The sequence below is a fragment of the Phalacrocorax carbo genome, chromosome 5, assembly GCF_963921805.1.
Source record: "Phalacrocorax carbo chromosome 5, bPhaCar2.1, whole genome shotgun sequence".
In the NCBI taxonomy this organism is placed as follows: domain Eukaryota; kingdom Metazoa; phylum Chordata; class Aves; order Suliformes; family Phalacrocoracidae; genus Phalacrocorax; species Phalacrocorax carbo.
The window spans coordinates 19,873,316-19,995,819 of NC_087517.1; the positions used below are offsets into that span (position 1 = coordinate 19,873,316).

Below are 122,504 nucleotides of genomic sequence, written 5' to 3' on the forward strand. Positions count from 1 at the left end.
TCAGCTGACTCTATCAGCTGTTCTGCCCAAGTTAATCAAATAAGTGAAAACAACTTCCTGAGTTGGCCTGGCTTCAACCCATAGTATTCCTTCCCAGCAATGGGGATGCCCAGTATTGTGGTGGTGAGTATATTAGGGAGACCAGCAATGAGAACCATGTTTGTATTGCGATTCAGCAGTATAGTGCAATTGTTGTACTCAAATTTGTACTTGTATTGTGCCTTAAGTGCATTGCTCTGCTAAATCAAAATCCCATGTAATGTCAAATAACTTCACACAGGTAAATCTTGTATTAAACATTAGACCCTCCACATGTGGAGTATCTAAAAGAACCTGTTTGGAGCATATTAGTATTAGACTCTTGGCTCTCACACCATTTAGTCCAGTGCCAACCGTGCCATGAGCCGTGGGCACAAAGTCATGTGGAGAGAAAGGGGGAGGAGGAGGAGGAGCAGCAGCTTCATGCACTAAAGGCTTCACTCACACATAAAACTGAAAGAGCTTTAGGTGTGGGCAAAGAAAGTCCATCAGCAGATTACTCCCCTCATCCCAATATAGGACGCATCCAACAACTAAAAATGCTACATTAATTGAAGTTTTCATTCATACAACCCTAACACAAAGCCAAATGCTTTGTACCAACTTCAATTTTCTAAGAGTTTTTTTTTTTTACCTAAACATCTACTTGCCATCTCAAAATTTTCTGGTGAAACAACAAAACCTTAAATCACACTTTTTTTCCTTTTTGATTTCCCCTGGAGATAATAAAATACTTTAACATTGCCAGATGCTGTTGACTTCAGAAAGAGTAATCACAGCAAGCTGTTGAGGAGAGACAGACAATATTTTCATTAGCAGAAACTGGTTAAATGAGACTACTCTCTTAATGAAACTGCAGAGCAGCCATGTTTAATAAATAACACAGACCTTGGGATATGGGATTCTGATGGTCTTTGGATACTGCAAGGTGTCGTCAGAATAAAAAGAATACTCTATAAGAGGAACTTCTGTATCATTAAATGCTGCATACGCCACAAAATTGCCATTTGGAGACCACCACAGAGCAAAATGGGTGCCAAACATTTCCTCTGAAAGAGATGAAAACGTTTAAGTTATAATAGATAAGTTGGCTCTTCTATCCTAGGTACTGTTCTCATTAGTTTTTAAATAGGATTTTTTTTAAATTGAAGTTCAGATACCAAAGTGCAGACTGTTTGTCAGGATTCTGAAATGAGACTTTAGATCAATGTTTATAATCTATCATATGAAGCTAATTCACACACTACGATTCCCAGTGACATGCTGCAAGTTAGAACTCATTTCTGTTCTTAGATCCTCACACTAGCCAGGTATTAAACTCAGGCAAGGATGCATGCTTCTGTTAAAATACAGACTTAGATTATTTTGAACTTTTCAATTATAAGAAATGAGATAACAGTTATAATAAAACAATTACAATGAAGCAACAGAAGTTTTTACCTCATAACTATATCAAGTATATTTTGCTTTGCGTTACCTTCATAAACCCAATCTGGTATTCCGTTGAAAATTTTATTTTCTTCTCCATTTTCAGTGATTTTCACATAATCTGCTCTTGGTGAAGCTTTTATATAAACATTATTATTCCAAACAAATGCCTGCAAAACATCATTGTGATTACAATTACTGTTAGAGTAAATTCTACATCCTTCCTTTGCCTCACCTAGTAGGAAATTTTTACATCAGATGACAAAAACTGTCTTTGAAAGTTGCATTTCAAACATCAAACTGATACTTAACAAACTTGAATTACTAATATAAATCACATGTAGCAATGTAACTTCAGGCCTAGATGCAAAATGCAATCAACTTGATACCGTAATCATGTCATGTATCATAGTGTTGAAAACCTAGCTATTCATTTTCTGTTGAAAACCAAGCTTCATTAGGACTTGTTTTTCACTGATTTGTCTTTCAAAGAAAACTATCAGGACTTTGGTAAAACATTGATGGGGGTCTCGGCATTGCGAATAGACCTGCAAAGATGATGCATTTATTCACAAATGCTCAGAACTCTGCTGGTTTTTGACACCTGCCTGCCTCTCTAATCACCCTCATTTTTCTCTCCAACAACTGAACAACAGAGTTTTATTCCAGAGCTTTGCTCTGTGATGCTGAAAGCTCTTTTCAACATCCTTTCCTTCTGTGGCTGGGCTCTAGAATCCCTATACTACAAGCAATAAGAATAAATAAACACCACATTCTCCTGTGATAGCTCTTTAGTCAGATCTAATGCTTACCATAGTGAATGTACAAGCCTTGCAAACACAGTGTCTGTCACCATTGCCATGGACTGGGGAGGAGAGGAGGAAGAAGAGGACAGTGGGAAAGAGTACAAGGAAGATTTTGATCCTCTAATCCCTGTTACATGCATCCATCAACATTTCATTGCTTACGGCGTAATAAGGAGATAAAAATCGCAGTGGTAAGTTGACAATTGTAATGCTGCTGCCTTTGAAAGGGATAAGCTACTGTCTGCAACTGTAAAAACATGAAGCTCCTGTGCATCTGTACATTATATGACTACTGGGGCCACTAGTACTTTCAGGAATGCCTTTTCGTTAAAGAACAGAACAAAACACACAGAGGGATTTTGGAGTCTTTCCAGCAACAGGAGTCAATTTGGAAACTAGTTCAGCTACTTTATCTATCAGCATGAAAGTCCCAAAACCTCAAGGGTACATACAGTTTGAGCTTCTATGTCATGTGTGCAAAAGCAACTGTTCATGTAAGTTTCGCTTATTTTTACTAACCAGTTTGTGACCAACAGGTGACCAGGATATATATTGTATATCAGTAGGTAGTAGCTTGTCATCTAAGGTAGAACTGGAAAAACAAAACCAAAAAGCAGCTAAGAGAAATCTGTGAAATACCATTTCATTGCAAAATAATGTTAAAACTATGTCTCGTGCAAAAATTACTGACCTGCTATTGAAATCATAGATGTGATATGAAGCTGTATAGGAATGCCTCCACAACTGCAAAAGAATTATTTAAGAAAATTAATTTCGTAAGAATTCACATCTCTTACAGTTTGAATTAGCTCTGAAACCCTCCTCACGCTTTTGCTTAAGACAGAACGTGACGAACGTACAACGGTAACAAATCTGTGCAAGGTTTAAGAAAAGGCTAAAGAATCACCACCCCTCTGGAGTCATCTCTTAAATACTATGACAGAGGCCACTGACTGCTTAAGGACAGAGAAACAGAGGTCGGAGATGCTGCAGATTTTCAGAAATCCTTGTAGCTACACGACAGATTATCATAGCTATGCACAGTTAATCCTCCTCCTTCTGCCTTACTGGCACACTTGCTGTTTTCTGTCTCATTTTCCATGCTGTATTATTTAACTTGGCATCTCATTGTTCAGTAGTCCTCAGTAGTCCCAGCAGTATTTCTGTAGCAAGGCCACCTTGGAACAGGAGGAACACCCCCATTCATATTCTCACAGAAATAAACCCTTTCTCTCAGAAACCTACCTCTTGAAGTCTGTATCATTCTGTGAGCACTTACAGAGAGAAAGATGATGATACTGCAGACACATTTAGATGTATTCACAATTTGGGGCTGAAGAGATTTGATTTAGCCCATGTTGTTGACATGCTACAATAATGCTACCTTCTATGATGGTTCTTGAAGGTTTGTATGAAGATATAAAACAATAACTTAGTACTACACAACCAGATGGCTATTACATAAGAAGTGTCTATATCCTCATGATTCATTTTGTTACTCTGTTTTCTTGCAATAAAGATTAATAATAACATAACTTTCGATCACTATTATATAAAGGTTAAAGAATCTTGCTTCAGCATTAAAATAAAATTAACTCTTATGACTGCAACAAATAAAATACTACAGAGCAATAAATCATGAGTAGAGAGGGTGCCTAGGGTGGGTGGAAAAATATAAGGCCTTTTGTGGCCACTAATGATGCAGCTGTAAGTCAAATGATTCTGAACAATTCAGAAAGACAAGAGGTAACTGGCTTAGCAGTACCTAGCACGGAAGCTAAAACTGCAAAAAAAGCAATGACTGAGAGCATGGGTTGTGGCTGGTGCAGTGTGACAGGAATTCTTGGGCTGCAAAGCCACAACACGTACGCAGAGCTCAGAGACACAGTGGTACAGGTTTTCATGCCAGCTGGCATAAACGTGGGTTGACCTTTGTTGCATGGTTCAGCACTGAGCCAGGCTGAGGCATTATGCTAGAGGTTTTTCCCATGCTTCCTGACAGTAGGGAACAAGGACACCCGAGTCCACTCCAAGTGCAGGAGGACAGTTTTCTCTTATAAGCACATGCTGCTTTTCATTCACCTCAGTTTTAAATTCTTACGTCCTAACACCACAACGTAATAGCAACATATATACATAGCATATATGTACAAGTGTATCTACTCATCACTTCTTACCCACACAGCTCCTTGGGCAGTCATGCCTATCTACTCCTCTGGCTTGTCTCCCCAGATCAACTGTCAAGCCTCACTCTCGTTGTTGTATCTCTCCATCCACTTTTTATCCAGCTTCTTTTCTCAGGCCGTCATCTCTTCTGCCAAGCTCACAGACAATACCAGTCGCTCTCCTCCTGTCTGCTCAAATTCACCATTCCCCTGCAGGCACCCATCTCATTCATCCATCCTCCTGCATTTCCCTCACAATCTCTCAGCCTCTACCGTCCCTACTTTCAAGGCCACCTTCTTGCTCAGTTGTTCCCAAACCTTTATTTCCCAGTTTCATCCTCAGAGAAGTAAAGTGCACTTGTACCTTTGTATAGCTGTACTGCAGAAGAGCAAACTTCTGGTCAGGAGACAGTATAGCTGTGGTTGCCTTGTATTTATCCTGTCAACAAAGGGCAAAAGGAACACTTTAAGCACTTATTCAAAAAAATCTGCAGAACAAAATATTAAATTAAATACCTTTCCCAATGTCTGTATATATTATATATAAGTCAACGTACTAATATTGTATTCTCCAAGATTACTGAGGATGTTCCGGTGCCAGCATCGACACGTAGCACACTCCCATTAGCTGTTTTGTGCAGATACTGATTTCCTAGAAGAACAAGAGAGCTGCTAATAAACAAGTAAAATGCTCATCAGTTACTTCTCTTTTCTCCTTGTTTTCAAGCAGGAAATAAAATTCAAAGATCTGGTCAATGTTGTGTTTCCCACTTCGGTAATGAAGGGATGGTTATAGCACAAGAACATTCACAAAGTGTAGTCCTGGCTCACAGCCTCTGCCTTCTGACATCTCTTTCCCTTGGGGCAGTAGGCTTATTCAAAAGGAAAAGCGCTCTGTATCCTCCTGTTCCCTGATAGCCTGATGCACAGGAAGCTGACACACTTCAGAGTATAACATATTTCTACAAAAAAGATGGACGTAAGTATGTTCTTTTAGCAGTAGGAGAATATAGCTTGCCATGAACATGACCTTGCATCTCGGGGCGGGGGGGGGAAATCACAACTCTTTGACCTACGCACCTTTCTATAATGGCATCATTAAATAATTTAACCTTTTTTTTTTCAGGGTACAGCAGTCACCTCAGCATGAGGATACGTGTTTACTGAAGGCAGTACATTTTTCTTGACATTCTTGCTGTACGTATGAATGAATTACCTGAAATCCACTGCAAATTATGTGTTCTGTACTTATAGTCATTGTTCAAGTAATTCTGTAGAGTGTATGTTCTTCGTGAATCAGGCTCAGAGGTGCTTTCTGAAAGAGAGAGACAGAAAAGAGATTTTGATGTTGCTGCATATTGTTCCATGCCAGCTTCTTAACCTGACCACTAAAATAAGTGGGGTTTTTTGTTGCTTGTTACTGATGTGTTTCAGCTAACCAGCTCTAAAGTACTAGCAGTGAGAAGTCACCAAAGCTTTACTGCAAGATAAATTCAGCAAGCATAAACCAAAGGAGTACCAGTGAGATCACTCAACAAACTCATGCAAAGTCATGCAAACTCAACAAAATCATGCAGATGCCTTTTCTCTGCTGGTATTTTACTTTAAGGTATATAAGAGCTGTTATCTTTTGAGTAAATGAAAATACCTTTTTCACAGTGACAAAAATAAACAGAAGGCTTCTAGCCCTCTTATCTCAAGAAACACATACTTGTAGTCCTCAAAAATTGAAAAGAAATTATCTTAGTGCCTTTCCCCCTATGCTCACTTTGGGAACTTCACTGCAGAGCTGACTGCTAATATTGGCATCAGACATCAATTGTGGGTGGATCATGCAAAGCAGAGACGTACATGCTTATGTTTGAGAGTGGTGGATGTGCAAGGTTGTCCAGATGAATGAAATGTGGCATCCATGTGAGCAGATGTACAGACCTTGAAAGATACCCTAAAATTTAAGTGGCTGCTGTACTTTATCACATATTCTGTAATAGTTGTGTTCCTGTTCATGAACCCTTCAATTGTGAATCATCCGCTTATCATTAAACTCAAATTTCAGAAATGTCTCAGATAAAAAAATCTGAGGATCAGTACAATTTTCAGGGAAGAGATAATTAAAAAAAATTAAATCACAAATGCTTACTGATAATCTTATGATGAAACAACTGGTTAAATAATTATCCTGCTCTGGATGTGTTTTTCACCAAGGCATCTTAAATTTGCTGTGACATTACTATGTTGACTGCAAAATTAAAGCCAAGTAACTCGGTTACTATGAAAAGACTAAGTGAAACTTTGAACCCAGTTAAGGTAATGAGTTTGGTCATCAACTCCAGTGTATTGCAGTCAACTTTTACGAAAAATACTTCTGTCTTACTGGCTGCAGTGCACAAGCTACTCTTTCCAAAGTCTGAAAGGTTCAAATAATAAGAAGAAAAAAAATTGGTTTGTGAGTCTTTGGGGTCTTTTTCCTCTGAAAGCAATGACTACAAGTTTTAAATTCAGGTGTGCATTTCTCTCCCTGCTTCCTCCCCTGCCTTTTTTTTTTTTTTAAATTAATGGAAGCCTAAAAACTACCCGCGTACAACTCTACACACTGCAAAAGGAAGCAATTTCTATTTCAACTGGCTACGTCATTCCTTTTTTATTATTACCAGTACAAATCAAAAGACCTAGGATAAAAACAATTGATAAAACTGCTCAAGTACAGATGTGGTGACGGATCAGCCAAGATAATAATTTGCCCCAATCAATTCTGAAAATCTCAGTCTTTCAGATACTTTTAAACAGACAGCCTCTTTTTTCATTATGCTGAAGAAGAAAAAGAGCGCAAAATCTTTAGGGACAGACAGACACACACAAAAGCACCTCACAATAATTTTGCAGGTTATCTTTCTGCAGGTTAAATACATGTGACATCTGGAAACACAACAGGAAGATATTTACATCAGCTATTTCAGTTTTACTCTTATTTCCAAACAATAAGCACATTGCATATATACAGCACAGACTGTACAGCCATTGCTGCAATAAAAGTCAAGAGCTATAACAAACAACAATTTCAGTCTAAGATGCCCAGCAAAGTTTAAAAAAATTGCTTGCTTGATTCTATCTGGAGTCTAACTGTTCTAAAAATTTACTAGGATGGATGCCTTGCTCATGAAGTTCCTGCGATAATATTAGTTTCTCAGGTTAATTATTCTGTATTAACTGAATATTTAATTTGATGGATTATGAACAAGTGTGCATTTGATATTCATGCACAGTTGTCTAGTTGGGAATATCACTTCTCTCCTTCCTAATTGAGAAAGTGTCATTTTCAATTAGAGGGGCTTCTGAAAGCAACAAAATTCTGTCTTGGAAAAGGAGGAGCAATTTAAGACAGGTGGCTGACGAACAGGTTTAGGGATTTTTCCAAACTGATGAATGTTTTCCCCCCCTGGTGACATACATATTTTGCTGAGGTCTCATTACTAAAAATCAGGCCACTATTAAGATTTGTTGGCTGTGTATAAAATTAAAATTTCATTTTCTGTCAACACCTTCCACATAGTAACTGATTATGAAAACATACGCCAAGCTGTAAGGGTATAGCCATAAAAGTTCTAGTTGAAGTATTTTCTTAATTTGTGAGATAGGCCACTACCAGTATATTCTTACTTATCCACATTATGCCACCAACCAAAGATACTCCACATACATTGAATTCTGCATTTTGGTTCTTCGTGTTCAGATTCCATTTGGAAAAAAGTGTCAAACAGGTTTATTTTGACAAAATAAAGTAGTTGTTGACATTCAAGAGCATTTTATTGGCTTTGAAGATTGGATACAGGTCAATGTATGTTCATATTTTAGCAAAACAGCTTCTTTCACTCTTAGGTTCCTCAGAGAGGCTGTGAAGTCTGAATTTTTTTCTTGCTATTTTTCTTTCTTGACTATTCCAGATACAGACTTTGTTTTCTAAATTCCAAATGACTAGCTTTTCATCTCTACCCTATTCTCACCCCCAGCAGCACATACATATTCCCACCATCATAATGACACACTGGAAATATTTACACCATAATACCCCTGTTACAACAGCAAAAACTTAAGTAAGTCCTTCTGGGAAGAAGGCTCTTAATCTTTTATGTAAGTGGTACTCATATGAAGTTGATAAACAATTTCAATTTTGGGTTTTTTTTAATATGTCACCCTTTCTCAAGGGAAAAATTGAGTCAATTTCTGTAGGTGTAAGGTATAAAGTAAACAAGAAGTTAATTATTGTGTATGGTTTATGGTATGACACATCACCATACCAAAATCTAAAGCTGTTGACAAATTACATTTGGTATATGTATTGTTTATTCCTCAGTGTCAAGGCACATTTTACTGATTTCCATATGTAATAAAAAAGAGCAAGAAATTATGTAACCAACTTAAGAGAGATGGAAAACTATAAAACCAGTAATAACAGATGCTTTACTGCATGTTCACCACTACCAAGAGAGACCTGGAAGAGCCACAACAAGGGAAAGACGAGTACAAGCATGACGCTCAGCAATAATGAGAAAGAAAGGGATAGAGAAACTATAAAAATCAGGAAAGCTGAATGACTATTGCCATTTTTAAGTGACAGCAAAATGAGAGCAAGAAGGATCTGCAATCTAAGAATGTAATTCAGGAGCAGCATGAGAAATGCAAGAAGGGAAACCTGACTGATTCAGTAGTTAGTCAGAAAAGTGAGTGACATTTCAGGCTATTTTTTCCAAACCTTCCTTCTTCCCTGTTTCTCTTCCAACATGTGTAAAAAAGTACTCAGAAACCTTCCCCCCTACACACAAGCCTCCAGTTACTACCTGAGATATGTGACAATTAGAGCCCAGAAATGGATTTCCAGCAGGGAAGAAAGTAAAAAAGTCTCTGCTGGGTCAGGCCAAAGGTTCACTTAACCCAGAATCCCATCTGATCCCCAGTGGCCGATACTGACCATCCCGGAGAGACCATAACCAATGGGTGCGCACAGTGACACTTCCCAGGGCAGTTCACCCAGACATCTGGATAAACTGCTGGAGTCTTCCCCAGAGGGAGGTAATCATTAACTTTGTAATCAAAGCTCTGCAGTCCCTCTCAAATTTGCCCCATCTCATGCCAAGCAAGGAAATAAAAATAGTGAAGTGTCCCACAGATAGCAATCCACTGCTGATGATTTTTTTTTTTTAATATGTTACATTGCTCAACATTTGAATTAAGGTAGATAACCAAGTTAAATGACAGTTACAGAAGTCAAGGACATATAGCAGGAAAACATTTCCATTCTCTATGTTTCCCTTCACTAGATAGAAAAGTAACATATCCACACATAACACGAAGACTACAAGGCTCCTGTAATGCAGAGCAAGGTGTATGAATACCTGGTGAAAAGAGAATAGTTAGAACGGTCAGATTCAAGCCAAAAGACTGTTTGGTCAGACAAATCTACAGCGTACTCACAACCTGGTAATTAACCTGCTGTATCTCCCATACAACCTTGGAGAGAATTTCAGCCACGATTTTGGTTAAAGTCCTTTGAAGCTAGGTTATTGGAATTAACTACTGCTCACTGTTTATATAATGGTTCTGTAAAAAAAAAAAAACAACCACACAGAGTTAAGATTCTTATCTAGACCTTAATTTTTTAATCTAAATTCAAAGAGATTCTACTTCAAAGATAAATTTCTGATCCACAGATTTAACTTCCCTTACAGATTTTCTAGATTTTCCCCCTAAACAACCTTAAACCTAACGCCTTTCAGAAACTGGAATAATACAGGACCCCTTATTCTCAAGAAGACAATGACAGATCACAGCTGCCAGCTTAGTTCCCCTTGTGGCACAGGTCTTCAGATAAAAGGGTTGTATATCAGCCAAAAGCCTCTCTGTATTTTAAACATACTGTTCAGTTGCAAGCAGGGTGCTGACATTGGCAATACATACTCCTCCACACCACCCAGTCACAAATTAGCTTAGTTCAGGACAGAATGCAGATAGGATAAACAGGAAGGCTGTAGATAGGACCATCCCCAACGGAACAATGATGAGAGCTATTTGGAGACTTTTATTTCCTTCTCAGTTGTACATTAACACAGCTGTGAGGAAGATCTGCAACCTCAGCTCTCCTGAGTCCTTGAAGCACGAAGCTGCCTCGTTTCAACTTCAAATCCAGGATGACAACATGAACTTACTAGACTTCTGCTGCCAGTAACCCTCATCTCTATTTCTGGTAGCTTTCTACCAGCCACTAGTAATATCCAACACATCAGTTAGGCATCAGACTCACAGAGTACTCTCAGGCACCTTAAGGTCATTAACTTCCCCAGCACCTGCTATGCTTTTCCAACCCCTTCTAGGCACATTTCTATCAAAAGACCACAGCAGCCCACGCATAGTATCATCTAACCATGACAGTGATAAGCCTTCTCACTTAGTGAATATCTCACCCTTGGAGAATTAGACCTCTGGGTGAAGGAACGTGGTTTGTGACCAGAGATTTGTATAGGACCCCCCACTACAAAGCTGTTTATGACTTGCTGATGGCAGCAGAATGATACTAGACATTGCACTGTCTCCTTTCTGCTCTTCTTATTGGCTACTCTTCCTCTCACTCCTGGCCCTTCTGCCCAGCTCGCCATAACAAGAGCTGCTGTTCGAGAAGAGGTAATGGTGTATGGCCACTGGATGTTTGAATCTGCCTTCTGCGTGGAAAGCGACAGGAGGGAAAAATTGGAGAAGCACAAGTAAATGGGTAAGTGAATCATGAGGAGACAGACCACCATTTTTTAGAAAATACTCATCCTTTAAGGGTAACCACTTGCTACTGGAGTCACCTCTTGAATAGCCCCTCAAAGCACAACAATGCTTTGATAAACAGACTTCAGATACAACCCCAAGGCTGTTTTGAGATTAAACTCTCTGCTGCAAGTAGCCCCATGTGGTTATTAAATACAATATAAGGTGGCAAAATAGGCAGTGGGTATAAACAGAAAGTATAGAATTTTGTATACTGTGCTGGCTGAAGACCCTCAAGGTAAATACTGAAGGGCTGCACCCAAAATTAGGGAACCCTTTTGCAAATTTAAGTCTGCAGTATTTGCCCATGCTAAATGGGTGCAGAAGCCGAAGTTCCACTTGCCAGGCCTACAGCCCAGCCAACAAGCCAGAACTCCTCTGGAGTGGCAAAATTTCACAACCTTTCACAGCACTGGAGCCCATTTATCAAACTAATTCTGTGTTGCATGACTACTAAGCTTGTGAAATTAAAGTACATGAAGAAGCATGACAGGGAGAAAAGCAGCAGGCCAAAGGTAAGAAATCCAAACTCAAAATCGTCTGTGTATATCAATAATCATAATTTTCACTCCCTGCACAACTCCTGAACCGTTGGGATGAAATAAAGACTTGATTGCAATTACAATGACTTTTATCAGAACAGACCTTGATTTCACATCGTCACAGTCATTTGAGCTGCTCCTCCTCCCCAACACCCCTCAATTTTGCCACCTTTCATTTTGTACTCAGTCCAGCACCTGTACTGTCCCAGGAGACATCCTCAGCTGACTCGTATGCCCTGAGGTAGTTCATAAAAGCCATATAATCAAACCGTCCATGATTAAGTGCTCTAACATATAAAGAGGCGATTGTAAGTACACCACCTGTACACTCTCAGCAAACAGAAAACATTTGTTTAGCACCCTTCAGTCAAAAATTCAAAAGCACCTTGCAGCTCCTGAACTATAATGGTCACAGCTGTTATTCAGATGTTTCCGCTGGCCTGATTTGGGAAGAGACATGAATTCAAGTTTTTTAACTGGGACCTCTCCATCTCAGTCCTTATTTTATCCAGAGAGACCTAGTGAACTACCTGTATGTGACAGATCATTTCCCATGCACTGATTTGAGCCAACAGTAAGAAGACTGACACGTTGCCCTACACTTTTACAAGCAAAATGATGCAAGCCAAGGCTGACAGCATGGTGATATTCTGTATGTCATCCAACAGAAGCGTTTCTTTAAAGTAAAATCTATTTACTATGTACTCAATGACTGGTTCTAAATTGCAGCCACTTCTACAGCAAAAGGATTCCTATGCTACAGTTTATGAAAGAAGAAACCCCATTTGATTTTCAGTAAGACATAGCATTGGCATTAAGGTGGACAAGCACCAACTCTTCAGCAGAGTTCAGGCCTGCATACCGAATTCTTTCACTAGGTGTTATGCCTGCACACATGCATCTGATAAGGTATCAAGACCCTTTCTCTTGCTCTTCCCAACTTCTGAATCTAGGAATATTTTCTGTCACCTCAAAAATCTGCTTTTTTTAAGGTAAGTGGCAAAATGCTGCCCAGAAATAACAGAAAAGAGACTCAGCATCCACTGATGCAAGTTTTAGCCCAGAAGGTATGTATCTGGAGTTTGAAAATCTCATTTTTAATGACTGTGATATTAATAGTGACAGAGCTGAATCGCAAAAAAGTTTAACGTAAATTATGCCTTATGACCATTAGTGAAACAAGTTTTGCCTCTTTAACTGACATACAAAAAACCCACCAGAACTTTCGGTGCACATAAGCAATTGCCACGTTCATTTCTGAACGCAATGTCAAAACCAACATACACATCTTGACACTTCTCAGGGCACACCTCACAAACAGAAGACCACCAAGTCTATAAAACACTTCGTTTCCTTACAGTTTGCAGTGCTGAATTCTACATGTCATGACTGCTCAGCTGTTAATCGTAAGAACACAAAAAGAGAGATTAACCTGCCGCTCTGTCCTACCAGCTGGAAGCAATGCATTGCTTGGTGAGGATTTAATGCTGTTTCACATTAACATCCAGAGCTACAAGGACAACCTTGAAAGTACAAACTGAGCAGAGTCCAAAAATGCACTCCGAATCTTTTCCTACTTTTCTGACCTCTGTAACTGGGTCGTGTATATAATTTCCCTCAACAACGCTGACAAAAGTTGTGCATACAAAGAAAATTAGAGGGAACATGGCCTCATCTCTTCAATACACCCCAGAAATGTGATTAACTGACACTTTGCTGCTGGTTCTAGAGGCTTCAACTGCAATAGGAAAGGAAAATGCTGAAATGATAAGGCTTATAACGAGCATTTTCTCAGCTCACACGGGACTCGAGGGGCTTTTTAACTTCCCGCCCCGGGCCCCCCATCCTTCCAGGTGAGACACCTTGACGAAGTACCTCCCAGTTTCCCAGCAGCTCCAGCTCTGTCACCCCGGTTCCCAAAAGCACAAACTTTGAGCAAAACTTTCTCCCCGCTGCAGCGGGCGTCGCGGCCGCGCATCCCCGAGCCCAGCGCCGGCGGCCGCAGGGTCCCCCCCGCCCCCGGCCCGCCGCCCTCCCCGGCCCGGCCCCGCCGCGGACTCACTGCCGGTGAGCAGAGCCAGGGGCACGGCGATGACCGTGACGACGACGGCGACGCCCAGGATCCCCAGCAGCCACTTCAGGATGGTCTGCAAGGAGAAGTCCCGTCAGGCGGCAGCCGCGGCCGCGCACGGCCCGCCCGCGCTGCCGCCCGCCCGACCGCCCCCTCCCCTCTCCTCTCCCCCACCCACCTTCATGGCGCGGTGGGGCTGGCGGAGCGGCGCGGGGCTGGGGGGTGGCGGGCCGGGCCGGGGCCCTGGGGGCAGGAGCTGAGCCGAGCCGAGCCTTGCTGAGCAAACCTTCCGGCGTGCGGCTTGGCGGTGCTGCCGCTGCCCTCGGGGACTTTCCCCGTGAGCGGCGCCGGGCGGGGCGGGCCGGGGGCGGCCGCCGCTCGCAGGAAGCCGGCAGCGCCAGGCACCGGGGGCTCCTGCGGGAGCTCGGCTTTCGCGCTGGCTTTGCAATTTCGCCTGTTTGCGGTTTCTCCTTCAGTTCAAGCACGTGGAGCGCGGTGACGTACCTGTGCATTAAGGAGGAGGGACCTTTGACACTGAAAGGGTTTCTGAAGGAAATCAGATAACGGCCACAGCGAGGTCCCAGAACTGAGAGGCCTTGGAACGCTGATGGCAAAGCTCCTAAGGCGTTGATAACACCAGCATTTCTTGTAAAGTTTCTGCTCTTTGAACTAATTTCCCTGGCAATCGAGTCATGGAAAGACTGATAAAATTGCAGGGAGGGCTTATATTTCTTTGGCATTGGTTCTTGGCATGAAAGAGAGATGGATGTCTAGGTCTGCAAAATGGAATTTTAAATTAAGAACAGAAAATGGAAGTATATGATGAAAGTTTAAAAATCTAGCTGTGAAGATGACCCTGGTTTATCACATCAGACAATGCCATTGCCAAGGAGAATTTCGAGTATGTGTTGAGATAGTAGGACTAATTGGTGGCAAAGACTGGGAATAACCTGTAAATCAAAACTATAAAGCGTTTGATTGTTTAAAAAGCTGAGCACCACCAAGTAGACAGAAAGCTGTGGGAGTTAATGCAATTATTTTAAGAGAAGAATTCTAGCCTCAAAATGTAATTATTGAGTGGTGTGGTTTGTGTTTTTGGTTTGGTCCATCTCAGCTTTTTTCCCTCTATTTGCAGAACACTAGCAGCTATCAGAGAGAGATGCAGGTATTTTACAACTTGAGAAATGGAACAGGAAAAGTATGTGATCTGCTAAAGAAAGAGGAAGAGACTCAGAACCAAGGGAGGTAGCAAATGTTCTTAGTCTTTCCTTCAAAATACTTGTCAGAGCTTTCAGTAGAGTTGTGCTGCTTGTTCCTTCATTCCACTTCTGCAGATTGAGCACAGCATTTAGTATTTTGCTGCTATTTCTTAAGTAACCTGTAACTGGAAGGGGGTTAGTAACTTTTACAGTAGAGATATCTCCTTTAGAGTAACCAGAGTATTTCCAAACATTAAGGGTTTGTCTGTATGAAAGGTAATAGACTTCATCTAGATACAGACTTACGCTCACTGTTGCATACCATGCTCCTTGAAGGTACTGGTTACTACTAGTTAATGAATTTACACTGTGCTGGCTGTATCGGTTTACCTTAGGAATGCCATTAATGTGCCCTGACAGTGGTTCCATGCAGCTCAGTGTAAGTTTACAATGGAGGACCCAATGTTCTGCAAATTCACACCTTGCTTAACACGAATTTCTGTCTGCAGAAATAGGTAAGTCCACTTTTATAAAGTAAAATCAGAGTGAAATGGCAGGTTTTTACATTACTTTTCAAACTAGTATCCCATATATGCTGTGAGAGGCATGAGCAGAGTTTCAGAATGTCTTACAGCTCCACTTAAATATCTATGTGGTATACCGTCCACTTGTTTATCTTGCCAACAACAATAAAAAGTAATAAGCTGTACACAGCATGGGTCCTCGACTGCAAGGAAGGTTAATGTTCCTGAGAGTGGATGAGAGTGTAAGCCATGTTCGTAATGCTGGAACATGCTCCTGAGCATGACTCCCTAAAGCAGTCCCACTTCCCTTGCTTTATTTGTCGAATAGAAGCAGCAGCACCACCACAGGCGTTACAGTCCACATAGTAACTGACAGTGGTTGCTCCATTGCCTGAAGACTGTCAAAACCATCTATTATTTATAAAGAATCTTCAGGCCACTCTGTTCCTAAATTTCCCTACCAGTGTACCACTCACAGCCTGTAAGGCCTAGAATTATCTCTCTCCCTTACTAGAGTACAAAACTAAGATTAAAACAGAAATAGCAATTCTCTCTAGGCTTGAATGCTGCAGCTATTCTGCCCTCTCTCAGCCTGCAGACATGGGTAGCTATTGTCCAGTAAAGACAATTTTAAAAGAAGTGGCTGCTTCTTATTTCTCCCTATGTTTTTACCATTCACTGAATTTCATCTAGAGTGTATAAGAAATACCCAGCACATACCTCATTTTTTTTTTGATCCCATGTGGGCTTGCTCTGCAATTTCAGGATATATAAGTCCTAGTCCTGTTGAGCTAAAACATGTGTTTGGAACTTCTGGAACATGCTCAACTTCATCTCACTTCTGAAGAGAAGATGTCTTTTGATTCATGCTCTAGATTGGGACTCAGAAAATTAGAGATTAAATATTTTTTTCTGTGTTCCAGACAAGCTGCATAACTGAGAAAATAATCAATACCCTTCTGTTCCTAAAAGCGTATAATTTCTAAAAATATGTGTATTTCCATAGCTGACAGAGCCATCATCAGGGGGTGCTCAAATACACTGGTGGCACACACCACAGGAAAATGGATTCGTAACTCAGGAATCCTGTCATTCAGAGCACTAAATATCCTGGACATGGTGGAATAAAACATTTTAAAGACAATTACTCAATCTGTGGAAACAGAAGAGTTAACTGTTTGTACCATTTCAGCCTGGACCGTATGGATCCAACTGTGTATAACTGATTTTTTTTCAGTTCCAGAACTACTTGGAACCAAACCACTGGGATACAAGTGGGATGAAATAAACAACAAATATGTATACATTCTTCTCCCCCCCCCCCCTTTTTAATCTCCAGTGGTATTTTGAATGCTATGATGTTTTTTTTAGCACAAGGTTCTATTGAGTTTTAATTGTTTGAAGTTAGGATGTTCTAGATGCCAAGTTGTGTATGATCAGTCCCGATCTAAAATTACAGATTTTACTCTGGGAGGATAATCTAATGTTATTTTTCTGGAAATTCTAGACTGTTAGTGAAAGTTTCAGATGCCTTTAAAAAACAAGTGAGACACAAAACAATACTAGTTATTACTAGAAAAAGTTATAGGTGCTAATTCTGACTCAGCAAAGCTCCTGCTTCATATTAGCTTCTACTAGATACATGCTAAGACCATTGGCTTTCTCTTAAACCACTTGCCCTTTAGGACATTTTAATATAGGTACATATAGACTGGCATATTGCTGTTATAGCAAGGGGAGAAAAGGGTGTTTGGGGAGTCATCAGAAGTAAGAGGCGCACAACAGCACCTGTTGGTATTTGAGAGTTGCAGCTACTACCATACCCACAAAAACATGCCCTGGCCAGCTGAAAGTATAATAGTTTGGGTGCTAGAAACACTGAGATCTGCAAAGGAAATGTTCCGTCACGATAATGGAGAAGGCACAGGTTACTGAAATGGCAGCTGTGTTTGTAAGTTACAGTACAATGTTGCTAAATGCAACAGGTGATGGATGAAGCGGTTCTCAGAGGAAGAAGGAAGGAAAGAATACACCACCAATTAGAGTGACCCCAGGGCCGTTTGAGTTGGCTTTACTTGGCAATCTTATAAAGTCTGAAGAAATTATGTGGTAGCTTCCACTACTAATGGAGTATATTGCACTTAATGTTTTTCAAAGCTGTCCTGCTTTTGCTGAGAAACAAGAACTTATGCTAGTGAAGAATGCTTGTCTGTTCAGTCTTTTTCCCACCTCTGGCTTAATCTTACATGATTTCTTTTTCAGTTAGAGATAATTCAAAGTTCACACAGCTCTTTTCTGAGAATCATTATGGAGAAAATGTGACAAAACAAAATATTGAATTTGTTTTTTCATTCCAAACAAACCTCTTCCAAGATCTCAGTGACATTAAAATATTAGAACAAAATGAAATGGAGTGCAAAGAGGCACAAGGGATATACACATGAAAAGTCAACGGAAAAGAAGCTTGAAAAAATTTATTTAAGGCTATCATTTAATATCCTTAAAGCTTAGCCTTTTTATAACAAAGGTTTTAAGAGGGATATTCACTTAGGCATTTGTAACTGCCAGCCCCTTACAAGTAAATAACACATGTAATTGCTGATTGAATCCTTTGTGTGTAGAAGTCAACTTTTTAGAAAAATAATTTTATCATTAAATAGAAATGGAGTTACTTCAGTCCTAATAAATGGAAAATATGAAGATATGGAACCTTCATAGTCTTAAAGCTGTTAAGATAACCATCCCTTATACAGTAGGTTTTCCATATATAAACCTTTGGCAACACTAAACTATAGTACAATTATTTCCTGGCATGCAAGGTGACATAGCTTTGTTACACCCAATGTAAATGACAGAATACAGATTTCAGAATCTCTTAATAACTGGCAGTACAGGCAATGAAGATCTTCAGTTATCCCATTTTTATTCTGCATTTTTACTGGTATTCTCCCATCAGGTCCCTGGGGGGAAAAAAAGAGTAGGAACAATTAGGACATACTCTAAATCTCCCAAGGTTTATGAAATATGCATGGAACATATTTTTCCTGTTTAGGAGTTAAATATTAGTTCCACAGACCCCTCAATGCCTCTTTCTAATTACAGATTGAAAACGATTTTTCATAGTTTCTAATACATTATTTTCCTAAATTGTTTGTTTCAATGATGACTACAAGCACAACACAAAAATCTTAAAATGATAGTAAAAACTGTATTTTAACTATAGGTTCTAAATTTTTTGAGACAGTAGTGGTTGTTTCAGAATTCCAAGATCAACTAGTCATTTTGGATGCATCAGTATCAAGCCACTAAAAGTAATTATTTTTTACAGAGTGGACATAAAACAGTTTTAAAAATCTGGCCACTCACCTGTGCCTTGAGTTGGCATTTTAGTATTTTTGAAACGCTTTGTTAATGTTAATAAATAATTCTTAAATACTAACCTGTTCACAGAGCTCAGATAGAAAATGTTGCTTTTCCCACAGCACTTGCCTATATACAGGCAAACTAAAGCAGGGTTCTTAAACAGTTAGCTGTCAGAAACTCAGATTATAGTACCCTATTCCCTAATGACAAGCCACAATTTAAGGCAGTGTTTTATACCACCATCTTTAAAGAATAATCAATTTGGTGTAATTTTACCAATAAATATTTCTGGTTTTATAATGCCCATGCTAAGGAGAGTTGTATTTTTGAATAATATAATATGACCTCACTTGCAGTAACATTCAGTAGCAAAACTCCCCTCAAGTTAAATAGAAAACTATTAAATAGGTTCACCACTGATGCAAAATACAAAATATATTTGGAATGAGTTCTGTTTAGTGTCTCATCCTTGTTCAGCACTGTCTGTAACAGAGTTTGTAACAGTTACAGATATATCAATAGTTAAGAGAAAAATTAGCAGTATTTTCCCTATGTGTAACAAATACATTTAAAACTCCAGTATATTAAGAATAACACAATCAAAATTCAGGCACCTTTGAGTAACTTTTGTGTTAATCAGCCATTTTAGGAACTCTTTGGCAGCCATGTCATCAAGGACTTTGTTGATATCACTCGTGAAAGTGCCATCTGCATGTCTTCGGCCCATTTCTTCAGCCACAAGAGCTTTTTCTGGGAAACTTCAAAGGGAAAAAAATTATGAAACAATTTACAGACCAAAATAAACAAATCTTTTAAAAGGGCCTCGTTACAGGATTCTAATAAACTGCACATTTCCTTTGATTTTAAGGAGTTAAGGGTTGAGCCTGATGTTATGGATCAGTACAGCATGATGCATATCAGAACATCTTTTGAGGCATTATTTTAACAACAGAATAAAGCATGGAAGTCTCCCTTTACCAGGTGAGGACTGTTCCTGTAGGTGAGTCTAAATTCCTTTCTAGCACTTTTTGGAAAAGCCATACATGCAAAACTATATCTGAATCTGCAGTGTCTGTGCCAGGTAGACTCTGCATCAATAAAACTCACAGTAGATTTACTAAGAATCATTATTTAAGAAATATCACTACTAAAATATTATAGTCAAATTTTCATATTTTTTCTGTTTTAATTGGACTTAAGTCCTAGTTATATACTTACAGTTAGACTGCATAAGTTTTTATATATTAAGAGCAGCAACTTTTTTGGGGGGTTAAAGTAATTCAATTATAACACCTGTATAAAATCTATGTGATTGTTTGCTGCACAATAGCATTTTATAATTGGAATCAAATCCTGATTCTTGCTCTATCCTTTTTTGACTGTTGGAATACCATTATGCTAAGGGCCTTGTTTAGAAAACCTTCCTCTCTTGTTTCATCCCATCTAATATAGGAAGATTTTAATGAATTCCATTAAGATGGGCTGATACTGAAGCATGTTGTGTTCTGGGACCAATGACAGGCAGACTGGTTCTTTTTATGCAATAATTTCGGAGGAGGTTATATGCAAGCTTGACTGCAAATAATACTAAATATTGTGAAGCAGAAGGGTAGTCTACATTTAATTGTCCATCTAGATTTCTAAGCTCAGTTCACCACAGCCAGGTTTTAATCTCTCTCTTACAGATACTGAAATACCATATTTCTGCTCATTAAAATAAAATATGACAGAAAACCAACAGCAAATCTGAACATCGCTATGAAGTGGCAATAGCCTTTCCCTTCTTTACATAGCTGACCTCACTTATTTCACTCCGTTTTTTCAGGAAATTGATGTTGTTTAGAAAATTTACTTTTACCTATTTAGTCTTCCTTGACTACAACACACAATCTTGTCTTACAGATTATATTTTATTGTTATTGTTATTTATTGTTTTTATATAGTATGAGAGACTTACATAGTACTTTACAGCTGGTAGAATATATAACCAGAGGATGAATTGAAATCCCTGCCCCGAAGAGCTTACAGTCTAAAGGCACAAGTAAGTACAGAACAGTTAACAGGTGGGGAGAGGCATGTACATGGTGTAGCCCCTGGCCACGCAGAGTTGGAAATATGATGAGATAGAAGGTGCCTGCAGGAGATTGAAGGTAAGACCATTCTAAGTGTAAGACTATCATGAAAAAAGATGTAAAGTCATGAGTGAGTAGATGAAGTGAATAGGCTTGAGAAATATGCAATGAGTTCGTGGAGAAGAAGGTATTAATGAAAGAAATCAGCGACATAGGTCAAAATTGTGGAGCACTGCGTCCAGGAAACTGTGAACCTCAGCAAAAGAAGTACAAATGTCTTAAAAAGGAAAATAAGTCATAGTCATAGGAATTGATAGTTATTTTGGGAGCAACAACTTGGGGCGACTTTGTGTGCATGGGAAGAGGAAAAGAACTTGTCAGTTACTGCTGCGAATGATCACCAGGACATGGAGTACAGCTGATGACATTGGTAAAAATTTAATCTTGGAAATACTGCAGGAAAAGATTGACTGTGAAAGGGGAAAAAAAAAGTAATTTAAGATGACACTGACTTGAATCTTCTGAATGATAGTTAAGGAGACTCGAAGCAATGTTATGTGAATGGGGAAAGATGGTAGTTAGAGGAAGGTCTGGTTTAGTTTTAGGTATGTTGACCTTAAATATAACTTGACCTTTTAGAGTGTAACAGCATACTGAACAGGTTTGTTTTAATATGTATTTGAACTAAATAATTTAAAGTGGTAGTCTAACATCCACAGGATATCTTCTATTACAAAAGAAAAACATGAAGTACAGCAATAATGATCAAAAACACATGAAGGTTTCATTAGACTTGATTTCTAACCCCAAAAGCAAGGCAAAATTTAATAATAGGAATGGATGTATTCTTACTCTCTTCTACCTCGTCCATTCACTAACCAAGCAATGAACTCTTTGGCAGCTTGACCTTCCAAATAAGAGGTGATGTCACTGGTGTAGGTGCCTTCAGCATGTCTCTCAAATTCAGCATGACGCTTGGAGATCGCATTGCTGAAAGAAGAGCAATACTCTAGAAGCAGACTGTATAAGGACTCATTTTTTTCTAACCTATATTGATTTCTATTTCCCACCCACCAGACTAGCGTTTCTTATTAGGGAGAGGGGGTTTTTTGCTTCTCAAATTACTCTTGATATTTTTTTTTTCTTGATATCTTTCAGGTCTGAAGGCACTGTCTGTGCCATGCAATACAGTTTTGTGCAGAGATCCCTGAACCAGTTCTAAACAGATCAAATCAGGTGCTGAAAGCAAATGTAGATGCGTTGGCATAGTCTGCTAGACTAATTAGCTATGATCAACAAACTGTGTTGTATTCTACAGACATTTTGTTACCTCTTGTGTTAACCTAAAATTTTCCATTAAGGCACTCCTCCTACCTTCATCTTCATTATTTCTTAGCCAAACTATTTTAACTTCATTCCTGTTCAATTTACATTTTGAATTGTTTTGTGAGCACCCTTTTAATTGTCCTTCTGGCTGAGTGATAATCTTGGAACAATTTCAAGCCTGATCACCTCCAGCTTAATAGAGAAACACAATTGCCTGCTCCCTCCCTACACCTCATTGTATTTGTTTCTCTGATGTAGCACAAAATTAAGTCACATTGGCCCTTAGGAAGGCAAGCTGCACTGAGAAGTAGACATATTATGGAGTATTTTCCACGAATAAGTTCCCCATCATTTCTATTTCAGAATTTGGTAATTTCTGCCCAATTTTCAGTGCCGCTAGCTCTTTCTATTATTTTTTATCTCTTCGGGATTTCACCATTCCTCCTAATTTAGTACCATCTGCACTTTTCATCAGCATGCTAACTAATTTGGAACATTTTTTAAGAAACATTAATTTTCTTGAGATATGCTGTTTCATTGAAGCTGAAACATTATCACAGATTTGTTTCTGATATTGACCGTGTTTTGAATGGAAGAATCTTTCTGATCTGGGCTATCCTCTTTGGAATTTCTGATAAAATGAAGTTTCGCAAAAACACTTACTGGGTTTTTGTTTTATTTGTTTCAAATTTCCAAGCCCCCCCCAACCCGTTCCCAAAAACATTGTCAAGAAAAAAAAAATCTGGCCTCCAGTAGGTCTTGTGTTCTCCTTTCCTGTAACGAGTGGTTTATGTAACATGGGACTGAGTGCTTAGGGCTGAACATGGTATCGTGTTTTATCATCTCCCTCCTAATTGGTGCCTGGCCATTTTCCTTTCATTAGTCTTCTCACTGGTTTTCTTTTCCTCATCATAATGGGGTTTTTTGCTTCAGCCTATAGCCTATAGCTATAGAACACAGGCTCAGGAATAAATAGCATAGAGACATTTCCTCTTTCCTTGTAAAAAAGCAGGTGTGAGATAATTTCTTTTGACAGGTATTTCTTGGATTGTGGTAACACTGTTTCCTTCTTACTTAACAGAAAATGAGCTCAAACTGTTTTTGAGTAACAAGTTGTGGCAACTAGAATACCTTGAGAGCTGGTCCGGGAATTTCTCATTTTCTTTGTCCTCCTGTCCTTGTTGGCTGTAGTGATAAAATTTTATTGTTTATTATTTAAATATTATGATAAACAACCATGGCTAATAGATGAATGTTATAAATAATTTCAGGCGTATGAATTAAAATTAATACAATATCTAGAAATCCTTACTTTATATTTTAAAGACTTCCACAGGGATTTAAAAGCATTAATCTAATAGATTTTTTGATTCTGTGGACAGATCTTCTCTAGAACACAGGCCATAGACTTACATGCCTTTACATTATTCTTGCTGTCAGCTTGGTAGCTTGTCTTTAATCAAAGTATATTTTCAAAAAACAAGCCAACTCATGCCTAAACAGTATACTTGTCATACTGGTAAAGTATCCAGTGGTCAACAAAACTTAAACCTTAGCTCCCTTTTCACAAATGAAACATCAGGGTTAGAGTATCCATAGATAGCAAAGTTTTATTAAGGCCCAATGGCCCAGACCTTTACCTTATATTTACATATCTTATTCCTATTGAACTTAATTCACTCACTGAAACAATTTGCCCCAAAGAGGCTGAGACAGTCTTTTTAGATGGCATATCAGGTAATGTAGTGATACTGCACTTGATTCATCCAAATCCTTTTGACTGAATTTGCATATATTCCCAATTTCTAATAACATAGTAACATTACCCGTACATTTTCCTTAAGTACTTTACTTATTTGAGGATTATACGTGGTCTGTGGTGGGAAGCTGAAATCAAGAAACTGAATTCAGCTAGATTTTTGGCTGTTTCTGTATATGGAAATCTCTAGCAATGTGACCAAAATGCTTACCCATTTCTTTTAGTGCTCATTAACCATTGCACAAAGTCCTGAGCTCGTCTAGTGTCCAAGTACTTGCTGTAATCACTGGTGAATGTGCCTTGTGAGTGACGTTTCACTTCATTCAGCTGTCTAGATTCATCTAATGGTTCAGACTGGGAAGCTTTGAATGATCTGTTAAAAGTTTAGAACTTGGTAACTGGCAATGGTTATAGTACATTCTACAGGTGCATTACTATTTTATTCTCTCACAAAGTAAAAGCAAGTGGCATATTGATCACTAGCTGGCTAGTAAAACGGGTCAGCATAGCAGATTGGATACTGCACAATTACAAGGTCTTCTTGGCTAAGGCAGCTATTCTTTGTAATAACAAAAACTTCTGTGCTATCCTTTGCAATATTAAAAACTTTTGCCAGTATTAGATTAATTACAGTGTAACAGTATACAAAACACTATCTTTAAGTCATAGTATGTTTTGCTTAAAACTATAAGAAAAGAAAGTCCAGGCCAAGTGTTTCTAGAAGTTTGATCTGAAGACTTTACCTTGATTTCTCCTCTGTATCCTGAAGAGGATTTTGCCAGCTGCCTTGAACTATCATTAAAAGGAGCCCAGCAACAAAATAAACACTTTTCATTTTCATTGCCTGTCAAAACAGAAATAAGGCAACAAAGAAAATTGTAATAATCTTTACATACCTCTGAATCAATTACATAAAAAAGAGACATCCTTAATGCTGATCTAAACCTGATGATATTAAGACTCTGTGAGGACAGGGTCCATGTCCAGTGGATGGAGACCGTAGTGCCTTGTGTAGGCATTCAAAAGACGTAGTCTCTGTTCTAGGCTTTAGGCTCAGGTCTCTGTTCTAGAATGCAAGGTGAGCTGAGAGCAACTGTATCCTCACTTTCTTCTGTAATGCAAGGATAAAGGTCTATCTCCTTAACCCTGTGTTCTGCTGATGGTAAGCATTAGATATGTTTCTGTAATATTGCTTTATTGCAAAACTAGGGTATTGGTGTAACTTTTTTTTTTCCCAGCTCAGCCACTAGAGAAAAAAAGTAAATCTCTGTCAAGAGTACTGTCACATTAGCAGCTCCTCATTCATTCTGGCCCTCCACCCTCTGTTTAAAAGTTTGTTTTTGAAATCACAGGTATTGCAGCAGTAGGCTCTGGACTGAATAATGACTTATTAATAGGTGTGACTCCTTAGGAAAAAAACAACCACCAAACCAGACGTTGGCTTGTGTTCTATTCATGGCCTGATATGTCAAGTTTTGCTTGTTGCACTATTGACATAATACTTATTTCAGCTTAAGGGTTTCCATAATGAGGCTCTGTGGGATATACAAGGTATGAAGTGTATACTTCACATTAGTGATAATAAACCAAAGCAGAAAATATTGTCTCCCAGATGTAACTCTTACTGTTAACAGGTCATTCTGATGGCTTCAACCATGTAACAGAAATGGCTACATTCTGATGTGTCATCATCACGTGCATTGTAAAGACCAGTCTCACTGACTTTAATGTGAGATTATTCAATGTAAACTACAGTGTTACAGTCTGTACAAATGCTCTGGTGATCCAGAGCCAAGCTGTGATGCCCTTACTTACATTAGTGACTGGTTTACTCATGCAAGGAGTACAGTTATAACTTTCAGTGAATAGTCACAAATGGGAACAAGGCATTCTCTAATCTCCTAATTATGCGTGCTACAATTTTTGTTATTTAATGTAGTAGTATCAGTCTGTTGACACATGATCCCCTCAAGGACAAACTCTATTGAACAAATAAATGATATTCATCTTAGGCTCACAAAACCCTGTGCAAAAGGGACTACAAGCAGCTAATGGCTAATAGACTCAAAAGTGCTTTGCATAAACAGGAGATGAGAGGAAATATACTTATGACATCAACTAGTATATATTGTTTATTTTTAATTATTTTGGATCACTTAATTTTATGGAATGAATGTATAGCAAAGAAAATGAATTTAATGTCTGGTCAGGTACTTTTGACCTTGACAAAGAAATTGAATATGCCACTTGTCCAATGGCTAAATGCTCATTCATTGAATGATGAATAGTAAATGCTCATTCATTCTAACTTTAAAATCAGTGTGGATCATAATATTAATCTGCTGTAAAGCAAAAAAAAAGTTGCAATGAGTTCATATCAGCAAAATGTCACTGGAAATAGTTCCATCATGTACTTGGACTGATACTTGTGTTTTTGAAAAAGCCCTTCTGCCAACCATGACACTTCCCTATGGAAGTTTGTATTACAGTCTGAAAAACAAAGGGAGATAGGAAAGATGAGTGCATTGAAGTGAAGTGGTAGGTGGCAAAGTAAGACCCAGGCAAAAAACACCCTCCCCACTAAACGTAATCTGCATTAACTCCTCTGGCTCCACTGGAGGAGTTATTTATTGAAATTCAATGATTCAATTCAATGAAAAACAAGGCAGTCTGACTGAAAACACATCTATTCTCTGTTGTAATGCCTTGTCACAGTAGGCTGAATTTAAATATACTATGGCCTGGAGGAAGCCATAAGAAAGTTACAAAGGAATGATGTGTAGAAGAGGTGCAGATTACTGTCTTGAAATTTAGAGTTGGTTCTGCACTGAGCAGTGCAAATGGGGGGGCTATGTGAACAAATTTGAAAAAGTAAACGGCTGCCTCAACAACCTTACTGCTGTAGGACTTCTGCTCTGCCCCAGTAGTCTGCCCAGCTTCGGAGCAGGTTTTTTATGATATCTCTTTCTCCTGTCTGTTATAAAAGTCTTGATTGTTGGCAGGCATTTTACCTATGATTAGGAAGAATGTACTGTTTCTGGTACTTTGAGAGACCTAATTTTTAGAAGAATCAATGCATAAGATAAATATTTTACTAGAATACCACAGTGTTAGTATCGAAATATTGAAGGCAGTAAAAATCTTCATCAAATCTTAATCAAAACCAGGAAAATAAATTGATGCATGTAAGATTTTCTGGCAGATTTTACTATTAAGCAATGTGAGTGGATTTTCCTCTCTCCACCAGAAGCTGCTGCAAGTGTTGCTCATTATTTCATCAGTGTGTATGGAGACTCTTTTCTGCGTTCTGTAATGTCCTGATGTATGAGATTTGATGCCTACACTTGCACACATCCTGCTCTAGTACCAACAAATACCGTAGTGGCCATGTAGTCAGTCCTATTACAACTCTAACTATAGTACTGAACCCTCTTTTCACTCTTTCAGTTGGAGCTGTAATTTGGTGGTGCAACACTGACATCCAATGTTTATCCCAAGGAATGCATAATTTCACATTTCATAGGCTTCTGACAATGGAACAAAAGCTCTGCCTGTTCTTTGGGAGACAACTCTGCTGTGGTGACAAAAATGGTTTGATTGTAATGTAGTGACCCCCATGCTAGCTAATATAGCTGTAAATGAGTTAACATAGACACCAAATAAAGTCTGGCTATTGCACCATACATAAGAAAATTTGTCATGCTTAATGGTATGCTAGCAGTTTGGTATACTTAACCTGAAAAACTAAAGAAACATAGCTTACATCTGCCTATAGCTTTTTTAAACCATGATACAGATCAGACATAAACCTAAGTCACTGAGGTAGAACAAAAAAATAGTCTAGTCATTAACTCAGCCTCCTTACAGTAATATTAGACACAAAAAACTATTATTTTACATAAAACTTATTTTTAAAAGCATATTCAAAGCCCACTGCAGTCAGTAAACAAGTTTTCGGTGATTTCAATATATCTTGGGTCTAACTCGTGCCTCAGTCCTATAGAGCTTTCAGATGTGAACAGTCCCACTGGCTACCTCATGCCTTAGGAACATGTTTAAAGTTAAACGCATGTTTAGCCTCTTTCTAAATTTTACGGAATCAAAATCTGGGGAGGTTAGTAAAAAAAAAAAAAGGTGTATAAAATAATGTTTTTGAAATTAAAACAATTTTCAAGTAAAAGAATATTTATTAATAAAATAAGCATGTTTCAGGAGCTATTAAACTTCTGTCAGATATGTTCTTTTAAAAATTTAGCATCAGTTTTGTTTGTTCAATGTTTACTACTTGCTATTGGTAACCCAAACCAGCAACAGCAGATTTTGACAAGTTAAAGAAGCTACAGTTTTTGAAGAAGAAATTGTTATTTAATTCTCGGGAACATAAACATGTTTTGTAGAGAAAAAGAGATGATCAGCAAAGTAGTATTTATTTAGTTTATTCCTGATAATCAATTCCTTTTTCAATCAGAAGAAAGGTTTTATTTGCTCTAAGTTATTTAGGTCACCAGTAGATACTGCTAAAAACGATGCAATCTTATTGTCAAGGTGCAAGAAAATTAAGGCTAATTTTACACAGAAGATTTTTGTTCCTATGCATGTTAGACTAATGGAAATGTTTTAATTTCTTTCTGATTGGAGGTGAAAAGCGTAACACATCTCAGTTTGAACCGCCAGAACTTTTGTAACAAATGTGTCTCTCAAATCTTGATCAGAAACTTATTTGAATATTATTTCCTTGTTCAACCTGACTATGCTAGTTTTCCCAATATATTTTACTGTAGATGTCTTTTGTATGCTATGTGCAAATTTTACTAGCTTAATTTAACTGAGTTTTCAAAAGAGAATCTTTCAAAAGTCAGATTTGTAGTATCTATTTCCAGTTTAAAAATACAAGTTATGTAGTTACAGCAGTAAAAAAAAGAATATTTACATATGAAAATGTATGAATGAATAAAATAGATTTCTGTTGATGTGAAACTGTTTGCACACAGCAATTATTTTGAATTATAAATAAATTACTTTTTTTGGTAGATGTACTTTACATTTAATTTACCTACCATGTTCTAATGCTTGTGGAAAGTTCTCTAAATTGTAAAAGTTCCAGTCTAAGGAAATCCATACGAGGATAGAAGACTAAATTAAATTTTATGCAATAATCACAATAACTATTGAAAGGCGTTAATTTTTACTTTTGTGCTATAAAATTTCCTTTTCAGATCTTACAGTGATATGAAAAGCATAGTCACTTGGGACAAACTAATCTAAAAGTAGGGCAGTGGAGTGGAGTGACAATCTGTCTTGGACAGTTTTAAATCAGCGTCTATATAAACTCAATTAGTTTATATTCTGCTAATTGAACCCCTGTTGATTCATATTTAGGCAGTAACTATAAGGAGTGAATATTTTTAAACTCATGTTCATTAATTATCTTTAGAGGAGATACTAAAGGAGATAAAAATATAAAAATCAATAATTATGTATCTCACATTTAAATTCTTACTACAGTGCATGTCTTTCATGTTCTAATGGTTAATCTTCCTTCTTTGAATTGCTTCTGCAAGCCAAACAGTTTATTTCCCTTTTTTGGATCATTCTCTGGTGAACTAATTCAATAGATTAAAAGATTTAAATGATGATGTCATTAACTTGAAACATCAATAATTATAACCACAGAAGAAAACACCAATTTGCTGAAAGATCCTGCACTTCTATTGCAAACTTTGGGCAATACAATTCAGATAATGCCGTCAGCCTTCTCAAACAAATTGTACAGGTAGTTCATATAAATCTTACCTTTTTATACTTCAAAGTGATACGTAGCAGTTGCAGAAAGAGCTGCTACTCTCTCTTCTGGAACTATGGCAAGCCTTGAGGATCCCGAGATCTGCCTAGCTGCCTCTTTTGCACAGACTTATATATATACTGTTCAGCTCTAGTAAGCATTATGAGAGTGCATCATTGCTGACAGTTTCCTTATTCAACTTAAAAAAAAGTCATCATATTTGCTATTCATTTCACTTGATAATTTTACAAGCAATTTCACACATTCGTTCTGCTTACTTTATGACATCAATGCTAACATGGATTTGCAAAAGGAGTGAGGTAGCAATGTCCAAAGGAGTAAATATCAAACAGAAGGGCATTAGGATGACAAACAATAGGCTAAAGGTGCCTGGGATTAAGGCAGCAATTTCTCCAAATTCTTATTTGCCACATTTAACATTGAGCAAAATACTGGTCCTGTTGAATCAATAGCATCAACTTCACCTATCAATTTTAAATAAAGGTTTATAAATTTAATACAGCGTCAACAATAACCAGCGCAACTCCCCCAAAGCCCTTGAATGATTCTTCAGGTAATCTTGTGCCAATATAATGAACGTGAAGAGATGTGAAGTACTGCAGTGATGGCTACCCACTCTGCAAAGTCTAGCACAGGTCAAATTTAACAAAAATATTGTATTACCCTTAGATATAAAATGCCAACTTTGTAAATTCTACTGTATGAAAATTCATACTTACCTGAGAATTGTATGCCAAACAATCATTATAAATTGAGTTTCTTACTGTGGCCTACGGATTTATGCAAGATAAGCCTTTTGCTCACGTCTCCATTCCCTACAAGGAAAAAAAAAACCCCCAAAACCAAAACAGATTTGAGCTTTGTAGCTGTGTATGTTCTATGCAACTATTGTCAGGGTCCTAAACCATTCACTAATAGAGGCAGTTTCATAGCTGTAGTGGGGCAGCATTGCGAAAGACGACTATGTATCAGCCATCGGGTGACCAGAGGTAGGAGAGATTGACACAAAGCTTGTCAATGGCCCTGGCAGCTGGAAAACCTGCCAGACAGTCTTTTATCCTGTGTATGAAGCAACAAGTGAGATAGCCCCCTTCGAGCAATTCCTGGAGAAGTCTTTTTTTTACCGAGTTTTTCAAACATCATGATAATGCTTTGTAAAATGCAAAAGGGCACTAAAAATGAAATATGACTATTACATATGTGAGGTGCCAGGCAGTCCAGGAGACACATTAAATATGAAGGGCTCCACCTTGAGTTTCAGTTCTGCTCAGTAGAGGGAAGGGTCTCAAATCACAGTGGACATCTCACTGAACATTAATGACAAGCCTGTGCTCTAGTCTGAAGCGGCCCATGGTCTAATTTGTGGCACAAAGCATACATCTAACAGCAAACCCTCTTATTTCCCTTAACACTGCTCCATGAATCCAGCAAAGAATCTTCTTCGGTGAGGTGATTTTCTGCTGGCTGACCACAGCCAGATTGGCATAGCCCTTATGATACAACTGAGGCGGTGTATAACTTTAATAACCCTACTGTTTGCCCAGCGTGGCAAACAAAATTTAATGGATCCTTCCTAGAACTCTAGCCTACCTTGCTGTGATAGCGCAGTATGGGTTCAGGGAAACATTAAGTCTCACTGCACAGTCGGCATAATTGTTCTTAAATAATTTTTTTCGGTCTTAGTATAATTTTTCTCTGCTCTTTGATCCATCTACTGAGATTCATTGTCCATTTTTGTCATTTCTAGCTATGATGCAAGTGTCTGCTAATGCTGCTGCTGGAAACTTAAGAGCACAGCTCCTGTTCCTGTCATCATTGCCTTCTGTTTGTACCTTCAGTCATTTCTGAGACCCTTATTTTCCCTTTTTGTTACTCTCCTTTTTAATTACTACTTCTTTCCTGTCTTCTCTACATGTTCTCTTCCCTATGTCTTCTCTTTCTGCTCCTAAGTGTATTTTTCACATCCATTCAAAGTCATGGATTCCCAGTCATTGATTGGCATAGGATCTAAAATTTGCATACATACTTATCAAACTTGGCTTTTCCAATTTTTTTTTTTTTTTGTTTCAAACGACCAGAATTACCACTTCCATATACCAACCTTCCCTAGACAAACAACTGTGTAACATCTAAGACGTGGTGCCAAAGGAGCCAAAATAAGCCTGGAAACAACCTTATACCCAAAATCTACTTATTTTCAGGAGATGCTGATTTCACTGAGGTATTTTGTTGTCTTTCTCTCAGGATTATTTTTTAATCTACTTTCTATTTAAACTTTATGAGCGTTATATAGGGGATGCAAAATCACAGTTTAAATGTACGCACAGAACTAAGTATTAGAAGGCGCTGCCTCTCCCTGAAGTTGGCCAGCTTTGCGGCTCCTGCGGGAGAAGGCGGGCTGCCCAGCCCTGCAGTACCCCGACGGGACAGCAGATGGTGACCAACGGGCCGTTTAGGCCTTTTTTTACACCAAGACGACACATACACACTTGTTGAAATGGATTGCTAAAGACAATTACCTCACTGCATGTTGAGTTACAGATACATAGCTTTCTAAACAGGCAATACGGAATGTAAAACAATATAATCTCTTCCAGGAAACAGGCCGTTCTTTTCTTTTTGTTTAGCACTGTTTATTTTCTTGTGTCAGATAAAGTTCCTTGTTTACAGTAGGATGACTTCAGAAAAAAATATATGAGACAGAGCAGCTCAGTGCACCTGGTTGGGCAGGTTGTTACACGGGTTATATCATCTAGCAGGTCATCTGGCATCTGGAAGGTGACTGATTATTTGTTTTTCAAGCGATACACAGACAATAAAAAGTACAGGAAAGAAGTGAACTGCCATCAAGAAACCATGCAACCTTCAGTTGCCATAACCAAGTCTATAGTAATACATATTAAAGAGCACAGCAAACAAGAGTTACCAAACAGAAGTAGAAAACTGTAACGAGTGTGTGAAACGTGTATGTACTCATTTTTTTTTCCTGCCATGTTGTAAAATACAGTAATTAGATGGCACCTTTTGGCAAAAGTCAAGGACAACCTCACTCTCCTCTATATTATAGTTCACATATGAGACAGTACTTCAACTGAGTCAGACTAAGAGACATAACCTCAAAGTGACCTGCCTTCAGGGAAGTTTCATCTTAATGTTTTTCATTGTTCACTTGGGGTCATAAAAAGATCTGTGTCTTGGGTTCACTGTATTTGGAGCTGATCAAAGTTTCCTGCACCATCATCTCAGCACCAGGTAATGGCCACGATTAAGGACAGTGTACGGCACTCACTGGACAAAAAAATCTATGGGGAAATTTACTGAAGAGGTAAAATGAGAAACAGAATTCTTACCAGCTGCACACTGAACCTGATGGTCTAGCAGTGACAATTCCAGTTGGCATGGCTTTTCAGGAAAATAGGACTAATTTGTTATAACTGGCTAGCATACTCTGAACATCATAATTTTGTAGGATGTTTCTCTCAACTCTTTAACTATTGGTACAAGAAAAAAAAAAGAAAAAATTTAACTTGTCAAGATTTAAACATTTTAATGATTTAGGTAGTTGCTGGCTTTCAAAAGTAAAAAAGTAAAATCAACCCCAACAAATGCTTTCAAAAAAGTGAATCTCCCACATTTTTCTGTGTATTTCTACATCACATATTTATTGTTATTATTTTATTATATTATAATCCATTACATATCTAAAGAACGTGGGAGGAAGAAGGACATATCTTGCGGTATGACTACAGGCCCACACCCTTTTCCTTCTCTGCACGGAAAGCATTCTCTCCCTAACCTTGCCAACCATGAGTTCAGAGGCTGGGCTGTGCAGCCCCTTTTACTTTCCTATCCTTGCTACATGATCATCAGCCAGAAGAGCCCTGCATTCCCTTTCTGAGAATTAGTGCAACATATATAGGAAGAACATATGTGTAAACACATACATACATAAAACATGCATCATGTTACATACATACATGTATGTGCACATATACGTGACACACACAAATGTGTGCATATGTATGTATACAACTCCATGGCTACACTTCGGAGAGCAAGAATGGCTTTCTGAAACAGAGGGTTAGTTTAGGGTCTCTAAGCCTTTCCACAGCATGCAACTCCCTGCTCACTGCCACGGGTGCCACAGGGTTTGTACCTCAGGAAAGAGAGCTATTGTAACTATGCTGTAGCCCACACTGTCTACTCACATAAATTGGAATCGCTCCATTTGAAGTCAATGGAGCTGCATCAATTTGCGCAAGCAGAAGAGCTGGCCAAGTATGTACTAGTTACTTTACATTCTGAGAAGACAATGTTCATAATTGAAAGTAATACCAAATGCTCTTAGCAAATACTATGAATTATTCAGATTAAATATAGAGCCTTCAAATGACTCTATGGAATGTTCTAAACAGCTGTGCCTTGTAATTGGAACTGACTGGCAAACTGGAAAGTATTGAATGTAGTCTGAATTTGACTTGATATCTGAGTAAGATGAGTATAACACTAAGCGTAATCTGGAGCCTGGCTGGGGTTATACTTTGTTTTCAACTAATGCTGTTTTCTCTTTAGGCCTTTTCTTCTTTGCAGCTGCAGTAATCCTAAGTGAAGCAAAGCATGTAGCTCCACATTTGAGGTATGAGGATTGCATGTTCATTGATATGTACAACTCACACAGCATGAATGAGGTAGATGATGAAAACAGGTGTTGGGGAATGAATAGTTTGGAGCAGAACCAGTGGTTTTCTACTGTTTATGTACACTTCAGTCCCTAGAATAAAAGCAGGACTTTTTGTAAAAGCTAAAAAGGATTAATAGTGGAAACTGACTTGTAAACAACTGTGTCTGTGGCTATTTATCAAGGGCCTGTCTGCTTAATTCAGAACAACTACGTTCCATCTTCAGAGGCTTGTATACCTGGTTTATATGACAGACATTTGAAGACTAAATTTCATTGTCTGAAGTGGTATTTTTGCATATCTGAAGTGTGAGATTCTTATTCAAAATAGAAAAGAAGAGCAGAAAGTGCTCGGCATTTTCTGAAAACTGGATCCTTTAGATCATTTGAAAGTGGGAAGCAAAACTTTGAGGATATTAATTCATCAGCCTAGAAAACCTTGTCATAAAAGCTATAATTTCTTAGTTTCATAATAAGTTGTGCCCCAGGGTTGGCTCTTACATACCGTATTCTATGTCTGCAGTATAGATATATACACTTTTTATTCATATATAAGGCTAACATATTTTTGTTAGCTTCAGCTTGATTCCTCAGGACAAGCCCTTTCACCTTGAACTATGTTGAAGCTGTTACAGAAGAGCCTATACTGTATGTTAAATTATAAAGAAATCAGGCAAATAGCTGTCCAGTGAACGTTTGTGGTGATGCTTATAACATGGATTGTGACTGTAGACAGCAATGCAAAATGGAAAAAATTGTCTTTCTAGAGAAGAAAAGGCTTGTGGGATCTTATTACTGTATATAAATATCTGAAAGGATGGTGTAAAGAAGATGGAGCCAGGCTCTTTTCAGTGGCGCCCAGTGACAGAACAAGAGGCAACAGGCACAGTCTGAAACAGAGAAGGTTTTGTCTGAACCTCAGGAAACACTTTTTTACTATGAGGGTGACTGAGCGCTGTCAGAAGTCTTGTGGAGAGTTTGTGGAGGTTGTGGAGCCTCCATCCTTTCAGATATTCAAAAGCCATCTGGACACAGTCCTGGGCTCCTGGCTGTAGGTGGCCCTGCTTGAACAGGGAGGTGGGACAAGATGACCTCCAAAGTTCCCCTCCAACCCCAACCATTCTGTGATTCTGTGATACTGCGATGGTAGGTTTGAAGTGCTCTGCACCATTTCTAATGAATGACCGCAACATTACCTGTTATTAGCACAGGCCAGCAATTTGATGTTGTGTATGTTTTTAAGATGGTTTTTTTTGACACTCACAGCATCCTAGGACTTGTTCCCTCAGGTCATCAAAATACATGGTTGCTCAATCATAAAGCTTTCAGGTTAGACGTTATTCCAGCAACTCAGTGTAAATGTCACATTCTGCTGAAGACATATTCCCGTTCTTTGGCAAGAACACTGTCTAAGGCAAATAAATTAACAACATGAAAAACAATGAAAGAAAACTGACAGCAGCATGATGTCCTTATTTTTTTCATGTTTTATCCCCACAGCTGCTTCCTACAAGCCAAGGTAAATGGTGGACAGTTTGGAAGATATGTCCTCTGATTGCCGTAGGAAATGAACAGATATAAGGGAGATTAATAATGAAACAACTAATGCATCCCTTGGGAAGAGGTACCTTCTTATTTTATTTGACACATTTTCCTGAAATGTCCCTTATTCCAAATACTTCCAGAAGCTTCTGACTACAGACCGGTGGGCAGGGTGTGAACAACACATTGCATCACTTTATTGCTTATAGTATCCGCAAAGGGCCAATTTATCTGGCCAAATTTTCAGAGCTTATAGGATTTTCAAAAGTATAAATAAAAATAAAGGTGCAGAAATTTAAAGAGAACTCAATATACTGATATTTATGTGAGAATGACACCATGCTTTTTTCAAAATTGCTCTAGGTTCCCATTGACATATTCAGGTATGTGAAACCTTTAAGCATCTGAGATAAAAGCTTTATTTTTCTCTCTTTCACCACAATTTTGCAATGGTTTCTGTGGTGTTGTATCAATATAAGAAATTGAGAGTTAAATCTCAGTAATTTCAACTGAATTCTATTCCTTATTTGTAAAATAACCACATTACTGAGACTACTGTTGTGTGCAGCAAATGCACATAGGACCATATAATCAACATCTAATTAGCCCCACTTCATGTTATATTTGCTTAATGTTAACTTTCGTAGAGCTATAATTTTTTCCTTTAACCATTACAGCAGTTGAATCTTAATTACATTACCAACAAAAAGCTCATTAACGTCACGTAATTGGCAGCGTTTCCAAAAAAACCTGAACTAATTGAGTATTTTCTGAAGAGTTCCCATCAAAGTATAATTTAACCATTACAAACAGCTTGGCAACTACATTTACATAAAGATGTGTCTGAGGAATGTTCTCATGTGTGGAAAATCAGATTTGATATTGCCATTAACAAAACGAAGGAAGCTGTTACATAGCAAATCACTTCCACATTTTAATGATTTTGGCTAAACCCCATGTTTTTGTCAAGAGGGTCAAATGAAACCCCTTGCTTTTCCACAAAGAAGCAGCAACCGATCTCTGACTGAGAGTTAGGAAGCAGCTTGCTTGGTGGGAAGGCTACTCCACAATCTTTCAGGTTATTTTTTTACTCTCACTGGCTAATAGCAGAGATGAGATACTATGTTAGACAGACCACAGTTCTTATGCAGTAGGCTAACTCAGAATATTTTAAACACATTACCAGAGAATCATTTAATCTACAATAGATCTCTTGCCAATTATCTTGTTCATATTATATTATGACAGGACTGATTTAATTACTAATCAAAAGAATACAAGTATTCCAATCATTATTACCCTCTAGCATTTTTAAAAGACTCCCTAAAATAGTTTCACTGGAAACAAAGCAAAGAAAGCCTGCATAATCCTTTGATCCTTCCCCTCCAGTCTGGGATGAATGACATTGAGATTAATTTGAATGTGAGGTGATGATTAGAGATTAAAAACAGCCTAATATGGCTCACATATTCTGAATAGGGGGAGAAAAAACACTGAGATAAAATAGCTATCATGATTTCTGCTTTCATATTTAAACCTGAACACAGAGAGCTTTGCAGAATCAAGGTTTCAGATAAGAGTTGAATAAAATTTGAACACAGCATTCAATATTCTTGATAATTATCCAAACTTCAGCTTTAAATATTGTGTGTTCCTATCCCTGCTTGGATTCTTTCCAAGAAATTGGAAATAAATTTTGAGAAACTGGTTCTTGTTGGGATGCTAATTAGGTACTTGCACTGCTTTCTTTGTCCTTTCCTATTCTACAGTTGTAGTTAACAAACGCAAGCATGTTCATCTGGCAGGGTGCCTTTGCAATGGACCACCTATCTTTGGATTGCAGAATGTTAAGTTTAAGCAAGACAGCAATAAATGCACATGGCGTTTTACATTCTGATTTTATTTTTTTTATCAAACAGGTGTTAAACGTGCCAAAACATGTATTTGCATAACATTTGCTAATATACAATGTCAAAAGTGGATGTAAACATCAAGTTTAAAACTTCAAAGTTCCTGTTATCAATTCACCTGCAAACTGTAAAACCTGGGCACTGTTATCATTGCGTTCTCCCAGAGATGTATCAGATACCTTAGCACCCTCTGAATACCCTACTTATTCTGACATAGAAAAACACTGTTTGAGGAAGTGGGTCATATGTGTGTAGAGGTGTTTGCGGGAAAGGCCTGGAATTCCATGGTTCTGGTCAGTATACCACTGAAAAAGAAAAAGAAAAGCCATAAAACCCCTATGTTATATTTTCAATTCTGCAATAGTTAAACAATGCAAGAACTTTACTTTATTACCATATAGAAGAAGGTGGATGCTTCAAGAAAACAGAGGGACTTTTTTTTTTCATCAGTTTCCAGTATATTCACATTCTTGCTGAAAAAAGTTTCTAAACCTTCTGTAATCTAGTAGTAAGCATTACTGCCTCAATAGTAACAAATGAGTTTTTTCAAGTCAGGCAAAAGAGCTTTGAGATGCCCTTAGGGATGAAATGCCCTTGACCTGCTGCATGGCCTTGGCAATAGGGGTCACAGTCTTGCTTAGGATTACTGGGCTCTAAGCAACAAGCTTTCAGTTCAATGTTGTGGAATTCTATTCAAAACATCCTGCATTAGAGCAAGGCCATGAATATTATGAATGGTGTACTGCAAATAAAATACACATATGAATTATGCTAACTCTTAGAAATAACTGACATTCCCCCATAGCAGAACTAGAACAACTACAACTGCATACAGTATTCCAGATACTTGAGGAATAACCCAGGTTTGCTAAATATCAATGAAGGAGGCAGAAAATGTGGAATACGCAAAAGGGCCTACAAACCCCAAGTACAGGGACCCCCCTGTACGATCCGTTTTTGCAGAGTTCATGGCCCTGGGAAAGTGGGCTGAGGCAGAAAGCCAGTACATTTGATAGCAAGCAAACGCTTTGGTCATTAGCCCTGTGAAAAAAGGTGCAGAAGCAGAGCTTAGCATGTAATTCAGAACTACTTTTCCCCTGTTTGTTCCTCTTGTGTTTCTCTCTTTGCCTGCACCTGCTACCCCAAGCAAGTTTTGTGCGGAACTTTGTTTTTTTTCTGATCCTGGTTATGCTCTTGGATTCCTTATACCCTTTTTGCTTGTTTTGTCTCATGCCTGTGGCAGGCATGTCCAGTTCAAGATAGAATCCATCAGAACCAGTGACGGTTTTGGCCCCAGAAACCAGTTCCTTCATCTTGTTTTTTACTAGCTATCAGCAAATTTTGTAAGGAGGCTGGATTCTCATTCTTCTCCCTGACTCATTTTAAAAGCCTCTAAGTTACCCTTGACAAGAGAGAAATCCTGCTAGCATCCAAAGGGCAAGAGAAAAAAAAAGAGCAGGCAAATCCTTTGAGGAAGAAATTGTTTATGAATAGTAACAAATGTACTAGCAATTGCCAGATGTTGAAGCATGTTCAGTTAAACTGGGTTCTTAACAATATTGCCAAATGTCAGATAAGCTTATTAATAAAGCTACAAACCACTGTTCAAAATGAAAAATAGTCTGTTATTTACCATTGCCTGGAAATCCACCTGGGCATTAACCAGAGCTTTTGCGATTTGTGCTGAGTTCTGAAAATGTACATTATCTGAAAAAGGAAAAAAAGAGATTGGCTGTTGAAACCTGTAAATACTACAAAGCATGAAGTTATAGTGCATTAAGTTGTGTCCACTAATTATCAAGTGATACAGTTGACATTACTAAGAACGAGTAAGCATCTTATAATATGTCATATGGCAATCTACCAAAGATCTGAGTACTGACCCTAATCAAAGGCATAGAAAGATGCTTAATGTTTTTCAAACAAAGTGATTCTGGCTCTGTATTTGTACTGCCATTTGCAAACCTCACCATCTGCTGTTCCATGGATGAGAAGATACTCTACGTTTTGGAAATTCTTTGCTCTTGCCATCACAGTTGAATTCTGTTGAGAGGAAAAATGAACAGTTCAGCAGCTTCAATTTAAACCACTCAGTCACAGAGCTGAAAGGCTTTCATTACCTAGTAGAACAACAATCAAACAGTTGGACTGGCATAAAAATGACAGCAGTGACTTCATATAATTAATATCATATAATAGAAGCCATATATATTTAGCGCCTTTTCTAAGGACCAGTTTACGAGAAGCACAGAACTTGCCATGTGTCACTCCCTAAGCACTATAATTCCTGGCTACCCAGACAGCTCTACCATGGCAGTTTGGCATTGAGCATATCTGTTCATTGAGTTGTGATGGAGAAGAGGTACTGAGAATATGATCTAAAATCTTTATTAGGAGTCTTTCCACTAACTTCTTGGGGCATTAATTCACACCTCTCTGTATCCAGAGCTGGGATGTGTAGTGCTAGAGGAAGCTATAGACTTCCTATCAATGTGAAGAAAAGAAGAAAGGCAACTTGTTCTAGGTAGGGGAAGCTGTTCTGACCACTTAGTATGCTTATATTATTATCAGAGATCTAATTTGCATGAAGCACTTTACATACCACAGCTAACAGTACCAAACAAAACCTTATAAACATCAACATTTCAACCTCTCTCATGTGAGTTCTTTCCTAGGCTAATGGTTTGCACTGGCAGAACTGTTTGACTTGTCCAAGTGATAGGATCCTTCAATTCAGCATATTTAGGATTGATAAATACAAAGCCAGGTAACTATGGCAATATGAATTTCACAGCAGAGCTGTGGGTCATTTTCTTTCTTCACAGTTCTACTTGTCCATGGAAGTGCGATTCAAGTTTAAGGCAGATCAACACAGAAAGAGAATTCTCACCTTGTAATGCTCAAGATTATCAGACTCTACAGGAAGACCCATAAATCGTTCTGTGTAGATAGATGCTGCAATATTAAAGAAGAAAAAAGCTATAGATAAAGAATGTACAGATATTTTTGTGCCTCCATTGTCATGTAGCAAATTAAATATTGTTTAACTGTATCTGTTCTGCTTGATTTCCTCATAATACACCAGATTTAAACATATTTTTAAAAATCAACTGTGAAGGTTAATTAATAAATGTCTACCAAACCATCCTTGCAGAAACAGTGGTTTGATACTCATCTGTGGGACCAACAGAAGGTTTTGTGGAGAAAGGTACTTAGCTGATACTGCTTTATGCTATTGGGTTGAACTCCAGAAGCCAGTTGAACGAGCCAATGAGCCAATAAAGGTCCAAGGTGGAAAGGTGACACAGACTATTTTTGACACCTTAAAAAGAGAAGCTGAGCAGAATTCCGACCTGGGATGCATATGTGCATATACAGTAAATACGGATATATATGTTGTCCTTTTCCTGTTGAATGGGATATATGCAGCAGTTAGGGGGAACAGCAAATTATACAGGCTTGCACTGAAAAAGTGGTGCAATTGCTGTTCAGGTCTCTGTTCAATTCTTTTTTCTAACTACAACAAAGACTGTTATCAGACTTGACAAAACAAATGTGAATAACTGAAGAGTATCTATCACTAAGAAATCAGTAGGAACAGCTATCTTCGAGCTGCTTGGGTATTTGTAATTTAACTAAGAGCTGTTATGAAAATTTGTGGAAAACTGACACAGCAGCTGTCACTACCAGAACATTACTTACTTTATGACCTTGCCTTGAAAGAGAATCTGACACATATTGAGCAGTCAAGCTGCAGTATTACAAGAATTTTATTTATTTAGTGGATCAGGGTTTTCTGACAAAGAAGAGCTGGCATATTTCCCTCCCATAACAGAGATGATGGTCATTGTGATCAGTAAGGATTGGGACTGTCTATGTTGTTGTCCAGTTTGGTACACCGCATTAGAATAATTTTGTTAAAAAGCAGAAACGACAATCCTCCCAGGGAAGGAAAATGACTCAATGTACTCATGTTCCCATGGTTTATCCTTTACATATGTTATGTCTGAGTGCTAAAGATATGAACTATGTCTCCCAGATCAGCCAATTAAGGCTCCTGCAGATAATTTGTAATAAATTAAGTACCAAAAAGATCTAAGTAGCCTCTCTTTTATCAAAATCCTTTATCATTCAATGAAAACAGAAAATGTGCAATATCTGTTGTCAACACAGTGTCAAACAACCATATTGGGCTTAAGTTTTCAATAAAATAGACCCTTTCTGAATGGCTGGCATTTCTACAGTATTCTGAGCCAAATTCTCCACTCTCTTCTACCAGTACAGCTACAACAAGTCCACAGAGGTCAGCAGAATTGAATTAAAATGACTAAGTGGAAGATTCAGCCTGTCAATTACTGAGGAAGAAAAAGGAGATAAATTGTGAATTTTAATAAAAGTCACAGATCTAATGCTTTTAACTATACATTGTCCCTGAATGCTGTTTCCCTTGCCATCTTTTAACTGTTCAGCTGTTATTAGCTCTGACACAAAATGGAGGTGAGTGGGAGGATTTCAGAGAAAAGATTATGGTCCAGATTCTATTCTGTGCATCTAAAAGAGGGCGGGACAGAATTTAAAAGCTCTAGAGGCCAGTACGGCCCCTACATGCTGATACTAAGAGACTCAAATATGTAGCATCCTGTAGTTTTGACCCTAATGCAGTGCACCCTGACGTTACCATGATCTGTTTGCCAAAACTTATGACTCATGACTTCCTTCTGTTTCCTTCCTTCCTCAGTGAAGGTACATTTGCCTGTTTGGATTTTACAGTGTGTTTTTAGTAAGATTCTTTAACTCCCTCATGAAAATTTAGCTAAAGTAAAGATTGCGATGGTGCAGTTAAGTTAATTTACTAGTTAATATACTTTAGCTTAAAAACTTAATTAATTTTTTTAATGCTTGGACAAATGTTTATAACTCTTATTGAAGGACTTTTACAAAAATAGTGCTTTATACCTGCATTCTGGAAATAATCTTGCAATCGTGAGTGAAAATGTCCTTAAAAATCTTGGTGCCAGTGAAAACATGAAGACTATGCTTCCTGTGTCATACAAATGTTTTCCTCTTTGTTTGTAAAACACTATAAATACAAGGAATGTCTGTGCTAGCAGTCAGGGAAGGAATCTTTCCCATTTAACCAAAAAATTTTCTCATAACCAAGACTTCTTAGCAAACGACCATATGCTAAGTAAATGTGTTCAAAGTGCTACATTTTGCTCACTGAAAACATGCACGCCATGATTCTTTTTTACACTAAGGTTTCTTTACACCATGCACGTAAGAATGAGTATGTGCCTGCTTTATTCACCCGGAAAAGCCCTGGGAGTATACTCCTGGAGTTGTTTCCTCTGAACAGTTTGGAGCCTAAGTCAATAAACATAAATAATAATATGTCTCACAACAACACAGGAGGTGTGGCTAAGAAATATCTAAAGGGAAATTTTTTTAATTAAAAATTATATCAGACATAACTGACTCTCTCTCTTTTCCACTGCTTTCAAGAAATAACTTTGCAATCATTGGAGATACTGATTCCTGACAGAGATCATCTGCAGTATCTGAAGTTGAAGTGCACTGTGATACCATTACTGGCAGAAAAATAATTTCAGCTCTTCTGAATCCAGTGATACTGTTTTAACAAGATTTTTAGGGAGATAGCAGTTTACCAAGAGGGCTTTACACACTTACTGTTACAGATGTGCATATGGAATTATCTGGGTGTACCTTCTCCTGTGTGACAGTCTCTTCCAAACTGCCAGTTGCTGTTGCAGTTATTTTCAGCATGGAAAACATTTAAACTTAAGGTCTTAAGAGTTTTATGTCTAGGTAATTGCAATGTCTTTAAGTTTCATATTGCCAGTCTCCTGCAATGATTTCATTTAGAAAGATATTAAATGCTACATCTTGCTTTCCAAGTCAGTATTTATGACAAGTTTCCATACCGTAATATTCCCAGCTGGAAACAGGAGCCACAGCCATTCCACATTTAAATACTCCACTGCCAGATCCAAGTGCCAAAGAAGTTACGTATCCACCATAGGACTACGGAGGAATCACAGACAGTTTAAAATTGTTGGTGAAGTATCATTTTGTTTTCTGAATCAAATGCCTAAGTAAATATTTTACTTTAAATGTGTGGAAGACAAAGCAACAAACACTTTTATTTTTAAAATTTATTTATTTCAAATGGATCTGATGTGATTTCTTTTGAGATTAGACGATTCTATTGAATCACTTCTGCTACTTCTTCAATGCTTATCACAGGATACTGCTCTTATCACCACTTAGAATCATGGAAAAATTTAAGTTGGCAGGGTCCTTCAAGGTAATCTAATGCAACCTCTACCTCAAAACAGGGCTAACTTCAGATTTAAATGAGGTCGATCAGATTCACATCCACAGTACACAGCCTCTCTACTCAATCTGTTTCAATGCTGACCACTGTCGTTAAAATTTTTTCCTAAAAACTGAACAGAACTTCCCTTGTGGCAACTTCTGTTCCTTGCCTCTCATCCTTTCAGTGTGCACCACCAAGAAGAGTTACAGGTTTTTCCCTTCCTTAGCAAATACCTAGCTTTTGCTAATGACTGGTATATTGAACCAACCCCATCATCAGTACTAATAGGCTCAGCTACTTGAGAACTTGCGGTTGGAGCAACTCCTCCCTATTGCCTGCCATTGTTCCTGTTATTTTCTGGTCTGATTCTTCAAACTGGGACCCAGCAAGGAAGAATAAGTTCCTAATCGGAAATTAGGTAAAGAAGTAAGTAAGCCTGCATGTCAGCATAGATCTGTGCAACTGTGTGGGGCTAGTTGCTGAGACAGGAAAATAAAAAGCATTTGGTTTGGCTGTCCACAGGATGTGAAAATGGGGTTGGAAAATACTTGTATAAGGTCCTTGGGAAATAATGGGTTACTGTTTACTTTGGAATGGAGGGAGGGACAAAAATATGGGGTGTTTCAGGAAGAATTCTGAAGATTATCAGCCTCATCAGTAGCATATGAAAGCTAAGGGAAATAAGCCAAATTATTAAATATTTTTTTCCACTAAAGTAAGTTAGTCCCTCCCTCCTGTTGACATTCCAACTTGAAATGACAGCTGATGAAAATAATAATTTGTACAATTTTTCCAGCTCATTTGATTGGCTTATTTGATCTTTTAAAAAATCAGTCCACAAGGCTCAAAAGTAAAGGATTAGGATCAGGCAGATAAACCTATGCACTGTAAAAGGCAGACAGACTTCAAAACCTGAATTGCTTTAGAGGTTATTTAAGAGCTTTTGCCATCGAGAAGAGTTTGGTGAGTCTAAAAGTATGATGAGCTACATAGTTCATGCATACCTGCCAAGCTGCAGGCTATAAATAAGGAGACACCTTTCAAGTCCTTTGAAAAGTTATGGACCAGTAAATGGTATAATGAATAGAAAAAAAAAGGAAAAAAAAATTACAGGTTTGGCAATAGTGCTGTTATTTGAATATTATGTCCGCTACTGGGATACAATGCTTTAGATGTGTGAAATCTCTTAACTGATTCGGGAAACACTGTGGTGAAATAAAATATGATGTGATTAAAAAAATAAACTATTTTCATGTGGCCTTAACTTACTTAATGTCACTTTAGAATTATGCATTTTTAAGGGTCTGTGTCACTTAATTTCACCATATGGCACCCCATTTTATCCTGGTGTTATAGCAGTGTCTGACCAAAGTAATTTAAATATTAGTTGGTAGAAGCTTCATAGAAAGATTTTAGCAACCCTGCTCATGTGCTATCTAAGATCAGTCAACTTCTATAGTTACACTTGAACTGAAACTTACAAGATCCATCCTCTAGTGGGTTCTGGGCAAGCCTCTTACAATGAAACTGGGCCAACGAAAACAAACAAACAAACAAAAAACAGCAAAAAACCCCCCCCAAACAAACAGTGACAGATCAGAAGAATTCTCCTGGCAAAGACAGGAAGTTAAAGAGAATGAAATAAAAGGTCTTTCTAAATGTCAATCAGAGAAAAATGAACATGCATAAAGAGAAAAATATTGGAAAAATATTGAGTGGCTAACATACCAGTTTATTCTGTAAGCTTTTTTAGTTAGTGCTGCCTGTTACTTTTGGACAGCTGATACTGATATACTCAGAGAAGTAAGGGTGGCTAACATAGGTCTTGCCTCCAACCCCTTTTAGCATTCCTTACAGTACTGTTCCTAATCCATGAGACCCTCAGGTGTTGCTGATCAGCTTGTTCTCCTGCACAGAATAAATTATCTTAGACTGAAGGTGGGTAGGAGGCAGGGCTCCCGTTCTGTCTATTCATTCTTGAGCTAGCTATTCATGATGACCATAAGCAATTGAGTCAGATGGCCTAAACATCTTAAAAATTTCTGTAAAGGGGCTGTGTGGCTTTTGTGCTGCCACTGAAGTTGGCTTCAGCTCTTCTAGAACTCCACTAATAGGTCTGCATCTCATTTCCATTAATGGTCCTAGTTTGAAGCTGACAGCCCAGGAAAAAGATCCCCAACTATTCCAATAATTTATTTTTCTCCTATTAGAATGCAATGCTATCCTAAAATTTGTACTCGAGGTATGCTATTCTATTTCTCAGTGCCTAAGTGTAGTGGAATCTGGCCATTTAATAACGAAGACTTGCAATACATCTGGCAATAAAAGGTTCTGGGAAGTGTTACAAAGCAGTGCATGAAAAAAACAAAGATAAATACACTAGCTAATTATTTGGAATGACTCCTATACTGTCCAATTTTTCCACTTCTTGGTGAAGCTGTCAATGCTGTACAGCTCTCAGACCCAGATTCATCCCTACTGACCATTTCAAAGTCAGCCAAGTATACAGTGATTCCGAATGATGCAAGGGTCACATTTTCCAATGAGAGGTATTCATAGGACTTTACTCATTATTTTAATCTCAGATCAGAAAGGACAATACTTGAATTTTGACACCATGCCATTAAGTCCCTAAGTTAAAAGTATAGCCAGTAAAACCATCTCTATTTTGCTTAACTTCAAGTCCAATCAATGTATTAGACATAAGCTTTTCAAAATTCCCTCTTGAGCTGCTGGAGATCCCTTTTTGGGGGCTTGCACTGTTGCAATTGCATGTATGAGGCATCAACAGGAACTATTGCCTTTGGCAATACCATCAAACACTGGTAGAGGAAGCTATACAGATTTAGGACAGAATAAGGAAGAATTAAAAAAATTGTACTGCAGGATTATTTAAAGATAGATACAAAACCCCCAGACACTTACCCAGCCCCATATTGCTATTCGTTTCTCATCAATAAAACCCATTTCTATAAATTTCCTGTGGAAAATAAAATCACAGAAATAAATGCATTATTTCAAAAGATTGCTAATACTATAACAAATTAGCAAAAAACAGTTTTTCTTGCACTTTTTTCCACACAACCCACCAATTTCAGCAAATTGTCAATCAGCACAGCATGTCTGATTTCTACAAAGCATCTATTACTCAATTAGTAGGTATTTCAGAGGAAAAGGAAGAATTTTCCTTGAAAGAATAAAAAATGCTTTCTTCATAATAATTTTTGTTCCAGTGGATGAGGACTCTACCCAACTGGCTTCTTGGCAGAAAAAGTTATTTTTTCTTATACTTAGAAACCACCTGGATATTTAGTCCAGACTAGATTAAACATCATACATTATACTCATGTTAAACATGGGCATATATATATATGCATACGCATATACACAGACATACACTCCCACACATGCAGAGAAATAAGTTCAGAAAGTGTACTGCTACTAATAACCACACTTCATTTCCCATAGCTCTACCTCACCACAGGCTATTGCTGTTTTCATCATTTTAATGCCAAAGGTGCTGGATTACCATTAACATTCAGACCTTTTTCTGCAAGATGCTCAACACACTCGTCTTACAACAAGTTGATACTCTCATCTCTCAAGAGAGGTACCAACCTCTGAGATTAGGGATTCCCTGGAGCAATAAGCTTTCTTTTTTATCTGCCTGAAAAGTGAAGAGCACATACTGCTACTATAATAAAAAATAATAATGAGGAAAACATCTTCTAATACTCCAAGTACATATGAAAGGTGCAATGCGTGAAAGGTGCACCTTGTTTATGCACTCTGTAGTCAAATAGTCAAAGACTGAAGGCTCTATTTCCAGAGCTGTATTAGCAACAGCAAAGAAGGCAAAAGACCACAAAGATTCAAGAGTGAAGATAAACAAAATAGGTTCAGATACATCCCAGGACACACAGCAGCAGCTGCTAGCCTTATTTTACTAGGACAAGCACGACTGACTGACAACACCCAAAATGCAGGGTACTAGCTGGGTGGGACAAAGTTAGAAAAGCCAAAAAATTATTCAGCTTTATTATATTCCTGTCTTAATCGCTGGCGTTCTTCCTACAGTAGAAGCCCCTCCAAGAACTTCCCACTGGAGTATAGGATCCTCTCTAAAAATCAGGCATCTTAAACCACATGTTAGATCAGGAAGATGGAATGCAATACATTTAACTGAAAAAAAATTTAGTCAAGGTGCTGACAGAAAACTGGGAAGTGTGAAGTGTGAGGTAATTTCTTCACAGCCTGTCTCAGCAGATTTTGAAACTGCAGAATCAGTTTAAGTTCCCTCTGTCTCTGACATTTTATGTCTGAGTGATGATTCAGAGTAATAAAAAAGCATTCTCTCCCTTGTGATAAAATAAGCCCTTGCTGCTAAAAGATTCAAGAAGGAAAATCAAATAATAGATTAATAGAAAAACCTGACATGATATACAGCTATTCTGTTACGTTTATCACTGAAAAGGATAACGGTGTGTTTATATCATTGAGGAGGAAATTAATTATCACAAAGCAGAAAAAGGAACAGATACCCTCCTTGCACACACTTGTAAATACAGGTAGTGTTCTCAAAAAAGAGAGAAAGCAGTGGAAACCTCCACTGCTACATCCAATTTCTAGCTGAGCTACTCAAAGTTATGTCTGTTACAGGGGGAAAGTGAGTATTTACTATTGCACCTGGAAATCTGTCTGTGCTCTCATGGGCCAAATTCCAGAACAAAGGCTAGACTGATTTCCTTATTCCTGCCTTGCACTCATCTCTGTGGTGATCAGACTAACACTTCTTTAAATGCTCACTTCATCAGTGCTACTGCAGCTGTAAGCTTAACAGGCTGCCTTTCTTTACAAAACCTCAGCTTTAACTCCCTCCCAAAACCTCTGCTTAGGGAATTATTTTCCCTTGGAATACTTTAAATGTTTTGATGCAAAGGAGCAACCATTGGGGAACAACTACCAGAGGACCTGAGACACTTTCTGTTGTTCGTAACTATCCTAACATTGCATGGAAAGCAACTTTATGACTAATGGACCTCTAGAAGGCTTGTTGTGTCAGGATTTAGTTTTGCTACAAACTTCACATTTGACCTTTAGCTAATCACTCTGGTACATCAGCATGGTTCTTTGGCTAATCACTTTGGTCACTGAGGTAAGTTTCTCCTACAGGGAAAATTTCAGAATAATGGATAATACATTGGCTTACCTCTCACCACTGATGCTTGTAGTTCCTTAGGTCTAGGACTGAAGCCTCTGATGATGCTTTTATAAAATGGAAGTGGTGAGGTCCAAATGTGGACTTAGTAGTATATGGACTTAATGTACCGCACTAAACCTCACTGACATCAAGCACCTCAGTAATATTGTATTTCTACAAGTCGTCTTATTTCCTGGAGACCTTGGGTCTCCAGAAGAAAGGCTGAGAAATATATTTAATATTTTTTTTCACATTAGTTCTTGTAGGTATGTAAATACAACAGTTATACAGGGGGATATTCCACTTACTTCACTGCTGAGATTTGGTCTTCAACTTCATAGACTCCTAGTCTTCGATATACCGCATGCAAAATCTTGTCACCTTGATAAGCTGTCCCTCTGCCATCCACTAGAGCAACAATAATTCCCTCTTTGCTTGCAAGATAGGTTATCCAGCTAATGCTAAAAGTTTCCTTTACATTCTGACTGCAGGGTCCTCCGTACCTGATGATGAAAATTCACATATTTTCAACTCATAAATTTACAAATTGTTACCGGATACTGGACTATAGCTATAGGTACTTCTTACATTTTCTCCACAAGTATTTTCGTATATGGCTATGATTCAGAGAGTGCAGAAGGCAAACAGTTCAACAATCATTTTCATATATTTGTGAGATTTTTCTATCTAAAATCCATTTTAATCATTTATGTCTTATGCCTAAGGCAAATCATTAGTTTTAGATCAGACTGAGGGGTGCAGCATCAGGTACTTGTCTAAGGGGAATCCTTAGAAGAATCACGGCTCAAACACTAAATTCTTTCCTCTCTCCAAATTCCTCAGCTAACAGCCCTTTTTGATGCTTTTCTGCTTTTCTGCATTTGATCTCCACATGCAGTCAGCAATGCCAAAGAAAACAGGAGAAAAAAAGTACAGCCTCTTACACTTTCTGGCCACCCCCAGACTTTCTTTGTTTCAGTAGGGAATATGTGCTGTTGGAGCTGTGGGCAGAACACACCCCACATAGTTGAGCAATACAGAGAGGCACTCCTCATGACAATGGCCTAATGCAAATCACATATTTGACCTTAAGGACATGACTGACTTAATCTTCTACTCTGAAGTTCATTTGAACATACTTGGCATTCTTGGACCTTTGGATCATCACGGGTTAAGAAAAAATGATGTAAGGTTTATTACACCCACTCAGCTCTCCTTTCTGCCTCTCATTTTTTTGCACCACTGCAATTTTTGTTGCCTTTTCTGCCTGCAATAAATTCAATTAATGCCAAATGCTCTTTAGAAGGAACATTTGAGCGAAGAAGATGATCCACATGGTTTAAGGGTGTTTGGGTTTTTTTCTTAAAAAATGAAGCAGGCTCTGGTATTTTTCATATTAGCAAAGCTGAAATCAATAATTTCAGACTGCCTCCTGACAAAAACCCACCACAACAACAAAAAAAAACAACCCAGAAATAAGTGGTTTTGCTTTTGCTGCATAAAATGTTGCAAATGTCTGAGGTTTTGTTAAGTTATAAGAAGTACGTTTTCTGACAAAACAACGTGCAAAGAAATGAAGTGTTACATACACCTGAATAAGCAGAGGGTACTTCTTGGATCTATCAAACTGGGGGGGTAGAAGCATTTTGTACCACAAAGCTAGAAAAGACATAGAAAAATTATATTTTTAATGGTTAAAATGATTCCTCCAAACATAACCCAGAGTTTGCTGTAACAGTATATGAAAATCCTATCAGTACAAGCTACACAATGCACAAACTGTGAATCACAGAACTGTTGCAAGTAATGGTTTATATTAAGCTGTTGAAGAACAACTTTGAAGAAATAAAGTGCCCACTTTTATTTTAATTTAGCTATGCATAAAATTTTTATTTTACATAACTCTAGGTTCGCAGTTTTCCAGGTGCTTAGCAAAACACAACTAGGAATATAACTGTTGTTAAGATTATGAGAAATTATTTTTGGAAACTTTACACCAATTCATTACCATGGAATATTGTTTGTAAAGTCACTAGTAAAAACAATAGCGCATGCATGTCAATATAATGTGTAACACATGATCAGCAGTTTACATTTCACATTTTATTACCAGCGTACTATAATGTTTTTACACGATATTTAAACACTACCAATAGTATTAAAGAATTAGAAGAAAAAATTGCATTGTGAAGCAGAGATGTATTTTAACTACTATTTTACTGAGAGATACCCTGAGGCACAGACAGATTGTTGTCAAATGGCAGAACTGGGCCTCTTCCCAGTCTGACAGGCTAGCAAGTTTGTTCTACAGAAAGACTCTACTTATAAGAAAAGGAAGGCAAAATATTAAAATAGTAGAAATAAAAAGTATAATAAAAATGTGCGTTTCTTACTTATACCATCCACTTCAAGTTTATTAATTTCTTCTTTTGGCAGTTTGATCTCTTGCAAAGCAGACTGCAATTCCCAATTGTCTTCCAATACTCTGAGCTCTAAGTAAAAGAAATGCCTGAATTATTAACTAAATTATTGTTAATTCTTCTTCATTAATTGATATTCCTTTAAAGAAAGGAAATCTGAAATTTTACTAGCAGAGTAATGAAATCAGCTCAGACACTTCTAATTGGGCTTGATCACATAGCTAAATAAAAGCAAGGCATTGGTATTATAGTGCACAAATATTCGTTAGTTTTGTATAGGATCTACATTTTGTAATGCAAATCATTTCACATGTTGCCTCTAAGTGTTAGGGTCCCTGATGTTATGAAGAAACTCCTTTCTCCTGCAGAGCCCTCATCCAGTTTTGTAATATGGTGGGAGCTGGAAATGGAAAATTCATCCCATCATGCAACACAGTCCTATATGTCCTCTCTTGCTTACCACAGTAACATCAGTTTACCCTCTGAGACCCTTGGGCAGTGTGCTTGAGCGCAAAGATGTTTGGGAGTACCTTGTTTCTTGCTAACGCAGGAACTTCAGTTTCTTAAGGGATTGTGGCAAACCCTTGCTTAACCACTGTACAGTATATTCCTACACAAAGATACTAGACTTAACATATAACTGTCCTTAGCAATATGTCACTGCATATTTAGTGAACTTCTGGGGTTTTTTTAGAGTGTTTAAAATTTTTGTTTTACTTGCTTTAGACCCAATCTACTTTTATATAATTTAAAATTACTATTTAATATTTCATTAATTTCCAGCATAGACTGCAGAACTATGTATTATGAATGCACTGTGTATTACTTGTTTATTTACGTGTTTTCCCATGAGTAGTGATGGATGAAGAATATGGTACATAATGGAAATCTGTGACTTTTAGCTTCACTTTCAAAACTAAAGAACCTTTTTAAACTGCAGAAGATTTTCCTTTATTAGTTTACCTTTTTTTTTTTTAATGGCAACCACTTCCTGTTTCTTGAAATGCTCAAAAAACCACAAGAAATACTTCTCTCAGCCTGTCTTGAGCTAGATAGTGCTCCGGACATGCCAGAACACTGGAATTTGTTCCTTCAAAATATTCTTGACAAGTTTTGCAGATTAGAGTGGGTTTTTATGGCTGAAAGATCATTCTAGCTTTGGATACTCACCCAAACTTAGCTGGACCCTTTCCATCCTTCCCCTCGAAACTCCCGAAACTTGCCCATTACCACAAATGAATTGTAGGCATGCTGGAAGGTAGTTCCAAAACTGGTGTATGTTAGTTTAACTGCATGCCTCCTACTAAAATTCACGGGTGATATATTTTCAAAGTGCTGCCAACTGCAATGAAAATGGATCTACTAAAAATAGTTTTGCATCACAGAAGAGATTATGAAAGTAAGGGACTTAAGGAAAATTAATCCAAAAAAGGTCATGAAAAACTCAAAAGAGAAGCCTGAATTTGTTTTTATTCCTGAAGAGTAGTAGCACTGTAGAATGAGGCATCATGAAACAGTGGTGAAGACCCACTAGATGAAACTGTTCTCTCCTGCAGAGAGGTTAAGAAACACGTATTTGTAGTTGGGCACTTAGCACTGCATTTCATGTAATTCATACTTTGGTAAGGAAGTAGAACTGGCCCTTGATACACATGGTCATAATGATTCATGGAAAACAGAGAGCTATGACAACAGATTAAATATGAAAAAATCCATGCATTAGCTGTATTTAAACCTTTAAACCTATTGAAACCTTCTGCAAAAGAAATACCAGAATAACACAGTGTTTTTATAGCACAATTGCAATAGACGTGTTGACCAATCTTTTCCATCTGCAAACATTTTTGAGTGGTTAAAACTAAGATGTACCAAATCCTATTGGAGAAAAAATAATCTTATATTGCAATTCATTGACTTTTACATGAAACATCACTGATTAATTTAGCTTAACTATATTGCAGCATTTGTCTTCCTCATGTTTTTACATGTCTTCTGGTGAGACAACACTCAGTTAATAGCAGGTTATCAATACAGGCTAAAGTGTAAGGTCTCTGGCATTAGAACTACCAATGCATTTCCACTGATTATTGAGGAAAGAAGGGGGAATGCCAAGTCACTGAAGTTTTTTACAGGACCATGCTAGTTTTCCTAACATTTCAGGACTGAAGGCTTTAAGTTGGAGAAAAATTTTTAGGGAAAAACAAGGGACAGAAGAAGAAAACTCACTGCAGAGTAATTAATATTTTCATAGTTAGCAAACTCCTGCTTGGCCTTATTGCAAACAGTCCTCACTAACAGGCTACCTAAAGAACGAGGGCTCTGAATGTTTCTTGCTGGAGTTCTCCTTTTGTATCAATAATTACACCTTGTCTGAAGCAGTTATTTGAACTGCTCATCTGAAAGAGCTTCTGCTCTTCCCTGACATCTCTACGGATGGCTGAAGAGCAAGTCACTGATCCAGATTCTAATTGGTACAGTACAATAGCTCAAACTGCAAACTCTAAACAGTACACTGTTGCCTTTTGTATAGGGTAGGGTTGCCTAATGAAAAAAATCAGAAAGTCTTGTGTTCATCCAAATGTGAAAAGGAATAGTTTAGAAATCACAATAATGTTTTCTACAAAGTTTGACTCAATGTTTGGTAGACAAAGAGTTGCTGATGTTCACTGCATCTGTAGTATGTAAACAGGAAAAACATCAGGATACTATATAAGTTCTGGACACAGGAGTGAAAATAAAAGCACCAGTATGTTCACTGATATTTGGATTTTACTAATCAACAAATCTAGAAAGATGCTAGATATTTTAATAACAAACAAGATGAAGGCTTCTTGATCATAATCCTAAATACTCTATTAGAAGATCTGCATAGTGAAGATCAATGAGAAAAACAATTGCTGAAAAATGGGCAGGGTATTCACAGTACCTCTATCACCATGGCTCTCGAAAAGAGTAGAAATGGGAATCCCAGGACCTGTCATAAGAATGATAAGAAATCAGTTTATAGTTTGAAGCTGGAATTTGGTGACGGTGTGTGTATTACATTAATATTGGTAACTGACAGGTGTTAAAGAGTTCAAAGTTGATACACAAATGTGATTCTTCTCTGCTGTATAACCCAGTAGTCCCTGCTGCAGAAAATAGATAAGGTACTGTGTGTACGTAGACTTGTATATATACAGGCATTGCTTAGCAAAGAAGATAAAGCAATGTTAAATCTACTAACAAACTCTTCCTCCTCCCTAGAGATGAAGTGACATCTAGTTAATACCTGAGATGTGATTACATAACACAAATGCAGAATTAACAATGTGAAACATTTTTCTGAGAACATGTCACATCATATTTGTGAAGGTGAGTGGCTTTCATATGGTGACGACCTTACTATTTTGTGTAAGAATGATTGAAAGGCGTTATTATTTGCTACATTTGCTTCTCTGCTCAACGGAAGTTCTAAGGAACTCTTCAGCTGATCAGTGGGTGCAGAATCAGAACAACAGTAAACTTTATATGAAATACGCAAGAGGAAAACCTTGGATATTTTTCTTTCCTTTTTTTTAGATTGTGACTTCATTTTTCTTTGATTACATGACTGGATGAAACCTCAGATCACTGACATCACCTAACATTTCAACAGAGCTAAGACTTCATCTAATGCTTCTGTGTTACAAGTGGTTTCAGTGATTTTACATCTTGATGAATTCAGTTTTTTCTTAGTTCAGTTAATAAAAATGTTCTCAGGTAGAAAATATCCAACATTTTGTGGCTAATACAGGTTTTAATAATTTCAACTGGAAAACATACTGTAGTAGTTTCTCATAGCTAACTTTGATCACATGAATTGGAAATCAATGTGTTTTTCTAAATCTTGCTGCTGCAAGAAAAAGCAGGACTCTGAAAAGCCAGATTAGAATGTTTTGTGCCACAAAGACCTTTCACAAATTTGTGTTTAATTCTAAAATCCCAAGATTTTTGTTGAAAAAGTAAAAAAAAAAAAAAAAGGGTGAAAATATTTGTATTTTCAGAAACATCTTCCCATGGTTCTTGGACATGGAAAAGTTTCTTTCTGGAAATCTCTCCTGGTTATTGTGAAATTTCTATGATGCATCTAGCTATCATTTGGGATAATTGATATTATCTCCACCTCTGATAAATTTGAAAGAATAGCTGATTGTATGTTTGCTCCCATGCTATACATACCATAACAGATCAAGGCATAATACTTAGAATGTTCGCTGAACCTTGCTGTATAATACTGACATCTCTCTTTCCTTAAATTGCAAGTAATGCATTGTTTTCTAATAGGCTTACTTCCAATACTGATTCTAGGAGAGAAATAAAAGAAAGCAACATTTATTCTGCTACAACTAACTTCACATGTGTCTCATATGCTAGAATGTAGGCACTCTACTTTCAGAACAGTTCAATTTAAAAATAAATGTTTTTCTTTTTATCATATTTTTCCCAGGGAATATTTAAACTTGAGATGCTATTTCTCTGCAATTCTCAGATATAATCTGAGGTCAAGATTTAGTTAAAATAGCTTGTGAAATTACACTTTAAACATCTTGAAACTGAATTTTTTTACTGACAAATCCAGACCTATCTTCTATCAACCTAGTATCATTAAGATAATATTGATAACACTTACTTGTAAATATTCCTTCTTCCTGGATAGCCTTCAAATTCATTGCTTGAATAGAAACTGTAAATTCATTTACATGTTAATAAATAATCCATAAAGTGATGACCTATGAACCAGCATCAAGGTGAAAAGCCGTCTTGGAAGTTAACTTAGACTTTTTGAGATTTCTGCATGTGATGGAAGAGTAAGTTAAGCTTATATACCTTTTGTCTTAATAAAACTTTGCTCAAATTCTGATTAGATGATAAATAAACCATATAAATAGGAGTTCTATCTGAATTCTCATGAGCTAATCACTTCAATTATGTAAGTTGCATCTATCTATATAGTAACCTGAATGAGACACCAGAAAAAGAGAGACAACCGAAGTAATTGCAAATTGTATGAGGGTTACCCACATGCTTAAATTTACATATTTCTAAATAAGCCTCTCTAAGATGGGTGACTGAAAATAAAGAGAAAAATGAGGGCCATTTGCAAAGAATCTCCCATAAGTAAATCAAGTTTGCAAACCTGTGCAGTGCCTTTGCATACAAATTTGTTGTGGATGCATTCAGATACAAAACAAATTAGACCGGGTTATAACTTGATGAGTTACCAAATGATGTTCCAATGATTAAGTGTTGCTTTTACTGACAACACTCTCAACCTGTTCTCTTCTTCGTGATACTCACATTGCATCATTTGTTACTCTGAAAATGTATATTGCCTCCCATTCTCCACTTGTAATTTGGATTGAATTCTCCTGCGAAGTGAAACATGTAAGTTACTGAATATTGTAGAATTATTTCAGGAATTTACAGTAGGTCAATGCAGAACACTCTGCTTGACTTACCACAGAGCCGTTGATGTAATGAATATGCTTGTAACCATTTTTGTCACTAAATATTTTGTAGTATGAACTGCTGTCTGATGTAAAATATGGTGTAGAAACAAAGAACTGAAACAATGTAAGAAAAACGGTAGATGAGATGGAAGTGTCCAAGCTGCTTAGCAGATTATAGTACACATACTAAGAGTAACAAGACTGTTTAATCAGTTCAGATGGGACAAAGTACTTTCAATATCACAGGTGAATGCGTGTGCAATTTCCCAGTCAGTACACATCACAATTTCTAACCTGTCATGTCAGATTTCTTAGACTCATAATATAGATAAATCAAGTACCCCACAAATGCAAGATCTCTACTTATAAGTGGAATAATTTGTTTGTATAGTCTGGATGATCTTTCTTTAGTTTTTTAAAAATAGAGTTGATTTTTAAAAAATAAGTTTCTGAATAAAGCTAATATTCATGAACAGTGCCAGACTGAAAATCCTGTGGACCTCAGAGTTTGGCTGATTCAGTAAGCAAATATAGCACTAAGCAAATGGATATCTGAAGCTAATGTTAAGAACAGATTATCCCAGATAAGACCATTCAATTTTTGCTTCCTTTCAAACCATCACCTCTTTACTAAAACTGCCAGTCAAGGATGAGTTACTGCAACTGAGAGTTTTATTTTCAAAATATGAATACAGAAGAATGACCTGCAAGCACATCAAACATAGCAACAAACATTCCCGAGTGAGTTAGTCAAGCTAACCCAAGCTTGACTAGAACCTGTGACCAGAAGCAAAATTGTTCTGGAGCCTGCTTCTAATATTCCTAATGCTTGAAATCCCTTAAAAGCTAAAGCAGGGATTTATGCATATGTACAATTTCTTTAGTTCTAATAAAAACCTGTCATCACAACCTCAAGGGAAGTGGTGAAAAAATGAAGGGACCAAGTAAAGTAACTAATCCTTGTAAATGTGTAATCTTCACTTCAAATAAAAACATGCCTCTTAAAGGACAGTGTACTGAAAATCAAAACTCTCAGTTAAGTCCACTGCAGGGTATTCATGCACAGTGTGAGGTTCCCCATATTGAATTCTGGTAAATTCACCTGCCTGAGGAGTAAACATAAGCAATAATACATATTCTCTGTTAGAATATATAAATACTGATCTCATGCTCTTACGATTTCCTTTCAGGTTTGTTTTTACCGTGAGTTCCCAAAGACAGGTGTTATGTCTCTTCCAAGACAAAGGTTACTGGGTAGAGAAAATTTCTTTTGCTTAAGGGTAACTGCAGAGAAGTGTCAATTACCCTTGTAAGTGGGGTGTCTGACCTTGAAGGTTCCTCCCTAGCTGAAGATGTGCAGCATTTGGCACTAAAACCGTGTTCTGAATGGACAGGCTTTATTCTTAAAATGCTATGGTATGACCAATCTTATCTCTTGACCTAGAGACATCAGATGAATTTTGCAGCTATTCTTTTTCTCCAGGATGCTTGTAAGAATTACATCTACCTCTTTTCATCACTTCCCTCCCTTCAGTATAGTGTCTAATCAGTTGGTCTAATATTTGCAAAAGGAGACAGAAAAAGGAATTTTAAACTCAGAAAGCGGGTAGCTGGATACTACACATAACACAGCATTAAATCCTCACTTCTAGAGTGCAGTAGGTTTAAGCAGTAGTGCTGTATGACTCAGAATGGTGCTTCATGTTACAAAACACTACTGTGAAGATGCAGAAAACTGTAGCTTTTCGTTAAATCAAAATAAAGTACCACATGAAAACCTACTCCGCCTGCCCATCCTGTTTGACTCTCTTCTATGTGCTGTTGACTCTGAAAAACAAAATTAAATGTACACTCTTTAAGAAGTTTAAGAATGAGTTTATGGAGATTCAAAATCTTCAAATAAAAAAATCTGTAGCCACCTGTAAAAGAGAATTTTAGAATACTTGCTATGAAGGTTCAGGGACTTTAAGGTTGTCTGAGGTAAATAATATTTCTGTATTAATACCATTATGTTAGTTAAAATATTTTTTAACAGCTGTCATCAGAGCTAAATAAAATCTGATTTTTTTTACCTTATACAACATTTTCACTGAAAGCAAGAGTTAACAATTACTTAGTCTCATGATTTTTTCAGTAAAAAAACAAGTAAAATAATTTCAGGAAAAATAATATTAAAAATCTGTGTGAGATTCTCAGCTGGTTCATTTGACAAATACTAAGTAAAGTACATAGAAATCAAGAGTCTCCATATTTGATGCTCAGCTTAGAGATATTAAAGAGCCTAATTTTCAACACTTCATAGAAGTCTTACAAATAATATATTTAGAAAGAAGAATTAAAGATTAGCAAAGATAATGTAGGCAGCAAAAATCACCCAGATTATAATATCCTGAGACTATTAATAGAATTTAACCAGGTCTTAACTCCTTCTAACATTCCTAAAGCCGATTTTAAAAAAAGACTTACACTGAGTATAAATGGATCCGTTCCCTACAACTTTTTCATTGAATAGTGTACTATCTTGCTTGTTGGAAGGAGCAAATTATTTAATATTTAATAATTCTGCATTCAGGCAATGCATTTTTTAAAAAATCTTGTAATCTTTATACTGCTCATTTAATACAGTATTTCTTTAGAGTCTGAACTAAATTCAACAAATTTGCTTTCTAAAGAATATGGTTTGTATTCGTTATCCTCAATGTAATCTCATTAGCATTCAGAATCATACTTCCTCCCTTTCAACTTAGTCCCTACGAAGTGACTTATTTGAGCAAAAGCTGCACGTACTTGTCCCTTAGAAGACTGTTTAGTACTTTGCAAGGGTTTCACTGAGCTACTAACTCAGCAGATGGATTTTATTTAAGATAAGAAAAATGGCATGTATTGTTTTATAGCTGCATCCTAAATTTATTTTCCTTTCTTTAAATTAAGGGTCAGATCTTGATGACATAGTACGTTTAGAATATATTTAACTTCTCTCATATGAGTAGTCCCATTGACTTCTATGGGATTTTTCTGTGTATTAAAGTACTTGCAGAATTTAATTAGAGAACTGGCATCTTTATAGGAAATCCCAGTTTCACAAACACATGCCTTTTACTCACATGAATAGTTCCACTGAAGTCATATTGGTTTCTATGGTCTATTCACATGAGCAAGACTTGAACACATGAACATTTTTGATGAATTGACACTTTAGGAACATCTTGTAGATTGTAGTTTGTTATTCTTTTCAAGTACATAAAGCCTAGCACATTTATTGTACATTAGAGTCTCAAATTAATCTGAAATCAACAAGAGAACTATTTTTGCCAATGGAAACATACAGAGATATACTTTCTAACGGCAAATAGAGCTAATGCAGCACTCCCATCTGTTCACACTCCTTCAATTGGCCATTTGTGCAAACTTTAATGTGATAAAAGCATTGTGTCACTGTATAAATATAGAATTATAGAAACGTCAGTAATGACTCCATAAATAAGGTTTCATGGAGAAATGCAATTAAACAAGGATCATGAACACAGTCCTGCAAGATGTTAATTGTTCTGGTCTGGTTCCACAAAGCAATTAAGCACATGCTTAATTTTAAACACATAAATAGACCTCCTGAAATAAATAAAACTTCTTAAGTGCTTAAAGTTAAGCTTGTGTTAAAATACTTTGGTGGATTGTGGCAGAATCCTAGAACCCTTCATTTTATTTTTTTTACATTAAAATATTTAGTTACTGAAATGCAGGTTACTTCAAGGCAAGATAGAGGTTCAGAGTTAAAGTACTTATAAAGTGAAACAATTACTTAGGAAACACATGCTGCAGTAAATATGTATTTTCTTCTAATAAATTAAGATATTTCTACGTGGAAAATTACCTCAATGATAATGCTTTTGAAAGAACAGGACCTTAACTTCCTTTTAAACATGCAACAACTGTCATATCATGGAGGAATAAGAATTATTTTCAGCTTGGAAAGGCTGTGTCAATAAACCTTAATTTACAGTTTAACAGTTATATAGAACACTTTTGTAAGTATTCTTGCCTTTTATTTCCCACTAGTTCAAGGTTCCACCTAATGCTAGTTTTTATGTGTTCTGTAAACTCTAAAAACAAGACATGCAAACAGCATCAATATTAAAGACAGTAAAAGAGAGTTCTGTACTAGAGTTACTGAAATTCAGATTTATCCTTTCCTTCAGGATCTATACGAATTTATCAGTTTCTACACTCTTCAGGGTTTACAAGGTCTTTTAAAGAATTATATTTTTCAGAAAGGCTTCTGTACATAAGATGTGTAAGTATCTACATATAGGTAGAGATAGCTAGGCCATCTAAGCTCTCCTTCTGCTCAACAGAGCATGGTTTTCTCTCTGAACTGTCTTAATGATAGAATGGCATATTTAAACAAAATGTAAAGCTACTGTTGCAATTAACCTGAAGTTTTCAGATCTGAAAAGGGAATTGTGTTTCTGAAAACTTGCCTGCTTTCTCCAGCTGTATGATTTGATTAGAGAGAAGTTCTCCCCCTGAAAAACTGCCTTACAAAAATAAGGCAGTAAGTTAATCTGTATGTTCTTTCAACTAATTTAACATTAAATATAAAAGACATGATTCAGTCAAAATTAGTATGAAATTTCAAGGTATTATAATAAAGTTTTCTTTAATAAAGGTGGTTTCACTTTTGAAGATGAGGAAGCAAGAAGGAAACAGACAACAGTATTGAAAGCTGCCCAGTAGCACTCATCTTGTTTTTGTTGCTTTGATTGTTATTTAAACCTCACTAAAAAAATATTCTGGTGATTTTATTTCTTGTTGGTGCAATTACAATTTTTTCACGTCTCCACCAGCAACTACATTATTGAAAAGGTATCACTATTAGCTAAAAGATGAATGTGATCAAATACTGGAAAATACAATTATGGCAGGTGAACAATTATTTTCTAAAAGAATTCAGGGAAAGATTAAATATACTCCTGCAAGTAAGTCAGAGGAACCTGTGCATGACCAACAGGTGTTAAAATAGCTGTGCAGATGGGATTATCAAATATTAATTTCAGCAATGTTAAATTTATATTTCCAACTTTATTACCTCTGGACAGTCCCAAGTATTTGAATTTTCTTTGAAGTCACATATAGCCAAGACTGAAAAATTCTGGATTCTCTTTAGCCATTGCACACAGATTCTACTATCTGTTACCCAAGTAAGCCAAGTAAAATAGTGATCACTAAAAAAAAGAAAAAGAAAGCGTGGTTATTAAAGAACAGGAATATAGAAGCATTGCTACAGACTGTATCCCCCATATTGCTCTGTGGAATAATAGCAAAGCTTCCATTATCTTAGGGGTATTTTTTTGTCCTTTGTAACAATGTATCATGTGGACAGACAGAATCAAAATACAACACTTCTAGTTAGCTTCTGATCCACCTAGGAGATGAATATGGCACTCCACTGTTAGGAAACGACTCAGTGATTCAGGCTTTTAAAACAGACAAAAACTTTTTAAAAAAAGAGAAGGCATATTTGAGGGCACACTACCTGGATGCTATGACTGCAGGAACTGGCACCTCCTTAGGACCAAACGCTTCAGCGTTAACAGTATCAACAATAAACACTTTAACAGTAGGATTTTTAGCTCCAGCCTTCAAAGAAAATGTATCAGGTTATTCCAGTCAGGCTCTGAACAATTCAGATCAAGGAAAATTAAAACGCCTTTAGCAGGAAGGGAGATAGGCTACAAAATATGTGTTTAGTTGAGTATAATAGGGCAAATGTGGTCTTATAAGATCTCAGAGTGACACTACAGCAGTAGTGCACTACTTAACTTTGCATCATTCCATATATAACAAAGAAAACCTTTTAAACAGCCAAATTTAGTGCCTTCTATACAGAAAACATGCTTGATGGGAACCAGTGTTCTATTTGCAGTGCAGCACACACTACACTTTGGCATAAAACTTCAGGAGTATATTCACATGATTGTAAGTGCTCTTTGACATCCCAGCTGTCAAATAAAATGGTTTAGCTTAAACTGATTTCCTGATTGCTCATTCATTGCATACAGTATTAGTTTTATAATTCTCCTCCACGTGTGGTCTAAACCATCCAGCTTTACTTTAGAACTGTAACCCAGCTGACAGATGAGTAACTTCTTAAGATACATTAACATGATCACTTGCAATCATGTGAACATGACAAGAGTCAGGACAGCTCTCATACGTGCTGAAGAAATGACAACCCAAAACCTTCTTGCCTTAGATCTGGCACTTGAAAGTCATTAAAATCCAAAGCCCCTTGAGATCAAAAAGCACTATGATCTATGTGCAAATCAACTGAAGCTGCAATAGCCTTTAGTTTTCAAAACAAAAAATGTCTCATAACTAATTTACTGTAATGAAAAATAACAACTGCATAGTTAACACATCACAATAAGTAACCTGAATTGAAAAAAGCAAGGCTTGATCATGCAAGCATGCACTTTTGCAAATGCTTTTTACTTATATGAGTAATTCCATTTATTTCCCTGATATTATTATATATCTACACTTTTGAATGTACCTATACCTTGTCAGAACTTGGCCTAAGTTTGTCTTTCATTCATTTAGGCCACAATGGATTTAACCACTGTAATACAACCATTTTTTAAGCACAGTTAATTTTAGCATTGTCATAACTCATTTCTCAGCAGAAAGTCAGTCAAAAGAATGAGAAAACATACCTTTGGGTATGGGATAATTATTTTTCTAGGATACTGGTCCTCACCAAAATACGAATATTCAATAACTGGTATGTCAGAATCATTAAATTGTACGTATGCTAAATATTTTCCACTTGGAGACCACCACAGTGCGTATTTTGTCGCTAGCATTTCCTCTGAGGAAAAAAAAAAATTCATAATAGTTGATCATTGCAATCTATATATTTTCTAATCTATTTTAGCATTGTACTCTTAGCAACCTAGACATGTAAAGAGAGTTATACTAAATAAATGTGCTGGTCTTGGCTGGGATAGAGTTAATTTGCTTCCTAGTAGCTACTCTGGGGCTATATTTTGGATTTGTGCTGGAAACAGTGTTGATAACACAGGGATGTTTTAGTTCCTGCTGAGCAGGGCTTAGAGAGAGGCAAGGCCTTTCCTTCTTCTCACCCCACCCCACCAGCAAGGAGGCTGGGGGTGCACAAGAAGTTGGGAGGGGACACAGCCAGAACAGCTGACCCCAACTGACCCAAGGGATATTCCACACCATATGGCGTCATGCTCAGCATATACAGCTGGGGGAAGAAGGAGGAAGCAGGGGACATTTTGAGTGATGGTGTTTGTCTTCCCAAGTAACTCTTATGTGTGATGGAGCCTTGCTTTCCTGCAGATGGCTGAACACCTGCCTGCCCATGGGAAGTAGTGAAGGAATTCCTTGTTTTGCTTTGCTTCCGCGCGCAGCTTTTGCTTTACCTATTAAACTGTCTTTATCTCAAAACATGAGTTTTCTCACTTTTACCCTTCCAATTCTGTCCCCCATCCCACTAGGGTGGAGTGGGCGAATGGCTGTGTGGGGCTTAGTTGCCGGCTGGGGTTAAATCATGACAATAAATAACACCAAATATATTGCAATACATCTCAATTTTGAAAGGCCTTAAGAACTCTCAAAACAGGCACACAGATCCCACTGAATTCACTTGGGTTTTTCACATGTGCATGTGTTTATTTTTTTTGATGCGCTGAAGCGCCAAATTTTGACCAAAGTTAAAACTTCCATTAAAGCTTAATTCCCAACCACTGCCTGTGCCGCAGAAAGAAACTAACCTGTAAAGTTCTGCTATAGTTTCAGTAACAAAAGACTCAGGATTTTGGTTACACATTATGAATACAAAATGCAGTCATTGTATGGCAAATAAAATCTACAAATGAAGTAATCCTTAAGGCTCTAAAAATAACGTATCATCACAGATATTTTAGAATGGATTATGAGAACCAGGTAATCTAAACAAAGCATGTAACACGTTAGTTGTTGCCCTTCAGGATTTACTTACCTTCATAGACCCAATCAGGAATCCCATTAAATATTTCATTCTGTTTTCCATCACTAGTTATTTTAATTGGTGCCTCTCTTGGACTTTGTTTCAAATAGATATTATTCTGATATACATACACCTAAAGACAAGAACATATTTCTTATGAGTATAGGCACCAATAACAGGGGTTAGAGTAAGATCTTCTACAGTCAATTCTCTTATATTATACCAAGAAGAAGACATATTGAATACAAAATTGGAAATAAATGTTAAATTAAAAGCCATTGCAAATTCTGCAAGAGTAGGTACCTCAGTAAATAAATTATACATTACAGGCCAAATTCTATGTTCAACTATGTCAGAATAAATCCTGAACAACTCCTTTGATTTTAATAATTGTCAGAGGATTCTGTGGCTAGCTTTGGTGTGGAAAAATAATGAAAAAAAAATCTTTGAAACATATTCAAAATTGCTGTGTTTTTTCCAGATTTTTTAAGAGACCTTCAGACAAAGTGTTTTGCAACTTTTCCCTCTGGTGCCACCAAAAGTAGAAGACAAAAACAAATACACAACATCTAAAACAAAAATAATTGAACTTTTCTAAACCTGTCAAAAGACCTAGGTGATGTGAGACAAGAAATGGTTTTATTCTCTCTGGGCTGGTTTGTTCCTTTCTAGTAAATTAGTTACCAAAAGACAGTTCTTGCAAGAAGCGCTTGCAGGCCTTGGGTATCTCTAGGTTTCAATCAAATGAATGGACAAGTGGTTAAGAAATCAACAACAGAAACTTCACTTTGTTAGAAAATTATGCCTTTTGAAGCTACAAGCATTTGTTAGCAACATCAGTGTAACATTTTACCTACTTTGTGCTTTAAATGAAAAACAAAGGAACTCCTAAAACTCTCAGATACACTACAAGGACTATTGCATAAAAACTGCATTAGCTATTAGTACTAGGAAGATAGTAAACTATCTTCCTTGTGTTCTGTCTTCAGAATACTTGATAAAGAAAATAACAATATTTAAATTAATTGAGAGAATTAATACTCTCCTAGAACATAGAAAAATTTTCTAGTAAATTGTCCATTCATATTTAGCCCACTCCCTGGGTATTTTCTGAAATTAGTATGATGATTGATTTTTTTTTCTTGCACAAATATTATGTCAATACTGGACAAATACTTAGAAACCACTAACTATTATTGGGCTGATGCTTTGGAACCAAGAATAAAAAAGGTTTATAAACTTGTTATTATATGCAATACGTCTATTATTATTACTGAGAAATACATACTTGGCTATTAAGTAGTGATTAAATAAAAACAAAACCCATTTTTTGTAATAAGAATCTGGCAGCCATTTCCTAGAGTAAAAATTTTAGAAAATATTGTAAATAATGCATCTCTAAGTCTCCATAGTAAACTCATGTGTTATACAGCATCAAAGCAAAACACATTGGTTTTCAGGCCTTGAAACTACATTTAATCCTATATACAGTTATGTCAGTCAATAAGAGGCTGGCTAGTGAACACATAATGTAGCTGAGAACATGGATTCTTCTACTGAGACACAGAAAAGTTAAACTTTAACAAGTCAAAACTGTTTTATTTGTCATTCTTGCTCACAAGTGAGGTTAATACACACAGGCCTGTCAAAAATATGGCCTAACAAAATAATAACCAAAGGCAAATACATGTCTTCTAGCCACACAAAGCAAAAAACATTCTAGTGGTCTGTTATCTTTACTGACCAATTTGTGTCCAACAGGTGACCAGGATATATACTGAATTTCACGTGGAAGCTGATTCTCTGTTACAAAACCACTACAAAAAAGGAAATAAGTTGAGATGGCTTTTTGTGCACAGTACAAGTGGATCGTTATATTGTATGTTCATATAGAATTCATGAAGGCCTATAATTTCTAGCAGCTTTTTGTTTCTTGAGCAACACAAAATTAAAGCAGGCAGTGAGACATGCAGTAATGGGATGGTGTGCACCAGTGCTGGTAAAGGCTTGCAACTCAACCCTTTGAAAACATACTCAACAGCCTAGGAAGCCAGCCTTATCTCTTTCTAAATACTGCACAAGCATCTACAGTCATTTGCTCTATCTGCAGTCTGCATTACAGTCTCAGCAAGTTATTGGGAAATGCAAGGCCAGGATATAGCACGCTGAGGCAAGCATGACAGCTGCAGTTACATTTGTTAAGGATCATGATCTGCATGCAGCACCTCTCTACTCACATTAGCTTGCAGCAATCTTTTCCTGTCATCTTGAGCCAACAGTTTCCCCAAGAATGGAGCAGCTCAATGCAGCCCTTGTTCAGAACTAAGAAGTATTTGGTCATCCTGCTACTTATGGCATAAAAAGGAGACTGGGGAGCCAGACGGCCTCCTTTGAACTTGGGGGGAAAGAGAAGTGGTTTGGGGAAGATATTGGGAAAGAGGCCAAATGCTATGGGAAAAGCTGTAAAATTTTGAGGAACCCAAGATGGCCTGTTACAAGATCACTGGAGCACTAAAGGGCATGTGAGAATTTTAGGAAAGCTACTGATTAGATCAACCATAAAAAGGATGAATTAGACAACTGAAGGGCATGGAGACATAGGTGTGAGACTGAAGTGGACTCAAGCAGCCAAGATAGGGTGGGAGAAAATTATGCAAAAAAGAAAAAAAAATTAGAATCTTGAGCAGTGAAAGTTTTAGGGTATGAAATATAAGCCAGTCCAGATACCTGGATGAGTAGATGCAAGGACTGTATGATTTTCTTAGAGGCCATTTTTTTCAAACAAACAAGTAACCTGACAGATTCAGGCAAAAGCAAAGCAGGGTGGTAGTCACATTACTATAAAGTTTTTCAGTGGAAATGCTTGCAAGTGTATCACTACAGAGTATTCACCATAGTTCTGTAAGAAATTTCAGGCCTTACCGATATATGAGATCATAAATATGGTATGATGCTGTATAAGAGTATCTCCACAGCTGCAAAAATTAAGCAAGAAAATAATATTGTTAACTTGGAAAGAGATAATTGAATTAAAAATAATCAGCTGCCTTTTCATAGCCTACCCCTTTCTCAAGAAAGTACCAAGAAACATTTATCCATGGCAACCACAATCAACAAAATACTGAATGAAACCAAACATTTCATTAAGTGATATATTAAAATAATTACCTTTGAATAATTGCTTTCCAGAGCTATGAAATATTTGTCTGATGACAACACATAATTAGAAGCATTAACTTGTTTCTGAAAGATTAAGAAGTAGATTAGATTCTAGTAAAAAAACTTTAAATAAGGAGTCAATGAGTCAGGTTTTAATCCACTCACTTTTAAACTGGTACTTGAAACACAACTGCATTTTGCTGCCTTTTTATTATTTGAAAAGGTACATACCATTGTGCTGTTAGTCATGATGGTAGTTGGGTAGTTCATTTCAACATTGTAAAGAATAATATCATCTTCTGCAGACTGATGAAGATATTCATTATCTTTATAAACAAGATAAAAGGGCTGTTACCTTGCACAGAAGATACTATAGAACAGATCCGTTTATCAAAGTATTCACACTCCTGTCAGTGAATGGATTTTGAGCAAATATCTTTTGGCATCTACACAAAACATCTTTTTCTTCTCATGACATCAAGGTACAGAGTTATCGACAAACTGTCTTCAGGGTTCTTGAGTATGTTCTCAAGATTACACACTGCACACAGAATCAGCTAGTTAACTTTATAATCAAATGCTGGATTTTATTCTCAGTAATGTCTGATCAAGAATACCAGGGACAGACCCAGGGTCAGTATCACAACGTAAATGTTTTTAAGAGAACATTTGAGATCTTTGCTTATAATTTCACCAGAACATTCTCATTTGTACAGATCCTGCAGGTAACAGCAGTACCATGTAACTGACACTACATAAATGATACTGCCCTTACTCACACAGGTCCTACAAAGTAAGGGTGAATGGCCTTCAATGAGAACAGAATTTAACCCTATTGGTGCTCAAGACCTGAGCATAGTTTGGTAGAGAATGAAGATCAGAATTTAAGTTTCACATTGTTATTTTTGCTGCTATAAATAGAGAGAAGGTATTACATACTTGGTGTAGCTATAGAGAGAGACAGACTTTAACAGTTTCAAAGCAGCCTGAAACATTGTATAAGGTGCTCATTTTTAGGAAATTAGATCACTGGTAGATCTTTTGAGGACACATCTATGATATGTGTAAGAGCATTTGTGGTGATCTTGGGCCCCCTTAGAAAGAGATACTTAATTTTAACTCCTTGCTTCAGAAGAAAAGTAGGCATATGGAACACTGTAGGCATGACTATCTATGGAATCTATGGCATGGCATTTGTGTGAGTTTTGTGACTGTTAAGTGGAAAGATAAGTCTAAGTGAGAAGGATATAAAGAGGGAAGGAGTCTATTAGGTTTAGGTGATATGCTGCCTACATACTTCAGACAGAATTCCAGCAAATGGTGACCTAATTTTTAAATCATATGAGTGATGTCAACATACTTCAAATTCTTAATTGTAAAACTTGAACTGCTGATAACAATGTCCTGGAAGGCTTCAGTTTGGTTCTAAAATTGTGTGTTAAAACTAACTTGGTAAGACTCCATGTGAATGGTATTATGTTTCTTGTCTCTAGTCAGAGAACAATAATTGCTTGAGGCAGTGCATAGATAGGAATGGTAGTAGTGTGTGTCCTAGAATGCAATCAAATCCAGCTCTAGCCTTTCAGTGCTGCTGCAATTCAACGATAACAAGACTAGTATATTTCAGCCACACAGAGACACACATCAGCAGCAATTAACTTCATGTCTTTATCTTCTACCTTAAGGAACTTGCTTAGAAACTCAACCATATTTTCTATGCAATGCATTCGAACTCAGGAATTTCAGCAGTGTCAGCATTTCCTTAAATGAGATAAGAACAGCTGGGGTCATTGCAGAGCTAGATACTACTGAAAACAAAGAAGAACTGGACCCTTAAGACAGGCTACCTCAGTTATTACAAATGATAAGTGAAAAAGTTTTGTGGCAAGCACAAAAAAGGAGATTGCTTAAGAAATGATTGACATATTTCTTTCACTTGCTGCAATGAATATGACAGTAAAAGAAATAAAACACTGAAGGCCTCTGTAAAATTATAGTTTATACTTGACTCAAACATGTCTGTTGAAACATCAAATACCTGTAATTTCTAGAATGACTGACAGAAAGGTAAATTTCAACCATAAGTTTTGACTAGCAGGTCATTTAATTTCATAGTTAGCATTCACTCACAGTAAAGCTGGAAGAAAAATACATTCCTCAGTCTCTGTAAACCAGTCTGGAAATACATATTAGAAAGGCTTATGTACATTTGAGAAAAGGTTTTACTTACCTGACACCCAGTATGGAAAAAATGTTTTATATTGGAAGTTTCCATTCAAATAATCCTCCAATGTAAGAGCTCTGGGATGATCATCTGTGTTGACAACTAAGAATAAGACAGAAAGTTTCTGTTAATGCAATGCTGTGAAGTGGAAAAAAAAAAGAAAAGAAAAAGAAGTAATTACTAGTCCAATACTCCCTTTTTTTCTATATTTAGTGCCAGGGAACAACAAGGATAGCATAATCCTGGAGTTATGCAGAGAGTAGGCACAGCAGAAAGGAAAGTTCTCTGTTACTGCTCTGATAAGGTCCTTCAGCCTCTGAAGGACTCACCTTTAGCACTACAAAATTAGAAACTAGACACACTAATTTATTTCACCCAGTCATTTGTTCACTCAGACATATTTACTTATAGAACCTGTGAGTCCAAGAAAAGCATTTTCCACACAAAAGAGAAATCAAAGTTTTGATTTGCCGTGAAAGCATGGGTTTCATAAACTTGTGTGGTATGCAGAGACAACTGTTTTAATCGGGATCTGCACATATTTATTAGAGAGCCTAACACCAGCATGTGCATACAAACCCCTACTGCCAAATTTCATAAATGTCCAATCAACCAGTGTTAGAAGATGGATGAGGCTTGCAAAATAATCACCATCCACATATATTTCTTAGTAGCCGCATTAAAGAAATAGATGCAGATATGCAGGTAAAAACTAATGCTGAAAAGTAATGAATGAATGAACCCAAACTTCAACTTTTTATTCAATGCTGCAAAATAAAATTGGCAATGATTCTGGAGAGAAAACAAGTACGCTGATATTTGATTTCTAAGCAGATCAGATAGTCAGGTAAAAATAATGCATAAAATTGTGGCTGGTTTTGTGGATTTTGTCTGACTATGTTTCTTCCCAAAGCTAAACACCTTAAGCCAGGGCAGATTTTAAAAACAAAATTTAAGGACAATCAACTGGATGAGGGTAATGCTGAAGATGCTGGCTTGCTATGTGCATGCAAATTAAAAACTCCATTATAAAAATGTACAAAAAAAAAGAAAGAAAAACAATGCAGTTCACAAGAGAAAGAGTTCTCAAAATATTTAATCCTCAAAAGACACAGGAACTTTTCTGATAAAGGCCAGTTTTTAAAGTCCAGTACCATAATAATGGCAGCTTTTAAGTCTAGGTATTCTGAATTCTATGCTTTTCTCCTTTAAAATCAAGGGACTTATGCCACGGTCTTCAGAGGTAGTGGGGGTGTCACTCTGCAGCCTAGTAGATCTCTGCCACTTTTCCTGTTTGTTCCTTCAGAGCTCTCAGATGACAGCCAGATAATCAAGATGACTCGTTGCCCTCAAGTTTCATATCATGCTCCATCACTTCCTCATTACAGCTGCCCTCTCTGTTAAGATCACACTGACTTCCTGGGAAATGTTTCTTCATATTCTCTTCTATGGTATGGTACTTTGTAATGATAATACGTGTTTTCTTCTGCTAAGTGACTATTACTTACTGTAGAATACACATGTCAGGTTGACTTGTTGACACTAGCCTTGTCTGCACTAATGCAGAAGAAAGCTGTCATGAGAAATAAAAATGAATGCCAATCCACAGGCAAAAACCTATCAGTATAAACTCTGAGCTGGCAATATGTCCAGAAAATATCCTAAGAAGTTCATTAAGAAGTTAATTCCTCTTGCAAATACCATGGCTGTATATTAGAGGTCCTTGATACGTTAATGATAAGCTCAGAAGATGGAAAACTCTTAAAAAATGCATAGAAAATAATTCCAAAGAGAATCCACTTCTACAGATACTGAATGATGATTACTCATCATTACCTCTCAGTTTAAATTCTCTAAGCGAATAAGCCTATTAGCAAAAGAAATCCACTGTTAACATCTATTTCCACGGTTGTGTGTATAGGAGGCTTAAATCTGCAGTCCTGTTTGATACCTTCATCTGGTAAAATTTCCTTGTTCCTTCTCCCAGTTTAAGAGGACTTTCTACTAAAAAGACAAGGAATATCACAAATGTCTCATCTCTGGTCTAATATTCACAGCTCTAATGGAAACCTTTACTCTGTTAGCCATCTCACCCTTACATACTTAATATTCTGTGATAATTTATTATGACTGTTGATGATTTTCAAAATGTGCCCACTCCTATCTGAATTTCTAAGAGGACTGCAAAAATTCTAAACACAACTATTCTTACTTGATTACTTATAATTTTGAACGCTTGTTTCTAGGCAACAGAAGATATATTTAAATGCTGTAATTAAAAGCAGCATCTTTAATTGTTTCCTATCATTGTTGCTGATTCTTCTGTAACTAAAGACTGGTTCAGTAATAGTATTTGAAATCTCTGCTCACAGAACAGACCCAAACATAAAAAGTATTTTGCATGTCTGCAGCACTATAAAGACATTGATTTGGATGGCTGGTAGTAGGCTTGGTAAGTTCTTTCATTCTGTTTTTGTTTCTCTGTGAAATAACAAAGGTGAACAGAGACTCCCAGAGACAAAAAGGAAGCAAATAGTAGAGCCAACCACAGAAATGAAAGCTTACCAAACTTCAGCTTTGCTCTTTTCCCTTCACTACCCAACTGTCTCAGTTTTAATCCTTTGTGGTCCATTTGCATTCATTTAGAGGGTGCAGCTCTGTTTTGCCCTGTCCACTGAATTAGTTGTTTTGCTTCACAGTGTAACCTGCTTTATGTATTCCACAATCATAATTATTCACTCATGCATTTGACTGTATTCGACGTAAGTGTATAACTGTGGTGATAAAAGCTGTAAGCATCTATTAATTTTCACTGGCTTTATGCAGATACCGTCCCTTTTACTCTTCAGTTCATTGTTGTGAGAGAGCTTAATAAAACACAGAAAGCAGAACTTTCAATTATATTAAACTCAGATTAACTTTATGCACATGAATCCATCACTATGAAATTCTGTCTGTATTACAAGGATTACTCCCTTTCAAAGACTGGATGTGGGTAGACCAACACAAACCTTGCTTTAGATCTCGTAGCCCTGCTGGTTTATGCCACAACATGGTCTAACATGCATCCATATAAATTGTGCCTACTCCTGCCAAATTAAAGCAAGTGTACATAATAACCAGAAAGTATTCTGAGTTTTGCAGTTGTTATTTTTAAATATGCAGCTGTATACATGTATTTTATATGTATTTATATGTATTTAATATTTGTATATTTTAATATGTATTTTATTTAGCATCTACTGCTACATAGCAAACAGAGGGCTTGCCGAAAGAAAACTGGTTAGCATCTTGGGTCAGCCAGCTTGTAGATGGGATGGACTAGAATGTCCGTTCTCATCTCTGTCGGCTGATGCTGAATAGCTAAAGCACAAGCTCCTTCAACATGTGCAGGAAGACAGCCTTCCACTTGAGGAAGCCACAGCCCAGTTCAGCATCAGAAATGAATTCCAGTACTCCTGATCATGTTCCAGAACTTCTGGTCACACTCAGCTCCACATCAGCTGAATCTGATTTTCCACACCTGTGTTACATTCAGTCATTTTTTGTGAGGTGTGCCACTGCTTTCTCAGTGAAGGTTATTTCAAAAACACCCTTTGGAATGAGAAGAAAAGATGAAGTCTGAACAACTCATATTCCGCTGGTTAATCTGTCTCTCATTACTGGTAGGAGCAGAAACTGTGTATAGAAAGCTAGAGCATGCTAGAATAAGAATGGTTTGGTTTACTACTGACTCTAACATCAATACTGCATAAGGGTCCAGGAAAGGAAAAAGCCTCTCTCTAACTACACACTGAGAAAGAATCATTATAATCCCTTTCAGTCACTGAAAATTAAGTTTTAAAAAATATATTTATAAAGAAAAGCTAGTATGAAAATTAACCTTAGGTCATAGACATCATACATTATTTCTAAGCATAGGCTTGGAGAGGTAAGATTGTTGTGGTATCCCCTTTGAATCAGTCTGAAACCAGAGTATTTATTCTGCCACCAGCATGTGAATAAGCACAGAAAATTAATAGAGCCTGTTTTGAGTAAGCCACTTCATGCTGATTTAAGAATCTAAGCAGCAAAAGAGTTTCTTCAAAGCTCTGGTTAGATTGGGAAAGAAAAGGCCTACCCAACCTAGTAGTATTGTCAAACACCACAGCTGCACAAGTGTAGAAAGCTGAACCCTGTTAAGGGAATATAAACTAATGGAGCACACTGGGTTTTGAAATCTTATCCAGAAAGCTTTTAGTATGAATTCCTACCAATTTTTATGCAATCTAAAATACCAAACAGAAGAGGTATGAATTAGTCTAATCCATCTTGGTTTTTATTACTCTGTTCTAATAACCTTATGATAGCTCTCTGCCACAAGCGTATAGATCACTGTAGCTAAGTTTACAGTATTACTTAGATCTGAGCCTGAACTCACAGCTCTGACCGAACTGCCAGATGTTGGTGGAAGCACACTGTCACAGTAATCTATTGATTTTCAATTACAAGAAACTTCAGCAACAGCTGAGAGTTTATAATCTTTTATTGTCACTTGGCAATTCTGATAGATGGCCAAGAAGATGAGAATTTCTCTTTACTTCTGTTTTAAGTCAAATATCCAGGCACCCATTTCAATTAGAAAGCAGCAACTTAGAGCACCATCTCCAGATTAATTCGGTGCCAGCAACTGAATTCCTGACTGGAAGCATTTTTCTTCCACTCTGCAGTGATGGAAACCACCCTGTTTGACTTTGCATCAGAACATAGGGAGGCATTGAATCAAAATGGATTTGGCTGGGATGTAGCAAAGAACACCACCAGCTCCTAAGAAACTGGCTGCTCACCACTTCCTGGCTGAGAAGTATGTCCCATGACCTAATCTGTAATACCAGAGGACCAAGGTCTTGGTCTCAGGCCTAGGTCAAGTGTACAATGGGAACAGAAATATTGACAGGCAGGATTCTGAATATTCATTAAAAATAGCAGAAGAAAAGATTAATTTGGAGCCTAAGCAATATGTTCAGTTAATTGTAACTCTGTCTGTGGTTCTGCTATTGCTTTCAACTGCAGACAAGTATTTTCTTTCTTGTTTATGCTGCAGATGAACAGGACTATGTCCACCAGTGTACAAGTGAAAAGAACCTTTCTGAACTGTTTAGAGTTGTGTTATCATAGCTGGGTTATCACAGTAAGGTAAATCACACAGCACATACCTAACTCAAAGAAATGTCAAAAAACTATCACTAATTTCTTAGGCATAGATGCCATTCAGTATATTGAGATTGCCTGCCTTGCTCTTCTCAGCCTCACAGAAATTGTATAATAACCGCAACTAAGTACTTCCCCCTTATGAACCTCTCCAAATAGAAAATGATTTTCCAGTATAACCTGAGAATTGTTCACATTTTTATACTCTCCCACATGTAAACCAAAACCAGCTAACACATTTTGAGGAGTCTGAAGAACATGAAATTACTGGAAACTTAGCAGATAAACCCAGAACTAAATATTTCTCCCAGTTCTTTCAGAATTACAGATGACATTTCTCTTTGTTGATTTCTTAAGCAGAAACTTAGTCAGTCTGTGTCTATACATTTCTCATAGGCAATTAATTGTCTTTCTAGATTGCCTCATCCTTCTAGTTAAGCAGTAGTAAAGGGGGAATGTACAAACAACATTCCATCTCTGTAGCTATTTCCTGCCTGTCTTTGACTTGCAAAGTTTGTAACTGCGAAATGAATGTATGTTTCTACCTTTTACAACTGATCAGTAGACAGCTAAGAATTCAAAAAGGTTTAGGCATTTAAACAGGTAACTGCAGCACTTGCATTTCCACCTGAGAATAAGAGGCCAAAATCAGATGTGTTCAACAAAATTGTGTGTTCAACATAATTGTGTATTCCACAATTGTCTAAAATGCTCCTTCAAAAGCATTTGGTAAAGTAAGATAAATTATTTATCATCCTACTGGATCTAAATGTCATGTCTGATATGACTGGTATTCCAAGAAACCGTAAGGTGAAAAGAATTCTTTGTAATGGCTTAGGTCCTGAAGAAGGCTCAGACTAAGACCACTGAGCGGGTACGTGATAAATTCAGAAGGGAAAAATATATTCATTTCCTCCTACAGTACCTTCCATGATCTTTAGCAACTTCTTCAGGCTGCCAAACCAATCCTTGGTCTTCAGCCTCTTTGTTTCCTCACTGCTCTTTTTAATTTAAATCTCCTAAAAATATTCTGCCCTGTCTTAACACACAGACTTGGTATCAGTAAGTCTGACTTGATACCATACATTTATCTGGTAATGAAAGCTCAAATTTGACCATGCTTAAGCTAGCCAAAAAATCTGGCACCCCATCATTGACGGGAAAAGTCAAACTATCACCCTGAGGTGGTATCTCTTCCCAGCACTGCTGCATACCTTGATATAATCTATCCTCATATTCACATGCTGCATAACAGAATCAACCCTAACTGCTTCAGAAACCTCCAACCCCCCTCTCTCAATGGAACAACCCATGATAACCATATTCCATAGAAATATCAGGTAGGAAAGAGATTTCATCTTTCACAAAACCTGCATATTAACTACAGAACTTAAATTTCACAAGACTTAAGCAGATAGCTTATTTTACAAAATTTAGTTGTAAATGCAAAACTGCTGTCTTCATCTCAGTCATGCTGGCAACACATGAACAAAGAACAGTAGAAAAAAATCCCTTTAAACAGATAGTGTTACTGGAATATAGGCTTTTTAATTATTATTTTAATTATTTCAGAGGCATTAAATTAATATGCTATAGTTAAAGGGCCATGTAAATACTTACATTGCCCTTACTACAACTCTCACAGAAAAAAATTACCATCAAGTCGGTGCCACTCAGGCGCTGAATTTCAAACCACACTCACTTCAGACTTTACCAGAGGACTCAGCAGACAACACCGTGTTGATTTACCTACAGCTGAAATAATGATACTAGAGCAAACTATGCATCCCTATTTTATACAATGCTGACTTTGATTTTCAAATGCAGTCTTAAATATGTTCACAGTCAATTAATCATACCCTACCTACAACAAAATGTTTAACTTGTAATTGGATAGAGAACTTCTGTAATTATTACACAACCATTTAAAACCAAATACAAGTTCACCAAGCTAAAGGAAATTACTAACAGTTTTTGAGAGTCTCTTAACCCCTAACACAAAAAATAGCATAATATGAGGAGATCCGAGAATTATTTTTGCAGTCCTGGCTAAGAACATTATATATCATGCACAATAAAGCTAATTCAGGTGCTTTTCACTTCAAGGACTTCCTTCTTTCAACATCTGCTGGCATTTCAGTCCTACCTTCAGGATATTTCAGCTGTCAGTACATTTCTGCAAAGTGATAAAGCCGTAACAATTCTGACAGGACAATCTGAAAGATGCTTTGACAAACTTTTGTGAACCTTAGAAGCCACAGTAGCTAAAAATATTGTGTTTTACACTACATTAGATCACAAATGCCTTACCTCTTGATGGAAGCAGTATAATACACGTTAGTAACAAGGAAAGCAAAAGGCATACAACCACACCAGATATGATTTTTAGCTGGGTCTGCAGGACAGAAACAAATAATAATTACACTTCTAATATTGCTGGAAGCACACTTCTATGACTCGTAAATAATTAAATCCTCCCACTCTCTAGCTGCTGTAATCCATCCCAACAACAAGCAAAAATGTCCCTGCAGTACATTTGAAAAACTACCCTTTCCTTTTTCTTTAAAACGAATACTTTCACATCAGAGCCTGGCCTTATGCAATAGCTGACAGTTAAAAACAACACATGTAAACGTTACCAAAAGCTGAATTCAGCAGCATACAGACCTTCATTTTCCTGCTGTATTCTAAAAGAATGTAAGTTTGCTCTTCTGGGTGTTGGTCAGTGGATCTAGGAGAGGAGTTTGAAAAGGCAGTGTCTGTTTTCACAGTTGGAGGCCAAACCTCTGGCAGACTTTTTTTCCCTGCATACTTTTGAAAACTGTGCCAAATTTCAAAGGGTTTCCATAAAATCAGAAACAGGCTTTTGGGGAAGTTCTTGAAGCAAAAATGGATAGTGGGTGGTTATAGGGGTGGTGATTATATACTTCCCATGAATGTGAGCCGTAACCAACATCTGCTTACACTAACTTAAGGGTTTTATGACTCAACAGTTACTTGATACGGATTGTTTTTTTCTGAAAAGTATCTACTGTGTATTTTGGCAATCCTCACATTCTTGGGACATAGTCACGACCTTATTTCTACTCTTTACAGAGAAATTAAAAGAAAATCCAATAGTTTTATTGTTTATATATAATTAATGTATGTTTACTTTCTGAAATAATGATGGCATAAGAATGCAAAACAAGAAGCAGAAACAGATATCATTTAATGTCTTCCACATGTGAGAATTACTTTTTTTTCTCAGAAAACTATAAACTTCTATAGGCTATCTAACAGAGCTTAGGGAAGTATCTACTGGCCCAGTGCAAATTCTGAAATAGTGTTTAAACCACCGATTGCATGCATTTTATTTAGCGCACTGAAATGAGGTCAACCGAAAACAGGGAAAACTTCTCGAGACCGCTGTGTCACGTTACATAACAGATGCCTCAGCAGAAAGGAGAAACGCTCGAAAAGGGAAGTAAAAGCATGCCGTGCTCATTAGACTGACTTTACCCAACTATTCTTACTGCTGGCCTGCCTCAGAGCCCCGCTGGGGCAGGAAGGGGACGCGGCGGCAGCCCGCGCCCGGCCCCGACCCCTCAGGCGGCTCCCCACAGCGGCCGGCGGCGCTAGCGCCGGGCGGGGGGGGGAATAACGGTCGGAGGGGAACAGGCCCGCTGCCCCCTAGCGGCTGCGCGCCACGGGCGCCGCCACCTGGGCTGGAAAGAGACAGAAACGTTTAAACGAGGCAACATTTTCTGGGCCAGCAGCCCTGTTTAGCCTGCCCCTGCACAGCCCGGAATCCCGCAGGTACCCGGGTCCCTCCGGAGCGCTCTGCTCTGGCGCCTCCTTTCTTCACTGCTCGTTGCTTTTTCCTAGTACCCCCCGTGCTTTCTGGCTTCCTGGCATTGCTCAGGGACGTTGGATGCTCTTCAGTGCATCCCCACGCACCCTGCAACCCACAACTGCTTATTAGCAATGTCCAGATCTCAGAAAGGAAACCCTTCCAGTGCTCCTACCACAGAGCCAGTGATAACTCTTTCAGATGATTAACCTGAGCATGATCCTGGGCCAGGCATTTCAGATGTGTTATTAGAAAAAAAAAAAAAGTCTCGCACCCTTTGTAGTATTCATCCAGACAGTGTGCTGCGAGGAAACACCAACCAAGGACTTCTGCAGAGCGCTCTGCCCCACAGCCACGGGCTCAGGCTCTGTATTGTATAGAGAGAGGCACCAGGAATGGCAGCAGCTGAACTGAGCTGCAAAACAAAGCCTGTCATCCACTTACTGCCTGTAGCTTCCCAGCCATTTCACCCGGTGTCCATGTCAGAGGAGATGGCTGTGCCTGGCACTGGCAGTGGACCTTCCTCAGCTTGGCCTACAGAGCCTGCTCGGGGCTGCCAGCCACAGCTGCAGCCCCAGGCCCTGCTGAGCTTCCTTCTTGCTGCTGCTGCAGCCCGTGTGGTAAATGTCAACTGACAGGATACTCACTAGGTTTGACATGAAACTTAGAGACTGGTTACTGGAAGTTGCAGGTTGGACTTAGGCATTGTTGATTCTGCGTGTGGAGTCTGCTGAATCACCTCATCTTTCTCCCTGCACCAGCCTTGTATTTCTCTCCCATGCTTAACACCAAAAAATGGGAAAAATAGGAGGGTGAGGAAAGGAGTCCAGAACAGTGGTGCTTCTGTGTGGAAGTCAGGCACGGGGACTATGATTTTTCAGAGGAGGTTAACAAGGACTGAGTACCCAAATCTTACTGAAATTCAGTGGTAGCTGGGTGGATCACCCCCTCCGGCTTTGAAAATTGAAAATGTAGTCGATGAGATAAGTTTCCTGTCACACCAAACTGTGCAGCAGAACTTGTGCTAATGACTTACAGAGAAAAAAAACTCAATGTATTACCACCAAAGGTAGTCAAGTTACCTTAGCCTAACAGTATGGGCTGGAATTTGAATCCTAACCATTACACCAGCCTAGGTGAGGCAGCAGCTGATGTTTTGGCAACATTCCTTGCCTTGGTGGGGAGATTTTTGAAAAGAAAAAAAAAAGTCTGGAAAAAAAAAGTGATATGAAACATGCCTTATTTTCCCATAAACTCAGTTTGCCTCTCTCCCCAGTTCTTGCCAGAAGAGTAAAGTACAAGTTATACAAGACAAAGTTTCTGACTAATATCCATCCTGCTGACATAAGCCATGCAGGAAAAAAAGGCTTAGAAGGCTAAACTACACTGTTCCTGATACACTGTATATGAAGGGCAGAACTCAGCTCAAAAACAATAGTGTTTCCTAACGAGAGAAAACCGCAGCTACTCAAAACTTCCAAAACAGAAAAGGATTGTGACAAAAGAATTTTTCCCCCATGTAACCCATGCTTCTTATTCATATTTCCAAACTGTTATTTCCTAGCATTCTGTGGTTAATTCCATATGTATTTTCAATAACAGCTCAGAGAAATCAGTTTTTTTCCTACTGACTCTGGCTTTTTCTGACAACCAGAACATCACAAAATTGCAAATGCAGGTTTTGATCAGGCTAGTTTTAATTTCCAAATATGCAGCTTCCTCTAATGAAGGCATATTTAGAGGATGCCTCAAAGGAAATGATTCAAACTCACATGATCTAAAAGACTTTGCAAAATGACTCTATGCTGCATACTACGTATTTTGCTAATTTGGAAGTCTAATTATTTAGGCATGTGCTGTAATAAGATTCACAAAGTTTGCTGCATTAGAAGCAAAACAAAATGTACCTGGCAGAGAACAACCTTTACAAGCTTTGTAGATTGATTGCTTCTAACACCTGAACTCCCTTCTCTGGACTGTTTATACTAGTACAAGTGAAGAAGCAAATAGTAGTTCTTTCAAGAGCCAACACTCTTCCTAACTTCTGCAACATCAGAACCCATAATATAAGATAGCAATAGAAGTATGAGGCAGCTAGAAAGAAGGTGAATCATTTGGAGAAATGGAAAAATTATGGAACAGAAAACACTCAGTTTGTACAGCAACTATCCAACCAGTTATACAACTACTCTAACAGTTACTGAAGTATTTACATTCCCCAGATGAGGAAACGCAGATTTACAGATATAGGTTGTACATGACAACAGATCAAAAGTAGACAGAATAATGAAAATGCAACTAAAGCTGAACCAGTTTTTCATCTTTCCACATTTGTGAACAAATAAAAGTTCTAAGTAGAAAGTACAATCAGGATTTGTCACACTCCCTGGAGGACTTTAGGTCCATAAAGGCAATAAATGCAGAAGTAACTAATAGATAAAATATGGCAATTTAGCTTGTTTTTTACAACTTCACACTTCCTGGATGAACAACATAGGCATGTTTTACAACCCCATTCAGAGACAATAACTTGAAGTGGAAATTCCATATACTGCACACCAGCAGGATTCATTTGAGGTTCATTACACATTACACTGAAGTGAGATTGTGCAAACACTCTTTAAGCTTTGGTGACAACACGGCTGAGTTACGCTAGGCACTGGGAGTGTAACAGCAGCACACAGGTGAACTACAAAAAGCCCAGACATGTTTGTGATATGGCCCTGTTGAACTCAACTGTGAAAAAGCAAAGAAAACCAGCTGCATATGCCCTTGTTGCTTCAATAAAAGGAAGTATCAAAAGCTCAAATTTCAGAAAATCTGATCAGCATGGAAAATTATTTGACTGAGGACCCAACAGCAATCTATGTAATGATATAATCTTTTTACCAGGGTTTTACACTTCTTTAAAGTACTGAATAAATTACTTCACACTTGAAAATGCTATGTAGAGTGTACTATATTACATTCACATAACCGTAACAACTCATTAACACAGAAATCCAGAGATGATCTGGATGATGATTATTTACTAGAAAATACTATTAATTTTTAGTATATTTCATAGCATCTCATCAGATACTGAGCACATAAACATCTTAAATTGCAATCATGTGTGATCTATCAACCTCTAACATTTTAAAATAGATTCTCAGATCAATGTGCAAAGAGTGTAAAATTTGTCCTGCACTTAATGCTAAATCAGCAGATTGCAGAAGTACCCAAAAGCAAAGTACTACAATACTAGGAAGAGTTTCTAAGAGAAACAGATGAGGGGAACGGTTTAATTTTTTTTAACTAATGAAACATCTACTGCTGAATAAAGAAATTGGTGAAGATTTCACATTTGTTCTGCCTTGCACAATACATAAAGGTAAGAATAGCATTACATAAAGATATATAAATATATAAAACACGTACACCACAAACGATTTACAGTCCCTATCTCCCACTGGCCTTTCCTGTTTTAGTTGAATAATTCAAAAACTACCTGTGGAATTGCTGTGTCTTGAAACATCTTTGGACATATAATCTCCTAACTCTCAATACACCTGATATTTTTTTTACAGCCCTAAGGTAGTAGTTTATTTTATAAATCACTGTTGTGGAATAATGCCACCTATAAATAAACCACTGTTTCTCTAGTTTAAGCACATTCTAATCTACAAAACTGCTATAGTGAAAACTCATCAGTGTGCATATTTATTTCATAATGCTAAAATTTGTTTTTAAGTAGCTAATCCCAGAATGGTCTGAATCTGTTTGGTGACATCTGAAATGTGCCATTCTTCTCAGTCAGAAATTAGAATGTTTCCTGTCCCCCTGAAGCAAAGGCAGAAATATTTAAAAAAACCCCAAATCTGGTCCTGATGCAAACCTGAAATCAAATCTGATTTTAAAAAAAATGTACATGATCTTTGCATTCCTTTTAAAATAGTGAAGCAATTACAGATCTAGACATAATAAGATTCTTTTTTGCTGGGATGTATTTTTCAGCTATGCTGTAACTTAGAAATTTTACCTAGGGCTACTGAAGTGTTTACATGTCCATGCCAATAAACATACCACTTTATTCTGAATTTGCAAAGCTGACTGCTATAACAACAAACAGACCTTCTTTCCACTCACCAATATCTTGCAAATAGGAAGGAAAAAAATACCTGTCAACAAGATAAATACGGAGATGCATTGTGCTGTATTTACAGTCAGAATACCACCATCCTTTAAATTTCTAGGATAAAACTGTGGTATTAGTATTGTCAAAATACAGTGAAAGAGAATAAACAGTATCACAGTTGGCAAAGGTTAATCATTATAGCAATTTATTGAAAAATAACACATACCTCATTATATAGCCAGTTTAACAATCCTATGAAATGAACATGCAGAAAGACACTTGGCATTGTGCTTCTTGGACATTAAAATAATCAATTTCAAGCCAGTTTAAGGGCTTGATATTTTGAAATGTATTTTAATGGAAACTCAATTTTAGTCTGTCAGAATGTGTGAACTTTACAGCTAAAGATAAGAGGGGAAGAACTCAGTCATGAAAACACTGATGAAGCAACAATGATTCAAAAATAACACTCAGCTGATTTGTTCTCTTCACATGGCTCCACTTTTGAGACACTTCATCTTCAAAAGGGTTGTAGCAGGAAGAAAACCAGAAAATAATTGCCATGGCAAGTCTCAAGATGTCTGTCCTATGTTCTGTGCTTGACGACAGGTCACCTAACACACTTCTGACAGTGTTGTCACCCCATAACGGAGTGCAGTGAGTAGAGATGGGAATTTGTTCCATGGATATACACATGACTGCAATGTATTTGGTCATCGTCTTTGTCCCAGAGTACCACTGCAAATCTGAGTGCAGACAGCAGCCACGTAACTTTGTTTTTCTCCTTCCTTGGATTTTTTCTTCTTTGAAACAATTTCCTCATGCCCAGGAGATTCCACAGTGTTTATGATGCAGCACACTCTATGGTCCACAGGAGCTTCTAATCAGCAGTCAGAGAAAACCTGAAAAGGGCTTTTAGTTTCATTCTGAGTCCTTAATCTTCATCACTTGAAGGACAATGAGCTGCATAATCAAAACTAGGGAACGTGACGGGCAGTTCTCCCCATTTCTTAAAAATTTGCTTTATTGTTTTCTTGTCTTCAAACACAACCACAAAGTTTCTAATCTTTACACAAGGCAGGTCAAGGCCTCGGTGAACCATCATATTTCCCCAAGCCTGCAAGTGTAAGGAAATTATGTTTCAGATAAAATAGACAAGTCGTCAGACAGAAATAAATACAGACAACAACATAAAAGTATGAAAATAAGTTGTTCCTCACTTGTCCACAATCTTTGCATATAATTTCCCCATTTGTCTGGTAATCAGCATGCTTATCTTGCAGTGTCTTATTTTCTCTTGTATGGTAAAGACTTCTGAAAAACAGTCAGAAAGTGTGCATCAGAATACATTGGTCATTCAATGCTACATATAGCTTTAAACACATAGTGACTACAATTGCTACAGTCAGATATGAAACCTTGAAGTAAAGGTTGTAAACTCTCAGGCTGGTGTGCACATTCAGGAGTTAGAGAAAATGCAAGGTTGTTTTTCATGCTCCTAAGTAATGGTGAAATACAACTGTATCCCGTGCCTCCTTTTGTAGCATTTCAGGAGCTGAAATAGCTCATGGCCAATATGTTGTTTGAGTCAAACTCTTATCCTGGGTCTGTTACTGATGTAAGTATGTGGGTAACTGGTAATCATCTTCAGTTACAGTTACACTATGGAATACATACTGTATTATAGAAGTGACTAGCTAATATTACCACAGGACCCGTATCTTTTTCCAAAGTTTATAACTCTGATCACCTCAATATCAGGGGTAAGAACAACCATTTTCCTCAAACTCATTAACTGTAAACTCCATAGAGCCTAGGACTTGACAATACTGGAATAATCTTTTTTTCCCCTCACAGGGCCTAGAGGGTTACAGGCCCTGTACAGCTCTGCTGAAAAGAAAATCTGTTTCTACTTGAAAGAGATAAAGTAGTTCATAAACACTTACTGGAAATCTTTTTTCACACTGACATGATGCATGTTTTCAATAACTTGTATATCTTCTCCAGAACATACCAGCTTGTGGCAATTTTTGCATAGGAATGTTATTAGTGAAGGATTTTTCTTGTATGTCTTGCGCTGGTCTCTCTTTGCCTTCATTTGTTTTTCCATTATACTTTGCAACTGGAAATTCTGAATCTAGAAATAGATCAGTAAGAGCATTGAAACATTCTGGTGGAATGACAGTAATAGTGTTCGTTTTCAGTTATTTTACTGAGCTCACTGACAATATGACTTCTAGACAATTTTCCCAGCTTGTGTGTTGTCTCCCCTTACCAGCAGAAACACAGGCTTTTCTAAAGGCCCAGAAAACACGGATTATAAACCAAATATTGGCAGAAGGATTCAAGGACCATATACAGTAACTAATATTATTTTAAGTTTTCCTCCCCTAGGTAGGTTTCAAATAGGAAGCATTTCTTACAATAGAAATGAGTCGTCTTTAAAGGGAAAGTGCAGAGTTGCAGGAAATACCTTATTTAAATACTCTTCCTGTGGCATGTTCTGGACACGCTGAATGGCCTTATACATCATTTTCTCACGGAAAATATTAACATCTTCACGTTCAATAGCTCCTGAGCCACTCGAAGCCACAAGTGCATAGGTGCTCTCATCAGCTCGAGCTCGACCGCGAGCCTACAATTTGCAAGGAATACAACATAAACAGCACAACATTCCCTACAGCGCCGCACATCATCTTTTCCTAGTTTCATATTGGAAGATGTGCTGTTCCTTACTCAGTGTCCCCACAGAGCACTTTTTCCACTTAACTTAGACAGATAAAGAATCAGTGAATAACACACACTGTTTCTGCATTATCATCAAAGATACCTGTGAAAATAATACTCAGGAAATTTGTGATTAGCACAGCATTTTGCAAAGCAGAAACCGTATTTTGTCACCAAAAAATAAGCATGTATTGAAATAGTAAATCTATAAATATTTGTGTTCACAAATTAAGTGACAACATGGACAAGCTGGTATTCTGCTATGTAATTATCTCTTTTTAGTGGTTGGTAGTACAAATATCTTTTATATCAAGTATGCTGCTGATCATATTGTCATACCTTTTCTATAAAAAGAGCGTACTGTCTGTGTAGAGCTTTGAAAGGATATTACACCATTACACATGGAGGCAAATTTTATACTGCATGCAAACTGAGGATGGCAACTGGAAATGAACCTTGTTGCAAGAGCATTTTCTCTTTTAGCATGCAAGTATTGAAAAATTATGTCCAAACCCCAGGTATATAATTCACCATTTGCATATTCCAAACAGAAAAGCATTTTTAAAAATAAGTTACATATGCAGTAAATTCATACCTGCACCATAGCAATTTCATTGGTGACGTGGCCATAGCGAATAACGATGTTACACTCTTTGATGTCCAGGCCTTCCTCAGCTACAGTAGTAGCAATAAGTAAATTTATATTCCCACCTCGGAATTTATCAATAACTTCCCTTTGCTCATTCTGTAAATTAAAAAAACCCCCAGTATATTAAATTACAGTATTAGTTTCTGTCATCAGTTTCTTCTAAGTAGGAGGTTTAAAGAGTTATAGTCCAACCATTTCAGAGTGGAGTGCCAAACATGAAGTGGCTTCAACAACTGCGTTTAAGCATCTTTCAAGATCACAAACAAGGAATTCATATTGAATACAATAGGTGTTCAGTACCTTTTTTGAGGGAGGAGGGAGCAGAAGCCAATTTTTTAAGGTAACTGAGCTTTGAACTTTGCAGCCCATTTCATAGGCACTAGGAGTTTTGATAATATAGTTGTTCTGTCATTTTCAAATTCTTTCAGTAGTTATTCAGAGGTTCTGGATTTCTACCACTTCAGTAATTTCAGCTTAAAGTATAGACTTCAGCACTTCTAAGTCAAGTTCTAAAGCACTTAAAATTCCCCATAATAAAAGGGGACCATAATTTCGGTGATCGGGGAGCACCAGAAAGCACAGCAATGATACACTTAAAAAATGAAGCAGCCAAAACACAAACTACTGAATTAACTGGATATTTCAAACAAGCTCGAGCAGATGGACAGAAACTTCGTATTTGCTACATTCAGTTTCAAAATGTAGGGGCTATTGTTTTGTTTGTGCAATGTGGTGGATAATTTAATAAAAAACCCACCAAATTTTCATAATGAGAGGACAATTCCTAACCTTTTTTTGAAACTGAGAGCAGCTGAAGGAAACGGACTCTGCCCAGCAGTAAACCACACCATTTTTGCTTAGATGCTGAAGTGGCAATTTTATAGGGAGTAAAACACAGAATAGAAGAGAGGTTTCAGGACACTAAAGTACTTTGCTTCAAAAATGTTTAATTTGCAGGTATAAATCATCAAAAAGATGTTGTGTACGAAGTCGACACAATGGTATGAGATGGACTACTGAGGGATCAGTTTTGACATTTTCATTGTGAATTTTGGCAAATTCTCTTTCAATGATTACGCATCAGTGTGAAGCACGCATATAATTTGGTATAAGTTAATTAAGCAATGATATCAGAAAAAGACTGGCATAATCAACTTAATGTTATTTTTCAATTCAGCAACTAAAATATAATTTGAATTACTGTTGTCCTGATAAGTATAACCTCATTTAACTATCACATTTTTGCTGTTGGCATTTTGTTCACTTCTTCCTATGCCTCACTACAACTTGTGTCCCTTTTGACTACATACTCCTCTAGGAAATGGCTCCCTGTTACTCCTATTGCCATAGAATCCAAAACCAAAAAAGCTTGCTTCTTGTGGAAATGCAATTATTCTGACGCTGTTATTCACCTATCCTGCAGTTTATGAAGGTAAGTTGCTGGCAGCTATGAAACCAGAACTCTGGGCTCCAAGCTTCAGTCCGTTTTTCTAGTACTAAAACAAGCTGTTTTCTCAAATCATGTACAAGATTTTAATGCTGTAGTGCATAGGTCTGTACCTGAGTCATGGGTTTAATTTCACTGTTATGTCCAGCACCAATAAGATAATGGGCCTTAATTCCCACTTCTTCAAATTTTGGGTTATCCTTAATCCACTGGAATAGAGCAAAGGCACTTAGCCGAGTCTTTGTGAAAATAATTCCTCTAGGTTCCTCTGTCTTCGTAAACTCTTCCATTAAAGTGTTTCGCAACTGTATTAGCTTCTGATTTTCATATTCTGGCTTTCTAGCCAATTCTTTCAGCTGTTTCTTTTTTGCTTTAAAGATAGCAGATGTAAATTAAGAAAAAGTAGCCACGAAAAATAACAGCTCTAGAAAAAGACAAAGCAAAGACAAAGCAAAGAGCAGGTAGCCATACAATTCTCCCAGCACGGCTAATTCACATCCACTTTGAAGAGCCATGGCATACCAATTATTTTCCAAGTGAGTTTACATTCATTAAAAACATGCTAATCAATCAAAATAAATCACCATTACCTTTCTAACATAGACTTTGCCTATATTTCATGGTGAGAATAAGCAAAATACTCTGTCTACACACCAGAAGTAGTACAGAGTTAAGTGCACTGTATTAAAGAGCTAAATCACAGCATATAATATTTGCATAACAGTTTTAAAATAACAGAAAGTCTTACAAGGAGAAACAAATTAATATGCACAGCCCTCAGAGCTGATAATGTTTTTATAAATTTAGACATAGATTGTCCTTGGGGCATTCATTGAAGCAGGAATCCTCACTAGAAACATGCAGTGCAATAGACACCAGGATGGGCGCATTGTTACCAGTATTGCAGCTTTTAAAGATATGTCAGTATGCTCAGTGAAATGGTAAATGAATGACTCTCTTCGACAGGCACTATTGACCATGACCAGGAAGGGTTCCTCATGTGTTTTAATTTTTTAAAAAACTTTTAATATTTAAAAGCCTACATCCTTCTCAGATGATCATGCAAACACAATAATAACAACATTTTAAGGTGGGGGCTTTGTGTCTTAAGATATTAAACTCACTCTGATGTCATCACCCTGTGCAGATTACTGCACTGCACCTTGTCCAATGCAATGGTAGTCAATGTATCACAAACCACTACATGACTTAGGCAGTGGCTTTCTGGCTACAGTCTTATTCATATTTTAGAATGTAATCAAACATATACAAATACATACAAAAAGCAGGGAGATGTAACAAACTCCCACAATTTCCCCCCTTAGTTAAACCTACACTAAAGGCTGCAGTGAGTTCATCACCCAAAGATGAACTCTGCTCTTGAAAGTTGGAAAGAGAAACTTTAGATTTTCTTCATTTACTCCTGGCACCTTCAGTGGTAAAAGCAAAACAAACTGGAATATAATTTATTTTTCACTGTCAGGTTCTTTGAACTTCATTTACCTGTAGAAATGAAAGAAATCTAGAAACTCAGTTTCATTTTTTGGGCAGTTTAACTTTGTCGTTCTCAGCAACAGCTCAGTACTGAAATTCTGAATAAGGGGGCATAAAGACAGGTATGAAGAGTCATTAAAAAACATGATGACATTATCTAACCTATTCTTCTGAAAGTTTAACATTTCCTGAATTTCTCAACAGTGGCATTCTAAATTTGTAGTTCACAGTACACATGAAGCTGGGATACATGCTGCAGTGAAATCTGTTTTCTTTTTCACTGCCCAGGAGTCATAGACAATGGGGAGCAAACTTGTCTACCTCTTCCTCACTGTAAAGGCAGTAAGGGAAAAAAAGAGAAAAAAAAAAGATTAGTGTGTCAAGAACTAAATAAATCCTAGTTCCAAGGTGAATGATCTGGAAAAAAGCCAACTTGCTTTGGTCTTTGCAATTTAATCCTCTGTTTAATTCTCTAATTGCTCTTTACCTGAAACTTACTCAAGGTCATCACTCCCATCTCTTAGAATATAGAAAAACAAACTTGGTAGAAAGGGTTGGTTAAAAATCTGTCATTCCATTAATTTTGTATTCCACTTGCTCAACTTTTTGCCCCTCAAGAGTACCTACTGGAACACACATTCTATGTATCTTTCCAAGTGTCGTCAGGGACAGTTCATTGGAGGAAAGCAGAGAACAGATTTACTATCAGCCAAAAGAAAGCACCCTTGGGCCAAAGCTGAAGAACTTCTACTACATGTTGAAACATGATCACACTGTGATGTTGTTTAATGTACTCCGTACTGTATGAACATCCTGATACTGTCATAATAAACAACACGGCAACCTCTAGGATGTAGTAATTATGTGCCAATGCAATCACGTTAGTGTTTAATCTATGGATTTCAAATATTAAATACCACAATGTATTTCAAACTTACCATGAAATAAACCTATTAGAAATTCATCTGTTTCATCCTGTTTTGATACTGCTGGTTCATCATCATCATCATCATCGCTCCTTACGGTCTTCTTACTTTTCTCCTCCTTATAAAAGTTATTTAGGTGATTGTACGCATCCACCATTCGGATGGTGTCATTTATCTGGAGAGCATCATTGTATTTCTTCAAGTGTTCTGCACAGACACGTTCCTTGCGTTTTTCTTCTTTTGCAGCTAAAAGTGAACAAAAAATACAAAAACATGCCTGTGTATAGAATGCCCCAAATAAATCCAAAGCTAGCATATTTTTGCTATGCAGTTACCTCTTCTCTCTTCTCTGATCACCCACTGTTCATATGGCTGAGTTCCAAACTCAGATTTTGGATGGAGCTGGCAATAGTTTTGAATGTCTGTCATGATCTCAGTAATTCTTTCTCTAAATGGATCCTAGAAATAAATTGATTACTGAAGTAAGCAAGCATCTTCTGGCAACAAAAACATTGGCTAGTACCACACTGAGTGATGTTTTAAAATGTTAAACCTTAAATTGAAAAACAAGTAAGGTTGCTAACTGCATTTAGAGTTACGGAAATGAGTAGTTCAGAATATCATGAAAATTACACTGTGAAATAACATATTTTTTTAGTGAATATAATGTCATTCCAATACGAACATTTCAGCTATGGTTCTGAAGGTCTTTTGAGGTCTTTTACCTCAAAAATTAACTCATGTATGTAAAAATTTAGTTCTGTTTGATTTTACTGATACTTTCCTGCAGAGAGGAAAGCGGCCGATAAATATACACATAATCAAATTAGCACTATGGATCACAATAGATCTATAGAAAAAGAGCATTAGCCAAAAGGTTTTCATACCATACAACACACTTTTAAAGGGCAATATAATTTTAGCACTGGTTTGTTTGAAAAAAAAAATACCCTTCTTTTGTCATCTGCGATCACAGTCTTCTTATATGGTTCCTTCACTTGATTCTTCAGTTGGGAGGCGTGCTCTTCGACAGTCATGATCCTATATGCATCCAGATTGGCACAGATCTGGAAGAAAACAAAATATTATTTCTTTTAACATTTAATGAGTTATTCCACATGAAAACTGAATTAATGCAACAGAGCTTCTAATTTAGATACTGGGTTTTATATAACTTTACTTTCTTCCCACAAAAAGTGGATACAGACATGATCAGCATAAGAAAGGCCAAGTCTTTGAAAAGCATCTGAGATAAGCTGAACAAGTTATATTTTAGGCCAGAAGTGATCCTTACACACAGGGAAAAACTTGTAGATCAGGGTGCAAAACAGGTATTTTGAAAAGGAAAACATACTATCAGTACTTTGGAAGAGTAGATTTTGGAGCGCAAAACAAACAAAAACAATGGTGAAATAGAAGAAAAGAAAGTAAACGTTAGGGAGTAATTATAGAAGTAAGAGCTGGTCGTGAGAGTAGGAAATAATTTTAAATTACCTTTCTTGGAACAGGAAGAGATAGAGAAAATTTCTGTGCTAACTGCATGACTGAACTGGACTTCTCTGCTTTTTATCTCTTCCAAGAAGAAGATACATGCATTTCTGTCACTAAGTCTAAAGTAATAAGGGGAAACCTTAAAATTTTATGAGCAGAGAAAGCAGGAAAGGAAGTCTGGCAGGCGACCTTTTTAATGTCTTCAGCAGTAGCTATCTATTTGAGCTTGAATATTTGGACTACATTTCTTTAGATACTAAAACCCAGCATCCTACCATTAAAAGCTGATGAAAAGGAATTTTCTGCTTTTCCCATTACCAGAAAGTTTTTGTCTAAAAATACCTTGCAACTTTATCTACTTCAATACAGCATAAAAGCTTCTTGCAGGCCTCACCTATTCAATACCACATTTTTTTCCTATGAAATTTGCTAGTCAGGAATTTTTACTGGAGTACTGGGCTAAATTCTGCTTTTGTATTACTAATGTAAATCCATTGAATTTCAGGTAAAATAGAGTTTAAGTATATAATTTAACCAATTATCTCCAGTCAGGTGTTTATGCAACTACACAATACTCCCCTCTCTATGAGTAACTCTAACTGCTTTAAAGAAAAACATTTGTATGCTACCTGTATCTCACAAATGGTTTCTGCTTGTTTAAGTATTCAACTCTGTTCTTCACTTTCTTAGATCCACGCAAAAGCCCAGCTTAGTCAATCTAAAAATACAGATATAAAATACTGCAATCTCTCTAGGATTTAGGAATACACAGTAAATTCTAATCCATCAATGGAGAAGACTGAGGGGGGATTTCATAAATACCTATAAATGTCTGAAGGGTGGGTGTCAGGACGATAGGACTGGACTCTTTTCAGTGGTGCCCAATGACAGGACAAGGGGCAACGGGCACAAGTTGGAACACAGGAAGTTCCACCCCAATATGAGAAAAAACTTCTTTCCTGTGAGGGTGCCAGGGCAGTGGCACAGGTTGCCCAGGGAGGTTGTGGAGTCTCCTTCCTTGGAGACATTCAAAACCCGCCTGGACACGTTCCTGTGCCCCCTGCTCTGGGTGTCCCTGCTCAAGCAGGGGGGTTGGACGAGATGATCTCCAGAGGTCCCTTCCAACCCCTATCATTCTGTGAAAGACAATGTTTTTATTAACTATAAAGCCTCACAATTTTGTGGATTTCTTGCCTCTGATCTTGAGATTTTTTTTTAAGTGAGACAACCTTTTTACTTCCCTCTTCAGTAACCCTACTTCCCTGCAAGGTAACCTTTATTTGTACATGGATTTCCATTAATTTGTAGTGAGTCAATTTGCTGAATGGCTGTGAGCTGAACTCCCATATACATATGAAAAAAATAAGTCAGATTATATATTTGGAGCCTAACACTGACTTTAAAAGTTTTACTTGAACAAGACAATATGCCTTTGATAGTTTGCAAGTGTGAGGGCTATTTACTTTCAGAATATGTTCTTCAGCTTTTGAGTAGGATGTTGCACCTCCCACACCAGGTGAGGCTGTAAGTCCCAGAATCTGAGGCTGTGGGATCAGTGGTTTGTTTTCTTTTGCCAGCTTCCTGTTCTTCATCTTTTCTTTTAGGTAACGTCGCATTATATTGTTGTAGACACCTTCCTTTTGAGTGTGATGACACTCATCAATAATGATGAGTGAAAAGTCTGGAAAAAAGCAAAAACAAAACAAAACCCACCCCTAAAATTATTAATTTTCTTTCAAATGTGGAATTTGTGTGACTATTATCTTCTTACAGGTAGGGGCATCGTTAAAGAGAACCCATCATTTTGTTTGAGCCCTAATGTATTAGGAAATTTGTATTGTTGGAGGAAGGCGTGGATCAACGCCTTTAACGGACTTCGGAATCTTTGCTGCAGTCCTGATGCGTCAAGTAGTTTTACATTTCATGTAATGTAAAAAGCTATTTTTTTCTATTTTCTATTTTTGCAAAACCAATCTGGTATAAAGAATTTCAGAAAGATATTTTTAATAACCAGTGATAAGAATGTATCATAGTTTAACTCAATCCTATCTTTTATATCCACAACCATATCTGGCAAACTACATACTGTTTGTTTATGAGAAGATACATAACATGTTAGAAGCCTTTCAGACATTCTAGAAAGGCCTGTCCTGATCATAATAGGCTTCCATTTTATAGCAACACAGAGATTTCCTCCCTATTCGTGTCCAGTTAAAATATTTATATTACTTTATGGATGTGTCACTGGAAAGAACAAACAGATGGTGGGAGCACTACCAATCACCTCTCTTTTGTAGTGGAGGAAACTGGTGAAGACTCAGACAGGTATTATTATGTGCTTTTTAGTCAGATCGTATTTAAATGCAACAAGTAAAGTACTATACAATAAGGAAAATTAAGATGATTTTTCGTTTGTTTTAGATTTCTCACAAACATAGAAAACATCTCTTTAATCTATCTGCATGTGCAGCCAGTGACATATATGTCAAGGTTCTCATTTGAAAGACTCATGAACATGTCTCTCTTTCTCTAACAGTGAAACTGTTTTATGGAGCTCCCACTCTTCCCCTAGCTGGCCAATAACTCTCTATTTCAACATTGTTTCCTACAATTTGACAAATGTTTGTGTAAATGACTGTAAAGCAGATCACTGAAATGATCAGGGTTAAACTCTTTATTTTTTCTTTTCTTTTTTAACCCAGATAATTTCCATGGTCTTGTTTGTTTGTACATTAGTGTGCTGAAATTGTTGCATCACTACAAATGAGTTTGCAACAACTGGCAGCAGAATTTGGAAATTAACAGAGAGCTAGAACATCCTCAGTTGGCCTTTCTGCTGGAGAAAATATCATGTAACTTCATCGTTGAAAAACCTGAAGAAAGGTGGTGACTGAACAAGGGTAATTTTACTTAAAGACTACCACTAGGAAAGCAAACATGTGCTCCATGTCACTGGGGAAACCTGACTGTCTTCACAAAAGTGGTTCAGGAAGCCAGTTTGGACTGGAGTGATGTGGTTTCAAACCTACATTTCTATTTATTTCTAAGATTTCTACATATTGCAAGACTTCAGAAGCAGTGCTGGCAGTTTCTCAGATATTTTGCCAACATAAAATTACTGCCTTTGATTTTGACCATCATGTCTGTAATGCATATTCCTATCATTACTCAGGAAGAACCTAATCCACCAGAAGACTTCCTATTAAGGAAGTGCATAACAGATTCTAGGAAGTCCACACAGTGACTTCAGCCCTTGGTAAAGAGGGTAAATATTTGGTAAAATGCAACTAAGAGAGTCGCCTCCATTTCACTGAGGCTGGAATTCCATCTTACATATAATGCAGACCTCTGCGGAAACAGATGAAGAAAGTATGAACAGAAATTAGGAATAAAAAACTTGTAACTGATAGGATGGTTTATAGGCTGCAAGTTAATCAAGTCATAGCCATAAAAAATGGCTCTGTTCAGGCTTGCTTGGCTTTAGTCCAGCTGAACTTAGTAGTACAGGTGTAACAGCAAGGAAGCACAGCCCTGTTTGCAAGGCCACCTCAGTTCTGGAAAAAATATAGCTCCTTATGAAGGAAACTTCACAAGGTGTGAAAACCATTCAAAAAACCAGTTCACTGCACAAGCTGTCTGGGACTTAGCCCAATTCTAACCAGGTCAGCAGTTCCCGTAGAAATGTCCAGATGCCTCTATATGGCATTCCCAAATGATTCAGATTTGTGAGGGTTTATTAACCTAGGTGCAGTGGAAAGGATGTAAGTATAAGAAAATCTCTAGTGTTCTGCCTAGGTTAACAAAAAGGCATTCTGAAGCAGGGGAGGCAATTCTGAGGTACCCAAGTGGCTCTGCAGCAGTTGGTTGGATCAAGCAGCTCTCCAGTCAGTACTAGGCACTGACAGACACAGACTGACCCCTCAGGTTTCTCTGCTGTCTCTCACACCAAGAGAAGTACTTCTTTTATCTCAGAACGATCATAGCTCTCCCCTCAGCTACATCCTGCCCCACCTAAAAAAAAAGAGTTGACTGCAAGTAGATAGAGGGAGAAATTAACATCTCACAGTGGAGGGTCACTGCAGCCCAAATCCTGGAGCTGTAGGCATGGGCTGTTCCATTATTTGCACGTCACTTTCTGATCTCCCATAGGTATCTGCCACTTTAGTATTCTGGGCAAACAATTTTATCTCATCTCATCTTGTATCTTTGTCTTCTTCAACTTCCCTCACATGTTGTAGGAGACCATTATATCTGCCAACCTAAGACAGGTACAGTTATAAGTAACAGTATCTCTGTATGTTAGCAAAATGATAAAAGTTTAAAGAATGCAATGTTTATAACAGATTGGCTTTTACCTTGTGTTCCACTGTATTTCTCACACTACCGACTACATTTGTGTTTGTATAATTTTTTTCTCATCCTGTTTATGACTTCTATCCAGTATAACTCAATACTCTACCAAGCTTGGAAATTGGAACCAGTACAGCTGCATTTGCATGGAGTTGTGCTTGTGCTAGATAGAATAAGAAGTGTAACAAATATTTAGTACAAACGAACTGTAGAAGTCTAATTTGGCTGGAAAAAATTGCATGCTCATTAACTAAGATCTGGTTTTGACTCTCAGCTTGCATTTATAAAACCAGTCAACTGAAAAAAAAACATTAACTACTGAATGTGGCACATTTTTACCCTGCAGTTTTCCAGAAGAGAGACACACTTTTAGCCCTTATGTAAAAATTTCAGCATTAAAAACTTGCCTGATAAGTGGACACCTTCTTCATCTTCTTCGGCTGCATTTAACAGTGAATTCTCAAGGATCTGTGCTGTACTGATGATGACATCATTTCTTCTGACAACTTCAGGAAATGAGATTTTCAGCTGAGAATCACCACTTAAACCAGTAACTTGATACCAACGCTTCAGGAATGGATTAAATTCCTTTCGTAAATGCTGTTCTACCAACGGTACCTGAATAGAAGTTTCCAGAGAATTTAAACCAGAGCGTACATAGGATTAAAAATACGTGCCAGTTTGCCAGAAATGTTGTTAGGTGAACACACACACTTTGTGTAAAATACACTTTTTTAAAAAAGCAAACATCCCCTTATTCACTGCAGGGTAGATTTATAAAAAAAACCCACCAAACACAAAAACCAAAACCGAGCACTAAAAATCCCCAAACCACCCCTCCCCTCCAGCTGCTCCTATGAAACCTTTTTGTCCCAAGAGCTTTGGCTTAACTGTGCCTTAGAGAGAACAAACAAGCCATGCATGCTCTGGCTCTTTAATTGAGCTTATAACATGCTATCAATCTTATTCTTATAGGAGGAGATGGATATCTTTTATTCTTTTAATAAAATTCTTAAATGTATTTCTATATTTTAGTATTACAGCAGAGGATTACTTTATATTGTATGTGCTAAATTTAATTGTAAAAATTACAGCAATTATCAGAAAATCTGACAGAATATTCCCTAACTACTGTGAGACTCATTAGATGGCCTTCATTACCAAACACAGAATGTGAAAAATATGTTTATTTTTAAAAATATTATTTTAATTCTATTCATTCTGACATGAAATTATACCTTTTCCAGTAATGTGGTCGTTAAAGCACATCTAAATTTGCACTTGCACTGGGGTAAACTAAAATCATTCATGTTTGTACCATGATGATGGTGCAATGGAGATTATAGTCTAGAGCTGTATGCCTTTAAACATAGCTACACCTGGAGAAGCTGAGAAATGTGTTTATATGCATTTTACAAGTTCTACGTTAACAGTGCATGAGGTGTGAAAAATACCATTTTTTAAAAAATGGATCAACATACCTTATTAACAAGTACTATAACTTTTCCAGGCTCTGATGCTCTTTTCTTCTTATCCAAGTGATCTTTGGTAATGTAAACAGCCACTCTGGTTTTACCACTGCCTGTAGGGAGGCATATTATAATATTCTCCCCATTCAGTGCTGGCCTTGCAACCTCCATCTGGTAATCTCTCAGGATCAGATCAGGCTCAGGTGAAGCTCTGCTCTCCATTTCATCTTCATCTACAGGTACAAAGGAATGTAAGTATCAAACAGAAGGCATGGAACATTTATCAGAATATCGAACAAATGTCACAGGGAAAAATATTAATTTACTATCAGAAGCACCTTCTGAATAAACAGAAACAGGGCATATTAGCACAGGCAGTGCTGCTCTGCGGACCTGTGCAACTCTGGGTCAGAACTGCTTACATCCAGGCACCAACCAGGGTAGGTGGAATAAGCCACAGTATGTCTTCACCCATCTAAGTTGACATGACTATTATTATGAATGAATTCAAATGACGCAGTTCAGTAGCACTGGGACCAACACAGGTTGTGTTCAGAGCTGCAGTATTTATAATGTAGCCAATCTTATGTGACACTCTCTTTCATCAGTACTGAAATTTATTTGGTTGCAAGTGAGCTACCTTTTTAAATACTTCCCAGACGATGAAAAAAAACGATGGAGCCATAGAAAGAAAGAGATAGGGACCACTTAAAAAACGATGATGAGAGTTATAAAGACCAAATAGATAAGAAAATTCAATTGCCCATACAAGATAGAGCTAACTGCAGAATGTATCACACCTATTCATGGTAGATTGTTCTGCTTCCAGACTGACTCATACATAATGCAGTTGAGCTGTTCACTAAAAAGCCATATACGTTTGCCACCTCAATGCCAGAACCTTCGATCTATGGCTCACAAGGGAAACAAACAATGTTGAAAAGTTAGAAGTGGAAAAATGCTGTTGCATTATTTCAGGAGCAAGAAAAACATATCAAGTCTCTTGAGTTTACATATCTTTAGTTAATATATATAATTTCTGATTTCCATCAGAAGGATTTATTTCAATGGAGTTTAGGGCTTGTTTTTTTTTTTTTTGTCCTACAGACATGTTTAAATCATGCTCTAAACTTTAACTGTCCTCAGTGAAGAAAAGACACAAATTCATTCTACTAGAATACAAATGAGGAGAAAAACCCTACAGTTTTATTTCCTGATGATATCATTAAATGAAGAATCATGAGAATTTTATTATCACTGATACATTACACACAAAATAAATGTATTTTTCTAGTATCCCTGATTCCATTAAATAAAATTAAACTAACAAAAAGTAATGAAGCTTGATAAAATACTGCTGATGGAAACATCCAAACGCCATTAAGTGTTTTTTTGCTTGTTTTGCCTTTTAGTGTGAGTGCAGTACTACCTGGACCACAGGGAAATTCACACCAGAGAGTACTTGCTGGTATTTACCTGACTTCTACTACTCTCTTTTGAGGAAGAACGTTGTTTGCTTTCTGGTTGGCTAAATTCAGTAGTTCAATGATATTGAAACTAGCACTTTATCACCCATCTGTTTGGTTAAATTTCAGTTCCTTAACATCCTCAATTAACTGTCCAGGCCTAAAAAATATTTAACTTAGCCCTCTCCTAGCCCCCTCAGCCCCTTTTTAGATAAAGGCTAATACAGGAGTCTTTTCACAGGATATGATTCCATTATAGAATTTTTGTCGTGCACAGTGTAACTTCACGGAAGTTGTCTGCCTTTGTACAAGGGACATATGAATTGCTGCTCTGGGTTAAAAGAAACATAATAATTTTTCTTCTATTGTCCTAATTCCACCGTTTTTCTTAGATGTAAAATGATCCTTGCACAGAAAACTGCAACTAAGTACACATGATTCTCTGCATTAAAATCCAAATCATGTCAGTGCTGGACTACTGGACATAGCCAATGCCCACTTCACTTAATGGGAGATTTTTCAGGAATCTTAACAGATCGGGCCATACATATATATGTGCTACCACATACCAGTAGCCTGTATCAGCCTGACCAACTGATATAGTGTGACTGTCCACAGACCAGAGAATTTTCTGTGCCCAGACATTTCATGTGATGATACAGTGAGGAAAAAAATACAATGTGACTGATGAGTCACCTCAGTTGATGCAGAAGTGCAAAGTATATTCTTCAGAGTTAGCAATACATAGACTAAAATCCTAGCTATAGGGTAGCAATTTAGATATGAGATATCCTGAATTTTCTGTGTATTTACAAAATACTTGGACTTTAATATTTAAAAAGCTTGAAACTATTTTAAAAGCATTTATATTAAACACTTCGGAGGCTTATAATATATAACATTTACATTGACTTTAACGATCTAATACGAGTTTTATTGGACAGAGCTGGCCTGAAAGGTACCCAGATTGTTTCTAGCTCTTCCACAAGACACAGTCCCAGCACAAACTTTATAAAGGCTAGATTCCAAAAGGTAACTGGTTCCTCTTGAATTCTGTGTAGGCAAAACCAGGCTGTTCACCATAGTGGACAGCTGCAAGTTTGTTCTGCCTAAGGTCTAAGATTAAAAACAAAAAAAAACATGAAAAAAAATTGGGACGTCTTTTACAACAGCAGTGTTTAATTGGGCTCAGAGTATATACATAGCAAGTTCATATCTGTCTGCAAAGTATTATGTAAACACAGTTTAATATTTATTTTAAAACTATATTTAGGACTTGCACATATGTTTACATGTGAGATTTGCAAAGGTCTTCAGATAGTAACCTCCATTGATTAGGTTGCTTTTACAAACAGGGCTACTAAATTACTTAAGTCCAAGGTAGACCTTCATTACTGTTCTGCAGGTACCCTGGAAATGTTTCTCCTCACCCTTAGATGCCTCTAAAGCATGTCCCATTCCCTCTCATTTACCCTATGCAGGGGCCAGGCACAATCTAGCTCCTCTTTGAGAGCAAAAGAAGCACATATATGCGCAGCATTATGAATATCTGTAGAGGTGACTGCACTGGATGACTTCTGGAAGTCCCTTCCAGGCTCTGTGATTCTACCATTCTGCATCACTGACCATTTTGTATGACGACAATGTCTAGAGACCTATTCAGATGATCTCAGTAAACCAGTTCTTTTGGCGCTGGGACTTAAGTCCAGACCCATAAAAGCGGCATCTGTTTTCCAACAGAATAAAAGGAAGTCTGGCTTATCTAAATACTGTGAACTGGAGTTCACAGTGAAAGCCTTCCATTGATTTTTGTGCTAGCCCATTCACAGAATGCTCACTCTCCAGGGGTTATCTTGCAATTATTAAACAATGCAAGGGAAACATACCTGAATGACTGGTTGTGCAGCTCTGTCCCAGGTTTTCATTCAAGTTACTGACACTTTCATCTCCGATGGAGACATCTGACTCTAAATGAAAAACACAAACAAATGTAGTATAGTATATTCGCTATACAAATATAAATAGCAAAAGCATATTGTTTGCTCTCTCCCTAGAGTTGTTAAAATAGGCTAGACAAATATCTGGCAGGGATGGCTGACATATAATTTCCTTTATTAAACTTTTTCTTAGGTAAAGAAAAAACTGAACAACTGAATTCATTTTCTTGTGGAAGAAAATATGGAACAGAAGATGAAAATCCAAAACATACCAGAGGTAAGGCAATGTGTGTCATGACTTATTGTTGTCAGGCATCTATGTGCTGTTTGCTTGAAAGCAAAGGTTCAGACATGACTGCCTGCATGATCCCCTCTAGTTCTATTTTACTGTATCTTATCAGAGGGGTGAAGAGAAAAAAAAAAAAAAAAAAAGAAAAACAAAAAAGAAAAACGTGCTGGTCTACTGGATAGAGAGTGCTGCTGGCAAACTGAAGGCAGTCTCTTTTACTCCCTGTAAGCCATGCAAGTTACATCTATAGGAGAAGAAAATCAAAACCGGAACTGTGATTTTTGTAAAAAAAAGAAGAAAAAAAGGTTTATTAATGTAACATGCGAAGAGTAAACAATAGTTCCCAGGTAAATAAAAGCAGAGAGGAATTATTAAATTTTCCAAACTGTTTGCAAGTAAAGGCAGAGACGGACAATCCCGTTACACCCCATAGAAGACTTGGACACTGCCACAGAAATCTGGCAGGTTTACTGCAGATACTCTAATGTTAAGCTCCCCCTCTGCTGGGCAATCAATGTATTACACTGACTTTTTTTCAGTCACAATTGTAATTTCTACAGCTAGATTTTCCAAAACTCAGTCCTTTTAGTATCTAAAGAGACAGTTCTTCTGGAAAATTCTGCTGCGAACAGCCTCACCCTGCACTGTAAGCTTACCTGCAGCAGTCTGAGCTCATAGTGTGCATAAGAAAAGAGTCAGAATAATAGCATTGACCTATGTTTTGGTTAATTAGTTAGTGAACTCGCGCCCTATCAAGTTTTTCGTATTTTTTTTCCAGTGAATATCCCATTATAGTCCACATACATATAGCCCCCAACAAATAATTCATAAAGCAAAATAGATGCTGTGAATGAGAGCTTAGAACTGAACAGAAGTTACAGTGTCTTAGAATGGTGCTCCTGAAGTATACTCTACAAAATCTTGGTAAGTGAGGCAGAAATTACACCTAGCCTGCGTTCAGTAAAAATATGGAGCTTTGAGTTTCTTTTATGCAAGTTTTGCTGTCCTTGAAAGGTGAATGAATAACAGAAACAAAACTGCTATTTTACAGAGCAAGTATGATAGACAACTGAAATGAAGTTACTTCAGCTACCGCTAGGAGTCAGGTTTTTAAATCTTTATTTCTAATTGTTCTAACATAACTATGAAAAGTGATGTGAACATCTGTCTTGCTGTCCTACAGTTTTCATAATTTACTCCACAGAGACCTCAGAATCTGATCTAATTATGAATCACCACCATCTGTAGGAAGTGTTATGATGGGCAAGGGCAATTGAGACTTGATGCACCTAAGTTAAAAGCCTGGTCTTCTAGAAATCAATGCAAGCAACAGAAAGGCACTTAAAAATATATATTCACAGCAGAAGCCCGATTTTTATTAAATGTCCCTATTATTGTAAAATAGCATGCATTTAATATCACAGTAAAGGCAGCGGCATCCTAAAAAAGAAGAAAACCTCGGCAGCTATAATCCATGTTCAAAGACCTGCCACAAACTATTAAGTAACATTAGTGGGAATTCCAGCTATGAAGATGACACTACTATCTCTCATTTTCACTTTCTAGGAATCCATGCAGATAGAAAAGAGAGAACAAAATTAAAATTCTATTTATCTATTCCATGTGGTCTCCCATCTAAAACGACCTACTGAAAGATGTATACGTAGCAGAAAATATGCATTCACAAAGTGTTCTGTATGTAATTATCTGAATTACAATGTGCAGCATGCATTACAAAATAATTCTCAACAGAAAACATAAGTGAAGTGAAATGCAAAATACTCGTCTTCCAAATGAAAGGTGACTAGAATAATGTTCTCCTTTTTCAACTGTGGCAAGTTTCTTGAATTGTTTTAAAATAAAACAAACCCACTAAGCCTTTCCAAAATAATGAAGATAAAAGAGTTGATATTCTAACAGCTGTTTTCACCACTTTCACTAGTCTTCCCTTACAGTGCTATTTGCACACTGTAATGTGGCATATTCCACAAAAAGATTTTCAGCCACTTTGCACTGACCAATAAGACAATGGAATGCAACAAAAAAAAAGTATCTCCACAATATTAAGAGTCTTTCTTTCCTGTCCTGTGCTACATATGTCACAAAGTAAGTTTTGAACATCAGAAAATATAAATAAAGGACCAAAATATAAACAGGCTATTAAAACTGGTCCTACTTTCAAATTAGTGGGCAATTTTTCTAATCTGAAGCATTAGGGGACATTTTGTGAGACATTACTGAAATCTCCAGTTAATTAGTGTAATTATTTGTTCCAATCAACTTTTTTTTTAATGAAACAGGCCTTGAAAAACAGAGCTGCTATTTATTTAAATTGTTGTTTATCCAGGTAACTGTAGCCTTAATCCAAGTATTTAACTTTTGACCTTGCAAACATACTGGATTTGTGTTGTTTTTCATGTGTGCAGTTTCTTATCTGTGTTTTTGCATGCACAGATTCTCTCTAGTTTTCTCTTAGGCTAAATGATTTATTTCTACTTTGTCTTTATGACCCTACTGCCCCCATACCTTCTGACTCCCTCTGTCTCAGCTACTCCAATAAAAGGCTAAGAGGGGGCTTTAGATACAATGCAAATAGCAGTAATTTCAAGTGACTTGAAAAAGCTTCTTTCTCCTTGAAATTTGTCTTTCTCAATAAATGAAGGAATGGTGGGAGTGTTCTGCAAAACTGACAACACTTGAGAGCATCAATTTGCAAATTAGGTGGGTTCCCAGCCTACTTGGATTTAGAATCTGGGCTCCAGTTGTATTTTCAGCTGCCTGGTCTAAAAATACCATTTTATGAGATCACAAGAAAGGATGGAAATTGAAAAAGACTTCAGTGCAGTTAAGTCTGTGTATACAAGTGCATAGAGATCAAAGCTTCCTGCACTCAAAGATGGCTGAATGTGAGCCGGTCCCTCTACAGCCATCTTCATGCAGCACTGTCTCCTGGCAAACCTTGCTATGTTGCATCTACATTGCTGGTTTAGTTCAACTCAAAAGTGCATGTTTACAGTGTATCTGTCAATTGTCCCCACTTTGGTTCATATCACAGAGCTGGTTTGGATCACAAGAAATGAACTCTGGTCCGCTGAAACCAGAGACGTGTTCCAACCACTTGCAGGCATACAGTCCACACCAGGCTGAAGTCAATCTGAACCAAATTGCCAGAATTCATCTAATATGGTCCCCCTTAGCACCATTTCACTGAACAGAACTCAGCTGCACAAACTGCTAATACCCACTCTCTATTAATTTCAGTACAGTTCAGTGCTGAAGAGACCATAGTTTTCAGGCTAGAATTAGCTTGTGACAAGCTAGTTAATAGCCAACAGATCCAGTTATCTGTAACCTTCAACCTGACAAGAGTTGGGTAAAAGATCAGGCTAACAGCAATGAAAACCTGCCCTCAGTGAGGCTACAATTAAGAGCCTTAGCCTTGCCCTGAAAGGATCCTAACTAAGAGTGAGGATAACTCAGTCTGATCCATTCTGAATCATCATTAAATATTTGGCACCTCTTCTTTGTACCGCCAAATTATGTTCTAATCCAGGAAAACCAAGTTGATAATTTTTGTAATAATTTTTTCTACAAAACATTGTGATATGCTGTTAATACCACGCTAAATGAGAAATAGGCTACTACTGTTGCACACTGAAAGGCTGCAGATTTCAGAGCCAATTTTTTTTAAATTTATTCATGTTTGATAAAAAAAAGAGCAGCCTTAACTGTCTTACTCCTTTGGCTGAGTAAGCCCACTAAAATAATTTCAGGCAGGATTTATCTCAGTTGTAACTATTGTTTGAGCTCCATCTGAACTTGTAACACGTATGAATGGTTCCTTAATCATATAGCATACGTTTGAATCATTGGTTCCCAGCTGTGTCTGGGAATTGTTGCTGGTAATTGCCGTTGCTCAAATCAACTCCCAAGGCATGTTTTTAAAAGTGGATTCATATGAACAACGGGCCACAACAATTTCTAAAAGTCTGTACTAAAATCTGTACTTCTGAGCATGTGATGTAAGTGACAGTGGTTGCTTGATGCTCTGTAAATATCAGTCCTTAAAATAAACAGAAAAATTAGTTGTTGGACAGCACTAAAGGACTTACCACAACCAAAAATGTTTTCCAATATAGAATTACCAGCCTTCTAGAAAGAAGTACTTAATACAGCTGCAGTTATAGTGGAACAGAAACATTCCTCTTGATTTAAACTTTGCTAACACTGGGAGGAGTTGTCAATGTAAACCTAATGCTTTCACTGGATAGCAGAAACCTACCATGAATAGGTCTGAAATAAAGTATTCCTTTAATAATTTTAATATTTTTAATTAACAACATTAAGTATGTTTGAAAAAAACTAATTTCTTCACACAGTAAATTAAAAAACAATAATACAAAATTGTTTAAAGTGCTATTCAACAGGAAAGGAAGATCATAAATGTTGCTCAATTATAAGAAAATCAAGCAGCCCATAGTAGATAAAACATCATCACTACACCGCAGGATACAGAAAATGTCTACATGAAGGCTGCACAGGGTGTGCTACAGATTTTTTGGATGTTATCCTAAGCCATTCTGTACTGTGCTAGCAAGTTGGCTTCTGAGCCAGCTCTTACCTTTCAGATTAATTAGTTCAAGTATGACAACATATCCTTCTCCTAGAGCAACTCTTTGAGCTGAACAAATCTGTAGATCTGACCCTTAAAATTGCTACTGTTCTTAATTCACAGGAAGAAATGGAATTTACTGCTTCCGAAACATTTCCTTTTTCCATTCATTCCCTTCACCTTGACAGTACCATAGGCTCCTGAATTTTTGTGTAAGATGGGAGCTAATGCACTAAGAATGTTCTCTCAGTTACTTGCAGTTATTAAAGTTCAACTGGTACCAGCACAACTTACCAGTTATTGGACATACCTGAAACTACAGAATTCTTTCCAATAGATGTTTCCAATATACTGTTCTCACTGCTGGAACTACTATTCAAATTTTCTTGCTGTTTCAAATCCTTCATTACAGCATATTCTGGTTGGCTTGTAACTTCTGTTTCTTTGTTTGTATTGTCCTCCACCCCATTCTGTCTATTCTCTGTTCCTAGAAAATACACAGAAAATTCCATGGCACTATAAAACATTTGATTTCTTTTAGTGTGGAGCACAGAAAACACACTAACCTGTATTCATCATGCACATAATGGCATAACATGTGGTCTTGGTCTTTAAGTCAAGTTAGCATTATAGTTTGGAATTTTGATGTTTGTATAAGTATTTATTAAGAAAGTTGGTGGTCACAAATCTCAAATATTTGCAGTCACTCTAAAGATCTGAAAATGGAATTTGTGGACCAGACCATGTTTCCTACCTTCTCAATTGCATTAGTCCTGTAAGCGCATACCTTCCATCAGGACTTCAAAACTTGCCCATAAAACAGAAAACCTGGGAGAACTTTCATGAAATATTTTTCCTCCTTCCACTTCTTTGTCTTATTTCAAATATGGAAATTATTTCACTTTGACTTCTCTGTTCTTTTATTATTATTAGACTCACGTAGGACTAGGCATGCTCCAAAGGGAAAAAATGCTGTTCCATAAATGAAAAATATTTTTTACAAAAACTGCATAAAACTGCATTCCAGGGTTTTCCAGATTTGGAACTCAATTACTCTGCAATTAGGAATTAAAGAAATTAATAGATTTAATTTATTTCAAGATTTTCTTTTATAAAGTTCTCAATTTCTATGTGTAGGTGTCTGCTAATAACAGCATATTTAACTGTAACAAATCATTGGGGATCAACTTGTAGTGATAAAATGTAGCACCACCAAGGTACCAAATGAACCTGTTCTCAGTGTTTCCTGCCTATGGCCTTGTATGAGTGGATGCTACAGCAATCATACACTTTATGTATCTACACATGTATAGGACTGTGTACATGGAAAAATTCTTATCCTCTGGTAAAAGCAACACAATTTATACTTTTTCTATTTACTTGTACAGCTTCTTTTAGGGCCTGCATTGCCCAAGATTACTGAGAAACCATGGAATAAATGCATTAATTATTTCATCAAACAACGGAATTAAATATAAGTTTTACTCTATATGGTCTGTACCATACTGAAAATTCAGAAATGCAAAGTTTGAAAAGAACTGAAAATAAAAATATGAAAAGTATTTTAATAATTTGCCTATTTGCTAAATATTTATTATGTTGTTTACCTTACTGATAGCAAAGTAACAAAGTCAAGAATTTAAGCCTGACAAAGCAGCAACACAAAATGAAAATCAGGACCACAGTAGCTGCTGAGCTATTCCCAGCATCTGACTTTGACTCAGAACTGCCTTCTGAGGGTCTGACTTGGTTGGTCTTGTCCTGCAGACTGGAACACCCAACCGCCTTTGAACTGCACGCTCAAATATGGCAGCGGCCTATCTGTGTTTGGCAGAAGACAGGCTGATTCCTGTCCTCAACTGGAAGAGACAGTTGTGAAGCACATCCCTCTTATCCCAGTCTTAACGCATTGTCCCATATGCAGCAACTAGAAGTACAGAGGCGTAGTTTTGGTGAGCTCCTCAAGCAAGAAGGCTGAACCAGTTGAAAGGGAAATCTGTTAAAAAACTTTAGTCTCAAAAATCTTATAAAACGTATGTGGAACACAGTGAAAAATGACAGATAGAGTATTTGGGGGTTGCTTCCTTCTTCATACTGTAGAATCCAGGGGAGCACTGGGCTAATTTTACAATACCATAATCATTGTACAGGAATAAAAAGTAACAGCCAAAAACCTATAGCTCTTTTAGCTTCATTTCTGTAAATAATCTCTTTACTAGTCTATTGTATTATTTATAGTAAGATTTATAGTGTCTTGTGACTTATGGATGTCTTATCTGCAAGGAGACATACTGCAGTATACTTTAAAATGTCGCACATACTTGTAAACCATTCTATAAAGAAAACACTAACCCTTGTGTTGAAGGAGAAATCCAGAAAAGGTTTGTTTGTTCAACTTAATCTTAAGAATATTTTTTATGAATGATTATAAAAACAACACACCGAAAACCAGGGGGTTATAAAAGGTAAGGATTCAGTTTAATTACAACTACATACATATTATTGTATTTCTGATATTGCTTAATAAGGATTTTTAGTGATTAAGAATCTATTGAATAAGATGTTAAATAACTTGATTTTGAAATCCCGGGGCAAGTGAAAGCATTAGTCTCAGTGTCACAGCGAAATCAATACAGTGAGAGCCCTGCATTGTTCCCTAAGTAACTACATAAAAAAGAGATATTGAAAACCCACACATTAGTACTAGTGAAATAAGATGATCACCTCCTGTATTTCCACTTAAATCATCTGCAAGGCCTCCGTGTTGGGTTTCACGCAGAGCGATCAAAAAAGGAGAGAACCAATCTTTCTTCTGCACTATTCTGCTCAACAGCTCCCTTGCACCATCTCTGTACCCACGATTGTCAGTAACAGTGTGGATCTGGTGAAAATAAAAAACCCAAAACAATCCTGAAACAGACTTTGGTTCAGGGAAGTTAGTAAGAATAGTATAGATACAAAAGCATTTCTCTGTCATCATTAAAACATAAAGAAATGAAGTAGGCCTGCCACTCATCAGAAGAGACTTACTGCAGTTTTGTGCAATGTCATATGGTTTCACATAGGATATATAAAACTTATGAGACCTGAAATTTAATTGGAGAGACTGCTAGTATTGGACAATGGTTATAATAATAACCACTATATAATAATAATTATTATTATTGTGGAATAATAATTGGTGTTCTCACTGGTTTAGTGAATAGCCAACCCTGATCAAGGAGAAGCAATGTCATACCGCTTACCAGAGCTCAAACTTGATCTGTAACATGACCTCATATGTAAAATGGAACATTTCCCTTCTTAAACTCTGGCCTCATCGTCTCAGTTCCCGCTTACTGATAAAATAGCTAAGCCTCTAGAAAGTGGCTATTGACCTCAAAGAAGCTATGGAGAAGCATCCCAAGGCTGTCATGAGCTGAACTTGACATGTGATCACATGAGGAACAAAATGACAATCCCAAAAGTAAAGCAGCCCGAGGCAGGTATTTAGTCCTCAATGGCAATTTTGGAGGCTTGAGAACCACCCACCTGATATCCAAGAAAACAGGCAGGCATAGCCATGGGAACCCCTGACTGAGATTAAACATTAAGAAGAAGGGCATGGGAACTGGGAGCAGGACAGGTAAACAACACGGAATCTAGAAGTGCATTAAGAAAGCCTACACATTGTTGGAGTTGAAACTGGCAGAATTGTGATGGGTGATGAAGGGCTTAATGGAAATACCAGCAGTAAAAAGATGACCTGGGGGAACATGTGGACCCATTACCAGGGAATGGAGCTGGTAACCTCCCAAAAGGCTCCTGCCTCTGCCTGCTGTGTTACCATACTCGGCTCCCCATCCCTTAGGGTGCAGCTGGCCCTTACTGCTACCTGAGAGTCACCAAAATTATGTGTAGGATGAGCATTAAACTACCCAAAAAGTGGATTCAAAAGCTCAGAGTGAAAATATAATGCAGTTCAACCCTTAGTTGGCCAGTTATCCCCTTATTGCTATGGCAGGTATTATTTTAATTTCTTCTTCTAACACTGTTTCAGGGTATCCATTATTTGGGCTTCCAAGTAAGTTTCACACTTGTCCAGGCATGTCGTTCTTAGCCAAATGGAGTAAACACTGGCAAATGTTTTCACCAAAGGTTAACACTTGCTTTTTCTTGTCAAACTGGTATTTCTGCTCAGCTTCACTGTCTAGTATGATACTCCTTAGTGAACCTATGGCACAAAAGGGGATGGAAAGTCTTGCTTTATTTTAGTTCAAGTATTCCCTAGGACTTTACAGGCCACGACTACTTCCTGGTATGGGTCAGGGGGCCAGAAGGCACTTAGTGATCTTCTGAGTCAGCGGCAAAACGGTAAAGCTGGCCATATTCCTTCCACTTAGACACCGGCTTAGCCTAACCCTCTGTTCACAGCGTTTTTCTTCCCCTGGTTCTTAGCCGGCATCCCACCTGCTGGCCCACTGCCAACATTCATTGGCTTACTTGGAGCACCACTTCTCTCCTCCCCTTTCAGTTTTGCACGTACAAGGCCATTTCCTGCTGGGGGTAATTGCGCCACAGGTCCCGCGGGTGGGCGGTGTCCGTGACACGGCCTGGCAGGCAGGTCACTTACCCGATCCAGGTCCTCGTCCTGGAAGATGCCCATCTGCAGGCACTTCTCGGCCACCTGCATGGTCTGCATTCTGTCCACCAGCGTGCTGTGGAGCAGCTGCACCAAGTGCACGCAGAGGTCGTGGTCGGCCTCCTCGGCCGGCGAGGGCAGCTGGCTGAGGCTGGGGTTCACGTAGCAGGCGGCCAGGCTGCAGCCGCCGTGCTCCAGTGCCTGCAAGAACTCGTGGAACCAGCCGCACCCGCGGGGTCCCCGCTCCACGGCCCGCAGCAGCTCCTCTGCCCCCTCCACCTCGCCCTGCTGCAGGGCCACCGCCCGCACCCTCTCCCTGTCCGCGGCGCTCAGCGAGGGCAGCCGGTCCAACACCGGCTGCACCCGGATGAACTGCTTCAGCCGCGGCCTGAAGCACGAGATCATGTAGAGGAAGCGCTCGTCTCGGGACGCCTCTGCCATGGCTGCGCCGGCGGAGGGCACGGCGGGGTGTCCCGCAGGGCGGCGAGGGGCTCCGGAGGCGGGGGTCGGCTGGGTGGCAGCGAGAAGCCCGTGCCGGGTCGGGTCGGGTCCCGTCCTGCTCCGTCCCCCGCCTGCCCCGCTTTATCCCTGCCCCGCCGCCGCTTTCGGTTTCGTTTGCGGGGGGCGGCGCGGGGCCGGCGCTGCGGGGAGGGGCACGGCTCCCTGCTGCTCCGAAACGCCGGGAAGGAGACCTTTAACAGGAACCATGACTTCAAAACAAAGAAACATCAGCTGAAGCGTGCCCTTCACTTTCCCGCGCACGAGTCTCTAGGGCCAGTCACCGGCGTGGCGGGTTTCGGCACTGGTGGCTTCCCAGGCGGGCGCCGACGGAGAACTGGGGCACTTGGGGGGTGGTAGCCCCCCGGGATCCCAGTGGTCAGCAGCCATCTGCAGAATATGCCTTTTTGCAGAATACCGACCCACAAAAGGCCATCAGGGAAGTAACGCCGGCTTGTATATTGTAATGGTTTACTTTGGGTATGTCTTAAAGAGAATTTTTTTTTGTGCCTTATTTTTTTTAAGTTGAAGAATTGCACCTTGCGTACAGAGCAGGAGGTTGTGACACACGTGATAAACTTCCTAGAGGAGTTTGTTGGATAGCCTCTGAGATTGTTGGGGCAGTCCCTCCCTGAGATGTGGTTTTACCCATATGGTAGATGTCATTGAGCTTCAGGAGCAGGCTTGGTTTCCATTGGGGGGTTTTCAGGAACCTCAGTGTGATTCCGAGGTAAGGCAACAGCCCTGACTCAGTTTCATGTTTTGTAGCAAAACGATAGAGCAGATAGCAAGCACCTGGATTACTGTGTTCACTTTTGGACCTGGACAGTTCAAGAAAGAGTGGAAAATTGGAGAGGGTCCACTGGAGGGCCAACACAGCACTTACAGGACTGGAGAGCTTGGCACATGTTGGCAGGAACTGGGTGTATTCAGCCTAGAGAAGGGTCAGGGGACATCCAACCACAATTTTCCAACTCTGAAAAGTTGGATCCCTCTTCACAGGGGTCCACAGGATGAGGGGCAACTGGAATACATTTTTTCACGGGAAGTTCTGTCCAGGTATAAGAAAAAATATTCTCTACTGTATAAAAACAATTAGACACTGGAATGTAATGCCCAGAGAAGTAGTGGGAGTTTCCTCTTCCTTCTGTAGAACTTGTTTTACTTTCGTTTCATGGTTGTCCTTTCTGCTTAGCTCAGCTTTCACTCTTAGTTCATCATTTTTTTCATTACTGCTTTATGCAAGGTTCCTCTGAAAGAAAGTCTCAGGGCTTTTCCCCCTCACTACTTTTTCTTCTGTCTTCAGCACCTCATTTGGAGGATACGCCATTCTTATCAGGCCTCAGGAGCCTGCAGGAGTTACTTGGGAGCAGTGTGGGTGGATAGGTTGTTTGTATGTTTGCTTTGTCTCCCAAGTTGTGTATGTAGCAATGGTAAATCAGGCCCAGTGTATTTATACCACAACAATCGTTTACGGGTTTCAAGAATTTGCAGACATTAAAAATGCACTTGTGAAAAAAAAAAAATAATCAGTGCTGCTTGGTTATTCTGGCTACTGCTGGGTTGCACCGGTGGTGGCTGAGCTCCCCGTCCCGTGATGATGCGCATATCCTGACCGCTACTCTCACTCCTCACAGGTTCTGCCATGTTTGCGGCCGTTGCCCCTTTCAGGCATGACTCGAACAGCGACAGGGCTCAGGAGCTGAGGCAGGGCTGGCGCGCGACGCCTCCCCCCACGGGCGGCCGGGCACAGCAGCTGCGCAGCGCCCGCTCCGCCCACGCCGCACAGCTGACGCCGCCCTCCCTTCCCCCCCCACGGTGAAAGCCCACGCGTGCAGCGGGGTAGGGGGCTCAGGCCGACGGGCTGAAGGGCACGCAAACGTAGCACCGGTGCCCCGACGCCTCCAGCAGCTACCTGCGGGGGCTACCGGTATCGGAGGGCGGCAGCCGCCGCCCGAGGGGGCTGAGGCGGCACCGCGGGAGCGCCGCGGCGGGGCGGGGCGGCGCGGCGCACGTGCCCACCCCCACCGGCTGGCGGGCGGGGTTCGGCTGGCCGCGCGCGCGGGCGGGGCGGGCTGCGGCGGCGTGGAAGGGGGAGGGCCCGGCCCGCCGGGGCGTGGCGTGGCCGTGGGCGTGGCCGTGGCCTGAGGGGAGGCGGGTGGGGGCGGCAGATGCCGAGTGGGGCCGGTGGGTGGACTGTGGCTGCAGGTGCTGGCGCGGAAGGAGCCGGGGAGCCCTGGCGGGCCGGGGTCGCTGCTTACCTGCTGCACAGGTCCTGGAATGCAGTTGAGGTGGTGGCTGCCCTCACGCGAAAAGCAAAAGTCGCATCATATTTGGTGTTTCTTGTGCCCAGTGCGGGGCCGCGATGGTCGCGGGCACTACGCTACCGTTTGTAAAAGTAGCGTTCTAGGACCGGCTGATGGTACAGCTGGGAACACTGATAGTAGCTGTCAGAAATGGGAGAACAATTAAACAGCTGCAGCACAAATTAAAATGTATAGGTATTGGATGCTGTTGGCATTATGCGTCCTTGTGCAAAAGTAAAGCTGCTCAAGTACTTTCGGTTCCTGCATACGAGATGGAAGTATTTTTCGAAGTTGTTTAGCTACTCGGTGTAAATGCAGTCACTACAGAGGCTTGTTGCTTAGTTCTTGTGTTGCTGGTCCTCAGTAGCTTCCATACTGCTTCAGCAAACTGGACCTTCATGTGCTCCTTTGTCATTGTTAGTTAAAACTAAATCTTTAAATATTGATACTGTGTATTTGGGGATCCTAAAATCTCTTATGTTCCATTGAAATTGCCTTGCAGTGCTATAGCTAAAAATTATTCTTATTACAGAACTGGCACAGATGGTACCAGCGGCAGAGATAGCTTGTTGGGCTTTGCTTCTTTCGGGACTATGGGTCTGGGACTGCTTCTGCAATATAACAAAGATTCTTTTTGATATGTGATCTGCAGGAGCCACTTGCAGCTGTGCTAAGGAGTAACACTGGCAGCTTGGGAGAAAAAAGATGCCTCTTTCGTTTTCCCAAAGACTTGTTCATCGAACTAGTTCGTGTAGTGTTTATTTTTACAAGGCCATGGACTTTGCGTTCTGTCACTTCGCTGTTGGTTGCTGTAACGCCAGTGTTCCTCTCAGGTGACTGTGTGGCATGATGAGCCTTGCGTTATTGTATCTGGAGAACTTCAGCTGTGGGATTGTATTTTAGCTTTCTTAGTAGCTTAAATGCTTGGATAAAACACCCCGTGTTTTACTTTGCTGTTATAAGTAAGGACAACATATCAGCACAGTAAAGTCTGCTGCCACAATTTTCTAACTGCTCAGAAAATTGTAGTTCTCAGATACTCGAGTCCACTTCAAATTATAGGTGGCCCAGCCTGAAGAAGGGAACCCCTGCCATCTGTTGTGGTACCTGCATAAAAAGAAAGTACTTTGAAATCCTGGCATAGGTAAGTGACTGAATGAGCAGTTCAACACTGTAAAGGAAAGACTGATCCAATAGTAAATGCAGGAAAATTATATGGTTAGAACTTAATGTTCGGAACAGCTTTTTGTTTTTTTTTTAAATTTTATTAGAGTGTCCAAAGTAATGACTACAATGTCTTCCAAAAAATATTGCTAATGCCTGTTAGGTATCTGTTTAGAAACAAAACCACCTCCACCCTCAAATCCCCAAAGCAAAACAAAACCCAGCAGTATAATAGTAAATTTTTTTTTCCCGTAGAAAGCTTCCTTGGTAATGCAGTCAAAGGCATGTGGAACTGTTTCCGGAGTTGTTGTATTCTGTTTTGCCACCAAGTGTTGTCAAAATTCATTTAAATGGAGGTCATTTAACAATAAATCCAGTTGTAGGACTGCGTCTGAAATAGGTTTATTTTTAAATAGTGCAACAGGTATTTCTTAAACCTGCATAAGGTACTTTTTGTTGTAAAATTGAAGTATTTCAGGTTATCAAGGTGAAGATACTAAATTGGGTTGGTTTCACCCCCCCCGCAAAGTTTGTCATTGCCATTCCAGGCATCTATGGGACAGCCAGTGCCAGGAGCAGTGCCAAATGCTCATGCCTCATGGTGCATGCTCTGGGTGTTCTGCATATGCTGGTACTTAATCTGCTGCTGCTGACCCCGTGCTGACTTACTTCAGTGCTATTGCTGGACAGGTAAGATAATATGAACAATGTAATTATGTAATCAGATATAAAAACAACCCTAGTGAAGTTTTGTTTCATGTTTTTTTTTCTTCAGTAGAAATAGCGTAGCGTAACGTTCCCAGTGATAATCATGCCTCTTCAGGTAAAATGTACAGTTTTCAACAATAATTGTAACTATAGTACTGTAAACTACAGACTTGATAGACATGTTGCTGTTTAATAAGTTAAAATGAATCAAAATATGTTGGCAGTTCACATTCAGATTCTCACTGCCATCTTGAAATAGTGTTTCTTCTTTAGGTTTACTGTACCTTATTATACATGTTAGCGCTATAATTCTGTGTGCAGATCACAGAAGCTTAAAAGCAAGTTGTGATACTTTTGAGACTACGTTTTCGACTGGCTTTGTTCTGTACTGCTGTCGTGGTTTAGCCCCAGTCAGCAACCCAGCCCCACGCAGCCGCTCGCTCACTCCCTGCAGTGGGACGGGGAAGAGAATCGGAAGAGTAAGAGCGAGGCAACTCATGGTTTGAGATAAAGACAGTTTAACAGGTAAAGCAAAAGCTGCGCGCGGAAGCAAAGCAAAACAAGGAATTCATTCACTGATTCCCATGGGTAGGCAGGTGCTCAGCCATCTCCAGGAAAGCAGGGCTCCATCCCGCATCACTCAAAATGTCCCCTGCTTCCTCCTTCTTCTTCCCCAGCTTTATATACTGAGCATGACGTCACATGGTATGGAGTATCCCTTGGGTCAGTTTGGGTCAGCTGTCCTGGCTGTGTCCCCTCCCAGCTCCTTGTGCACCCGGTAGAGCGTGGGGAGCTGAAAAAGTCCTTGACCAGCGTAAGTGCTACTTAGCAACAACTAAAACATCCCCACATTATCACCACTGTTTCCAGCAAAAATCCAAAACATAGCCCTATACTAGCTACTACAAAGAAATTTAACTCTGTCCCAGCTGAAACCAGGGCAACTGCATATGGAGCTTGACTAGAAAAGCGTAATGCAGACGTGACTTTCCAGGTTAGTGTCCCAAGGAACCAGAGTCTCCAGAATGGTTGATGCGTGAGTGACTTTCTATTTTAGAGTAGAGGGGCTTCTTTTTTTCTCTTTATATTTTAAATTGCATAGGCTCTGGACCTCAGTGCTTCTATTTCTACTACTTCTACTTACATCCCTGCACTAGGTGAATAACGAGGAGATTTGATGGGTAAAAGGAAAAGCATCTGTTATTTCAAAATGGGAATGCTATTTGGATACTTAGTATTGAAAGCAAAGGTGTCATAATTTTAATCAACTTGTTGATTATCTTCACATGTAAATTCTACATCGGAAAATGCTATAACTTTGGTAGTGTTTTTGAATACATTTAGTGGATGTTTAATTACCTGTTTACCAGCTCACTGCCACTGACGGGGTTTAAGCAGAGAATTCTGCTTACTCCTTCCAGTTTAGATCAGGTGCTCTTCTCTTACGGTGACTATTTAACAATGTAAGAACATTTTAGGTATTGCTACAGGTAATGTAATGCATTAAAAATAATTTTTTGCAAGTTAAGTGTGAATTGTCAGCTGTGACAAATGTGAGTATTTGTTCTACGGGATGGGGAAGCAGGTGCCAAAAAACTGCAGAGATGCAGTCTGGAATCAGTGGAACCTGCTACTGTAAGATATTGAGTGTTTTCCTGTGGCAGCCAGGCAGGTATAGCTCAATGTTAAAGAGAGGTTACTACCACTGCCTTGCCTTCTGAGGTGCAAAGTTGGGAAGACTGGCCTTTTATACCTAATCTAATTCTGTCGCCCTTCAAAGTTAAATGATGATGTTAAGGAGGCTACTCGGAGATAGTAGTTTAATGTATTGGTTGGTTCCATAGTAGGCAGACTCAAAAAAAACAAAGGGTGTTTTTAGTGTCAGGGTACTTGAATGTTTTTTGTTTATTTTTTAAACTGGATGAAAAAAATTATCACTGTCACTGTTGAAACTAATTATTAAAAATAATACCAATTACATACTTCTGGTTCTTTTTTTTTTTACCCTTTCAGCACTCAGATTAGAAACTTGCAGTTATGATATCCATGTAGGAAATATCCTTGTACGTACAAAGGACTTTAGTGGAATCTTGGTATCACTTTGAACCTGTTGGTGATTATGAGAAACTTGAGTTTTAAAGTCTCTAAACTGGTAACTTCTAATACTAGTTTTGTTTGAGCACTTACAATGGAGTGTAGATACTGATTATGGAGGTGTATTATTTGTATAACTGCTTTATTTGATTTGCATGCCTTGCACTTTGTAATTTTACAGAGTGGCTTCATTCATGTTAGCCTTACCACCAGCAGTGTGGGCATTAGGAATCAGGGCTTCCATTAAACTTTCACAGTTTCTCAAAAGGAAATTAAGATAAAGTTATGGTCATCATTCCTGATGGTGTGTTTAACGTAATGCATGCACCTGTAACAAAATCATCAAAATACCTGTAAAAACAATTTATTAACATATAATTCAATTTGCATCCTAATGTTGAAAGTATAATTCTTTAGTTGGTATTCACTGCTCTTCTCCTGCAGGTAATTAATGTGAATACTCCTGCTTATTAGTGGTGTGACTACTTTATTGCTGTGGGAAGTTATTTCTGGATCACCACAGTAGACTGGAAATTATTGGTAAAAAGTAGGTAGCAAGATGTGAACTGTTCATCTGACTAAATAATTTTTGGACGTGTTCTAACTAATACTATGAAATGGGATTGAGGAATCTGTTTTGTTGCTAAAAATCCAAAAGCACAAACAGCCTTAACTTATCTACTAGATGAAAAGCATTCACAAAATTGTATGAAGATATAGTAATTTATAATATTTAAACTTGTGGGTCCCTGCGTCTGTCAGGATGGAAGTAGGCTGTTCCGTTTGAATCTCACTGTTGGTTAGTGTAACTGCACTTCTTATGATTCCAAAACCTGCCAACACTGACTTGCCCATTACTCCCTCTTCCACCTCTTGCAGAGCACCATGGCACCCTGAGCACTCAACTGCTGGAGGAAAAGAGGATCGCCAACCTGTCAAAGTTCGTGCTTGGAAGAACTGCTGTGAAAGGAAGCTATTGTAGAGTTTTTAACCTTCCCACTTGATCTGATGATGCGCTTCGAGTGAATACTTCAATTTTTAAGTGCACAATTTACAGCAATAAATATTTTTTGCATTTTCCTGTATTTGGAAGCATGGCTTTTTTAATCTCTACATGTATAATTCCAGAAAATTGTTAAGCTCAAGAGCTTAATAAAAAGGAAAAGCTTATGGTCGTATGTAATAGGCAGTGTCTTATAGACGGGTAGCTTGCTTACACAAACAAAATATCAGATACCCTAAATGCTATATGCATTTTTTTCATTAGTAGTGGCATACTTTCTTAGATGCCGCACTCTGAAGAAATCTGCTAGTTTGGAGAAACTAAATCAGTGGATTCCATTAGAAAACCAAAACGTTCTAAGTAAAACTTTCTTACTGTGCCAGCTTGTTGCAACACAGTGGGTTTTTTGTGAGGCAGGCTCAGATAATACTATTTGAATAGAGCTGGAATGGCCTTCAGCTGACTGTATTTTTTTAAATCCCACATAAGGCTTTTCCCCAAGTGAGGTCTGTGGGTGTGGTGTTCTGGTGGTTTCGGTTTGGGATTTTTTTGTTTGTTTTGTTTGGTTTTTTTTGTTGTTGTTGTTGGTTGGGTTTTCGTTTGTGTCTTTTTGTTTGTTGTGTTTTAAATTTTTTTTTCTTTTTAACAGCTCAGCTTATCTCAAAAGCTTTCAATGGCTATTCACTTGGGTCAGTAAAAGCACTTGCTGAATAGGTCTTGTATGATAAACCCATTCCATGATTCACTCTAAAAGAAAATGATTCTAGCAACAGAAATGTGTGCTTGAGGGTAAATATTTAGGCAACACTTCTGATCAAAATATTTTGTGAAAAATTGGGCCTCATTGGGTAGCAATTGTCAGCTTTAATTCCTTATTCAGTGAAGTTAGAGGGAGTGGACATAACTTCCAGTTCCACTTGAGGGATGGAGGTCAGTATGGTGCACGGAGATTGCTGTGTGCTAAGGATTTTCTGAGGTCTACTTTTGTGTCTCTATTCTGTGTACTTCAAGCCAGTGAGTGGTGCCCTCTGTAACCCTGTGCTTTCACATGTATTCCCACAGTGTAAAGAGTATATTAAATTGAATTAAAACTTTTTTTTGCTCAATGTTTTTGATACAGCGATATATTCAACCTTTTTGGATCCCTGTTACTGGTGTTGGCATTATAGTAACTAAATAGAAGTCAGTCACAAATGAAATGCTCACATCCTGTTGCTTACGACTGAAATTTAAGTGCAGTACATTTATTTGTGCATATTTAGATTTCTTGCAAATAAGTCTTCATGGTGATATAAAATACTGAATATATGCGCAGTGTTGAAGTGCTTATATTTGTACATTAAACAATTTTCCAGGAGATCTTTTCTGAAAGCAAAGGAACAACTTACATTAACTGCATTATACAAAGCCCTGTCATACAAACAGGATTTGCTACGGCTCATAGTAGTGATGTGTTTATCTGGATTAAGTTTTCAAAACTTTCTTTGTATTTCCAACTTTACAATATCATAAAGTTTCAGTATAAAATGTAAGTAATGCATAGAAGGGGCAAATGCCTCCTGTGGGAGGCTTTAATTTGGTCCGTCTAATTTCCATTCCAAAGAGAATAGCCATGTTCTGCATACTATAGTAGTCAGAGAACTTCCCAAGTGGGCATTTAAAACCCCCTCAAAGTAGCTAGATGAAGAAAAATGTTTCCTCGTTAATAACGCAGTTTTATCTACTACTCATACATAGAGGTACGGTGAGAAAAAGAAAGCTTGCCATAGTGATGCCTGCATGCAGTCACAAGCTCTGGGGCATGCTCCTTTAGTATCATTGATAAAACTCGGTGGTGTCCTGACTTCCGTATGTGATCTGTTCTGTGGATCTTGTTTTGTTTTAAGCTTAATTTCTGACATACTCTCTTTCAAGTCTAAAAAAAAAAGTATGTCTAGAGTAGATATAGTATATAAGTGCCACGGGGACTGCTGTATGATGTAAGTACATATCATTCCTAATAAAAATGAAGGAAATTTTAGGTTCAGAGTAGTCACATTAAAGGACCTTCTGCATGCTCTTTATGTTCCAAATAAGTAAGAAGCTACTTAAAAATGAACTCTATGTCTGGACAGCTGTTGAAAATATGCCAATGCCTGCATACCAAGTCTGCCTCCAGTCTGAATCAATTTTACAATGTAATGAAAATACTGGTTTGATGTTAAATTTGAAAGTGAGACTATGTCCCTTGCTATTTGGGCCTGGCTGCTAGATACTACAGATCAAACAAGTTCATCCCTGTGTTATTTTAGTAGGGTTTGTGTTAGTGATAGGGAGGGAAGAGTAAACTAAGGTTGCATTTTCATTTGTGTGCAAAAAGGGAGGGGGGAGAAAAACTCCACCCAACTCTGGAAAGTTTGTTAAATGCGTGATGCCAACCATTTGGAGCAGCTGTAAGTAATGGTGTGGGTTTGAATAAGGTGTCTGAAATTACAGTTCAAAACCAAACCCAAGCAGAAATAAAAACCAAACAAAAAGCCCCAAACCAGTAGCCTCAGCGCCCAGAGTTTGCTTATCAGACCCATTTTCATTGACTTTGTAGTTGCTCCTGTTAGTCACTATAGGCACCAGGTTAGTGTTTCCTGCCTTGTGGGTTACTGTAATGCCCCTAATATGCGGCTGTTAACTCATACTGAATCTGGAACCTCTGTTTGTCAAGAACTGGAGGGCAGCTGTCTGACTTGAATACTATTAATCTGGACTTGATCAAGGATAGCATGAGATCAATTTGGCAGCAACTTCCTACAAGCAAAGTTCATTCTTTCACAACAGGTGTAGTGCAGTGAATGTGGAGCCTGTAGGGCTCAGTGACAGGCACTGCTTCCTTCTTAGAAAAGCTCAGTGCTGTGGGTGCTGAGCCTCAAAAATGTCAGTCGCAATGAAAGAGAAGATTAAACTGACAATCAGATCTGAAGAGGGGTGGTTGATTGCTGCCAACTGCCTCCTTGAATGTAAAACCCGCTGTGTGAGTTTGTATGTCTCGTCTGTGGCCACCACTTTCTCCTTCTTGGAAACTTGGCAACTAGAGGTTTCCAAACAGGGAGTAAATGGCAATGGTTGAATTGCAGTTATCTTCCATTAGGCTTGTTTTGTGTCTTCACTAACCTTCTCTGAAGGACTAGGATGTTAAAAGATACTAAATTTTCATATCTATTCTTAATTTCTGGCTTACCCCTGAGCTTTTGTGGATATCCTATGTTTTACTAAAACTTTTTAAATGGC

General features: G+C 38.0%; 4 protein-coding genes and 1 long non-coding RNA gene across 20 annotated transcripts in view; 1 reads left to right on the plus strand and 4 right to left on the minus strand.

The window, feature by feature from the left end:
• The window catches only part of DPP4 (dipeptidyl peptidase 4), a 41,050-nt gene extending 26,726 nt beyond the window's left edge, over window positions 1-14,324 (minus strand). The window contains exons 1-9 of the mRNA XM_064451469.1: window positions 14,034-14,324; window positions 13,847-13,931; window positions 5,655-5,753; window positions 4,996-5,090; window positions 4,803-4,877; window positions 2,965-3,017; window positions 2,793-2,865; window positions 1,517-1,637; window positions 928-1,088 (exon numbers count right to left, since the gene is read on the minus strand). Of these exons, the coding sequence (XP_064307539.1) occupies window positions 928-1,088; window positions 1,517-1,637; window positions 2,793-2,865; window positions 2,965-3,017; window positions 4,803-4,877; window positions 4,996-5,090; window positions 5,655-5,753; window positions 13,847-13,931; window positions 14,034-14,039 (768 nt within the window). The 5' untranslated portion in view covers window positions 14,040-14,324. The remainder of the gene's footprint in view (window positions 1-927; window positions 1,089-1,516; window positions 1,638-2,792; window positions 2,866-2,964; window positions 3,018-4,802; window positions 4,878-4,995; window positions 5,091-5,654; window positions 5,754-13,846; window positions 13,932-14,033) is intronic.
• A 3,711-nt stretch (window positions 14,325-18,035) lies between these two features.
• On the minus strand, window positions 18,036-29,989 carry GCG (glucagon). 2 transcript variants are annotated; one of them, XM_064451470.1, is made up of 7 exons: window positions 29,892-29,989; window positions 24,842-24,942; window positions 24,310-24,471; window positions 23,471-23,524; window positions 21,866-22,003; window positions 19,556-19,699; window positions 18,036-18,538 (listed from the first exon to the last, which is right to left on the minus strand). In XM_064451470.1, exons 2-7 carry the CDS (start codon window positions 24,937-24,939, stop codon window positions 18,514-18,516), a joined length of 621 nt encoding a protein of 206 aa, XP_064307540.1. In that variant the 5' UTR covers window positions 24,940-24,942; window positions 29,892-29,989; the 3' UTR covers window positions 18,036-18,513. The 2 variants fall into 2 exon arrangements, with proteins under 2 accessions (XP_064307540.1, XP_064307541.1); XM_064451471.1 differs by lacking the exon at window positions 21,866-22,003.
• An 8,018-nt stretch (window positions 29,990-38,007) lies between these two features.
• Window positions 38,008-79,114, minus strand: FAP (fibroblast activation protein alpha). 2 transcript variants are annotated; one of them, XM_009500550.2, is made up of 26 exons: window positions 78,711-79,114; window positions 78,354-78,438; window positions 70,860-70,955; window positions 68,861-68,955; window positions 68,639-68,713; window positions 68,393-68,445; window positions 67,215-67,287; window positions 65,483-65,603; window positions 64,173-64,327; window positions 62,993-63,096; window positions 62,546-62,681; window positions 59,242-59,286; window positions 57,469-57,573; window positions 57,308-57,378; window positions 56,640-56,693; window positions 56,189-56,313; window positions 54,915-54,962; window positions 51,962-52,060; window positions 51,158-51,227; window positions 49,877-50,071; window positions 47,294-47,348; window positions 43,974-44,073; window positions 40,922-40,986; window positions 40,002-40,074; window positions 39,665-39,738; window positions 38,008-38,336 (listed from the first exon to the last, which is right to left on the minus strand). In XM_009500550.2, exons 1-26 carry the CDS (start codon window positions 78,714-78,716, stop codon window positions 38,235-38,237), a joined length of 2,280 nt encoding a protein of 759 aa, XP_009498845.1. In that variant the 5' UTR covers window positions 78,717-79,114; the 3' UTR covers window positions 38,008-38,234. The 2 variants fall into 2 exon arrangements, with proteins under 2 accessions (XP_009498845.1, XP_064307542.1); XM_064451472.1 differs by lacking the exon at window positions 57,469-57,573.
• A 5,061-nt stretch (window positions 79,115-84,175) lies between these two features.
• Window positions 84,176-112,417, minus strand: IFIH1 (interferon induced with helicase C domain 1). Its single transcript, XM_064451473.1, has 16 exons — window positions 111,462-112,417; window positions 109,574-109,730; window positions 107,160-107,336; window positions 101,898-101,978; window positions 98,558-98,778; window positions 97,484-97,694; window positions 94,190-94,407; window positions 92,186-92,302; window positions 91,571-91,694; window positions 91,248-91,481; window positions 88,929-89,185; window positions 87,315-87,464; window positions 86,466-86,627; window positions 85,939-86,129; window positions 85,213-85,306; window positions 84,176-85,109 (listed from the first exon to the last, which is right to left on the minus strand). Exons 1-16 carry the CDS (start codon window positions 111,909-111,911, stop codon window positions 84,927-84,929), a joined length of 3,027 nt encoding a protein of 1,008 aa, XP_064307543.1. The 5' UTR covers window positions 111,912-112,417; the 3' UTR covers window positions 84,176-84,926.
• A 1,288-nt stretch (window positions 112,418-113,705) lies between these two features.
• Window positions 113,706-119,989, plus strand: LOC135313371 (uncharacterized). 14 transcript variants are annotated; one of them, XR_010372999.1, is made up of 6 exons: window positions 113,706-113,810; window positions 114,927-116,128; window positions 116,214-116,671; window positions 118,160-118,298; window positions 118,685-118,787; window positions 119,120-119,989. It is a non-coding gene; the product is annotated as an uncharacterized LOC135313371 (long non-coding RNA). The 14 variants fall into 14 exon arrangements; XR_010372997.1 differs by lacking the exon at window positions 113,706-113,810 and adding an exon at window positions 113,814-113,898; XR_010372998.1 differs by lacking the exon at window positions 113,706-113,810 and adding an exon at window positions 113,905-114,011.
• Window positions 119,990-122,504: the final 2,515 nt, after the last annotated feature.

Bases quoted from the DNA above. Each gene is read 5' to 3' on its own strand.
- IFIH1 (XM_064451473.1), bottom strand. From the start codon at position 111,911: ATGGCAGAGGCGTCCCGAGACGAGCGCTTCCTCTACATGATCTCGTGC. The intron at 107,337-109,573 runs GTGATCATCTTA...TGTATTTTCTAG, and splicing joins TTTAAGTGGAAATACAGGAG to GAACAGAGAATAGACAGAAT. The intron at 85,110-85,212 runs GTGAGGAACAAC...TTACACTTGCAG, and splicing joins TATGCAAAGATTGTGGACAA to GCTTGGGGAAATATGATGGT.
- GCG (XM_064451470.1), bottom strand. From the start codon at position 24,939: ATGAAAATGAAAAGTGTTTATTTTGTTGCTGGGCTCCTTTTAATGATA. The intron at 23,525-24,309 runs GTAAGCATTTTG...TTATCACTACAG, and splicing joins ATGAGCACTAAAAGAAATGG to CCAACAAGGACAGGAGGACA. The intron at 18,539-19,555 runs GTGCCTGAATTT...TTTTCCCCCCAG, and splicing joins AACACAAAAGTTACTCAAAG to GGACCTGATGGGAGAATACC.
- FAP (XM_009500550.2), bottom strand. The intron at 56,314-56,639 runs GTAAGTGTTATC...TTTCTCTCCTAG, and splicing joins GGAAGAAGGAATATTTACAA to AATCAGTATTGGAAGTAAGC. The intron at 54,963-56,188 runs GTATGTATAGCA...TTCTTATGACAG, and splicing joins TTATGCCTTGATCTGTTATG to GTCCTGGGATTCCCATTTCT.